This window comes from Amia ocellicauda, chromosome 15, assembly GCF_036373705.1.
Source record: "Amia ocellicauda isolate fAmiCal2 chromosome 15, fAmiCal2.hap1, whole genome shotgun sequence".
NCBI lineage: Eukaryota > Metazoa > Chordata > Actinopteri > Amiiformes > Amiidae > Amia > Amia ocellicauda.
In genome coordinates this window covers 19,662,616-19,806,794 of record NC_089864.1, presented here as the reverse complement: position 1 = coordinate 19,806,794, position 144,179 = coordinate 19,662,616, and the positions used below count along the sequence as shown (strand labels likewise).

The window sequence follows — 144,179 nt, the reverse complement described above, 5'->3', positions numbered from 1 at the left end:
TTAATAATGAAAACATTAGCTCATGTGGCAAATTGAGCATAGCCTATATCAATTATTACCTTCCAAGCTTAAATCCCAGTGAAATCTGAGTGTTTCATGTTATTTGTTTAGCTGTATTAAGACTTCCAGTAATAAGGTGGAATGAACCTTGGCACAATGATGAGAAGATATGGCCTACTTTATTTACTATAATTTAATATAGGACATTAACACTGGGACAAGGATACACACAGCGGTAATGTGTGAGAGCATTTATCCAGGAAGCAACATTGATAGAAGGGAAAGCTCTTGATGTGTATTAATGATGGGATGTATGGATACGTTTTTCTTCAGCTATAGCACACCAATCAAATTGCACCTCTGCAGAATACTTTTATTGGACAAATAGGAGGTCTGTATTTTATTACTTTATTATTAGGAAACACTACACTCAAGTTTGGTGGTAAATACTGACATGAATGTATGGGAAATAAATCTTCTGCATGTTTTCAGGAGAATTAACTCAGTTGGTTGCTAACTCGCAAAATGTTTTCCAAATATTTTTGCTTCATTTTGTGCTTAAGTTAAGTTAGTTTCCTTTTGATTGAGGTTTAATAGTTGTAGTAATTCAATCTCTTATCACCAGTTGTCTTCCACCCGGTCAGGTTTTGAAAACAAACACTCAGTTTTTCAAGATCAACCCAGAATGTGGAAATGTGAGTGAGAGAGTATTACTAAGCAGATTGTTAACTTTTGATCACAATTAAGTTATCTTTCAACACTCTGAAAAAACAAATGATCTTAACCACTGGGGTCAGTGGGAAGTGAATCCTCAAGTTCAAGAAGAGGCTTTCATGTGCAAGTTTGGCAGGTAGCTAAACAGTCATGGTGTATGTATAGGAAATGTTTATATTGGACAGATGTATTTCAGGCCTAACATTCATTCAGCAAAGGTATATGTATGGAGAAAATGTAATAATTTTGTGTATCTCAAATCCATGCATAGTAATGGGATGCACCAAAGGTTATCTTTGAAAGGACATAAAGTCATCCACGTGACAGAAACCACATGTTGACAATCTCTGAGATCAGTGCTGAGACATGGAGTTGACTCACACAGCTTCATTGTTGATAAGACCAAAATGTGTATTATTTCAATCTTTTTTGCAAGTACCTAGCAAGCACATACCCGTGCTGTTGTGGAGGTGGGGACAAACCAGAGAAACATCTGATAATGAAGGGAACGTTCAGATTGTGAGTAAGCAGCCTCCTATGAACCACAACCTGGTAATTTACAAGCCCATCAGGAGGTTGCTCTTTGACAATGAATAGCAACCTTGTAATTGTGCAAAATAGTTTAATATGTGAAGTGTGCACAGCTCAGTGTGTGTCTGTAATATTTTGCAAGCCTCAGGAAAAACACCTTGAATAGTCAATAAAGCCAGCAAACACCTCTTACGAAAAGCAGGTGAATGCAAAGTGGAAGCAGCTGTAAGGGGGGAGCTGTGAAAAACTACCTTTTATCATTATCCAAAATATGGTTGTGTCATGTCAGACTTACTGCCAAGAAAATAAATGTTCCAGTTGGATTAACGGAAACTGTAAAGAACAATTAAGCATAGCTTGGAACACGATTGCATTCCATTTTCTCAAACTTGAATATATTACTTAAAAATGCTCCAGTACCCTTTCCAGTAAAGAAAAACAATGATCAGGTAGACAAATGAATGGAGTATATCAGATATTACATAGTGTATTTGGAAATGACTATGTACGGATATATATGTGTTGCATAATTTGACCATCTTTTGTGAAAGATAGTTCCAAAAACATTTTCCTTGCTGCAGAAGAAAGTGTGCCAAACAATAAATTATTGCAGCAGTTATTTAGGCCAAGGGTCAGTTTCTACCCTGCCAAATATATTGTGAACAGCTGTCTTGTGTTGACTGCACAGATAATTCGATGTAGTTTTGAGATTGTTCTTGCAGATTTAAAGTTATGTTTCTATGTCTCACCTTTTTTTATGTTTAGGTCAGAATAAACAATAATTTATTATTAACTTACAAGATAAGATTATTGATGACAGAACATTTGTTTTGTCAACATCTGCAATGCATGCAAGTTTTAATGTAAAGGTGACCTTAAAGTCTATTTTGGAATGACTTCATATGTAATCTTCTGACTTTGTGGGTAACTATACTATGATGCCTGTCCATGGTAATATTCAAAACACAAACAGATTTGGTCATCCTACACATTTGTGCCTTTATTTAGATAAAAAAGGCATTTTAGAAATTAACTCTTATACAACCGACAGTCTTTCAGACACACCAATAAAACAACCAACCTAGCATGGCAAGACTGAAGGTGGTCTTACACCTACTTGGAGAACTGGAATGTGCGTATAAAATCAACAGCACATGACCTCGAAGGAGGGCATTGAACTGGTATGATCTCTGGCCATCTTTAAATTGATGCATGCTGTTTTAAAATTATCCATTACGCTGCACCGTAAAAGGTCAAAAGTCATGGGAGTGAGAAATATGTTGTTCTCATCTTTACTAAAATGTAAACCATGTATCCCCCGTGTTGCTTTAAATATATTCCCCAAAACTGTTTGTCTGAACTTGAACTAGAATGTTATTGAAATATGACAATGAAAGGAAAAATATATGTAAAAAAAACTGATTTGGATTAAAACATGTTTTGTTGGCATCTTACTAGAAACATTTTTCATCAAAATAGAATACCATCATTTTTCATTTGGACATTCCATAATCACCTAGATCTTGTTTTTTTTAAGTGGAGTAGATGTTAAGTGAACAAAAAATAATTGAAAATGAGGGAAACAAGAATTACAGCGTTTGATTCATGGAGTGTTTAAATTGAGAGATTTGTCCTCAGATATGGTATTTTCTTAATGTATGAATAATGTATGTTTGAATCTCTCATTCTATCTGCAAACTAGCATCTAAACCATTTGTTTTGTGTGTTTGGTTGTTTTGAAAGAGCCTATTGACTGAGCATTCTTTATTTTTTTGGCAAAGGTCGGCAAAGGTAATATGGGAGCAAAGGCAAGGTACAACAAAGGAACCATTGGAGGATGAGAGGAAAGGAAAAGACGAGAGGGGTGTAGAGAGACTAGGGATAGCAAATGGGATAGAGTGAGAGTAAGAACAAGTAATATGTTCTTACGTGTACAACATGTATTTAAAAGCAAAGACCCAATGTTTAACTGTAACACTGTAACTGTAAATTGGCTGAATTATACGGTAAACTGTACCTGAAGTCTCGTGAAAGAGCTCTTTACAAATCTAAATTCTGAAGATTCATGGTGCATAACTACATGTGTCATCAGCTATAGCAGCAACTCTTAAACAGTCCCTGGAGTCAAGTCAGTATGGAATTGTTTAAGTGAAAGGGTTTAGTGGTTTAGTCAGGTGGTGAAGTTTAGGATCGTTTCTGTGAAGAAAAGCATGCTCTCTCCTTTTAAACATGACTGCATATTGTATGTGATAAATGGTGGTTCTTATGGCTGCTTAATACTTATTTATTTGTTATGGGACTATTATTGGTTTTTTATTTCCTTGAAATTATACTGTATGTATCAGGAATGTAGATCTGCGTACAGTAATCTTGTATTGCCTGTACTGACCTGTTAGCCTGATTGTTGACCACCTGCCTGTTTGGAAACTATGACTCTTGGACTCCCTCTTGTACCTTTGCCATTTTCTATCCTTTACTATCAGCTGCATATTTCACCCAACGCTTGCGTCTTAAACCCTTGGACTTCAAAGGGTTTCTTTATAGGACTCTGACAGAAGACCACGCCTGATTGATATATGGACCCAGCAGAACTCATCAACATCCACACTGCTGTGTCTGCCCAGGATGCCCTCCTTGGGGATCATAAAACCAGGTCGAGGCTAACGAGGGATACATTTTAAAAATGCCTTGCCTGATCTCCCCTCATAGTAACCACGGCAGCGGCTGTAACACCTTTTGCAGAAGCTACTCCAGATACATATAATGGTTCCGCAGAGAAATGCAAAGTGTTCAAAATATAGTTTCCCTAAAATCTTGTATCATTACCCGCCTTTCTAGGAAGTCACCACATTGGGACGTTGGGTCTCAGCAGGGTGAGATCACATGCTAACTGACTGCCTTCCTAGCCCATTTCAAGGAGTTTAACCATCCTGCAGAGGGGAGGGCAATTACTGAATCTCCAGCAGGGCACAGGATCTGCAGCAGACTATGCTCTCAGTTTTTGCACCTTGGCAGATAGCAGTGGCTGGGGTGAATGTGCTCTCCATACTGTATTATTATTATTTATTTCTTGGCAGACGCCCTTATCCAGGGTGTATTCAGACAGGGTGTGAGCTCTGAATTACAGTTCGATCTCGCCTGCGGTCTCATACAGCATGCTGTTTGTTTGGACACTCTTCTGATATCCAGAGGGAAACATCCCAACTCTGGTTTGTCACACCAGTCCAGTGCCCAGTTCCATGTATGAATCAGAACCCATACGGCTTGGCTGTACACAATTAAGCTCCGAAGAGAGACAGAGGAGGATCCAACAGCGCCTCTGTCTATTGCAGTCAGACTGGTCACTTCCGTGACTCCTGCCCAATTCGCCCTGGTAACCCTGTGATGTCCGGGAAGGTCTGCAATACTAGCAGACTCTGTCCTATCGTAACAAACTCTCGCTGTAATCTAAGAGCAAGACTCTTGTGGGGCTCGCAAAGTGTTTTTGTGTCTGCTCTCAAACACTCAACACAAACACTCTTTTATCAGGGTTTTATCTTGGCATTCACACAAAAAAAGGATGGAGGACTGAGACCATGTATCTATTACAGAGTGCTATCTATAACAATATAGTATCGTTATCCTCTGCCATTGGTGCCTGCTGCTCTGCAACAAGTCAGAGGAATAATATTCTTCACCAAACTTAATCTTCGCAGTGCATACAATCTAATCCACATTAGAGAAGGAGACAAGTGGAAAACATCTTTCATTACCAACAGTGGCCACTATGAATATCTTGTGATGCCCTTTGGATTGGTCAGCGCCCCTTCTGTTTTCCAAGCTTTCGTAAATGAGTTCCTGTGAAATTGCTTACGTCGATTTGTGAATGTCTATATTGAAGACATCCTCATTTACTCTTCTACCTTCTCCAACCATGTATCCCATGTCCACCAGGTCCTCCGCTGGGCTTTACGTCAGAGCAGAAAAGTGTGAGTTCCATTGCACATGCATCAGCTTCCTGGGCTATATTATTGATATTGATGGAGTCCATATGAATCAGGAAAAAGTGAGAGCGGTCCCAGCTGGCCCCAGCCCCAAACGATCAAATAATTGCAAAGTTTTGGGGGATTTGCTAAATTCTATTGAGGCTTGACTACTCACACCTTTACTTTACTAAAGAATCAGTTCACCACTGCCCCCATATTGAAGCACCCTGATCCCTCCCTGCCTTTCATCATTGAGGTAGACGCAACTCGAGTCTGGGGTAGGGGCAGTTCTCTCACATCGTCATAGGCAACCACCAAAACTCTACCCTTGTGCCTTCTTCTCAAAGAAGCTCTCTCCCTCAGAGCACAATTATGATATTGGAAACTGAGAGCTTTTGGCCACCAAACTAGCCTTTGAGGAGTGGCAGCATGCGTTAAAGGGTTCCAAACATCCATGTCTTGTCCGAGTATCTCGACTCTGCTAAATGACTCGACACACGACAGGCACGCTGGGCTTTATTTTTTAATTTGTTTCAATTTCACCATCACTTAACAACCCGGATCTAAAAATAAAGGTGGACTGCTTGTTGCAACAATTTGACACCTCCACCACACCGCATTCCACTGAGCACATCCTGCCCTCCTCGTGCATCATTGCTCCCATCCAATGCCCACACCACAGAGCCCACTCCATCCAACTGTCCAGCTTAGATCGCTTATGTTCCAACTTCTGTTTGCCCCAGGATCCTTCACCAGCTCCACTCGAATCCTGCTTCCAGTCACCCTGGAGTTCAATAAACTCTCTCCTTAGTTCGCAGGATATTCTGGTGGCCGACCCTAACTTCAGCTCATTTTGTTGCCGCATGTACTTCTTGTGCCCAGTCCAAAGCCTAGCGGTTAGGCGGTTCCTGCATTCCTTTTGCAGCACTACTTAACAGGACTGGAGTTGGTTCCTGCCATGGGCTGAATATGCTCAGAATCCTGTCACTAGCTCATCCACCGCCCTCACTCCTTTTTTGACTGTCCCAGCCACTGACGACTGGTTTTGGCAAAGCGATAAAGTCTGGCAGGTGGCCCATGTGCATCTCCAATGAGCCATGCTCTGCCTGAAGTCAATAGCTGATGTCATCAAAGACCTGCTCCCCAATATCCACCTGCTCCTGACTGTCATGTTTTTGCCCCACACTTCCCCAGTTCACCACCAGAGGTCATCATCTCCCACATTCTAGCCTCTGACATTCCAAAGCACCATGTGCATCACATGTACCTACCCTCACCTCTCACTGGCTCTCCAAGCCACAGGTGTCTGCTTCCCTCAGCCATGAGGATTTATACCCCTTTGTTCCTGCGAAATGCTGAGCCTTTTTCCCCCCCTGTGGCTGATCTTGTGTTTTTGACCTCCGCTTGTTCTTTATTTGACCAATCTGTCAAATGAATGTTGACCACCTGCCTGTATGGAAACTACCAGTCTTGGACTCCCTCTTGTACCTTTGCCATTTTTTATCCTTTAAAAATATACCTTGCACCACAGGAAAAAAAAAGTCAAAATAAACTTTTGAGAAAAAAAGTTGAAAGTTCAGGTTCAAACACCAACAGCGTTGATATGGTGTTATAAGGGGACTGGGTAAAACTGGGTTACTTTTTTTCTCAAAAGTTTATTTCAATTTTAAATCTCAAAACCTTTTACTTTTTTTTTCAAACATTTAGACTTTTTTTCTCTCGATATATATATTTTTCTCTCTCTTAAGTGGCCCTAATGCTCTTGCATAAAAAATACTGACCATTATATTAAATCAAGAAAACCTAAACTTTTGACCACATCTTGTTTTTCTTAAGAAGTTAATTAATTTTAGAACAGTTAAATCTTCAGCAGATATGCAGCAGGGTTACTAATGGGGGAATGAGAGACCAGCTGACATCAGGTGTTTCATGCATTCTGTAGTGCCAGCTCAACACATGTTCATGGTTTGTGATTTTGCCTTATTTTGTCTGTGCCTTGTTGGAAAAGGATATATAATTATTTTGTATATGGGGAATGAACAGAAAAATTTGTTTATTTCACAGTGAAATATCTGGGGTTCTCCTAGATCTAGATTTCTTACCTTAAGCAGCTCCCACTGGGACACTCAGAGCCTTGACAACATTGTCCCTGTGCTTTCAGGTCAGCAGTAAACCCTTGGCGGAATGAAGTTATAATTTCAAGGAGATATCTTACTTTGACTGCTTAAAGTTGAAGATTTTTTTCATTTCTCAAATTAGGTAGGTGGAATTCCAGGCAAAAAATTACTATTGTTGGTCAGTTCTTACTTTGGTGAAAGAAGGAAGGACTTCTGATTGTAGTGTAATAATAATAATAATAATAATAATAATAATAATAATAATAATAATAATAATAATAATAATAATAATTTAAAACCATCCCAGTGTAGACAAGGAAATCAGCTTTTAAGGCAGAATCAGACCTTGAAGATAGTAATTGAAGTGTGATATTATAGTTTTTTATTGAACACATACCAGTGTGGTAAATGGAGGCAGGTAATGGAGAATACTGGCTCATTTACATAATATTTTCCTTATCAGTGGTGCATTCATTTGTCTATTATTATTAGTAGTAGTACTACTACTAGTAGTAGTAGTTTTTATTTTACATCATCCGCCCATGTTTTATTTAGATTTTGTGCATAGGTTGTCAGAGTATTCTTCACACAACCCTTGCAAAGGCAGGAGTGTTATGTACACAGATCAATTTCCAAGAAAGGAAGGTTAAAATAACTATACATCAATGCAGAGACAATTGCCTCAGGAGAGATGATTTTATTTTCAATGTAAACCTATAAATTGCTACAGCTGTTCAGTCGTCCAGCATCTGCATCGGCTGTCCAGTCTCCCAACGCTGCTGGTACCATCTTTGTTGATACAAAATAAGTTGTATTGCCCAGGGAAGCAGCTGTTGGGTTAAAATGGCTATACCTCAACATTGGCTGCATATTTGACTGAGATGGATTGACTGTTAAATCAAGGACCATATCATACATGTCCCATGAGAGAGATGCACACAATTAGGAAGGTAACCACTATATGTAGTCCACTCCTGAAACAGCTGCAAAGAGAAATACAATCCTTTCACATTATTTATTGTTTTCTAATAAAGTGATGGGGCTGCTATGTTTAAAAATAAGGATAAGACGTTGTATGTAAGCAAAAGCTTCAAACAAATTATGAGGACTACTGACAACTAATGTTACTGGAGAAATGTACACAAGTGCCACAGTTCTAGTAATGTTCAAGTCTCAGTAGTGCTGACTCTGTCTATCTATGTTGCAACTTGTGTACACCCTTTTCTTTTGTAATTTCTCAAGCCTTAATTTGTGCATTCCTGCAGCAAAACCATAACTCATAAAGTAACTGACATAGATAAATCCACAATTTTTAAGAGATGCATCATGCTAGTCTTTGCAGAGTTTTCTGTACCCAAGTACCCAAATCATTCCATAGTTTAAAATGAAAGGAATGGAAACACAAAAGAATGGAAAAACTCACTGTAAAAGCAAGAAAAAAAAAGACTTAATAAAATAAGACTCCTCTGACTCCCTTCATAAGCAGTGCTTTACCCAACTAAGAGTTTATATCTATAATGGCTTTGTATTTTAGATTTGGAGTTATGTTAAGAACAATATGTAAATTAATTTAAAAGAACTATTAATTTGGAAAATCGAGGTGACAGATGCTATGAATATATTTTTCATTAAATATGTTTATAAAGTTGTACAGTTTCCATAATTATTTATTACTGTGATTATATTGTGTTCACTGCTTTATGGTATGGTGTGTATTTATATAATGTATGCATATAATAGATCATGTATAATTTACTTTTTGCTGTGCCATATTCTTTGTTTGTTTAATGTTCTTTAATTAAATACATTTAGTATATAAAGACTGTAGGTTGTAAGGAAAGGGGAATGATGTTCAAACATTCCTGTAGGGATCTTTTGCATGTCACCAGCATGTCTTAGTAGTTAATGTAATCAAATCCAATATCACAGATTGCTGAATTTAAATGCAAATGATAATTGGCTTTACCCGATTTGGTTACTGACCTTTGTGTTGGCCTAACCCGCTTTCAGGTTGAGTTTTTGCTAATGCATTAGTTCAAGCTAATTTCTGCAGCTGTTTCTTGACATTTCAGACAAGTAATGGAGGAAAAAAAAGCACTTGAACATCCACGTGAGTACTTCTAAAGGATTTTTTTGTCTGTGCCCCCATGGTTTATACATTCTTAAATTCTCAAAGGTTGTATGACAATTCCCATAACTGGATTGAATTGATATTTGTGCATTTAATCGTGCATCTGCCAAAGCAAATACACCTGGAGACTTGGTAAATATACCATTGTGAGTAGCCATCATTTTGATTATGCAGTGTGGGACCTTCAGACCATATGAGGCATGAATGCCTTTCCTATAGCTCCACATATGGTTTCCCTTAAGTAATTGGTCGACATTCTTGTTAGTGTAGTTTCTTTACCTATGGAGATAATAGACTCTGTGAATATCAGTGTAACAGAAAATATTATTGATATTCAGCTCTTTAAACACTGCTTTGAAAATATGCTGAAACAACAAAGTGGATCAGAGATAAACAATCATCGTGTTTTTTTTACCTCATGTTTATCCAGATTTATTTGTATTAATCAAAATATTATTTTCTGTCAGCGGAAAGGGAGAGAACTGGGAATTATGTTTTCTCTTCAACACCAATTATAAGTAACACGTTGAAATCAACTTTAAATTTGAGAATTATGGAGAAACAATTTACTGTATTTGCAATGTTTTTAATATTAAAATATTGTTTTAAATATAAATCCACTTTTGTTCATATCTGATTGAAAAGAAGGGTTGTATATTCCCTTATTTGATTAAGGTTTTTATGTATATATAATTACATTGGAGATGTATTGTAAAAGAGCTGATGCAGTTTGGCTGCATATATTAAACACTTCATTTTTTTTTTCTAGTTCACGGTTTGTTAAACTTGACATTTTAGTGAATAAATCAGATAAAATGTTAGTTCATTCTCTCTTAAAAGGGCCATTCAATATATGTGTGCATGCCACTCATCATATGGTTTTATATGTGATTTGTTATCCATTAGTAATATAATATCTGATTTATACTGAACTTGCCCAAGTTTTATTAAATGTTGCAGTCCAGACTGATGTGATTTATGTGTGTTTATCTTATATGATTATATATAATGAATTACTGGAGTTGAACAAATCAGAACAATTCTAAATATGAGTGCTGTTCCATTAAATGTGAAAATAAAATAACCAATGAAAGAAAATTAAAGAATGTTTATGGAAGGGCTTCTTATTGCTTTACAAGATTGTAGTGGTTTACATAATGCACAGTACTTCCAAAAAAAAAAAATCTGACATTCTCTGGCAGAAGTCAGGCTTTCCAAAGAAAATATCCTCCTTTCACTTTAATATATTTCAGAAAACAAAATTGCATCAAAATGTAGCTGCACTAAAAGGAGAATGCTTTTCTCAGCTGACAGGGAATGAATATAGGTGGATATATTATTCCAGGTGGTAGATTTGATACTCTTGTGCTTCCATAATCTAACATTTGTGGTCTTTATAATGTCATTAATGAATTATTCTAGATGTTACACACCTCACTGCAAATTACTTTATATTCTGACCTTAAGTGTAATAATCATCTCTAGAAGCAAATGTTTTTACATTTCAATATCATTTTAATTGTGCCCTTAGTCCTGGCCCACTAAAAAAAATGTCCTAGTAAGGAAATATATATACAGACGATAAAGATTACACAATTCAGCCTTAGCAAAAGGTACACCTGTTTAGTGTATTTATTTTGCATACAATTTAGCTCCATAAATATAAAATACAAAATAGTTAATTCCAGCTGGGTAACAATATCTTAAAACATAAAAGGTGTTAAAATACCTTAACATCCTTATACTGACTTATTTTATGTCTTTACTTGACCTTTTCCCTTTTCCTCTGTGGCACTCAAACACTGAGCTGGTGTGCTAGTCCTCTGCTGATTCCTGGAACATACATTTAATCTTCTTCACATTTTGACTCATTATAAGAATTCCCTATTTAATTTGTATTTGTTAGCTTCATCATGGTTCAATATGAGATTTCAATAATTACATACTCGTTGCAAGTGTGGTACCCTGTGGTGCAGCAGGGAGCACTTCAGTGTACCACGCTGTGTTTTGCACTGGATACTGTGGACAGTTCTGGGCTCCACACTTCAAGAAAGATATCGCTGCTCTAGAGGCAGTTCAGAGGAGAGCAACCAGACTTATTCCAGGTTTGAAGGGAATGTCCTACTGAGAGACTGAGGGAACTGACCCTTTGCTTCACACCTTCAAAATCATGAAAAACATCAACCAGAGGAGCTTTTCCAGATCAGCAGGGACACACACACCCGGGGACACAAATGGAAATTGGGCATCAAGTCATTCAAGACAGAAAACAGAGGACACTTCTTCACACAGAGAGGCATCATAATCTGAACAAACTCCCCAGCGATGTGGTTGAAGCTGAAAATTTGGTAACATTAAAAATAGACTGGATAGGATCCTTGGATCATTTAATTATTAATGGACACCAAACGAGAACGATGGGTTGAATGGCCTCCTCTCGACTGTAAACTTTCTTATGTTCTTATACCCAGTGGCCGTTGCTCCTGGTCTGTTATGGTTGGTGTGTGACTCCCTGTTGGTTCCCTGACCCACTTTTCCATCATTATCCTTTCAATATTGGCTAAATTTATCCAATAGCAGATAATGCCCTCAGGGTAGGTTTCTTTACCAATCAGCTTCTGATCTCCCCCCTCCCCTTTTGGGTAGTATCCTTGACTCAAAACATAACGATAGGTTGTGAGTGCATCTGAGAGTGAGGATACTACCCAGCAAGCCTGACCCCGAGCCCTCTGTGTACCGGCAAAAAAGAGACTGGGTCACTGTGCACGCCACCGTATAAAGCAAGCAGTGGAGTTCATGATCCCATGATAACGGCATAGTCTGCTCCCCCTTTGGGTAGTATCCATTTTCACAGATAAACAGGGTTGCATGCACAACCTATCATTTGTTTTAAGGGATTATTTCTGTTTTAAATTAAGCTTCACAGATACTGAGGAATCAGTGAAACAGGGTTGCTAACCCCATAAACTTAACACAATTTAGCTGTAGAATGTATAACATTACCACATGTTTATTATTGTTATGTAAGCATAAACATTAGTATAACACAATACTACTATACATATAATCAGTCATGATACGTTTTAGATACAACATCTTTCATTGCTTTGCTTTAACACTAGAAGGTAAATAAGCAATACATCTTTTTTTTTAAACGCATCTTCATTAATTGGATGTCTAAGTCACACACAAAAGGCCAATCACTTGACCTTTATAGATACATTCAAGCAGAAGCCCCCTGTCCCCTGACTCCAGAGCTTAAAAACATATTCAGCTAATGAAGCGAATACGGGATTGCTATTATTTTCCATTAGACATTTACAGTTCCTTTGTCTTTTTAATTATAACGCCACAACATCCAGACCATTATGTTACAGGATGCTGCCGTTTTAACTAGGAAAACAAACACCTGACATCTGCAGCAAATAGCAGTAAAGCATTTAACTATATGTTAACTTTGAGATGTTTCTTGATGTGCACTATTGGCATCACCATATGAAAAACACCTGTGTAAACCTTAACTGAGGAGAAATCTCTATGTAGCGCAGAGATTTGTGGGGGTAAAATGTCACGATCAGTGCGAACAAAGCTTTTGTTGTCACATTTTTAACAGTGATCATTACTAGGTAACCTCTGAGCTGACAAGGTGACACCGACTTCAGGAAAGAGCAACATGAGTCCTGTTGACGTTAAACTGGTAAAATGACTCCTATTTGGCTGACTTGTTTTATGTTAATGGTATGAAGAGAAAGCAAGAGAGATACAAATACACATGTAAAATGTAGCCTTCTGGGTCTAGCAGCTCTGACTCAGACTTCATACAATTCCTGGTGATTGTTGCGGTAATAGTACACTTTTTCTGACTATGAACAAATTGAATAGGATGCCTATCTTGATTTATCATTCCCTCTGGCTTAAATAAGACTCTCCAGAAGGAACTGGTCTAGTCCTGCACTTTTCTGACTTTGATCTATCTTCAGAACTCAATAACTTTCACTTCTGTTGTTGATTGTATCCTTGTTTCTTTGGGGGTTACACAAGGTTGCGCTCTCAACACTGCAGCTAATGGAGTATAGACACACCTGAAAAGCATTCTGCCTCCAGAGGGCAAGCTCTTAACTAATTGCCTGGGTTGGGTCATGGTGGCTCAGGACTTCAAATGTTTGCACTGGAGAGAGGTGTGACTTAATGGACGATTGGTTTCACCTGGCTTCAGTTGAACCTTTCTGAACTCTTCACTGGATAAAAGCCTCTTCCTAAGCACAATGAACAAGTGTCCTGGCAGGAAGATCTATTTGGGGTTTCTTTGGTTTGTTTATGCCCGCCCTTTTCGGAAAAGCTTCAGGAAGAAGAATTGTGTTTTATGCCTGTTGAAACCCAGAGAAGGGTGTTCAAAGTGAAGGTTGTTTAGCCTTTTTAATTTTTGCAATGTTTTTTTTTTGTCATTTTGATGTGGTCTTGGCAAACATCACCCACCCCTCATACTGGAATACTACTGCTTATTGATTGATTGGTTGATTGATTGGCAGACAACCTAATCCAGGAAGATTTAACGTTTACACAAGCATTGCAAAAGTGCAATAATACAAATTCCTTATCATCTTCCCTGCTTGACAACAGATTTGTGAGCATGTAATGGCAGCCTACTTGGTGTCTAAGCCCCACAGAACAGGGAAACTTCTCAGTATTGCACATTATGAATCATATAAAATTGTTTTAAAACCACAAATGTAACGTATCCTGTTTAAACAACATCCTGACAGCATTTTATGGCTTACGACTCACAAACTGGCATGTTATTGGAATAATGTGCGGACGCTTGGGGTTGTGCTGTATGCTTTTCTAGAATTCATCAATATTACTACTACTATACACTTCTGGGGCTTCAACCTTCAACATTTTCTTCTCTGTGTGTGAGCCGACAGAGCTCTTCAATGTGTCAGTTTCTCTGAAGAAATGTCTGCATGTAGAGTTTGTTTCCAAGGTCACAGAACACTTGGGAACCAGTGACGTTTTTGTTGAGGAAATGGATGAAGTGGGAAAATCAGAAGCTTTGAGAAGAGCGTGTTAATTTCTGTGTGACAGTTCAGAATATATTACGGATGAAAATCTGTTATTTTATAGCATGCTGTATGTAATTAACATGGTTACACTCTGGTCTGTTTTTGTACACGGTGTTGTGAAGTCAAATGAAATAAACATAGTCTTATTTTATGAGAGGAAAACTGTCACACAAGGTAATTTCCTAAATCCTGTTTGTGGAGACGTCCAGACAGCCCGGCTCCAGAGAGTCATCTATATTCAGTGTATTTTACAGAATTGGCTTTACCTAATCCTCTTCAGATGTCCTAAATCTGGTGAAGGTCTAGCAGCAAGCAGCAATCTGTCACAGTTAAAAAGCTGGTAGCAATAGGATACAAACCCTTTATTGTGAGAAGTGTTTTTGGCACACCTTAAACTAAATAAAGGACTGCTGTTATTCTTACAAGGCTCAGTGTATGCTAAACTGGCCATCTACTGAAGTGTTATAACATGCCATTGTAAATACTAAGTCCTTTCAAATGTTACACCTCTTCACAAGACTTTACAAGACTCAGACACCTTAAACCTATTTGAATACATCCCATTAGATATATGGCAGTAGTTTACTGACCTTATATATTAAATTGAGTAATCTTTACTTTGGTTTATTCAGTGAAGATGCAGATTTAAATATTATCTTTCATGGGTGCAAATTATACAGATGTGTCATGGTTTTCTGGAAGTTAATACTAGCTGTAACTTAATGCAAGCTGTGACCTGCCTCACAGGAAGGAAAGCAAAGCTATGGAGGCTCCTGCTAGGATCAGTTGTATCTGGGTTATGCAAGAAGGCAAAAATATCAGTTCAAGCCTCCAGACGGTCTGAAGCTTACTAGATTACTAGATTATTTTACTATACATATGGTCTTGGAGAGCTAAAAATACAATAAGAATTTCAGCATGATACCAATCTACTGGTAGACTATATAACTGTATAGTGACAGTGTGATTTATACCAAATAACCAGTAGATATAGCACTTGATCTCATCAGATTTCAGAAGCTAAGCAAGACTGAGATTGCTGATCTTTGAGAAAGATCGTGTTACTGCTGTAAGTGTTTTAAATTAATAAGTAGTTGGATCTTTGGGTCACATCTTCCAAATCAAAGTCCCATTAAGGTAACAGAGAGCACTTTGTTGATGAAGGCATCCTGGGGTCCTAACTGCTGGTGGTTATTGTGGAGTAGTGGTCAGGGTCATGGGTTCAATCTCAGGTGGGTGGCACTGCTGTCGTACTCAGGTGGGTGGCACTGTACCTAGATTGCTCCATTATAAATGGGTAATTGTATGTAAAAATAATGTGATATATTGTCCCCCTTGAAATGTTAAATAAATAATACATGTATTATTCTACTTTTGAGTAGGAGAACTAACTGCACTGCCCAGACTAAATCCAAACTTCTCTTTTGTAATCTTACCTAGGTTAACTAAAGTATCCCCTGTCTATATAACCCTTGATTTCTGCACTTTTTTCTGCAGTGTAGAAAACTGCTGCAGTTACCACACCACACCATCCAATAAGTCCCAACGGTAAAATAATGAAAAAACTATATGAATGAAGGAAATTAGGGTCATTTAAGGGCATATAAATGAAAATGTTAGCCCCTTTTTTTTAAAAAGGTATCCAAAAAAGACTTTCTGAAATAAATTAGCAGGTCTGATGTTTTTAAGTTTAATAACACAATACAGATTAGTAATTCTACTACTACTACTTCATTCTTAGAAAGAAAGAAATAACAGAAGTGCACATATTTTATAAATATTGCAGTGTGCCATCTACTTGAATCATCCAAGTATATGTATCAAATTTGACTGTACTCATTGGGTAAGAATAAACATTTCTAATTTCCATGTAATGAACATCCGTTTTATATTCTAGAGCCTGTTTCAGGTTCAGGCACAACTGAGCAAATTATATTACTGTGTAGTTTAGCCGCTGGCTTTCCTCTTTCACTTTTAAATTGCCTTTAAGTAGATTTGAGATGAGATTTAAAGGCATCCTCTTATGAAATGCTGGCAAGGGACACATTACAGTACACTGTTCTGTTATAATATATTGGAAAATGAAATGGGAAGTATAACAGAGAATGAACAGCTGTCAAAGCTGGATTGGTAAAACGTCACAGTTGTTTTCATACGCAATCATTAGAGATGGACTATGTTATGATATTCCATGACAAATTGCATTACATACATTATACACATAAATTCCTTTGGATTTTGTACTAGCGGACTGCCTCTTTGTAACAACTGTTTGTGTTTGTAGTGTTTAAAGGAAAAAGTCACTGTAATCTGATCATACAAAAGCCAGATCATGTCTTCTTTGTCTTTTTAAATACCAGGCAGCCCTTAAGTGTATTTTATAATAAACATCCGGAGGGAAACCCTCAATTTAAAGATTTTTCTGTTAATTCCTGGGAATCACAGCATCTTCATCTACTGGCTTTGTACTATAAATATTACACTTATTAGTGACCTAGTAATTCCAGGAATATTCATCTTATTTTGGTGGGTTGGATGTAATGCATAATAATCTTCATCATCATTGACAGTGTGTAACCTGTCGTATAGTACATGTAAACCATTTTTTACCTCTAAATGTAATGTATGTAATATAAAGCATATGTATGAAAATTACACAAGAATGTAAATAAAAAGATAAAATGTGATTTCTTATTCAATAGTTATAAATTAGGTGTTGCTGTAGGAGCTTTCATTCTGGAGATAAATCTGCTTTTACTAATCTTTTTTTTTTTTAAGTAAGACCCTAAAACAGACCAGATCCATCTTCCAAGTCATGTAATGGAACAATTGTACAGTACGTTCTTTGAGGGATAGGCCTGCTGAGGGATGATGAACTCACAGAAGCCAAGGTAACTCGATCTCTCAGGTGGGTCTCTTTGAAATAGAAATAACATAGTTCACGTATATTGTTATGCTGTAGCTAATTCTAGTGACATATTTGCCCAGTATCACTACATTACATCAAAACAAAGAGTGTGATGACCTCACCGTGCATCCTATCGGACAATAGCCTTGAATGCCATTTGTGAATAAATGCCATAACTGCACTGACCATTAGACAAAATCAGCATAAGCTACATCTAGCTAGGTAGGAAACTCGCTGTCGAATGGCATTGGAGTTGCTGTTAAAAGAGAAGTATATGAGTGTCTGCATATACACTACCCTTCGGCTATTTTCTCGATCACTCAATAATATTTTCTATAAAGGCATCTTTTCCATACAATGGGCTAGACCAAATCAAAACACATATCGCTTCCATGACTGTGAAAAGCGAACATATATCGCTTGTTCCTAATTCACCCAACCAAAACAAAACCTCTTTCTAGAGAAAGTGGGTAGAGCAAAGCAAAGCAAAGCATCGCTGGAAGAAATAATACAGAGGAGGTGGAAACACAAGCAATAAGCAGAAAGATATCAAGATATCTCTGTATTTCACCTATATGTATTTAATTCTACTCAACCCTTTTAGATTTTAACAAGTAATTTAACCAAGTACTCTCATAGAAACCAGATTAAATCAACATCTATGCTTTCAAACTGTCTTACAACAGTTTTATAGATATAAATTCAAATGTAGCTTATAAATATTCTTGAAAACAAATTGCTATTGTTGTCCAGCATGTTCTAGTTGAAGTACACTGTGCTTACAATACTGTACTTTAACACAGTACTTGTGCCTGTTTGAGCTAGAAAGGGAAATAGTTTTCACATGATACAGGGATATTTTGCAGGTCTTGTTTTCCTTTTGATTTGGGCCTGGGAAAGCTATCACAAAACTATCACAGTGATTTGGTCAAAGGATATAAAGGATACTTCGGGTGAGATCTTTCATTGCGTTTTTAATCTCTTAGCAGATTGAAATGCAAATATTAGTCGATCTTCAAATCGGTTAAATTAATAACTGTTATGGTGAAACAAGCCTTTATATCTATAAAAATGATTTCTTCCCATAATAGAAAAAACAACAGTATTTGATCAATTCTGGGGCAAACGCAAAGGAGAATTAATAAAGTTTGTCAAATAATTATCCAGCTTGCTACAACCACGTGTCCTCAGATATGGCAATACAATTTACTGAATTTCAATTAAACCCCATTCACACTGAAACATTTGCCTGCTATTTGGCGGATCAGAATAGGGGCGCATTTTTGCAACCACAACACAACAAGGTTAAGCCACCTTTGAACAAGAACTTGTGACTCTAACAAGAAACGGATGGTTGTTAGAAATGGCAGAGGTTGAAATTAATGTAGTTGCAGCAATTGTGTTATTGATGAACCAACAGGTTGGCGTATCTAATGCTAACTATTGTCACACATATGTCAGATGTTATATACCAATAATTCATGCAAAATATAATATTTCTATACAGGCAAACGTGTTACGTCAAAGCCAGTGTGAATGGGGGGCAACAGGAAAAAAGCAGGCAAACGTTGCCGGTAATTTTCCAGGCCTTCAGTGTAATTGTGAATTTAGTTGAGAGCTATTTTAAAAGTGCAAGTTTGTTATTGGTAATAATAGTAGTAGTAGACTTCTTAATCAAAGATGTCTTCAGTTATGTTTTCATTTACTAACCCCTCAGGCCTTATCTAAGGACTGAGAGAAGAAATACAATTATTGTGCAATATTAGATGTCAAATTCTCGAAGGCAACAGACATTTTTGTAACAGAATATCACACAACTTGACAAATATCATGAATTAGTTTTTTTGCATTTGTCCCTTTATGTAATTTGTATATTCTATGTTTAATACCCAAATTAACATCATACATTCTCTGTTATTTCCTTAGCCTGTTTTCAATGGGGATTGAGATGTATTATGTTATGGTGTGTTGTATCTATCAACTAGATTGAAGGAGATAAAACAAAACTTAAAACTAGAAACAAAATAAGCAGATATGTCCATGCAGCTCCTTCTGCTAATACATAACACTGCTGCTTTTATCATGAAATACAGTAATAGAGGTAAATGTGGTTGTTTCTTTACATCTTTAAAACAAAACAAATTAAAAAAGCAGTACAATACCATTTCAGGCAAAACGAAAGACAGCTAAGACAGTGGGCCTGAGTGTGAAAGGGTTTCTTTGGCTCAGACACAGTTGGGATTCTGGTGATTCTTAAATCTGCTGTAGTGTCACTTTAAAGGATAGTTCATTGCCTAGACCTTTTCAGCAGTGAACCCTGTTCTTAAATCTACTTTCACAGTTCTGTATTTCAGCTCCTGTTCCATACATGTCTGAGGTTGTGTATGTTTTGATTTATTTCATTATTATAAATTAACTTAAATTACCTGATTGAGAGCTGACCAAACATATGTACTGCAGTCTTTATAATGATCATGTTAGTCCATTTTAAATAGTACAACAGTATATCCTGTCCTACTTGCACATATAATATTTAAGTATCTATTTCATATAAATATGTACAATTCCAAAGCACAGACAGTTTACTTTGAATTGTATATGTCCCCAATTTAATCTCATTTTCTATGTGATGACATAAACAGACATACAGTCACCTGCTTGCAGGGGCATTTATTGTATCCAATATTGTATGTATGTTATAGATTAACACTTTGAAACATTGTGTTTTAATCAGACTGAGAATGCTACTGAGGTATATTTATTAAAATAAAATGTGCACAGGTGCAGGTGAATGTATCACAATGTTTCTATGGACATGTGGTGCATCTCATAGCTTTAGTTTTTTAATTACAGATAGCTGTTTCAGTAATTGCACACCATTTCCCGTATAGTTCCTAAGTGCTATAGTCATTGTGTAGTACACATAAAGAAACGTAACTATTCTGGCTCTTGTGATTATTTTTGTGGGATTTCCATACTCTTTATTTCAGGGGTTCATAATATCATGATTTGTAGTGTATCTCCATAATTTTCTCAAAAACAGTGGCTTTACGGGAAATAAAGTGTTAGTTTGTTTTCCTTTGTTTTGTTGTTGTGCTAAAATACAGTGCTTAATTGAGGTTATTTTACCTTGAATGTTTGAAATGTCCCTGCTGAGAAATGCCTGAACATGTTAGAAAGCTACAGAAAGTGACTTCTTAAGGTAAGCCAAAAGATATAAAAAATACTAACTGTTTAAATACATTTTAATTGAATGTCACAAACACAGAATTTACAGAATGCAACTGGCTAAATCAAGTTTTAATCATTTAAATAATGTTTCAATTAAATCAAATTTTAATACTTCACGAATTAATCACCATTAGTGTGACCATTTTCTGTTCCATGATAAAACAAAATATGTCCACTAATCAGTTCGATTTAGTTTTCCTTTTCTTTTAATTTCACTAAGGCTATACATTCCCAGTTGATTTTACTTAGTTCTTCTTCAAAACGTTTTGACCATTTTATTAATGTCAACATCATGGGGTTTTGTTAGCCATAAATAACTCACCACATTGGCCAGGCGGATTGGCGGGTATCTCTTTGGACAGATTAGTTTTTCAGGTGTTTTTCAGCTCTGAAGGCTGTTTCACCTTGGATATCCATCTAGTTACTCTCACTAAACCAGGGCTATGATGATTATGATATATATTATGATTCTGAGGCAACAATAGCAGGAGTTGTGCATGTGAGTGTCTGCTCATATCAATGTGTGAAGTAAAGAGAAGCTATAGGCGGACAGATGAAATGGATTGCCTATTTAATTAGAGACTAAACCAGTCAGGAAGAGTTGTATTAGACGGCACTGAGATTACCCAGATAGACCAATGGGACGCTTCATCTTATGTTGCGTAATCTTGGAAAAATAGATCAAAAGCAAAACTAAACATGTTATTTATTCATTCATATATTCATATATAGTCAGAATTACACAATATACAGTACAATTATTGGCACCCTCGCTAAAGAAAAGGCTGTGTAAAATGAACAACACGGTTTTATCATCTGATTTAAACTGATATCAAACATTTGACACAAAACTGATATTATAAACCGATTTAGTGGTTAGTGTTCATGACCAAAAGAATAGTGCATTATTTTAAGGTTTCTTTTTTTTATTATATTCTTTTTTAATACAGTACATTTTAAATTATGACCTAATTACCAGTGTTTCACTTTTATTGGCCATTAGTATGGAATAGTAACTTAAGTTGTTATTATTGGCATCATGTCATCTTATTGTTTGAGTTAGCATTTACCCATATGGAAATATGTTGTTATTTAAGACTTTAATGTCCATGTGTTCCTTATTATACGCATTCCATTAAACCATATCATATATGTGTCATATGTATAAAGATGCTCATTCTGTCCATAGTTATCTTTAGTACTCCTTCAAAGCAAAAGCAATAATCTATGGGTGTTTACTGTTATCAGCTTTCAACATAAACTTGTAATGGCTTCTTGACCTTCTGTACAAACCATCTTGTTATATCCTAAACCTAAACCTATTATTTCTCTTCTCATTTTATTATTTGTTTATTCATGTTATCATGTCTGGAAACTACAAAGGGTTAAACAATTGGTTTTAGAGGAGGTGACACACAAAAGAGTAGCGGAAAGTACCCCTTTTCAGTACAAAGGCCTTTTAAACCTCAAACTGAAATTCCATCGTTACATATTAAATCCAAAACGTCTGCATATTATTTTGCCAGAAACCAAAGCAGTATATGATGGGTGTTCATTTCTAAGGAAACCTCTGGATTGCTTTGAGTTGCGTACGACTACATACATAGCTGCCAGCTGTGTATGATTGTATATATAACCAAACAAACTTAAAGGAACCAAATAACAAGTTATTTTAACAGATGGCACCACTTACCTAGAGTATATAGTTAGTGTTTTAAGGAATGGAAGGAAAAGACCAAGATATCTTTATGTCACACAGTTTAAGCCTATTCAATCCCTTTCAACTGATACTGTACATGTGTTGTTTCCCTATTGAAAACATTAATGGTCTAAATGTTCTCAAACAAATATAGTGTACATGATTCACAAAGCCCAGTGGCATTAACTTTTTTGTTTTCAAAAGTACTTTCACAAGTGAGACAAATAAATGTTCTGAAGAAGCTTAACTGCTTTATACACTGATTTAGGCTGGGATTAAATCAAAACTTGACCCACCTGCAAATAAATATACCTAGTTTTGACTTAATTTATCCTAATCATGAATATAACTGGTATGATATATAGGTTTGTAGTTTGCTATTCAAAGTCAAAGTCTTTATATATTATTTGGCATAATTGGATTGTTCTGTGAGTGTATTTTACTATTATTATAATAGCAACCTACACTGACTCTCTTTCACAAAGAACATAACCTGAAGTCCATGTTTATTCATGAGCAGTCACTATTAGGGCCTTCATGGACATGTGGACTCTTTAATTTCACTCCTCTGTCAAGCTCATCCTGTAACGTTTCAATAGGGTTAAGGTCAAGGGGCTGCTGGGGCCAAAGCATCACCATGAACATCTGTTATTTTTCTTTCTGATTTAAGTAATTTAGTATGATTTGCCTTCCTGAGGGAATAATGTGATGTTGAAGAACAAGGTGATAGTGTGCGTTTACAAATGTGCCTTCTGTTTCTAGCCACCTTTTTGATTTTTTCACTATTTTGTGAATACTTATTTGTATTTTCTTGCCTGCTTTGTTGTAAGATTATCCCTGTAATATAATAATGCCTGTTGATATAACTATTTATTTAATCAGTAAAACATTTTAGAGGGCAATTATTCAGACAGGTTTTAATACATTTATTTAATGCAGCATAAGAACCAGTGTTTGAAATATCCTTAATCCTTAATGTCTCTCAGCAGACAACCATGTCACCATATTATTATTATTATTATAATTATTATTATTATTATTATTATTATTCATAATCGTCATATTATACATAATGTATGTGTTTGAGGGGAGGAGACGGACAAGGAAGTGAACTTTTTAAAAGGATGTGCAAACGTAGGTTAAGAAAGGTAGGTTAGGTGTGGATGTAACAGAAAACGTTGAAAGAATAGTGCAGTGAGAAGGTTTGTCTTATAGTAGGAGATATTCTTGACAGCAGAGGGAAGGAGACAGAATTAAATGAAAAGATGATTAGAAAAGGGGAGACATGAAAAGAAGAATGGGAAGAATTAATCAACAGCAGTACAAAGAGAGTTTAGCACTTTTTGGTGGTAACCTGTAGAGGAAGGGTGAGCAGAAGAAACAAAAAGCAGGAAATCATAAAACTTGACTGGTCAGGGAGGTTAGAAGGGAACCAGACTAGCAGGGCCAGAAATGCCAAAGTCAGTTAGAGAGTGGCAGAAAGAGTGCTCACTCATTTGTGTCAAAAGGTCAAGCAGAATTACAACTGAGCAGAGAGAAGCAGCAGTTAGTGAGGAAGAGCAAAGCAGTTCCTGTGGGGTGAGGAGGATAGGGACCAGGTTGGAAAGGGTCAAAGGAGGAGTGTTGCGTGACACAATTGGACAGCTGACGATGACCACTCATTCGAGAGAGAGCGATAGAACCAGGCCACTTTAAATTCAGAAGCAAAGTGGTCAGAGAGTAGAGAGCTGTTTGAAAATGACAAGAGAGATGTTCTGGAAGGGATGAGTACGACTGCGGTCCAACGCACATGTGGTAGCCTTATGATCTAGGAACAAGGAGCAGAGGTCATAGTCAGACAGTCAGCTCAAAGAGGAGAATGAGAGGGGGAGGAGAAGCAGGGATGGATGACAGAAGGAGAGAGCAAGAGCTAGAAGACAGCTCTGCTGGAGGGAAATGAAAAGGCTGTGGGTGGGATAGGATGAAGGAGGGAGTAGTGGTAACATTTGTGAATGTCACAAAGCAGACAAAGGAGGTTAAATTATCTGATGAAACAGAAGGTGGAGAATGGAGGGGCCTAGAGTTATGAAACAATGACAGAAAAATACCTAAAGGTTTAAAGCTGTAAGTTCATTAAGATTTTGAAGACATTTTCAATCCAGTGAATGTTCTATAATTTCACCAGTGATTTCTACAGAAAATAATGCTTTAGATATTCTAGGATAATGTTTCTCAATGTGTGGTCCACAGGGGAAAAATAAAAAAATCATAATAATAATACTATAATCATGTGTACCTCGTATGTATTATTTAATGATACATTTAATGTTACATTAATGTGACAAGGCAGTGACAATGCAAAAGTGGTCAAGGTCTTGTACTGTGTTGTTAGGCTGATAGTAAAGACAGGGAAGTAACACAATTGTGGAGGAGTTGATATTGCCAGCAGCTGAGGAGATAGTGTGTGTTATGCTGGGAGAGAGGACCTGCCAACAGATTAACATGATTGACAAGTCGGATAACACAGTTCAACGCAGAATCATTAAGATGACCCACAACGTGTGTGATCAGCAAATAGCGAGATTATGAGTGAGATTTTACGCACATCAACTGGATGAATCAAAGCATAGTGAAAAGCTTCTAAGCCTGTAAGGTATGAATACAATGGAGACATACATGAGCTCTTTCTCGTTTGTAAATTGTTGCCAAATGCAGAGGCTACTGCTGACATATTGAACAGTTTCATCATTGAACATGTGATTGATTGGTCAAAATGCAACACTAGCAACATCCATTCACTGCAGCATCCATTGGGAAGGCGATAGATGCAAAGAAAATGTATTCTGATCCCAAGACTGTTTTGGAGGAAGCAGTTAAAACACTTAATTATATCAGAGCCTGTGCCCTGGATTCACAGATATTTGCAGCCGTCTGTGATGAGATGGAGAAAATAGAACGATGGTCAAGAAAACAGATGTGGGCCAAACAACTTGAGCTGTAAAATGAATCGTTTGCAAATCCATCAGAATTTTTGGTCACCACAGGGATGCAGCTTCCAAACAGTGGGAAACCTCTCTTCAGAGAGCACCTGCAAAGTTTGAGAACAAACCAAGGTGTGTACTTCCCTGTTCCCGATACAAAATGTAACTGGATAAGAAATCTTTTTGTGAGCGTTGACGATGACATCCTCGCAAGCCTTGAGTCAACTGAGCACTCTGACTGTGCTTTAAAGCAGGATTTTTCTTGACAATACAGGACACAGTTTTGGCTTAAATGTGATTTGTAATACCAAGCATTGTCTGACAAGGCAGTAAAGGCAGATCCTGACATTAAGCGTATGACATCTGCAAAACAACACCAGCCTTCTCCTTAGATAAGTATTATCTTATTTCCCACTGGTAGGTCTACTGCAGGTAAATGAGGTGATGAGTGCAAAGTGTTTGTCAGGGAGCATAATACATTATTACATATAATTTTGTTTTTCCCATCAGGTTATGTTTAAAATGTTTAGACTTACATTATGTCTATGTTGTGGTCCACAAAAGCGTTTGATGACGATGTAGTGGTCGGCATAATGAAAATATCTGGGAACTGCTGTTCTATAACATAGCATATGGGGGGGAAGATCTGGAAGATGTTTGATCCTGTAAATTACATTCTAAATGCCTTATTTTAGACCAGGTTGAAATACTATTTCAATTAAAATATCAAAATTTGCCAAGTGCAATAAAAAAAAAGAAATAACTTTGTTCTAAAAACACAACAAATATAGTATATTTTTACTGCAAACCATAAACAGCTTCGCGAGCAATCATCCTGGTTAAATTACTGAATCACACAGAGTAACAGCCAGAGAGTGCACTAAAAGTCCCTTTGAAGAAGTAAAAAATAAAACACAGCTGATACAAAATTAAACAGATTATTGCTTGGACAATTAATTAAAAATGAAATGGCTGCCCTGCATTACATGCCACTGTGTTATTAGGAACTGAAGTGCAAACAGTAACCCAGACTGTACCATATGCGTACCCTGGAATACACAGATGTCAGTTGCTTGACAAATAGAGGTCTGTTCCCTCGTGCTGCTTGCACTGCTAACATACAAACAGACACACAAGAAGGCACCCTAAAATAAAATGTTGGCCAGAGAAATATCTGGATTAAATCAAATCTTCAAGCCATCTGGCACAAGCACATTGCACATGATGGTGAATTTCTGTTTGCCAGTGGTCCCTTACACCTATGCAAAGTCAGCCTCAAATATTAGTATGAAATGGTGGGTAGGATGACATTTTGATTAGATCCAGGCCAGAAGAGATTACAGTAATGGTGTAACAGGTCTTATTGTATACAAGACCTTGTTAAAGTGATGTCACTGCCCTGGGTTCTCAACTGGGGATTTTAGTGTAGTGGGGTTATTGCTGTACAGCTTGGGGGGTTGGATGTGTCCCAGAGATATTGGCTGAATCTAGAGTCTCCACATACACTACAGTGGTGGGCTGAATAAAGTACAAAATAAATAAAGATGTGTATTTTAGTCATTCAGGGATCAAACATTGGACCTTAGTGTTATTCTTGCATTTCTTGGGGTGTGCTGGTTGGTGACTCAGAACTGTGTTTATGACAATACAGGTAAACAAAACACAGCCTTTATCAATTAAATGTTTGTTAAGATATATGTATGAATACAAGCATATATATATTGTAGCATTTTAGGCTTTTCACTACTGGATTCTCCACTGACAAAAACAACAAATAATAAGAGAGATTTGAGTTTCCTGCAACAGATGTATTTCTCAGACAGCTTTTTAAGGAGCAGCAAAGCACAGTCTCTCTCTAAACTACTTCTCCCTGGCGGGCACTGTGGCACCCCTATATATCTCTTGGCTTCTCGTGAACGGCTCCCCCAGTCACAGTGCCCCCCTGTTTCCACACGGGGTTAACCTTCAACCTCGGAAACTACAATAATTTCCCTTAATAAATCAGATCCCAACACACTGAACAGACACAGACAGACACCCTACATACTGCAATCCCTCCACATACCAATCCCAGATCTATACAATATATAACTAAATTTCTGAGGTTTGCACTAAACAAACTACTATATATAATGTAAAATTCACTATTCTATAAACACTCGTTCCCTCAGAGCGTGGTAACATCTGTTCCACTTGCATTTGTGTAACTGTAAACCAGAGATCTGCAACTATAACATATTTTATTTTGAGTTTCACCATATGAAAAATCAAAATATGCAGGCACTTCCCTACAATAAACTCCCACAACCAATGCTTTTAGTTTTGCACATTCTATGGTTCCTCACATATAATTAAATGTACACCACTAATGCATTGTGACACTGACCCCACCCCTCCCCACTAAATGGAGATCTTGTTTCAGCAGATTTCTAAAGTATTTTAATCCAATTCTACTTTTCATTTAGATTCTCCAGTTACCAAAGTATCTTGGCTGTCTGACAAATATGCTCAGATCATGCAACTGCCACCAAATACAACTATCAATGTAAATAAAATCAGTGGGTGACATAAAACACTGTATAACAATAAACATACACATTTATTATAAATATCTTCAACCAAATATAGGAATAATTATTATTATAATGTTAATCGTTGATTGTTTTTCTAACAGTGTTGGAAATGTACAAGAAAATTTGTCAACTTCACAGAAGGGAAACAATAAATCTGGCCCTGGCAATTCAACACTGCTTTATTGTCCTGCATCTGGAAAATAACTTTGTCTCACTACCTATTTTAAAACATTAAGGCATGCTCAGGTGAGAATATGAAGATTTCTTACACATACACAATGCTGAGACAACATAATGTAGACGTGTTTTTTGTAAAACCACAAAAAGTATTTCAGCCTTTTCTTTAATAATAAAGTAGACCCAAGTACTGCAACATATGCATTTGAAACCCTTTTAGAAACTCCAGGGGTGTTCAAACAATCACAATGTGTTGACATGAGATGTGACATAACTCCAAATATTCCTCCCTACACTATCAGAGCAGCTTGTGGTGAAACACAGAGCTACTCAAAAGAAGTGCTCTGTTATAATCCCAGCAATAAAAATAATGAAAAAAAGCCTTGGCTGCAATCCATGCTCACATCAGGGGATCTGGAATCTCAGAAAAAAAGGGAGGATCACCGACTGGCACGTGGAGTAGAAGTATTTCTTGAAGCAGAGCTGCCTTCAATTCCTACTGAACTTGAGCAGCAGCGTGATTGCATCCCAGCTGGGAGGAACAGCAGGATCTGAACCTCGGAGGGACAAGAGGGAGGCGGTTGCTTTCTTGTAATTACCAAAGGTGAAAGGTGAATTAAAGCTTGCTGTTAGGCAAGTCCATTTTAAGAAACAGGCTGCAACCAAAAATTGAGGAGGAGATCTGGAATATTTTTTGCCCACAAAAGCATCAAAAGAAACCAACAAGGGCAGTTCCACAGTCTTTGGAGGGGAAAAAAATAAAACACTTTGCTAAAAGCAGAAACCAACTACTTCAAAGTACAACACTGGAGTAATATTTCCTCACAACGTTTTGACTAAAGGGAGCAACAACACAATTCAAGATATTTCAATGTTTCAGTGGTGTTACATAGATATCAGATATTGTAAGATATATTTTAATTTTTTCTACAGTTTGTTTTAATATTCTAATTTTACTTTACAAGTGGACTGAACATGGACATTAGTTCCACGGTAAAGCTGTGAAATAATACAAGGAATACAGTAAGAGTTGTACCAGAGGCATTAAGAGGATGACAGCTGTTCACAGAGGGCTGTCTGTGGTGCTGGTGCATCTCTGGGTCCTGTGGAGTTCAGCACTGGCAACCGGGAGCAACCATCCAAGACTGAGACTATCTCACAAAGGTAGGTCATAGGCCAAGGTGTGATTAACCTCATGTGTGTGTATATATATATATATATATATTAAGAATTATGTATAGGTTTTGAAACAACTTGAACATGTTTATATACTATACAAGCTATTATTCCTGCACCAGAAAGGAGAAAGGTGATTCGTTTATGTCAACTTTAATAGTCTAGGGTTCAACTGCAGCCTTTTTAACTGATGTCTGTACACTGTGATGGGTGTCTTTATTCCTTTCTTGTGCCTTATCATATAAATATTACAATTCAGATTTTTTTTTTCAAATTATCTACTTCAGAGATACAAGATATGCTATCTGTTCTCAATAAGTTATTAATCATTATTTCATCATTACTTGTACACTGAGAGTCCCCCACAATCTGTCATACGGATTAGGTATCAGACAAGAACATGTGTATCATTGAATGTAATATAAGTAATATATTAATGGTACACTAAGGTAACTATACAATATTATTCTTAAATAAACATGAACATGAGTGGTTATTAAAATAGGTATGATTATTATATATCACAGTTTTAAACATGTAAGATAAATCCTTTCCATTTATTCATTCATTCATTCAGATCAACTACTAATGTGCATGGCCTTGTAGAAGGTCAAGAAAAACACAAATAAAGTTGCAATTGTCTCACATGGTGTGGACACAAGGAGCACATAGTCTAGATCAGCACCTTGATGGCAGGTCCAGACCTCTTGGCGCAGCGGAGAATTCTTAGCTGGGGTGTGAGAGATAAGGGTTCAATTCCTGGGAGCAGCTGGCACTACAGTACTTCAATTTCACACAGCATTGTTTGTTTCAAGTAAATTATTTGTGTGGCAAGTGACCGATGCTGAAGTGATTGGATATGTTTGCCTGCTGGGAAATTAGATATTTTAGATAGTTTAGATATTTTAAATATTATAGAATGGGCTTTCACTTGTTATGGTTTTATATGTATGTATGTATGTATGTATGTATGTATGTATGTATGAAAATCAACATTGAATGTATTCATAACACATTTACAAACAGCACACTGCAATTTGTGTTTGTGTATAATTTATTTTCAAACATTATTTGACAGTACAAATAGCCATTTTGTTAGATGTATATGATGTATGCATGTATGCTTTCTTCTAGCCCGCAACTAAAAGGGTTTGTTTTTGTTAGTTTCGTATCTAAGGGTGAATGTGCACAATGCATAACTTGAAAACATCAGTCCAGGTTCTCCATCTACAGGTTGAAGCACGTAGTAAATATCAGGTTTTGATACTGTACCTTAGATATCTGATTCTGAGCTATGCCACATTGAAGACAACAACAAAAAAAGAATGGTTTAGGTTCAGGTCACGTCTGGAACGTGAGTTGTCACTGGATCATGAATTCCTGAGAAATTCCACACAGGCTTGATTGCTATGATTAAGCATGACCAACATACTTGCCATAACACTATGTAGTACAGTACATGTTAACTAAGGTCCAAAGATTTTACATTTATCCTGCATGTGTAACGCTATGGTTAGCATAATGAGATTTCTAGTGTTGGAAAGCTATCCATCTTTGTCTTCATGTTGTTTTGCTGCATGAATTAGATCAATCATTCTGATGGTGTACCAATATTTTCAATCATAAATGCCAAATTAACAAGAGTGATAACTAGAACATACTTTTTTATATTAGTCACCGGGTGCCTGGGGGGAAGATTCCTTTTTAACTGACACATGTGGAGAAACCTAAATTGGCACTTTGAGTGTACCTCAGGCATTGCGAAATTGTGAAAACCAATACAGCGTTTCGCATGTCTAGACTGATAAACAGGGTTCTGCCTATCAGATGCTGAATTGTATAATTGGACATCGTCCTTCTGAAAAATGCATGGAAAACCTTTCAAGTTGTGGACATAGTAGCTGACAACTGATGGCCATGAACATAAATAGCAATTTGAGTTCCCCGTTTTGGCAAGTTTTAGGTAAATACCATTTTTGTGTGATCTTTTGAAATTCATGTTACCTAGATATATGAATGCATCTTTCATGCTTGATATCCCATCATAATAATGCCTTTATAACAATATTACGTGATAATGAATAGGTAACTATAAGTGGTGACTTTGAGAGTTGCATGTCTGATATAATCTGCTAGTTCATTAGTTTTTCATCAGAATACTTTCCTTATCAAGGTCATCAGGTTTCATTTGACCGGACATCTACTTCTAAACTCTCATTCACCTCTAAACTGTATAACGAGGTAATTTGCCAGCCTTAGGTATTGACACTCCCATGATGCTTCCCTCATGAAATCTAACCTCAGCAAAGGCCGTTGGGAAGAACCTTGCCCTATGTTGAACAGTCTCCTTTGATCTGCCTCGTACAAGGTTGTCGGTGATATACCATGAGTGAAAGCGTGCATTTAAATATCCCAATGGTTATAATTAGAAAGCATCTTTTCTGTGTGTTGTCAAAACATATCAATAATGGGCACCAATTCTTCAATGTTAGGCTGAGGGTTAGTGACAGGGTTACACACTAGGTTTGGGGTTAGGGCTTATACATGTGATCAACATCCGAACTCTGTGGAAGGGCATTCAAGTTATTCCTGTGGGATTCATACATTAATTCATTAATTGATGCCAATTATTGTAAACTGTTAACTTTTACAAAATACTAATTAGCAGTGCATGTGGAATTAACAATTTTTAGAATAGATCTCAGACATTGGGGACGTGTCGCCCTTGTTGGCTATACATTCCAGAGCAGGAGATTAGTTGTCAACTGATATTTTGATAGACATACATGTCCATGTGGATTCAGGCCATGTTTCCTTCCCTCAAACATTTTTTTCAGCCTTTCCCCCTGAAATTATACATAGGCAGGGTGGTCTGGTGCTGAATTGTTGAGTGGGGTTGGTGCTGCTGGACGATCCATGTTTTTCTTGTTTTCCTCTGAGACTGTATTTATCATTCAACTGACTGTGGAAAAAATGCGTTGGGGTTACTTAATTGCTATCCCAGTGAAGCAGAGTCTCGACCAGGTGATATTCAATTCCTTGGAGTCCAGGCAACGCTAAGTGACTTCTCTGTTGGACATTTCTTGTTGCCACTTTATGCAAACTGTATAGGCATCCCTTGTGAAACTCTGTGGTGAGATTGATTTAGAGACAGTAAGTTGTCCAAGATTCAGAACTAACACTAGCTAAACCTTGTAACCGAATTGAATGCCCATTACACAATACTTTCCTGAACTTGTAACATGCCAAGTAGGGTTTGGGTACTGTGACTGGATATGCCATGGCTAATTTGTGTCACCATGACTTTCCTCTTCTGTGGTGCTCAGATGAGGTGAGTTGGGTCACAATTTCCATAAACTGACCACCCTCCTTGGAAATTTCCTTTGGAGAAGGTTGATGTTTTGGGAAGAATTACAGTCCTTTCATTGTAATATCACTCCACACCAAAGAGAATCAAGTCATCACAACATTCAGAGTTTAATGTGACAATTTTTTAACTATTACTGAGGTTAGTTTAATTGGAGTGGCTACACAGAAATCTTTAGGAAAACATTACTGAATTAAAAATTAATCAAATTAACTGCCTACACCCATTTATTTTCCTTTTTTGTCCTTAACCTGAAACCCAGGACATACATATTTATTTATATAAATAATTATATATACTACCGGTCAAACGTTTTACAACACCTCAATTAATGTCTCAATGTACTCTGAAATTAAAGCATAAAACAAATAAATAATTGGAGATTAAAAAAGAAATCATGGAATAGTTTTGTTTAACAAAATGTAACCCCATTGGTACCTTTAAAGGTGCACCAAATCCAAAGTACCAAATGTGTACTCTTCAGAGTTGTGTTGTTTGCCAAGTGTTTGGTATCCCATGAAAGCCGAGACTCTTAGCTTTTTAATGATGTAAAGCATTCTCTGATGTGAAAAAAATGTTTTTTATATTCCCCCCACACATTCTGAAATGGGGGGTGGAACCAGACAGTCTAATGATCAAAACAAGACCATCCATGTTTTGGTAAGAAGCAGCACACACCTGTAGAGAGCTCAACATGTCAATATGGAAAACTCTGTTTACAGTGTACTAATACACAATATTATAATACCAATTGCCTTCAAAATTCACACAATAAATTCATTGGAGTCCATCTGTGTACAATACGTGTTTCACATGATTTCATATTACATACACCTTTCTCTGTAAGATTCCACATTTTGGAAGTACATTCAAAGCAAAGACACTACCTATCAACAGTCAACCATTAAATGATGAAAGTTATATGGCACCACCCAGAAACTGTTTGAGGCAAATGACAACTCTGAAAGACCTACAGCATTCCATGGTTGAGATGAGAGAAACTGTCCATGTGTCAGCAATAGCTCAGCTACTTCACAAATCTGTCCTGTATGGAAGAGTGGCAAGAAGGAAGCCATTTTTGAAAAAGCCCACATACAATCAAGCTTGGAATTTGTCAAAGTATTCTGTGGTCTGATGAAACAAAGATTGGTCTATTTGGCCTAAATATTAAAAACATTATGTCTGGCACAAACCCAACACAGCACATCAGCTAGTTAACACCATCTCCACTGTGAAGCATGGTGGTGGTGGCATCATGATATGGTGAAGCTTTGCATCAGCAGAGATTGGGAAGCTACTCAGGGTAGATGTCAAAATGGATGGAGATAAATACAGGCAAATCCTTGAGGGAAACCTGCTTCTGTTTGCAAACCTCCTAAGACTGGGATGGAGATCTACCTTTCAGCAGGACAATGACCCCAAGCACACAGCCAAAGTGACAATGGAGTGGCAAAAAACAAGAAAGTGAATGTCCTAGAGTGGCCCAGTCAAAGCCTGAAATTGAGGCACTGTATATGTACATTTATTTTCTATGGGAGCTTATTAGTTCCAATGAAAAACAAAATATAGTAGGTAGAACCTCTTATGATTTTCTTCTACACAGTACTTACTATCTTCTATATAAGATAATTCTATTTTATGAGATTAAAAGCATCACATAGGAGATAGAAAGTTGTATGTAGGAGATACTACCTACCTTTGTTTTTCTTTTTTCCCAGTCTCACTAACATGATTCCTTAACTACAGTTTCGCAAATATTTGGAAACAACTTTTTCCAGTAGTGATTCATGCATCTTATTCACTGAACAAATTATAGCACAATATCTATTTAGTGTGAGAAATAATACTATTTTAGTTACACCCAAATTACCACAATTTAAGTAGAAGAGAAAACTAGTCTGGGGAAAAATACGTCAACCAAAAAAATCTTTAAAAAGAACAAACAAGTTCTCACTATTCACTAGATGTTAAAGTATTGATCCAACAAGAATGTTTTTAGATTATCCTATGTAAATCCTAAAAACAATGCATACAATTGTAGAGGCATTGTAAGATTTGATTAAATTCACAAATTTTTCAGATCTCACAACAATATATTTAAACAATTTGTATCCAAAAGTACACAAAGTAGTATAATGGTCATCACAGTAAAATAGATATCATGACTAAACATCATTTTTAAATCAGTTCAGACCAAAAAATTATAAAAAACAAAATGCTGTATTTCATAATTATCAGTATTTAATGTTATTGCACATGTGATTAATTTCAGTTTGCTTCTAAAATACTGTATCACAGAAAAACAAATCTGGGGGTTTAGAATAACATCATACTGTTTTGATAGGAGAAAAGTCATGAGCTTTAACTTGTTCAAATAAATGCACTTCACTATGCATATTTTTGCAGTAATTATTATCCCTTAAAATCCAGTCTGAAGCCACTAAAAGCTCTCTTGAGTTATGCACTATGTTTGCACAACATACATACAGTTTCTTCTGTATCCATGAAATTGTTCTAGCACTTCAATCTCTGACGACTTTTCTGTTTGACTTAATACCTGAGTGGCAGTTTTATAATGCATTTTAAACCTGGCTTGTATGATTTTTTAAGTCATCTTTTATCTTTGATTTAAGACAGCTACCACATACATGGAGGAGGTAGATGTAAAACTTTATAAACTTTGACAAGCCTTAATGGTGTTCTACTATCTTTCACCACTGAAGTAAGCATTACGTTTCTGTTGATGTGGGTTATTTAAGTACTTAGATAGAGATCATTTGCTATGGCCTCAGTCTTTAAAGGTATGTTTCCAAGAACAGAAATAATCTAATTTAATTAAGGCTTCCACTTCTCAAGTTGAAAAGCTAGTGCGGTTTACAGTAGCACTTGCAATTTATGTGACTTTTGATTTTAATCTGTATGTTTAGTTTAAATATATACCATTACAACCAAACTGAGTTCAAATTTCATGTAGTTTTAGTAGTAATTATATGTTTCTATGTACAGGCCATTATAAACTGGGTGTAATTTTAGACCTTCATAAGACTTTAAATAACAAAATTTTGTCTGGATTCTACATTATTCCATTAAAGGTATGTGAGGTTAGAGTTGAGCCCTTGCCATGTTCGTATAGCTTGTTTGTCTCGGAACAGCTTCAGTTAAAAAACAAACCTAAAGAAAATAGCTAAACAAGCCTATTAAAATTATGGTTCTGTATTTTAACGTCTGATGCTCATTTAGAGGACAAAGTTACACTTGTGCAGAAACATAAAAAACAAGTGCAACAGTAAGAATCAGTGGTTGCTGTGCACATCTATGGAAACACTGACATACAACGAGCTTATTCAGAGACCACAAGTGGTTTTCAGAGATCTGTTCTTATTTGGTCACTCTAAACACACTACAAAATGAAACATTATATGAGCGTGGCAAATACTGAATCAATAAAATATACAAATCCTTAGCCAAGATGAGTCCATAAATAGCATCCACTCAGGAACTTAAGTAGCATTCAAGTTGGAACCACTTAATTTGTTCTGTCTGAGGTTATTTGCAGCAGTCAGTCTAGGTGACGGCAGACCATAGATAAGGTTCACAGCCAAAGCGCCGTGTTGCTGCTGCCAATTCACTACAATATAACGTTCAACTAAGTATAAATTACAACCACTCCCAGTTACTATAAAAGCAGCTATTTGAATATAATCCTCCGTTATTAGGTGTTTCATGACTTCCACGTATGACTTAATATTATAATTAATGAGTAATAATAATAATATAACTTTAATGTGATACGCCATGGTAAAGCCACAGTTAGGAGTGGTAAATCAAAGCAAAATCATTGTATAGACATGAGAAAATGTAGTAGGCCTTGATACAAATCACAGAAAACCATGACAAACCACACATGCATCATAAAATGGCAGATTACAGTGCACATTTACTGCAGCAAACTTATAATGTAGTAAATATTTGTTTTGTCATCAAACTCATTCCATTTCACAGAAAGGTGTTGTTTCAGCAATACAAGCTCATGAGCTATTTACTAATTAATAATGTTTCAAGTGAGCATAACATTGGCACCTCCTAATTTCCATAATGATGTTTAAACCATACAGGAAGGAAGCAGCAGCTGTGGTTTAGTCACCCGGCCAGCTGCTATTTTCCCAGCATGACAGGACAGAGTTTGTGTTTACTGAATGAGGCTTGGTATTGAGAAATCTCACTGTGTCTGTTTCCAAGGTGTCCACCAGTTCAGGAAACAGCGTGTTACAGCAGCCTCATGCGATCTTTTATAATGTGAGAAAAGTGATAATCTTTTAAAGCAGATTAGAACACCAACTTAGTCACCAACTACAGCAATAGCAAAGGTAAGACTTATTCCATTTGTATATGGGAATGAGTCTCAAGCACGTGTCACTGTTTCCTTTCCTGGATTCTCCATTCAAACTTCCAAAAACACTGCAGCTGTGTTTATAATTTTTGAAGTGACATCATTATCAGATCGCCTGCAGAACATAAGGCCAAAATACATATTGTAATAATGTGTGTTTCTTATTGGGCAGTTGCACAATGTAAATCAGAGGACTATTGTTCTTACAGCCAAGAGTTTGTGTTTTAGCTTACACATTTATTTGTGGGAAACCCTACGCTTCATTTTATGTTTATATAAATCATTCTCAAGATGTCGAGAGATAAAAACATATTTAGGAAATCGGAAAAACATTCAAAATCATACTGTAATGTACAGACACAAGTCACAACTGAATAAAGAGGACAAATTGCAATGCTTGTTTTTGTTTAGGGAGTTAACATAACCTTGTGTTTTTCCAGCTTCTGTTAAATTGCAAGCCTCAGCAAACTCTCCTCATCTATTTTCTTTAGAACCCAACAACTCCTTCACATCATTATTTTATTTTTTAAGTTGACTTATTCTAGCAGAAGAGATGCATATTCCAAGGTTTTCCAGATAGAATTATACATGTTTAAAATGTTTTTTTTTTTTTTAATTGTGCTAAACCTCTGATGGGTTAATTTTACACATCTATAGCCAATACTTAGTTTTAACACAACATTTTCAAATATATTGATTTCCATTTACAATAACATTACATATCTTAGGTTTGTTGCAATAAATAAAATATTACATTAATTAGAACATTTATTTTTACATAACATCAACTAATATGAACCATGTATTTCATATAATTATAATGAGCTTTGAGCTTTTGATTAATGTGGATCTTTCTGTTATTAAAAAAAAAATAGGTTCTCATAATTCTTCTTTACAAAACTATCCTGACATCTGTTATAATTAAGATTTTAGTTCATTCACACACATTATAAGATAGTGACAAAGCTAACTAACTAGTAAAATTAATGGTTACCAACATGCTAGTGAAAATGTAATAATGTTTCCTCTCACTTGGCAATAGGAAGCATTGTCCCCATGTGCAATAGTGATTCACTTAGACAGGTATGCGTTATGTGTCATTATATATAAAAGTGATTGATATTAGGTGTGTAGATTAAACACTGAATAGGTATTCCATGTGGAAATATATCACTATACAAATGTATTGGTAATGCAGCTGATCTTTGGGAAATAATATATTAGTCTAGATATTCATACATTCCACTAAGTTTGGGAATCTGCTTTTACTACAAGACATGCATTCTGGTGGTTTTGTGTTCGTGAAAACTATCATCCAACCCCCCCCCCCTACCCCCAGCAAGCCTCCCACACTAAAACCAAATCTTAGATGCAATTTAATCTTTCCAGAATTTGACCTTTGACCAATTTTAAATGCTGGCTTCTCACAGACTTCAAAGTAGAGGTACATTGCACATTTCAATCAAATGTGTTTTTACTTACTTGAAAACAAATAAACGAATCACTGTGGGATAAATAATCCACACTCTGCTGCTATTTTCTGCACTACAACAATAATCTTAATTCTCCACTTATGCTTAACTGAAGGATCCTGAAATAAAACGGAAATACCAGACTGGCTCACATTCTGGTTTGCACATCACATTGTATACTGATGAAACCATCTAATCAACAACTATACATGTAAGAGAATGTGTTCATTATGACCATTATTGTCATTCTCTTCATACTAGGATCGAATGTGACACTTACTGCCACCCTCATTATTTATAACGTGGGCATGGATAGTATAATCTCCACTGTCTGCCACAAAGCAAATGTTTTATAGCAAAGTGGTTTGACATCCCAAATCCTTGTCATTCGTCTTCTGGTGTGATGATATTCAATTGTATTATGAAAGAATCCAGACTCTATTGAAACTGGCTCCGTTTTCTTTTCTGTCAATCACGCTGCAGTTATTCACTTTCTTTAATCACAGCAGCCTGGCCCCTTAAGGGGATTCAGAGGTTATTCTTCCAAGCTTATATATATCAAATTTGTCACTCATTTTGGAAGTGAGAGCCGAGAGCAAATCTGATTCTAAAAGGCATGCTGAGTATTTATTTGCCCTAAATTGATGGTAATACATAATAAAGCTTCAGAAGATTATTGCTTTTTTCATATTTCACTGTAATTCCAATTATTAGAAAATAATCTGAAATTCCCTGGGAAGCTGCAATACACGCGTTAATATATACAGGCACCTTGAAATGTATTTGTACTCTGCATAAAGTGTAACTAAATGTTGATTTTGAATTAAAAATAAATAAATACAGTTGTACATTCAGAAAATACTTAAACAAATGTGAAAAAAGTATCAGTATATATTTCAACAGTACATCTGTCAAAAATAGTCTATTTCTAAATATACAATGTTCAAATGTTTTCTAGAAAAGCATTCCACCCCAGCTTTCAGCACTTATTTGGATTGTCTGTAGGCTTTGATATTCTCCAGACTATCTTCTTGTCTTCTTGTAGCTTTTTTTTAAAGGTCCAGGCCTTTTTTCTGAAGGGTTTTCTGATTATTATCCTGTTGAAAACTCCACATGTGTTCAAACGTGACCTTCTTCAGTGCTGGCAAACAGTCTGATAATCTTTGGATGACATCCATCTTTCACTTCTAACAAGGGCATCAGGACCAGAGGATGTGAAACAGATAATGGTCCAAACTGTGGCCTAAGACCTGAAAATCCATCTCTGAACGCCAAGACATTCTCTTACATTTCCTTAAACAAGAGTTTTAAAACTTCTGTGCTTTTCACATTTGAAACCCTTTCCAAACCAACATGAGAAAATTGCATTATTTTACATGTAAAACCCACTTGTATATTTGGTGCTAGTTCAGCTCAGTGTTTGCTTTATTTAAATAGGCAGCCCTTGTGTTTACTTTGTTTCTATTTGATTTATTTTGTTTACTTAAAAGACCAGTGCTTTTCTTTTTAATAAAGAGGCAAATTAAATTAGACCCCGGAGCCTTCCCCATCACTACATGTCCAACACAAACAGGTAGCAATGGTATGTACAAGAAAGGGCGCTTTAAATAAACGTGAAAATGCCCCTGGGATATTAAACAGGTTAAAGAACACAGTTCAACATCCTACCATAGAGCACAGCAAAACAATTCACAATAGACCTGCCATGCCATGAACAAAGATGTGCACTGACTGCTCTGGCCATTATGTAAATTGGTAATGATGTAAGACAGGGTGGGTTTCTAAGTAAACCTTTCCTCCTTTAATCAGACCTTGCTCAAGACGTGTTTAACTCTGATCATTTACAGTTGACCACTTCTGCGACCACCTTAAGGTTATGTTGACTGTATACAGACAGCTGAGGGTAAAAAGTGAACGTCTAATAAGAAATCATGAAAAGCCATAATTATCGTATCTGACTGAGGTCTGGATGCAGCTGCCAAATCACTCGTGGTCCTACAGACAGTGAACTTCTGACTGGGCAAGTAGGGGCAAAAGGCTTTGCACGCATCAGTGATTGCCAAGCATTCCGACTCTGTTGCTGAATATTTATGCTCCACTGAATTTTCTGGCACCCAGAAGTTATTGGCTACACCCCCCATCTCACTGAGCTTCGTACAAACCCATTGATTAGGCATTGCATGTCATAGTGTTTATTTTAATTTAATTTTTCAATAGGAAATATTGTTTTAGTATTTGGTGAAGAGAAGCTATAATCATGGCTTTTACAGTATAATAAGTATACCAGTATGTAATTTATACACACACAAACACACATATAGGCATATATAAACACACAGATAGATAAAGGGTTTGTGTGTCTTGCTCTAATGCCAAATTGTAATGCATTATTGCAAAGGTTTCAGTTCTCGTATCCCATATCACACTCTTCAAAGGTTATTTTAGTTGAACAACCAATACTATGCTCTATAATTAACCTGTCAACATTTTGTTCCCTTAAGTCAGTGTATGAAATGGAGGGCATGCCTGAAATTGCCTATTCAAATTAATCCCAAGCATTTCAGTTTCCTATTTTGAATTTACCAAGACTAGAGCAATTTCTCATGAAGCTTCGTGTCGGTTCCTGGAAATAAGGTCTTTGCTTCTTGGAAACATTTGTACAACAACAAAGGTAACATTCAAAGTCAAGAGTATTTTCATATTTACCCAATGTGAATGTGGATGGATAGATAGACTGAAAAGCGTGAAGACGCATCTCTCGTGCGTTTGTGTTCATGACAGTTTGGCTTCCCCGTTGACATGTAAATTCATTTGAGAGAGAATTTAGTCTTCCAAATGCAAACGATAATAAGAGTAGGCTAACCCCATCTGTCTAGGATTCAGAGGGCTTGCAGTTCATGCTGGCATGAAGAGTAAAATAGTAATAGTAATAATAATAAATAATAATAATAATAATAATAAAATGAATGATGTAATTACTATTATTGTCATGAATAGTTATTCTAATAACAGTAGAAGCAGTTTATGTACACAACCAAACAGCACAGCAATTCACATTATTGCTTTGATAAGAATAAAAGGGACTATAGCTTTGGTTAATGGAGGAGGTAGATAAGGTACTTGATAAAACTAGTCAGAATTAGGCTGTGCAGTCACATGACATGTCCAAATCATGCAAAAATAAAACATCATATTGTGTGTATACCTAAGGCATTCAATATTGTTTCCACAGACAAAATAAAAAGTGCAAAGGGCTAAATACATAGATTCACGATTAAGATATTGTTACATTACACTCTTGGAAGACATTTGACAATACATTTTGTGAGTTAATTCGAGCGCTGGCACTGTGTTAAAATATTGGGGGGAAAACATCTAATATAACAACCAACACGGACCATACAAAAGAGCACATAACACGTGTTTTCCTTAATGTAGCTCCTTTATGGTGTATATATTTATACTTAATTGTGTAAATTCTAATGTGATTACTGAGGTTTATATCAGAGTTTATAGCCGTGTTGTATTATTCAGAGGAGACAGTCTTTCTAATCACTCTCATATATTCATGTATTTTGATACACTGTTTCAGACTCATGAAGAATGGCTGGTATTTTGCAGGACTGTTGTCATTTTAGATCAAAGAGCCAGGGCACATATTGTTTACATCTGTAGTTCAGAACCTAGTAATTCCAATTCTGTCTCTGTACTGTAACTGGCAATTTCTGAGTCCCTAATGGCTCATCCAATAAACCATTTCCTATTGTCCTGTGGCTAAAAGAAGTTAACAATTTGGTTGGGAAACACTAACAACCTTCCACGTGGCAGGTGAAATGGTTTCAAAGTATGAGTAGAGAGAAATAGGGACTTTTTAAAGTTTGAAATGTGTTTATCAACCACTTTCAGATCATTGCATCTTTTTTAATATTATTTGGAAAGAATGGCACTATAATATTTATATCCAATACCCCTAGTGTGATATTTCATGTATTTAATGTTCAGTAAACAATACTCGAAACTGGAATAAATATTAAATATTATTTAAAAAAAGAAGCATTCATAATGATTATTATTACTACACAACTTAAGAAGTATGAGTCATAAAGACATCAGCCTGTGTGGTGTGTTTTACCCAGACTAGTGCAGTGACTTTGTATTTACATGCTCTCTCTGTGCTATAATTTAGGAAGAATTATAACTTAACTTCAAATATCCAGGTGGTATGTATTCTATTTACTTTTCTGGCACTTTATCAAACAACTAAAGCAGATGAATAACTTGTTTTTATAAATGTATTGCCAGAGTAATTACAGGAAGCCTGTCTGTGCTTTTGCATAATTTGTAGGTGCAGGCAGGTGTGTTTTTGTTTGTTTGTTTGTTTTAGTTTTATTTCCTTGCAGGTCTAATAACACAGCCATTATTATTATAAAGTTTTTCATCATATTAAATTAGGGTGGCACGGTGGTGCGGTAGTTAGCACTGCTGCCTCACAGCTCCGGGTTCGAGTCCTTTGTGGAGTTTGCATGTTCTCCCCATGTCCGTGTGAGTTTTCTCCGGGCACTCTGGTTTCCTCCCACCGTCCAAAGACATGCAGGTTAGGTTCATTTGTTAATTGCCGTGTCCGTGTGTGTATGTCTGTCTGTGTGTATTGCCCAGCGATGGACTTGTGTCCCAGCCTGGGTGTGTTCCTGTCTTGTGCCCTATGCCTGCTGGGATCTGTTCTGGCTTCCCCTCACCAGGATAAGCGGTTTCGAAGATGGATGGATCATATTGTATGTATTGTATAGTACTGAATTATCATAGCATAGGATATATCTTGTTTAGTATGATAAAAAGTATTAGTAGACATATACGTTTTTCTAAAATGCGTACATTTCTAAAAGAACACATCAATGAAGATGAAGATGTAGACATGTTTATATATATATATATATATATATATATATATATATATATATATATATATATATATATATATATATATATACATAGATAATGGAATTGTGACAACTACTATATATATATATATATATATATATATATATATATATATATATATATATAATATAACTATGCTATCACTTTTATACGGGTTACTACAAGTACAGAGGCAGAATGACTCCCTAGAAGCCAGATAAGGCACTACAGAAGAATAGTTGGCTGACTACAGACAGTTTAATCCTACTCAGGGTTATCTGTAATCTTTCTCAGACAAGGCGTTCCTAATACATTTATTTATTGTTTCTACACAGGTCAGAACAATTTGATAAGAGCTGTTACCATACAAAGATAAACATTTGTAACACTTTTATGTTTTGATTAATATCTTACATTGGTTTGTCCTCATATTAATTTAGCATGCAATTGTCACACTTAATTAATTTCAGATTTCAGTTTAAATCATCTAGATTTGGTTTAATTATTCCACACATACTTACATCAGAACCTAAACCTTTAATACCTGGTAGATTTTTAAAAAGCAAATTCATTTAAAATTAATCTAGATCACATAACAGCCCCATGAGTATAGTTCTGGTTTTATTCATTATGGCACAAGTCTCGTTTATCATATAAACTCTACTATGCTAAGGTCACTAAATATACCATAACAGACTTGTGTTTTAATACCGAGAGAATGAAACATGTGTGTAAGGCTTGTAAGTAATGCAAAGATTCCTTTTTCTGGGAACCTGCAGGTCATCATAAACAATAAATCTAGAACAGCAAATACACTCAGCTCTGGAGGTTAATCTACTGCAGTGCACAGCTAATAAAAAATACACTAATTTACAGTAGATGTCAAATACATGCTGGGGTCAGGATCTGTGGCCACGTTTATTAGTTGATAACTATTCCCAACTGCATCAATATAAGAAATACAGTTATAACAGTTGCTGCAAGGATTCAGAGTTTAAAGTCTAATGTGAACAGGAAGATAGGAATAATTCTCAGTGAGCATTTTCCATATTGTAGAATGTAGAAGTAAATTAGTGTAGAACCTTCTGCTTATGTGCCGTGATAAAACCAAATATTCAACAGCTGCTAGAAGTGTGTGTTTTATGTTTTCTTATTTTTATAGCAGAGTATCTTACAGTATGTGCCCAATATGTTTTTTTCTGCATTTCAAATTTTCCAATGGGGAAGTAATGTTTTAATATTTGTACAAATACTACGTTTGTTAATTGCAACCATAGATATGTTATATTTCTTAACATTTACATGTTGTATGCTTACAGATACAAGGAGATAACATTTGGATCCATGACATTTATAGCATGTCCGAGGCAGCATGTCGAGGGAGTGAAGCTCAGAGTGAATGACAGCAAGATGCGTTACCATTACATGCACTTCGGTAAAGTGGAAGCTGGATGTTTAGGAACCATCAGGTGATTCAGGCGTTGGTCTCTTTGTGATGTGGCATCCATGTGAAGGGAGCATGGTTCTTGACCAGTGTCAAAGTTCTGCCGCAGAGATACTTCTTCAGAGTTTCCAGAGCCCATTTAAAAGCTTCCTTTTTCCACGGTGGAATACCTGGTTTCTCACAGGAACAGTTTCCTGCTGAGGAATTGGACAGGGTGCTTCGGACAGCTCCCAGACCTGTCTCAGAACCACCTGACTGTACTATCAAGGGAGCTGAAAATTCAAGTGCTTGTAGAATTGACCTCCCACAGAGGGCTTCCTTCAACAAGTGGAAGGCCCCATCCGCTTGCATAGTCCATTGTACCAGGTGGGTTGTTTGTTTTTCCAGCTCGGTCAGTGGGTGTGCCATAGTGGCGACATCAGCAATTAAGTAGATCAGCAACGAGACCCAGAAAGGTGGGATTTCCAATCCATGCTATGTACAACAATGTCATCCAAGTAGGCAGCGGTAAGAGTGGTGGTGGCATAGTAAAATCTGAAATGTCTGATTCTGTAGTGATACAGTCTCTATGGAGTGGGCCAACATGGTCTTCTGTTTAGTGGTGTGTGAGTTATACTTTCCATTATCCTTTCATCAGGTCCAGTGTGCTGATGAAGTATGGGGTAGGTGTTGAATTCTGATACTTTGTTCATCTTACAGAAGTCATTACCCACTGAACCATCAGGTTTTGTCACCAGTACTATGGGACTGGACCAGACACTACGTGAGGGCTCCATGATCCTCATATCCATCTTTGTACGGACTTCCCAACTGATGACCACATGGCTGTGAAGTGATAGAGTTTTAGTCTTCCTGGGAGGTGTATGTATGTTGTATGAGATCCGTCAGGTTTTCCTGGGTAAGCTTGAAAAAATGTGGGTGGTCAATAAGGTCCAGGGTCGCTTGTCTTTTTGAAGACGAGAGGTCCAGGCTTACATGGACCTCTTCCCTGGATTTTTCTCGGTAATTGTTTCTTGGGCAGTGCTGCTAAATAGGCTCTCTCTGGCTATTCACTTCTTCAAGAGGTTAACGTGATAATGTCGAGTGGACTTTCTTCTGTCTGGCGGTTCAACCTTGTAGTTTACATTTCCCACTTCGATATGGCTGCCACCAACTGGCTAGGAACTTGTTTTCCACTGTTGGTAGGTTCACTGGTACTTGATACAGGAGTGCGTATTAAGCAGGGAACACCGCACCAGGGTAACTGTTCTGCCTGAGTCCAGCAGCGCCTGTACTTGATTAGTCTTAATAATCACAGGACCTTAAACAGCACTTTCTGCCAGTTCACTTACAAATGCCATAAGCAGCTGGCACTCTCGATTACCAGGCATCGCACTGGAAGTTTCTGTTGGCATAGGCTGGTCTATGAGGTGACAATGCTATGAGATACGTCCTACCTCTCCACACTTCATTAATTCTGTGAATGTACAAGTTGAGAAACATCTGCACTTGTGAACTGGGGATCTTTAATAGCTTTCAGCACAGGATTATAAATCATCTTTTAATAATAAATAATACAGATGCGTAGTGTTTCCAGTTTCCCAATATATATGTATTCTTTTGATGTTGAATTGAATTATGAAATGATAATCCCATAGATCAATTCAAATAATAAACTGTAGACTGAAACACCAATGTATTTAATCATTTATTCTTTCCACACTTTCTGTATCAGCCCTTCATATCCTGTAATCTTCTTTATTACTTTTCCTCAATGCTATTCTATATAAACACATTCAGGACTTGAAGGTCTTTCACTAAAGAATACTGCTCTGTATCTACAGGGTCTTAAACATCAGAAATAAATCCAATCTCTTTAAAATAAACGACCGAAGGAGTAAAATAATTGGTACTGATCGCTAAGAGACTACATGTAATGGACCTTCTGAACTGATAATTACCTAGTGGCCCCTGCAGAGGAGTGTCATGTTTCTGCTGTGACCTTTTCAACACAGAATGCAATGATATCATGATGCTTCAGATATTTGGGAAGACATGCTTTTATATTTAATTTGTACTGATATACATAGAAAACAACTATATGCAGATTTGTAGATGACTATTATTAGATGCCACTTTCTACATACTACTCAAGCTGACACTGATAAAGGTACTAAAGACTCATGGTGTGTATTTTATCATTCTTTCCTTGACATTGTATCAATTTTAAAATAAAGGGATAAAAAGGTTGTATACGTATATAGTATGTTCCTTTTATGTTTCCTCATATTTTTTTTTCTTTCTTTCTTATTTGATATTTTATTATTATTTTAATCAGACAAATTTGAAATCACTTGTACTTGCAAGATTCCAGTGTCTTGAGGTTTGAGTTCCTGAAGTGGACTCCATTTCATTTGCAGCAGCTCATAGCAATTCAATAGATGCTTTTCAGATTTATGAACTGATAGTGCTTGTGGGCCTTTGATGTCCCAAGTGCTAACAGATTGTACTCTTGAAATATATTCTGGTTCTTTTGGTTTAAATAATTCATCTTCACTTAATTAAAAATATGAAAATGTATATCACTGTATATTGCTTTCCAAGCTAGAGGGATTATTGCAAAATAAGAACTGGATAACATCCAAACACGAGTAGTTAACACAATTCTGAGAAATGTCTGTGGCTTTATATGTCTAAAAGATCTTTATTGAAAGGTACAAAAATCATGAACCAGTACTTTAATTTGCCCACAAGCTTAAATCAGATGGATAATTAACACTGGTTTTGCTTATGGGAGAAAAAAAAAAAAAAAACATTCTAAAGAGTGGATTTTAAAATCTTGTCAAACCAACAACAAAAATGATAATGATAGTATAAAACAATATTCATAAATACTAATTAAACAAATCATAAAATGGATCTCTGCCACCAAAATAAACACATAATCATTATTGTTTTTATCATTTTGTTTATGTATCATCTTCCTCAAAAGCTGAATTGCATACCAGACATAAATGGAATGAACTATTCATAAATAAATACATTTATGTGCTTAAACTATGCATACTACTGGGGATACACATATCATAGATCCATAATCTTGAAACAAAGCTTGTCGCCTATTTGCTGGGTTCATGGCTAGCAGGCACAAGCTCTTTCACCTTTTAAAGATGCATTAAAATGTTCAATGTACAACCACGACAACCCAAACTACAGCACAGTACCAGCTGGCTTATTGGCAGCCTAATGATTTGAATTCAATAGTAAGAGTTAAGAAAATATGGATAGGTGTTCGGAAGTATACTATATATATATATATATATATATATATATATATATATATATATATATATATATATGGTCTGAATAAAAATGTTTCTTTAATTAGACCCTAAAACTGAAACATTTTCTTGTTCTTGCCGAATTAAGGAAACACTGCTAAATCTGGAAGAGCTGTTGCCCTGAGGGTGTTCTCCCAAATTGCCTTAATAAACCATAAAAGTGAGCAGCAGGAGTAAAGTCATTGTAACTGGTTACTGCAACTCATTTGGGCCTGTGATCTCATCTCCCAGCACTTCACATCTTTAGTGCAGCAAGGGTGGACTTGATTCCTCATTCTCATGAGACATGTCATAGCCAGATACCAGGAACTCAGAATAATTACTAGATTTACAGAATGGTGCCTTGAGGGTGGGGGAGCTGTAATGCCATCAATGTGTAGTCAACTGTGGCCCACAAAATGACAAACAGACTTGCTAAATATTACTATTCTTGACAACAGGCGGTTTGCAGACAAACAGGAAATAAAAGGTTGCATCTTGGTGCCTTACAGCTGGCATTGCAGGCATGCAAACGTGGTGAAAATAAGAAGTCAATGTGTAACATAGATGCATTTGTGTTGTACATAGTCACACTGTTCAAATGATCCATGTGGTCAAACTAGTGACATTGTTTTCAGATGGAAAGATTGAAACATCCTTAGGCTGCTATAGCCAACTATCCTTTGTATTTTGTAACTTTATGTAACCATGTTATATTAAATCCACGCATTAAATACATTTAAATAAATAACCCTAAAATGTGTTTTGCTGCGGGCCTAGTTTACCTAACTTCTTTACATGGTATTAAAACTTTAAAGCTGAAGTCATGTTCTGCAGTAAACACTTAATGACTGTAGTGTTTCACCTATCCTTGCTTTCAAATAATAATAAACTGCTATACAGGAAAGGTTCCTTTGACATGCCTTCATTTGTACTTCACAGAACTCTGGGACTTGAACAGAACCTGGGTGTTTCACGGACCACGGACCTTTTTGGACCTACAGACAATGTTACTTGATGAGAATCAGGAGCGGCTGTTTGTAGGAGGTCGCAACCTCATATATTCTCTCAACTTGGACCGAGTAAATGAGGAGTACAGAGAGGTAGAGTGAATTCATGCAGTAAAAATGACTTACATGCTGTGTTTGAATCATTTAGATTATGTCCCAAAGGATTAGTTATCTTCCTAGACTCTATATAGTCATATCTATACTTTTTATAATGTGATCTATCGTTAAAATATGCCAACTAAATTTGATCTCTTTATCGCTGTCCTTGGCTGCTTTCACTATACTGCTGCATTTGATTATATGAAGAATACATCAAAAGATTCAAACAGTCAAACTATTGTAAAATATTATGTACATGGAAGAGCTGATGGCACATTTTATAGAGATATTCTACGGTACTATTATTTGTTTAACTTAAGAGTTTTGCTCCCATCGCTGAATGACTCAAGGTCATGCACGAGCTTTAATGCAATGAGAGCCATGAATGAACTCCATCTCCCTCTGTAAATGTCAGATGGTAACCTTGCAAAACAAATGCGAAAAATGAAAGTAGACATTCCAGAAACTGAGCCATTCCACTTCTTTTATAAACATTTACAAACAAGAAATGTTGATGTGTTAAAAAGGATCTCCTTTGTTTCTGTAGTGCTTCCATTAAATATACTGAAGCACAGTTTTCTTTAGACTACACAAAACCCCTTGGCACTTAATGGGACATTTCTGTTTTTATTGCAGATCCACTGGCCTAGCACAGAAACACAAGTAGAAGAATGCCAAATGAAAGGCAATGACAAGGTAGGAATATTTAAGTGACATTTAGCTTAAATTATTGTAACCTACTGTGTGTAACATATATTTTTTATACCACGCATACATATGGATTTCAGTGTGATGATGCTAATTTAAAAAATCTTAATAACTAAATGTAATATGCAGAATCTCAACATCAGATGACACTTCAAAAGATTATCTGGTAGACAATATTGAATTGTTCTGATTTCTGGACTCTCTTTTGATATTTAATACTACCGGTCAAAAGTTTTAGAACACCTACATTTTTCCAGTTTTTATTGAATCTCAATGTACTCTGAAATTAAAGCATAGATCAAAAAAACAATGCACCAACCCTGTGTGCTTCTCTTTAATCCCATGTGTACTCTTCACTGTTGTGTTGTTTGCCAAGTTTTTGATATCCCATGAAAGCTGAGACTCTCAGCTTTCTAACGATGTGACAAATACTAATACCCCACCGCATTTACAAAACAAGCCTATTTGGTAACCTAAACTTATTTTGTAACTGCTGGCAGTTTACCGCTTACCTTTGTACCATTTCAGGTTATTCACTGGAATTTCAATAAAAAATGGAAAAATGGGGGTGTTCTAAAACTTTTGACTGATAGTATATATATTTATAATCAATCAATTAAAAACAAAATTCAAATATATGTATTATATATATTTCATTATTGATTTATCGCTTTTCTAAATTAGTTATAAGCACTGAAGGGATTGCATCTGTTTAGGGACCCACATTGTATTTGTTTTTTTTATTCTATAGTTTGAGTGTGGCAATTTTATCAAAATCCTTCAGCGGTACAACAGAACACATCTACTGGCATGTGGAACGGGGGCGTTCGATCCCATCTGTGGCTTCGTAAGGGTAGGACATCGGACAGAGGTGAGATATTTGTTGCATGAGATTAGATAATATATTGTATTCTGATGTATTATTATTATTATTATTATTATTAATGTTATTTCAAAATACCCCCAAAAAATGACTCTGCAAACCTATCTAAAGGTCCTAAACCAGAAAATGTCCCTCTTTGTGCTTCCCAAAGGCACTCCATGAGGTTATGCAATATGAAAAGGTAGTTACAAAGTAACCATTAAAATAAAAAATAAAATATCTAAGTAACCATGAAAATAAAAAATAAAATATCTGTAAAAGACAGGTAGTCATCAAGTTAAATGATTTAATAGGTGCAACATTTCACTCACTGTACAATAGAAAAGTAACTGTTAAAACAATATGACTCATATCTGAGAAATATTTCAGCATCACACATGAGTCAACCCTTCCTCAATAGGGACCCCTCTCAGTTTGGCGCATGACAATCCCCTGTGTCACTGTTTGTGTACCAACAGAACTGCTGGAAAACACACTTGTGTCTTTATAGCCCATGTGGGTAACATTACACAAGGTGCCAGATACTCACAGTTAGATTTATATACGTTTTTGTCGTCCAAGGCCAGGACTTTAACCACAAAAACTCTCAGCCGAATATTGACACACAAAGTGTCTGCTAGAAAGGAATTTCCCCTTTTTTCGATCAATTCATTTTCAATTACTGCTGCATCAGAATGTCCCCATTTTACAGATTGTTCAGGTCTCCACAGAGTGGTTCCAAATTGAGCTATGTAATGTGGAAATGTTTATTAATGCTATACATATATAAAGGTTTTGTATGTATTTCTATTAGAAGCCTAATAGAAGAAGTACAAACAATATTTACAAAAATAATGCATGTATTTAAAAAACTTGCAGTTTGAAAATCCATGTATTATATTTATTATTATAGTTTCTTCGTGTTTTTTTTTTTTTATCCACAACTCTCTGTTCAGACGGCACAATAAAATAACAAACTGTATTGTGCTCTTTCTCGGGGTCAAACATCCACTTGTGTTTCGTAATATTCAATGAGTTTATTTCTGAGCTCCCTCAACAGTTCTCTTCATCGGTCGAGAAGAGGATCTGCATCAACAGGCTGGAAATGTAAACAAACATTCCAGGCGTCCCATAGGATCTCATTCACATTTAAAATAATCTATAAAAAGCTGGAAAGAAGGTCCTCACAATGTTCCTGCTGTATATGTCTGTTTTAGAGGTCAAGTGCATTGTATGTGTGGTCCTCTCACTTGTGTTCTCCTTGTGAAGTGATTACTCATTCAGCCAGTGCCGTACGATCATCATTATAACACCATGTGTTAAAACTTTATAGTCTGTTAGGGGGAAAAAGGAAGATTTACTATTTAATGTTTTTTTACAATCAACTGACACAAATAAATCCAGAGCATGGAATTGTAAACATCTGCTTGGAAAAAAAAAAAAGATACGGACAAATTCATTACTTGTCAATATAATGCACTTTATTTTGCTGACTTTTTTACATTGATGCATTGATCAAAATAATGAGCATACTGTGTTAGGCCTCTTGGAATGTATTGTATATATGCAAATAACAAGTACAAATCTATAAACAAGCATGCAGTCCGTGCGTTTTTAAAATATACTTTAAAACCAGACAGGAGGATTTTAGATTTAAAAGTTGTTATAGTTATTCTTTACATAACAAAATTATATTCCTTACTGGGGACATACTAGGAAGAGGCTCATATAAATATCAGTTGAAGATAGTCAGCTTTTTTAACACAATCGCCATCCACTGGGGTTGTGCCACCTAAACTGTGGTCTTCATTGATACTATTTGCCTACATGAACCTTTAATGTCATCAGTGTCACAAACAACCACACGTGTACCTGGTATGTGGTATCAATTGATCACTGATGCTAAACAGATGTATGTTTCGCTTTTTGTATGATTTTAATGGTATTATAAAATTGTTGCTGGTGTGTTTTGGAATACTTTGCTTGTCTAGATAATTAATATTGAAAATCCAGAAAACATATTTCAGTAGATACCAGAGGCATCAAGAAATGTCATCTATCTGCATAGAAAACGATCCACTATTTTTTTCGGAGGCCATTCAGGGAGATTCGTTTCAGCCATGCATTGAGAAAGCACTAGCTGAGTGATGGCTAATTTAAGACTGAGGAACCCTGTTGAGTCTCAGGAAAAGAGACCAGGATTGTTAAGGAGACGGTGACTGATAAATATCTGAAAACATGTATTACCCAGAATAAACATATTTTCCATAAATTAGGCTAGTTGAATTGTGAAATGAACTGAAATTTAAAAGGGGAAGATGTATGAGAAAATTATGGTGGTTATCCATCTCTCACTGAACAAAATTTTGTAAAAAGACATTCAAGTTACGGATTCTACTATCCACAGCGAGATATGATTTGACATACAGTAATTTCCCATTAAGCTATCTCATGTTATCAATAATAAATGAATATATTAAAAATGTGGGTTATAAATGTAGTCTCTTATTTGTTATTCCCACTGGCACATTTATATGCATGCCTGGAATAATATATTGCAATGTAACCAGTTTATCTATAAAACTCAGCCTCAACCCAAAGACACGGGTTGGAAGGCTGGACCTTTAACATCATATATGTAACAGCTACAAACAAATTAGATGAGATCAGACACTACAACTAAAGCAAACTTGTGGTCATCTCCCTGAAGAATAGTACACACAAGTTTGTTACTGTTTTACATGAAACAGGCTTTTAGCTCAATCATCGAGTGCATCTGTTGGCTTTATGAAAGTCAGGTGCTGCGTTCTATCAAGTTAACTTGAAATAGATCTTTATAATGCATTCCAAGCACCGTAATCCAATTTGAACTGGAAATTTCACCTTGTAAATGCAAACCACATTGGCCACTTGGACCATTTTTGAGGATCGCGCATGAAACAGATGTGTGATCTTAGATATTCCTCTCAACTTGAATAATATGATATATTATTTTTTATATTTTGTATTATTTTTGCTCTTTGATGTAATGTTTCTCACACATTTTCTTTTTTTGGAGAGAAGAACATTATTTTCCTCATCAAATTTGAATGATAACCTTTTAAGAAATACACAGGCCAATTTCAGTCCAAGACAGATAAGGTTTTTACATCACCTTCCATTTATATTTTGGGGGGACATATTAAATTGGCTGTTTGATTCAACTATAGCATGGCTGTCATTGTATAAATGGCAGCGTGTGTAAGCCATAATCCACATGGCCCAGAATGATATCAGGAATACACTTTAAACTAAACAGAAATGTATGACTTGAGAAATGAATGTTCTGTGAGCTGCAGTGATACTGTAACTCTTCCTAAATTATCATTACTATTATTGGGTATTGGGCACGCTTTGTCTTCATTTCAATTAATTAAAAAACTTGTGAAGTAATTAAAGCCTAACAATAGATTGAACTAGATCGGATTCCCCTCTCATCATTTCACTTTTAGAAGGATTTCCCATCAGTCACTCTCCTGTCACTGAAGAGAAGCAAAAGGATAGTTGTCTGGTGCCAGCAGATTTTAATTATAGGGCTGGATAAAATAAACCTCATATACTCTCATATAAACCTTTATACTTCATGATATATTATGCTTATGATAACTATGTTGTATGAATAGTAGTATTGTCATAGATAATAGTCTAATTATCTGCCATTACTTTGTTGCTGGCCTTAGAGCTTGGCCTTTTTCATTTGTTTATATCATGGTACAGTAGGGAGGATAAAATTAGGAGCTGAACATGTTCACAGGAACATAATGCATTTTTGTGGCATAAAGGGATTCATTCCAAATTATAGATAGAATGTGTTTTAATTGAAATGTTAATCTTGGGTAAATACTATACTGGCATGCTTTATGTTGCAATCCATACAATTAATAACCAAAACTTGAAAGCAGATTTAGTTTTCCAGTCATATAGTATGTATGTATTTTATTTATACCAGGCTGCTCATACTGTACATTTCATGACAAAGAACAGATTGAATGAGAATGGTTTACACAGATATTACATAATCCTGAATACAGATGTTTTAATTTTTCTATAACTAATTGGACATTTCATTTTTTAGGACAGATCATTTAAGCTCGAGATGAACCACATTGAAAGTGGACGGGGCAGATGTCCCTTTGATCCCAAAAGTGCTTGTGTTTCTACATTCTCAAGTAAGTCTGTGTTTCTCCTATCGCTTCCTATCTATTATTTTTGCATCCCCATCATTTGCATCTTAATTATTGGATGGATCCAGTAGGCCCAGTTAGCGGGTTGCTCACACTTTGCCAAAGGTACCTTAAATGCTAAAGAGATCACTCAGACTCCAACAAGCATGTTAAAGCAGAATGTCAAAGGTCATTAAGAGAGTGTAGATCACTTTGACCGCAACAATTCTACAAAATGAGGTCGCACTAATCAATCCAAGAACCAGGAAAAACCCTGGATTCTACAAAGAGACGTGATTGTATGCCAGTAGATACTGAAAAGGGCTGTTGTTTTATTCTACTAGATCACTGACTGTTTTTATTCTCTTATAACATATTTTTAATCTCTGTATTTTCATAGAAAAGTGTGTAATATATTCTGAACACATGGCTGCCCTCTTGTGGAGAATTTAACCATCCTATAAACTCCATTGAAAAGGGGAAAAAATCAAAACCTCTTTGTGGTTTAAGTGTGCTACCTCATTGGTATTTGAATTTGCTTTTCATAAGAACTACACAGAGGTTGTGTTTATCCAAGTGAAACTGAATAGAGCTGTGAGCTGAATCTGCTAATAAATCAATACACAAATACATGATATGTGGATAATGTGCTTTTGTTCTATAGGGGGTGAGTTCTTTGTTGGACTTTATACTGATTATTGGGGAAATGATGCCGCTCTCTTGCGAATGAACGACTTTTCCTACACAAGAACAGAGCGTGATGACAGATGGCAGCTAAAAGGTATGTATTTTTGCTGCTGTTTAAAGTCGTCACCAGTAGTTGATGTAGAAGTATTTTCTTTCACAAATGCAGTCAAAGTCAGGTTTTAATTACGAAGGCCTCTGGAGAACCAAGGCACACACAGCGGTCCAGTCCCTAACTCTATCCCTAACTCTGAATGCAGACCATCATTTGACATACATTTATACACATAGTTTAGTTACAACAACTCCATATAAGGAACATGCAGACAAAGCAGATTTGAATCGAAACAACTCAAACTGAGTTTATGATTGGGTCAAGAAGTCATTCTGACAAACGCCAGCCTTGCTGATGCTACAGCAGTTGTATACATTTAAAAATAGATGAGCAGCCTGTCTGCTTAGAGAATGGAAAGGTATTTGTTTTGGAGTAAATGAGTAATGCGGTCTGCTTGTATTTTGGGATTAAACTCTGTCTGTACTGTCTGTAAAGCACACAGTGATCAGGTCACAGGGACTTGGTAAACTTCCACATACATTAGATGCTGCAGACTATGGAGATGGATTTGTCGTGAAAAACAAAATTATTCTTATTTCTGATTATAGGTTTGAATTCAGTTCAACCTACACTGGTTACCTAAAGCTAGAATGAAGCAAATTACCAAAAATGGCAGGATCTCTCTATGTTTAAGGTAGTCTTCCCTTCTAGTGTATATAGATCTAAAGCTCCACATCAATCACTCAGCATTATCAGCAAGGGATTTCACACGTCCCTTATCCATGCAAAACTATTCCCATGTGAGGACTATAAACTTAAGACAATAAGTGATGGCCCGTAATGATGCAGTCAAATATAATTTATAAATAAAGAGAAATAAAAACCTTGCCAACAGCTTTCAAACCGATGTTACCCATGATCTTTTACAGGCGTTGTTGCCGTAAGTGGGTGTGCCTTTGACATTGTGCAAATGAGGATAAGCCTTCTCTTACTTCCATATATTTCCTTTGTATCTTTTATATATCACAATTGGAGTATAGATTAGAAAAAGGGTTACATAATGACTGAACATATAATGTAAATCTGTAAAAATCTTTCATTTTGAAATGTTCTTAGCTGAAAATAGTTACATTCAAAAATCTATGTGGAGAATAATTAAACTGATTTGGGGAAACAACATTAAATGATTATGTTTCTACTCCTACGCCCACTGTGCTTTGTTTTTCTATTTTCTCTGGTTCCCCAGCTAACAAAATAGTAACAAAACACAAAAATATTGTGGCAACATTGCAATAAAGTGAACTCGGAATAATATGACATTGTATAAACACTAATCCTGGGGATGCTTACATAGCAGTGTAAAATAACATTATAACATTTGATTTTTAAACAACATTCCATAGAAACAATACTCACAAAAAAAAAAAAACAGAGAATGGAAAGTTTATTGTAATTTGCAAGCACAAAAGAACAAAACTTAGTTCAATATATTGTATATATTCATTCACTATGATAGAATTGTGTTTGATATCTGTCCAGAGATGTGTCAAGGCCAAAAATACAAAGACCATGTCAACTTCAATCTCACACATTGATAGAATGAAATGTGTTAGTTGGGTATGCACAATTGCATGCTCTCATGTTGATTTATTTACAGGAAGTTTTAGTCTCTCTGTCGATAATTAGAAACTGTACTGTAAAATAATGCTATATGATCAAGCAGTTCATTCTTGCTCAGTTCCTGGGTTCTATGTCATTTAAATGTTTGTTTTTCTTCTTTCAGAACCGAAATTTATTGGGTCTTTTGCAATTCCCGATAATGATGAGCATGATGATGACAAAGTGTATTTCTTCTTCACGGAAAAAGCCCTTGAAGCAGAAAGTGGCACTAGAGCTGTATACTCCCGGATTGGAAGAGTCTGTGCGGTACGGCAAATCTCGATTACAATTATTACACACAGTTGTTGGTGCAATTCTTAAACAATCAATTTCACTTGAAAAGGCAGCACATATATGCAAGCTCTATTCCCACAGCACTTTTCCTAAATATTATTTTATTCATAAAAATAATTTTAATTACTGGACGTACAGTATCAAGAGTGGAACCAACTACTTGTATTCAATACATGTTTCTGACTGCAAACAAGTCTTATTCATGCAGCTGCTAAAATAATACTATAGTAATAAAGTATTAGTATTAGTAGATATAGTATTTTATATCTGGAAATATGGTAAAATGTGGTGAAAACCTGGTAAAAAAAATAAAATGTTGAATAAATCCTTTTAAAATGTATTTCTTTCTACTCAGAATGACCTTGGAGGTCAAAGGATGCTGGTAAATAAATGGACCTCTTTCATAAAAACACGGCTCGTCTGTTCTGTCCCTGGAAGCAACGGAATTGACACATGTTTTGATGAGCTTGGTAAATGTTACTTTTAATATATAATTTAACTTAATTTATTCTGTCCTTTTCACATTCTCCTGGATCAATGTTTTATTCCTCCCAGAACCTTTGTAGAAAAAACACACAAAATGTTGTCTATTTAATTGTTTACTCATCCTGAATAATGCTGATGATATATAACAGTCTCGAAACAAATTAAATGGAAATTACTGAAGCAATTTTGTAGTAACTGAATTGGACTATGGGATTTTAATTCCTGTGTGTCAGTTGCCTGCTATAGTTTTCAGCAAATTAATGAAACAAGCTTTCAGTGAGCCTAGTTGTCAACAAAAATATTCACCAATATTGTTCTTTCTAAGCGTAGAACATTTACTGACTGAATACTGAATTTAGGATGCCTACTCCTGACAACACTTTGTTTGAAAATGACATGCACATGATTTAGTGGAGTCAGCACCCTGCCGTGAAGTGAAATATTTAAACTGGGAAGAAATAAGAAACACGTGCTTAGCCAACATGGGTCACTGCACTTGAAACATAAATTTCAATGCTCTTTTCTTAAGGGTTCCACAAAGCTTTTTCATATGTCTTTTAGAGGATGTGTTCCTACTCAAGAAGAAAGATGAAAAGAATCCAGAAATCTTTGCTTTATTCAGCACTACAAGGTCAGTGGTATGGGACAGTCACTGTGCACATGTTTGCAAATACTATTATATTATATTAAATTATATTAACAATAATTAAAATGTGTATGTCCTAATCTTATAATACCTCCACAGCTCTGAGAGGCCCTGGTATCTCTGACTTAGATTTTTAACTAGTTAACAATTTTTCTAAAATGCTTCTTGTCTTCTAATTATAATGAAGAAAACAAAGCTCAACAGGATCAAAGATGACTGTAGTTTATACTGTCCTGTGCAGTAATCAGCACAAATATTCTTTGTGTGGGCTGCAGGATTGTAGCCTCTTCTCAATATATTTGGCAGTCCCAGCATGCTTTGCAGGGATTAGTTTTGGGCAGCTGACCATTGCTCAGTTTTTAATTCATGTACATCTGGCCAGAGCACAGCAGGATTGTGATACCCTCACTATGTCAGGATGACTGGACTATTAAATCCTGATAAATCATTGATAATTTCTACCCAAACTTGATTAATATGAAGTCATATACCATTCTACCCTCTAACAATACTATTTTCCATTCCTCTGTGGCATAGCAATGTGTTTAAAGGGTATGCTGTGTGTGTCTACCATATGAGTGACATCCGAGCTGCATTCAATGGGCCGTTTGCACATAAAGAGAGACCAGAGTACCAGTGGACGGCCTTTGAGGGAAAGGTTCCCTATCCAAGACCTGGAACAGTAAGAATAAATAAAATTTTTCTTTGTTTTATTTAACAGTCAACACTGTCAATCCAGACAACCGAATCAGAAAATTGGTTTTCTGAAAAATATTTTTTTGCATGCTTACATGACAAACAGATTTCCGAATTGATTGAATAACATGAATAATGGTTTTTCAGAAATATGTGTTTACATAACATAGAGTGCTTTTCCACCGACATGGTGCTGGTGCTGGTGTTGGTGCCGGAGCTTGTGCCTGATCTGGAATCATTCTGCGCTTTTCCACTGCAAAAAAAGGTTCTTGGCCGGCAAAAGTGACTCTGGTCAGGCACCATAAACCTGCTGGTCTGGAACCAAGGAACCCGTGATGTCAGGGTCCAGGGGGCGGATAATGTTGTCGGCACAAGGGTTATAAAAGTTATAAAAAACAGAAGAGATGAGGAGTTTTGATGAAAAATTAGCTAAATCAGCAGCAAACAGTGGTCAGTTGAACAGAGCAACACTTTAGTAACAATATGGTTCTCACGAGGCACGCTTACTAGTTCGGAGTTGGCAGACGGCAGCAATAAGAAGACGGCCTCAGTGCAGCTTCCGTGAAAGGAAAGGTGTTACAGCGATATGATGATGAAGAGTTATTTAGGCAATATAGATTTTACAGAAATAGAATGTTGATGGTTACTGAACAAGTCAGAAATGTGGCAGACAGTTCATTCCATGTAGCACCTTAATGTCCTTGTAATGAAGGAATGAGGGAGAAACACTTATTATTGTATGTCAAATTATAAACAAATAAAAGGCTGTTAGCTTTGCATATTCATATAGTTGTCTTTTTGCTTCTGCTTGTCTACATGTCATCTCATGTTTTTTATAAAAAAAAAATACAATTTGGATTGGTTGGTTTTTAAAGACAGTAGTAAAGCTTGCAAATTAAGGACGTCAACTGCCAAGGTGGTGGTTATTGGTGCCGTGTGTTTCTCGACTTCTACTCCGTGCTTGGGAACACCTACATCCAGTTACGTAAGCATTCGGTTCTCAAACAAGTGGAAATGCAGGCCGGTTCATAAAAAGTTTAGCGGGTTCCCCGGCCGAGCACCAGCACCGGCACCATGTTGGTGGAAAAGCGTTGACAGTAGTGTTGGTTTTCTGAATACCATCAGGACTGTAAAGTAATTTTCATGTCTCATCTGCATTTGAAACACCAACATGAGCATGTATGTATTCACAGACAGCTTTCTAAGATTCAGGCAATTTCAGGTTTGTGCGGTTGAAATTGGGATCAATTGCATACAACATGAAAATGAGAACCCTTAATTATAATAGCAATTAAACTATTTAAAAGTATTTTTCCTGCTTACTGCACTGCATCTAGGCATTTCCCCTCTGACACACATGGTAAGGCACAGAACTCGGGTTTCACCCTGTCCACTGTTTAAAATATCAACGTTTGCTTATACGATATGCAGAATCTGTTTCTGGAAATTTAAATTTGTGGTCTAAAATGTTACTGAAAATATCCAAAGTGGAAGAAACAGAAGGCTCATTCATTGACCCAGCAGTCTTAGCCTGTTAAAAATGAAGACTGGGGAAAAATAAAATGTTCAGACCTTGTCAGAGATTGATCTACAATACCAGACTACTTTCTTCTTCCCCTAGGTTTCTTTTCAGATCTAGTTTCACTTGATTGATTGAATGTGTGGTTTAAATGTTAGATCTATCTTTTTTTTTTCAGCCCTTAGTTGAATGGGAATTGAAGAGTTACTATAATATTATTTTACTGAAAACACATGAACATGTTTTAAATTTAGGATAAGCTTGCACTTTAAATATAACATATTAACTCTCTTGGCAGTCATACTAGAAACCTCTTCTTATACCGTTTTATAAGTATAAGAAAACATATTATGAAAACTATATTTCAGATATACATTAACATACTACAAAATGATCAGATTGGCATCAGAAATGCCATACCATTTACATATGTTACCGTGTGCTGGAAATATTTTGTATTAATCAGATTTAAATATTTGTATAATAAGATTAAAGATTGAGATTAAAGAGTATTGTAGGTATTCGATATTCCATAAACAATGAATCAGGGCAAGTGAAATGTCCTTCATGTATACTTAACATATGACATTTCCAAACCTAAATTTATGTTTTCCTTTTCTCCTAGTGCGCCAGCAAGATGAATGGAGGTCAATACTCCAGCTCCAAGGAGTACCCAGACGATGTTCTTCATTTTGTACGAGGTCACCCTTTAATGTACCAGCCTGTCTATCCCGTTCACAAGAGACCAATTCTCCTCAAAACGGATGGAGAGCAAACCCTCAGACAAATAGCTGTGGACAGAGTGGAAGCTGAAGATGGACACTATAATGTGATTTTTATTGGAACAGGTAAAAAAATAGATTGATTTTAAAAGCCTCTGATTGTATTGACAGAGGGTAAGAGCAATGTCCGATGGTACAGTCAATTACAGCTCTGAATATCATGGTGCCACTTCTGCGTGTATTAAATCGAAGATATCACGAGCTGCAAACAGGGAGGAGAAAATATTTCCTGCTGTGTTTTCTGACATGGGCAGGCAGTGCAAAACTGAAAGGATACAGTCCACCTGTTCTGTTACACACAATACTTTAAATATAATGACAACAATAAATATAGTGTATTGTCTTTCAAAACATAGTTCTTGGTTATATGATAAGCTTATTTTAAAGAAAAAAAGAAAAAGAACATATTGATATACAGATGAGTGAGGCTTAATATTGAATCCACGCTCCCCCCTCTCTGACTTTTCTACCAGCACCTTCTACGACCCCCACGGAAGATCAAATGAAAGACATGTAAAGAAAGAAAACAATATAATAACAGAATAAGAAAACAAAGAGTATGATTACCAAAAGCATAAGAGCCAAATATGCCAACAAATTAAATGAACCTAAAAACAAAATCAAAAGAATAACTAAACAAATGTATACATTAAAATGAATAATTCATATAAGATACCATTCAACATTAACATAATTTATCTCTACATACAAAGATACATTTCATTTGTATAAATATTGGGAGACGCAGCTCATCTGCTGAGATGTAGTGCACAGCTTTACTTTACACTTACAGTTACTGTAAGCATTGTATATTTCCACTGTACACACAAGGACTGAGGTGTGTGTATATGCTTTGTTGTATTTATTTTTATGAGAACATTTGCAGGTGTTTTCTTGATTTAATACCACTAGAATGTGACCACTCACACAGCATGGGTGTGCAAATCAAGATCTGTGAGAAACTCTTTCAGCATTGCAATGTTTCTGTGAGTGATCCGGAATTTAATTGAATTGCTCCTTTAGTCGGATCTTGAGTTCTATGTTCCTAACATGGGATCCACATTACAGTTTATTACAAGAAAGAAGGACAGTGGTCACAATAGAATTATCTTTAAGCTTTGGAGAGTTTCTGGGAAAATAAATATTTACTTTTGACAAGAGTAAACCTAGAGCTTTCATATATATTTTTTCTTCTTCAAAATCACAATCATACAGATATTCATAGCTAATTTCTTTATGCAACTGGGAACATCATAAGGTTTATTTTAAGTTTTTTTTTTACTTTTTGGGGGGAGGGGGAGTGGGTAGCTTTTTGCAAAAATCTATTTACTTCCAAAGACAAACAGGTGTTGCAAATTTCTCACAGATGTTTCCATGGATACTGTCATGCCAAGTATATTGTAGCTGTGCCACTGGTGACACATACGTGAAATTCACACAGTTTGAAACCAATCCCTACAAATACATTTTCATCTAATGTCAAAGATCGAAGAGAAATGTATTTTTCAGTACATTATATTACGACAACCATCTTTAGAAAAGAGCACGCACAAATGTGTGTATATATATCTTCAGCAGCAGCTTCTGACAGTGCTATTAAAGCAAATAACGTATGTACTATCTTTAGTTTATAGAAAAACACACAGATACAAATTAATTGCTGTAGGTTCATTCATGTTTATTTTTTCCTTTAGATAATGGTACTGTACTAAAAGTAATCACACTATACAATAAGGAAAGGGACAGTGTGGAGGAAGTCCTTCTGGAAGAGTTACATGTCTTCAAGGTAAAACATTTTGAATGCATTTTAAATATGCTTGACTTTTTGCAACCCCCTCAAAGTCTCCATCTTGTGTGTGATTACATATTACAGTAAGATGTTATTAAAGTCAATATATTCCAATATATCACATTCATAGTATTTTTATATTTCTATGTTTTAATAGGGGGGTATAAATACATTAATATCCCCCTAAAGCACAATTATAATAATATTGAATGTTTTTGGACAAATAGAATAATTAAGTATAAATCTTTTTTTTTTTCAGGTTCCAGAACCAATCATAGAAATGGAAATCTCGACTAAAAGGGTAAGGACATCTTTTAATTTTCATAGTGCACAACAACAAAATACTCTAAATAAGTGCAAATTAAAATGATATGCTGTGCATGCAACCCCAGTTATCTGAAAAATGTGCAATGTTCTTGACTCGAAAGACAACCATCAATTGACTTTGAAGTTAGTCACTAAGTTGTATTTGCACCATCCTGCCACTAGATAATGCAGTAGGGGAATATACCCCAACACATTATTAGAAAAAAGTCCCAAAACATGGGTTTTCATAAAGGGGTCAATGCCTATTTGGGATGTCTGACACATTTAAAATCAGAATGACATTGTACATGTATTATTCATGGTTCATACAGATTATTATAAAGTTGTTGTGCATTAATGATTTTAGTCCATTTTACTGTTTATTTGAAACTTTATTCATGTTAGGAATGCAGTAGAAAATTGCAATTTTGTGTTGAACACAAAAACAGCCCAAGGATATAATAACACATCATGTGAAACTCTAAATGATCTATTTGTATTATTTATACTGCTGTGATGCATTTAATTAACTTCGTGACAAAATACCTTTTGCAAACAAAATGTAATTTACATAATTCAGCAAACGCATTAAATTAAATTACATAATGTATACATAAGTGAATCAATGACACAGAAATGTTATCTTTTTCAAGATTTGTTACAAAAAAATGTTACTCTGATGGTATTTACAGCAACAGCTTTACATTGGCTCCAAGTCAGCGGTGGCTCAATTGAAGGTGCATCAGTGTGATTTGTATGGATCAGCTTGTGCCGACTGCTGCCTGGCTAGAGACCCGTACTGCTCCTGGGACGGAGTGTCATGTTCCAGGTATTATCCCTCCGGATTGCTCACAAAAAGGTATGATTTTAGCAATTACAAATAATTCATGTTAATTTTTGAAAGTAACGTTTAAAATTGTTAAATAAAAAATATGTTTAAATAACATCTACATGTTATTATTTTAATAATTAAGTATATGGTAATAATAATAATAATAATAATAATAATAATAATAATAATAATAATAATAATAATAATAATAATAACCTTTATTTATAGAGCGCCTTTCATACCACAGGGTTCAAAGCGCTGCACAAAAACAAAAAAAGAAGGTAACAGGACACAAAAGATTACAATCAGAATTAAGAACATTAAGACAAATTAATAAATTAAAAAAAAAAAAACATAAATCACACAAAAAATATATTTTTTAGATGAATAATTTATAGATGAATGAGAACTGAAATGAAATTTACAATTTGTATGAGAATGGGCAGTATTTGAAACTATGCATGTAAACACGCATATAAAATCCACCATGGAGAAAGACAAAGAACTCACAATTGAAAAGAGACAAATGGTTGTTCACTTTCATAAATCAGGCAATGGCTAAATACAAATTGCTAAAAACCTAAATAAATCACTCACCATCATGGCAATAATTAAGAAGTTAAAAACTCGTGGAACAATGGTAAACCTGCCTGATAAAGCCCACAAGTGCATCTTGCACACACAGTGGGGAGGATTGATCGGGAGGCAAAGACGAATCCAAAGAGCCCCAGATGGAGAATTACAGAACTTGGTTGCATCTTGGGTCACAAAGTCTCCAAATCTACAATTAAACACCACCTCCAGGCCAATAGCCTATTTGCAAGGGTTTATTGCTTTTATTGAGAACAAACCAATACATGTAAAAGCCTCAAATCTTAAACCTAAATCCCATTGAAAACCTGTGGTTTGAATTGAAGAAGATAATCCATAAGCGCAGACCAATGCATCTCAACGATCTGGATAGATTTGGTATAGAGGAATGGTCTTAGATCCCTTCCAGTGTGCTTTCCAATCTCAGTGCCATTACCCTTGCAAGGAGAGGGTGCACAAAGTACTTCATGAATTCCACATATTGGAAAATTACAATAGCTTACAATATAGTTATAAATTACAATATATAACTTTTTTGTTTATGAAGGGTGCCATTAATTTTGAAGGTGACATTTACCAACACAGTAACACTCTCATAAATCACATTTTATTTTTTCAGACGATTCCGGAGGCAGGATGTTCGCCATGGGAATGCAATACAGCTGTGCAGTGGGCAGAACAGAAATGGTAAGGACTGTCACAGCTAGAACTATGAATAAATAATCAAAACAAAGATAGAACTGATAGTCTTCATGGAAAATTAATTTAACAGCAGGCACTGCCTCCTCCCAGTTTTCTTGTGAATCGCTCCGCTTTGAACATAGTAATTCAAAAACCATCAAATAAAATCAAACCAACTTAAGCTTACTATATATAATGTTATATAGTTATGTTATATAACAAAAATGTTTTTTTTTTATTGAAAAATATTGTTTGTCTTTCCAGAAGATGAGTCTCAGAAGGCTGCTGTGGCCATGGTTTATGGAGTTGAGCACAACAGTACCCTACTTGAATGCACTCCAAGATCTCTCAAGGCAAAAGTTCTCTGGTTCTTGCAAGGGAGTCCTGACATAAGAAAGGATGAAGTAAGGATCTCTCTGCACTTCTGTGTCAGACTTTGTCCATTCTGCAACACTTGTTTTCAGTAATGCTTATACAGACAAAAGCAAAATATTGTAAAATGCGCACAATGTAATAGTTAATTGGGTTGCAGGGTACAGTTTGTTTAAAAACAGAAACAACTTGCCATTTAACTATATGACAATGTTTTTCCTAGGTAAAAACAGATGAAAGGATAGTGAAAACGGAACACGGTCTCTTGTTTCTGAAATTGCGAAAAACGGATGAAGGCACCTACCTCTGTCAGACTGTGGAGAATGGCTTCAGCAACACAGTGGTGAAAATTACTCTGGAGGTCCTGGAAGAGGACCGGATCGAGGAAATGTTTAACAGAGAGGAGGAAGATGAGACTCATCAAAAAACGCCATGCCCAGCACCCCCTGGCATTCCTCAAAGCTCTTCCAGGACTTGGTACAAAGAGTTCCTTCAGTTGATAGGATACAGTAACTTTCATAAAGTAGAGGAGTACTGCGAGAAGGTGTGGTGCACCGACAAGAAGCGCAAGAAGCTGAAGGCAATGCAGCCAAAATGGAAATATTCCAATTTGCCGGAGAAGCGAGGGAAGATAAGAGCAGAACACCATCGGATGCCTAGACATGCCTTGGATACCTGAAGACGGAGGGCAAATTTCCCTCATGAACAATGCTTTTGAATAATTAAAAACGAAACAAAAACTGTTTACTGATGGACAATTATTTTACTCAAGAAACGTTCAAAAGCACATTGTAAATTATAATTATATGTCTAACAGAAGAATTTAGTATTACTTTAGTTACTGTATACCAATATTTAATTGAATTAGACTGGAAATATTAAGGTACTATTTAAATGTTATTAACTTAATACTGTCAAAATATTATTTAAAAAAAATGTAAAATGTCATTCATCCTCAATCAAAATTGAAGCTGTATAAGAGGCACTCTGGCCATTCAACATAATTTTAAAGCCAGTCCTTCAAAAACATGGTATGAATGAACACGTTCGTGATATAGATGAATGTGGACTCAATATGTCATGTTAACTATTTGTGTAAGTGAAACACAAATTGAAAAGTCTCACAATAATATAAAAGTAGATCATAAAATATAATCTTCCAGTCACTAATGTCAATGACAATATGTGGACTTTTAAACCGTGCTGTTAACCACAGTTTGACTTTTTCCATGAATGATATTACTGTAGTGGAATGAAAGTTAATACAACAGTGTTTCAGAGGCACACACAATAATTCAGTTCATGCTTAAATCATGTGAAAAAAAATGTCACCAAGTGCTGCATAGTAGACATGGAGCAGACACATACATACCTTGTGTGTTATTTCACAAAAAATGTTGGGTAACAAACTCTAATCTCAGTGGTATTTCAAGAAAATGTCAAAACAACCTGCCCTCAAATTGTACATTGTAATTTACCATTTGCAGGTCATTTTAAGTTATTCCCTTCACTATGCACTGTTACAGACCCTGCTCTAGATACTGCAATCTCATGTGAGGGGAAGTTCAACATGTCGGAGTATCAGACAATATATAAACCCAACTATATAGTACTGTGCTGTATTGAAATAGTAATTGTAGAAGAAGTGAATACACAGCTTTCTGGATAAAAATGACACCTCATAATGTACAGTCCTATCAGTTTCAGGAGATATTGAAATTAATCCATCCAGAAGGCATTTGGATGAGACTATGCACTCCCTTTTTATTTGCTCATTACACTGTTTTAATTTATATGAACAATGCATCTGAGATCCTTGGCTCCACTTCACTCATAAAAAAGGTACTTGTTTTCAAATGTTTATGTAATGTAAGAAATGGAAAAGTGACTTGTGTTTATGTATAACTGCATGCTCTTAGAGGTGGAGAAAGTGTAGGTTGGCACATACTTTATCTTTCATGCTTATGACACGCATGTAAGAAACGTGCACACACACTCTTTGATCAGTTCAGTACTATGAGACACCTTGTAATAAGCTTGAATGATATACTGTAAACAAAAGTATTTACATTGTATAGCTGTGGTTATATAAATCCTTGTATCTACACAGTGGTGTTACTGAAGTAGTGTTTATCCTATAAGACGTAAAGTACCTCTTGTACATGTTTTTTTCTGTCTCTCTTTTTTCAGTTCCTGCATATAATGTTGTGAAATGCATGAAGGTCTTTAAGTGCTTAATGAGTTTTCTGTGAGAACAGGGTGTTTAGTAATAGACATTTGTTATCTGTGAGGCATTTTCACACAAATAGTAATAAAATAATAATAAATATTAATAATAAACACAACTCTGTGTATTGGTCAGAATTGACAGAAAGCATGAATAAATGATTAAAAAATAAATAAATAAAACAAAACAAAAAAACGAAGATTTTCAAAAGTTTTTGTTTGTTGTCCTACAGTACACTGCATGAATATGAAGTGTGGTATTTCAACGCAACTGGTGGAGAACTGTTCTTTGTTACAAAATGAGTCTAGTAAGCTTTGAGTAAATACAAACATTTGCATTTTGAATATACATTTGTTGGTAAAAATGTTGTTATTCTTATAATATTATTCTGTCAATTATATATATATATATATATATATATATATATATATATATTTTTTTTTTTATTATTTATTTATTTTTTTTTTTTAAATAATGTTCCCTATTCTTGGCTTTCATAAAAAAAAAAAAAAAACTTTTTAAAATGGAACTGGGCCATTTGCCAACAGTTTCCCCCAAAGGGACAATAAAATTAAACACATGATTATATTTCCTTTATTTTGGTTTGGTATTGTATTTTAAATATTGTGCCACTTGAGGGCGGTAGAGGTCCAATACTTATTTGGGAAAAAAATGAAAATTAAAACTACAATTTAAGTTGTAGTTACATAGATGGGCCAGCAGGTGGAAGCACGTCTTTGATTTTAGAGTCCTTTATTCTCTATTATTAATTCATTTATGTTTTGATATGGGTTAAGTTGCCATTGTTGTTATTTTTTGCAATTTAATGAAACATATGTATATACAGTATTAACTAAGTTTTATTTACACTTAAACTTTAATTAATCAAATTAATAAATAAATCATTCTACAGCATACATTCAAATCTTAGAAATATAAATTCTTATTTGTGTCTTGTGAACAGTCCGACAAGATAATTGTGAGACTATTTAAAGAGGTTTGCATGACAATCCTGCAGCTTATAAATGTCTATATATTTTGATGGTGATAAAATGATGTTGATGAAAGAGGTGAGTATTTCAACTCACAACACTTCAGAACTGATCACAGTGTGAATGTGGTGAAGGCAGGCTGGGAGTTTTGAACATAAGTGAGTTCATTGATCTGTTAGTATTTCAAGGCATGCAAACAGCCAGCAGGTCCTAACAAGACACCACACAGCCCTGCAGGGATTCATAAAGCCCATAACCATGTGGAAACATAATTGCTATCTTTAGAATTTGAAGCTAGAAGGGTTGAGATTGAGATATCCATAACATATGAGGAAAAAGGTAATGCATTTTGTCTTTTTGCATTCATTTTAACAAACTATTATTTTGTGATTGTTTGGTTAATTACTATTGGACAAGAATAAGATCAGTTGCTTAAGTGACTGTGAGATTTTGTGTTGCTCAAGTACAATCTTTTCCACTTATATTATTAAAACATATGTTTTAATGGGAGAGCATTTTTTAGAAGATATTATTTACAATGTCAACATATAAACTACAATATGTTCATGAGATATACAAAACAAGCTTTCACTCTGGGGCACCAAATGTAAAGCTATGCATTTTTTTGGTGTGTCCTTACACAGCTTTAAATTAAATATTGTGTGTTGTTGCAGATTTAAAAAACATGTAACCCTTTTCCCATTTTAAGCCTTTTTTAATACATATTGCGATTTTTAAAATAATTATTTAAATAAATGCTAAATTTCTTTTCAAAAATACATTATGCAGTTAAAATAAATATTTAACTAAATCCTATTTCAGAGTTTTCTAAATTAAATATTTAGCCAAGACATACATATTAAATCTGGTACTCATAAACAATATTTAGCTTGTAAATAAATGTTTAGCTTACACCTTAAATGTGTAGCTAATATTTAGCTTTATAATAAATATTTAACTTCTATCTTAGATCTGGGATACATAAACCATGTATTGTGCTACAAACCTGGTGGATAGTGGACTAATGGGAGTTTTGGATTCTCCCAATAGAATGGTGGTCTTGTGGGCCAGTATGCCTAAGGGGTGAACTATTCCTCTGACCACCCAACACATAAGACCCCTGCACTGTGTTGCCCAAGAAGATTATTTTAATTGAGTTTTTACTGGCATGCTATTTTGAGCAGTCTGGCACTGAAGGACCACTGACAAAAACATGAAAACACACAACCATGGAACACGATGACTGGGTCATTGCTGGGGTTGCCAACAGTTCGGTTGCCGGTAGTTTTGCCGGTATTGTTCTCGTTTTGATGCGACTGTCCCGTGAAATCTGCATTATTTTCTGGGATATTGAATGTCTTGTTTTTTTCTGCTCCCTAATAATAAGATCCCTCTTAACAGTATGTGTATATTACGTGTCTTCATAAATTGAGAGCTATTCTGCAACCCCCGAGGTCTTGCATGCCCATAATTTTAGCAAAGATACACCTTTATTGCCATACAAACCAAAAAAAAAAAAATCTAATTAGTTGTAATGCACAGAAAATGTAATGGTCTAAATATCTGAAACATGCCGCACTCCCTCCTCAGAAAAACATTGCGGTACAATGCAACAGTTTACCCACAAGTGTCTAAGTGCTTAGGTAAATATCGGCCCTTAAAAAGGTCCCTGTTGCCTTTTATAAACAGTAACATTGTTGAGATGTTTTCTTTCCTATTGTTTGCATGTGAAAATTCCCTTAAATAATTAGATATGTAAAGGGACATTAAAACCACGTAAGCAGTGCATCTGGTGTAGAATGAGATGTTCAGCTCGTTGGATGGACAACTCAGTCAATTTTGAAATCCACAGAAAAGAGGAAGAGCAGGGATGTCTGCAGGAGAAATAATGACTGTTTAAAAACAGGTAAGAGTGTCTATTTATAGAAAAAATATATATTTACTTGTTCACTAGTTTATGTATGTATTGATTTGTTTTAAATATGTTTTTTTCTGATCATTGGAAAATATAAGCTTGAAAAATATTAAGAAATTCTTGCACTGGAGCAAAAACATTTGAAGGTCATCCTGTTAAGTGAAGTGAGGAACAGAAAAGTATGTTAAAAGTGAAGATGTTTTAAATTATTAATATATTTGATATATAACTTTTGATCAAAATGCAATAACATCTGGCAACAACAGGCAAACTGCTCATGTTTTCAGTTATGTTTCATAGCTTCGGTGACACAAATACCAACTTTTTGTTCAGCATATGTACTTCCTGCTTATATGATTGAAGATGTCAGGATTTTTTTCTCATTACATTCAAGAGAGACAAATTCCATACGAGCTATATAATGTGTTCTTGAATGAGCTACAACTTGTATAGTATGTGGTAATAAATTCAAAGTTTCAAAGTCGGTCGTCCTGGAATTTTAATATTTGTGTACAATACATTTGTATATAAATCTCAGTTTGAACCAGACTACTTCAAATGTAAATGTGCTTTACTTAATGTTCATTTTGTTTTCTTTTATTTCTCAGATTAATAATGGGAGTGTTGACATTTTACCTGTGTGGCTTTGTATTTTCCATCCATGCCTATACACTTAAACCTAGTAAGTATGAAACTTAATTTATCAAGTGGAAAGGTATACCAATGCTTAAGAGAAAACCTCTAGACAAACAAAATTAAATATTATTGTTTATTTCTGTAGATACAAATGTCACAGTAACAGAAGATACCTGGAATGATGGCAAGGACAATCAGACCCATTATTTACCATCTAAGTTGTCTCCAGAAAACATGACAGAGTGGAAGAACATCTCCAAGAAACAGGAGAGTTTCACAGTGATCCCTACTTCAAGTATTTCAGAGAAAAATAATGGTATTCAGACTAAGGGGTTCCTAGAGGAAGCAAGAGTCTCCACAGATGGCATTAAGAAGAACATCTCCTTGCCTTTCAACATGACATTTAACTCAAATTCCTCCCAAAGGGAAAGTGAAGTGTATGTTCCTGCTTCTTTAGAGCTAAAGCTCTCCCCATCCGCTGTGGAGGTCATCGGCTTGAGCTCGACCACACGAGAGCAACATCCCGAGGAGCAAATCACAAGAGGTGTGAACAGAAAGTCAAAGCCTAAAAAGAGGACAAGCTCCCCAGCCAATGACCCCAAGGCCAAGAATAACAAGTTATCTCATTCAAAGAGAAACAAGAACTCTATCAAGAACCACAAAGCACAAAAAAAAGCCAAGACGAAAGCAAAACTGAAGAAGAAGAAGAAAAAAAAGACATATTTTCCATATTTTAAAGACAATTACTGTCCCCCAGAATGCGCTTGTTATGGAAGGTAAGATCTAAAGTTAATGGTATTTTATTGATGCCTCTTAGCAAACAGAACAAAACTAATTAAGCAGCTCAGTTTATTTTTAATTTCTTATGGAGGGCCTTTTTAAATTGCATACTGTTATTCTTTTTTATCATTCTTCTTTCCTTCTTTTTTTAATCATTTAAAATCATGCTACCATTATCAGTTCCATTCTGTATTTATTTATTTTTTGCTTTGGTATTTTTTTTAGGGTGGTCCAATGTTCTGACAAAGGAGTGGATAAAGTCCCATATGGCATTCCATACAATGCCAGGTACATGCTTCTCATGAACAACAAGATAGACATGATCCAGCTCGATCTACTGAATGAATACCTCTCTCTTGAGTTTCTGGTGCTCAGCAACAACCGCTTGACCGATGGGTCCATTGAAGGAGCCTTTGAGGGAATGATGAAGCTAAAAAGACTTTATATCAACCAAAATCTCCTGATCAGCATCCCCACAGACCTTCCTGCAACCCTGGAGGAGCTGAGTCTCAATGGCAACAACATTAGTGTCATGTCAAAGCAATCATGGTCCAGCTGTGAAAGTCTGCACATCCTCAGCCTCAACAATAACAGCCTGTCAAATGATTCCATCCCTGCTGGGATTTTTGGCTCCTTGACTAACTTACGCACTCTTAGTATTAACCACAACTATCTAACAGACGCCCCACACAGACTTCCCACTAATCTCAGAGAACTGTATCTGAGTGGAAATCAAATAGACAGAATTTCCGACCAGCTGTTTGCCGATAACTCTGACCTGCTTTTTCTTGATCTTGGCCACAACCGTCTCAAAAACAAAGGAATAGATGCAATTTCCTTCCGGCACATGGCTAAACTTGAGAACCTCAATCTAGAGAGAAATTTCCTCACTCAGGTCCCAAAGCATATTCCACGTGCCTTAAAGACCCTGAATCTTGAGGGCAACCGGATCAGCTCAGTGAGTAAAAGTGTTTTCTTAAAACTGGCAAACCTGGAGCAACTCGGGCTGTCTAAGAATAAAATTGCCAAGGTGGCAGCGGGCGCTTTCAAGGGACTGTCTGCATTGCACCTCCTAGATGTTAGTCACAACAATCTCCTTGAAGTTCCCCGGCAACTCCCTGCGACACTGCACTCCATAGCTCTAAATTATAACCAGATTCGCTTGATCCCTCTGGACTCTTTTTGTGGACACAGCTTTTCACAGAGCAATCTAGTCCTCGTCCATTTGGAGAACAACCATATTGACATGGGGGAGATTGACAGTCATGCATTCAGGTGCCTCAGAGGCTTTCAAATTGTCCACTTCTAACAAATGCATTAACCGTAAAGGGGCTGTGTTGGTACTTGTCTGACATAATTTAAAACCTGTTGGGATACGGTGGTCTACACAAATCCAGTCATTTTACATGGTATTCTGCAAATCTGTCTGAGAAACTGAGATCTCTTTTTCTCCACTGTTCTGTTTTGTTTTCTGTTTTTTTGAGATACCTAAATATGTTTATCTTTTTATTTTGTCAAAGAGACAGATTAGCAAAATGCACATTTATGATTATTTTTATTTATTTATTAGCAGACACCCTTATCCAGGGCAACTTACAAAATATAAGAGCAACACAAAGTGCAAAAATACAGTTCAGTACAAAGCATAACATATTACAAATTCCAATTCACATAATACAGTGCAATTCAAACCATAATACATTTTACAATAAAGTGTATACAATAAATTAGGTCTTCCATCCTGGACTGTAGAAGCTGTTAAGTGCAGAGAATGATATGCATTGTGATGCAGTGGACATTCCCAGACGTATATTGGAAGGCTCTAAGACTCTGGGGGTTGAGGAAGGTGCACTCCATCTTGGGAAAGGAGGCTGAAGTCAAGGCGGCCATTTTTGTAGAACCTCCTAAGGGTGTAATTGGTTGTTGTGAGATGGGCTTAATGGGATAATTGCATGCACTTGGTGAGAATCACATAAAGGCACATGGGGAACAAAGGGAAGGGTGAGAAAAGTGAACAAAGGAGAATGTGATGAAAACAGAGGGTTTTTACAGGTTAAACAGACATCAGGTCCCTGGTGGGCTTATTTAATGTATGTATATCTGAGGACCCAGAGATGGGTTAGGTTTTTGTTTATTTGTTTTTGTTTACAATAAACACATGCCACGGCATTTCAACGTATACCTGTGTGTGTGTTTCTGGGTTTAGTCAGGGAAGCTGATCCTTCACAGCATATTAAATCTGATGTAAGTTATGTTTATGAGATGAAAATAAATCTGATTGGGTGGATGACAGTTTTGGTTTAATATCACCTAAAGATACATATCAGTACTGGTGAATTTTAACCAGAGAAAGGAAATCACGTAGTTTTATGTTGGAAGAATGATTTATATTTTTACCATCTTTCAACAAACGCAAGGTTACATGCGTTGGAAAATAATATACTGCTGGTTTCATTAAGCAAACCCTTTGTCACATTCATTTAAAATTAGCTTTCAAAAGAGATTGCATGGAGTAGGTTAACTATATTTTATTAATCCACAACATTTCTAAATCAGTTTAGAAAATGCATGTATTTACCATTAATTTCCAGTTTCTTCTTAGATATATATTTATTAAAGTCTCATGTGCACCACTAATAAGAAATGAAAACATTCAATGTCATTGCTTAAAACTGTCAGTGTCCTAATTTTAATTGAAGACCAATTGATCTTGTGTCCGGTTTAATGTATTTTAACAAAGAATAGAAATTATACCCATTTATTTTGTCTGGTATTTTGCTCTCTATATGAATTTCTGCATTCAAGACATATCAGCTACCAACCTTCTTTAAGTTGGATAAATGACACCGACACTATAATGTTCATGGTTGATTTAGGTATATATACTTCATAGGAATATTTTGAATATTAATAATACAAATAAAGAAGAAGAAGAAGAAACTGGTAACTAGAGTACTGCTGTTATGACAGAGATCTGGTGTACTATGTATGTAACAAAACAAACTATAATCACCCAATTTGTTTTGTATCATTGTAGTCTACTTCTGAATGAGGTAATTCAGTAAAGTTATATTAACATGACATTCATTCAAAATACTAAATAAATACATTATAATGACTGACGTAATAGGAGGGTGTGTAGGGGGTGTTTGTGTGCTGCCCAGCAATGTATTAGTATCCCATCCAGGGTGATCCCTGCCTTGTCCCCTGTGTTTGACCCTGTACCGGCTGAAGTGATAATTGCGATGAAAAGGAGGTTGTGTATCAGAAATATGAATATTTTTTCAGCTGGTGTTGGAAATCAAGGTCCATGACATTAGGATTTCTACTCTGCAAAGATGACTTGATATATCTGCTGATACACAAACTATCACATATTGATAAAGCCTTCAGGACAGAGCTCTAGAACGCTAGTACATAAAAATAAACCAAAACAAACAATCTGATCAAATGAGAAAACTGAGACATACGTAATGACACTTAGGTTTTTTTTGGGAACAGTCATGCAATTTCAAAGTTGTTCTATTGCTTGGCTGACTGTTTATAGTAGATATTTAAAAAGACAAATTTGGCAATGAATACAATGTCAGCTTGTTAAAACTGTTATATTCATTCTCAGAGGGGAGCATCAAGATAATGTTTCACTTGAAAGCAGACACTTTTGGACAGTTTCCTTGTAAACATGCCTCCTTTTTTTATGGCCCATTACTGGCAGATTGTAACCTGCCATATGAATCTAGAATTTGGCAAAAAACTGAAATGTCAATTTAACCTTTGCCACTGTCACCTGTGTGATACTCCTCGTGGAATTTGAAGTGCGGGACTCAATTCCACAGTGCTGAAAGAGGTTAATCTGTTGTGTAGCTTTACTTCCTCTAACACTTGCTGAGTTTACAGTCCCTAAGTGCAGTTAAATATATTCCTAAATTTAACACCTCAACCCCAAGTCCTTGTTTTGATTGACCCACTATAGGACTTTACCAAAGGTCCAAAGTTTAATTATCACTGACTTCCACCAATTCCAACAATGTGTGTGTGGTAATAAGAAGTGACCTTTCTAAGATCAACATCTTTTTCAAACATTTTACCTTGCATTTATTTATTTGATAGTTTATAATTTCTTGTATTCTCAGGATAGCAGAAGACCACAAAATAGAGTACTATAATTGTCTCTGTGATTCAACATCTGTTTAAGTGAAATACCTGTAATTGTCAAGTTCTTTAGCTTAATATTATTTCCTACATCCCTGGTGTGGTATCACAGCTATAATTACTTATAATGGTATGAGGCCTAGAATAACCAAAATAAAATGTTTGTTTTTAATATTTTCAATGTTAATTCTAGTAGGGGTCAAAGAAGACAGCTTGAGAAGATATGTCAGGATTTGAACGATGGAAAAATATATAAATAGATTAAACAGCTGGGACATTATTTAATGACCTATTCTTATAAGAATGTACATTACAAAATACATACACTCCTCAGGATGGATAAGAAGGACACTTTTTTTTTAATAATGTGTTGAAATAGATAATCCACTAGATGTCACTGCTGTTCTGTAAAGTAATACAGATACAGAACTATTAATATTCAGTAAATATGTGGCACAGCTGTATTACTGACACACACACACACACACACACACACACACACACACACACACACACATGCATCCTTCAGGTCATATTTAAACAAAACAAAAAATTACCACAGATCTCAAAGGATGCATTTACTTTTGTATGTTCTTCTTAATGTAGAAACTCCTTCTAAATACCAAATACCTTCGCAGTGAATGTACTGAACAAGAGACTAATATATACCACAGATAACTTTTTCACAGAGAGTAAATGCTCACCTCTATATTATTTCCAAGATATAAAAACAAAAGCTCAGGATTTAACTACTTTAATACTTCTGTTTTATTTTTAAAATGGCAAGCACCATACTCTACATAAAACTTGTCTATATTTGAGGTTACTTTATTGGGGAAAAAAATATTGCCTGGCAGTAAACAAAAAGTCTGAAATAAGTGGGTGGCCAAATGAACTTAGTGGTCTCTTTAGCATGAAGAAGGCTGCTTCAGGGACCTGTGAGCTCCTGCTCCCAGGCAAGAGAAAATATTTACCAAAAGACTGTGTGGAGAAAGAAAATACTGGCTACATGTGTTCAGCTGGTGAAGTGTGCTGCACATTCAGTTTATCATCCTTAAATACTGCAGAGCTATTTGGCAACGTGGCACTGAAATATATTAGACCTGAGGGGATTGGGGCACATTTTCTTCATGTAAACCTCACACAATAACTTTTGGTATACGCAGTTCACCAATGCTACCCTAAGGTCCAGTAGGTCCCTGCCTGACCCCATCCCCCATGCTAGCTGAATATACCTGCATCCACTTGTTTTTTTTTCTTCCATTGGAGGGAGGGAACCTGAGTATGCTATTCTCCTGCTGTCTGTGTCTGAGCTGAGAGCATTTCAGATCTTATCTCCTGGATGTTTCTGTTTCTGATAAAACGTTGGTGCCGCCTTGCAGGTGTTTCTCGTAACATGCCACATTATACGCAGACGGGGAAAAATCCTGAGCTGGACTTGAGCTGAAGGCGAAGAGCTCCTGAGGAATGTTCCTTTGGCTGTTGTAATAGCCACGGGCCCCTAGGGCATGCTCTCGTCCTGTCTGACATTCAGGAGCGGCCCTTAACTCATTGTATGCTGCAGCTTGTGGACTACATTATCCCCCACAATATTTTAATTTTCCCTGGGAGCACAATGACTCATATGTCTTGTTGTCCCATGCTAACTTATAACTGAAATTAAACTCCAAACACTTGGCTTCACATCTATTTGCTGCATAATCGAATTTGTGATGTGTGAGATTAAAGCCATGTGTTTATCAGTTACATCAGTGTAATGGAGGAGAATGGGACTGTCAGCAATTTTTACACCTAGCAGCACATATATATTTTGCTTATTATAAAGAAGAAATGTCAATGATATATATTTTTTCCTGGCAATGTGTATATAATTCCCTTTGTCATAACCATAGCCATTATCAGATCAGATATTAGAGACTAGATTAAAGGTACGTCTGATAACAGAGAGAACAGAGGGTCTCTAATCATTACCACATCAAAAGGACTAAAGTGGCAGTTTTAGGAATATGTTTCTTGTATAGTATTGCTTTATATTGACATTATTAATTAATTTCATGAAATTTAAGTGCTGTTACAGCTTTGCCTAAAGGCCTTCAACAGGAATGGGAATGAGAATTGTTTAATCATGTAAATGACTAAATAACACATCCTACACTTTCTGTACGCACTTGTTTCATGCAACCAAAGCAGAATTGTATATCCACGTGTTCCAGATGTTCATTTTGATGTGTTAATCCTGACCTTTCTGGCACGTGAAATTAATACTTTGCAGATCCTAAAAAAACATGACTTTATCCACCTACTCCAAGGCAAAATGTTTGGTCTGACAGTTCCTCAAGCGTTACATTTTAAAATAAATAAACATGTCATGAGACAATGTATTATTCAGTGAGACAAAGGGAGAGAATTAAGTTTACTAAAGCAACAAACATTGTAGTAGTTTGTGTTCCAGATGCTGAAATGAAATCTGCAGTGAGTTCTGATTTAGTAGGAAATGCCCTCAAATTACAAATGGTTAGGTGGTCATCAGAGTTGATGAGACTTCTACAGTTGCAATTAGTATTTTTTTCTTCATGCTTACTGTTTTTTCAAACGCACTCTGAGAGACCATCGTCACGAGGAAGAATTGCTTACAGTGAATCATGACACTGATTATAACTATATACATTTGCAGTTCACACAGAGGCCAAAATATAGGGTTTGATGTGAGCATATGGGGGATGGGTAAGGCTGTGTTTTCTATAAATCGAGGAGCTAAAATACTGGAAAACAAATTCGTAAGATGGGCATTGTGTGCTTGTTTTTTTTCATGGTAGGTTTCCCGCAAATGTTAGTGGAAAAACCCACAGAAGAAGTCATGCCCAACTCAGAAGTTTGTGGTTTTATAAATTAGCCCCTGACTTGACCACAACTACATTTTTCCAAGCTTTGTTTGAACTTTGTCATTGATGTTTTATAGGAAGAGTAGTCTGAATAAAGTTATTTGCATGACACATAAGTTGTTAAATTCTCAGTATACACAGAATTACCAACATAAGCAAAACGTTACAGCAGTATTCTTAAGAGCAGATAGATAATTGATGTGTATGTGTTGGTATGATTGAATTTCAAGGTAAGATCACATCAAATATAATTTAAAGCATTAAAACACAAAATATTATACTTGAATTATCATAGTAACATACACAACCAGTAATAACACTAAAAGGATGAAACAATATTTCCACTATATTACTGCTTCAAAGCTTACTGTATTACTGTCACAAAAAATATATTTTATTCAGAAACAACCATGAAATACCCCAGATTCAGGTTGCATAAAACAAAATCAAATTAGGGATAAATACATGAAGTGGGAATGCGACTTAGTTTAGAGGTGAAAATAAGGGAGATGATCGAACAACATATTCATAAAAAGGGTACGTGAACAGTAATGGTAATAGGGAACAGTAATAATCCTGATACTGAAACTACGATATGTTGCCTATTGCGAAAGGCCTATTTTCCAGTTGGTAAATGGCCATAAATGAAGATAAATGATTTACTCATCGGAAACATGATTTTAATAATTGCCAGAAAGTTTCAAAAGGGTATGCTGTGTCATGGGAAATCTCCCACAAGGCGTACTTTTTCTAGAAATTCAGTATTATGGACAAGAATGGCTATTAGTAAAAGTCATTGGCAGACTGTGAATAAGGAATTAGTCAGTCATATCCACAGCAGACTGGACCTGTTTGGCTGTACAGTATTCTCTTCAGTAAATGTTGCTTGAAAGTTTCAGCACACAAACACTTTGGCAACACACTCATGGTTTTGTTATGATGTGTCAGAAGACTACTCTCTCCTGTTTATAAAATAGAATTACATTTACTCCCAGATTCAATTTGACTATTCAATTTGAAAACATATTCATTTGACACAAAACAAACAGCAGATATTACAAAACAACAAAGTACTTTTTCTTCAGTCCCAAGAACCAGGCTTAGCCAAGTTGTAAAAACAAAACAAAACAGAAAATAAGAGAAAGTAAATTGTAAGGGTTTCATAATAAGCTTTCCCATGTTATGCCTCGTGTTTGTCATGAGCATGGATGAAAATACTTTACTACTACTTAGGATACATCTTGTGTATTTAAATTCAACTAGATTCTCATGTGTAAATGTTCTCCACCCATTGCAAGTACATTTCTCTGGCTTTACTACTAAAGCTGCACATGGAAATTAATCCAGCCTTATGCACATTTAATTAATGTTTTCTTAGTTTGCATCACGTTTCCAAAAAATGTGGGCCTATCATTGGAAAATGAGAGGCTACTCATGAACACTCAAGTAGGTCCGGGGAAAATCTTGATTACACAAAGTCTGCTTGATTGCATGGGATATGCTTGTCCAAAAAGTTATTTTTTTATTCCATCTGACCACAAAACATGGTCCCAATCAACTGGAGAAGAACTCAGAGGGTTTTTGGCAAATTCGTGCCTCTTCTTTCTATATACGCAGAACTACAATGTATTTGGAACAAATCAAGTGAATATTATGTCAAGAAGTATATATTACCTGCTGTGAAGCATAGGGGAGGATCTGTTTTCCTTTAGCACCACTCTCCATCGTCCACTCCTAGTATCCTTGTAAGAAGTGAGGGACAAATGGATTCCAAAGTACAGCACGATAGTTTAGCCAATAAAATGGCTGCCTTTGTCAAGAATCTCACAACAGAACCTTCCATCACACATCTATCTATGGGTCAATGATTTACTGAATAAGGGAGCACAAAATTCAACATTTTTGATTGGCCATCACAATCGCCACATTGTGGTATAAATGGAAAAGGAAAGAGTCCACAAGTGCCAGTCACACAAGCTGGAGGAGCTGAAGAGGTTCTGCCCAGACGACACGTTGATCATCCCTCCTGAGAAGTTGAAGAACCATGTTATTAAAGAGAATTCTCAAAATACTGATTTCTAGGGTCATTTTTGTATGTGTTTGTATTGAAAAACACTGAGTGTTTGTATATGTTTTTCTAGTGTATAATAATGAATCTGTTAAGGTAACATTATTCCCTCTAGACTTGATAGATCATTCAAACCTTCCTCATCAGGGGACCAGTCGTTTGGTGTGGCAGGATTGTTGCTCTGATGATTGATTCTAAGATTCTTAGTCTGTATATATAATATATTCTTACTCGAATGGCAGTATTTCCAAATTCAGGTCAATTCTTGCTATTAGACAATATTTATTTTTGATTAAAACCACAAACAGTGTGAAATACTGCCGGTCTTTCAAAGCTACCGTCTACAACAAAGGAATTGCAGGAATTTATATCAGGAAAGGGAATCATGGGGTAAAAGTAATAGGAAATTAAAGTCAACCAAATGAAAGGAAACTTGAACCAGACAATATACAGACAGAATGGAAATGAATGAAAGCCCATTTTATTAATGTTATTTATTTATTTAAAATGTAATATCCACAGTTGTATAATATAAATTAAAGATGCCTTTCCCCCGATTGTTTTTGCACTTTATAAGACACATTTCAGCAAAAGGCCTTCAAAAGTAATGCAATCCTTTTCACAGTTTGTACATTGTATTAGGGTTTCATAAAGCTGGGAACATGAGGTGCCAGTATAAAAAAGCACAAGATACAGCAGTCTCTCAGTGCCATATGTAAACTTAAATTCAACATCTTCAACAAGTTACTGGGCTCTGTCATGATACAGCACTTTGTGCCTTGTCAGATATTTTATTGGAGTTTTAACTATCTTATTCACTATTGTAGATCTGATCTGTTCTGAACAGCCTTTGAACAGCTGATCTGGGGGAAGTTTAAAAAGAAAAAGTAAAATCTGATGCACAGCAAAGCATATCCCCCTTAAAGGTATTAGTTTGCAAGACACATGTAACTAGAGGGACAAACAACAACACATATACAATAACAAGCAATAACACTAAAGCACAAAATACAAACCTTTCCCAGTTTTGCTAAAAAGATTTATATTGCTGTTTTTATATGAAGAATTATAATACATTTCAAGGAAAACCTTTCATCTAGTATCTTTCTGTGGCTAAAAAAACATAATATAATACAAAGAAAAAATAAAAACAAAGCTATAACCAAATTAACCCACCCTTACTGTATTTGTTTACTTGCCTTTGAACATAAGTGGTACCAATTGTTTGCATTCAAGTCATATTTCACAGCTCACAATGAAGCAGTGCTACTGAAGTGTTAAACTGGTGTAAAGAGCAGGCTGATTGATTTTCAGAAAGTGCTGTGGATTCCTGCTCCGCAGCTGCTGTTACGTGTCTGAGAGTGAGGTGGCGCTTGTGTCAGTCTATCTCGAGGAGGGAGCCATGGGAGCCCGGCGGACCTCCACAAGCACACTCCAGCTCAGGCAGCAGCAAGAGCGAGGGAAGGCAAGAGCTCTGATGTGGCTCCTTCCCTCCTCCAATTGTGGTCAGGCTTTAAACTTGACCATTGTAATACATGACAAATTGTGTGCGGGTGATAAATGGCAAGCCTTGAAACATGAAAGCAATTGTCGTATACGTTTAATGTGACACAGATCTGTTTCCCTGATTGACAAATGGAAGTGTATTTTGAGAAGAAGAAACTCACACTAGATTCATCATGTGTTTTAGTTTACTCCCCTTTGCTGTGGGGGTCTGTGTGAACATAGCACTCAGCTTTACAATACAACATGTTAAGCATACGTTTTTGGAACATTTGGAAACATAAAACTAAATGTAATACAGAACAAAAGCATTCAGGTTTCCAATTAAACAAGAACAAAAATATTAGTCATAACAAATGTACATCAACACAATTTGTACATGGCAGGACTATGTATTTTCCAAAACAGCTTTACAGCATTCACTAATTTTATTAGTACTTCTCTTCCATTACTCAATTTCACATTAATTTATATATAGAAAGTAGCTTTAATACAACTTTACACACATTTTTGAGAGAATGAAAAAAGGCTTAACTACTGTTGTTGTTTGTTAAAAAAAAATGTTTAAACATAAATATGTTTTCGGTCAAGTTGATGTTCAGGTTCACTAGGTCTATTATCCTGTGCAACATGATAGAATATAGAAAATCTGACTTGAATTATACTTTGTAAGCATTCACATCCCCCAAAATTATCTTTGTCTCTGACCACCCACATGTGTTCTTTGCATCTGTATTTGGGGTGGGGGATCACAGAATTCCACCATTTCCCAGTCAGCAAAGAATTTCACTGAGCATGACAGGTGGTATTTAGATTGGTTTTGAAAGGTGAAGGTTAAACTATCTAATAAAGACTCCAAACCCCTGGGTAGATTATTATCAATTCTCCCTGCGTTTTGGAAGACTCCTAAAAACTGAAACTAAACTTCCAAGCTGAAGACAAAATGCAAAGTTTAGTGTTTTTTTACTCTGATGGGGAATAAAACAAAATCTTTCAGCACTTTTTTCTGTCTTGAGACAAAGTAGTTATTAAAATATCTTTAAAATATTGGTATATGATCCATACTTGTAAATACGTATAATATGTGCATCATTTCTAGATTTTAACTTGGAAAGATGTAAAATCGTTTTCAGAGATTTGGGAGCAAATGTAATGTGTTTCTTTTAGAAGTGCAATTAGATGAAGCTGCAATCTTGATTTTAGTTTTCACACATTTCATCACCCTTCAAACTCGCCGCCAATATTGTATATATATTTGATATTTGTTTTGGTGGGAATCTTATGGTGACACATAAAAAATATTGCAAAGGAAAATATTTGGCGACACTTTTCTACGGTGAAGTTGTATACATGAGGATTAAGTCAAATTTAAAAAAGATGAATATTACATGGAAAAATATTTATAAATCAGAGAAGATCATTCCTAACTTTTATTTTTTCAATGTGATTGTTACCATAACACTGCTCCTTTTTAAAAGTCTAGACTGGTTGGCTTGAGACAATGTGGTGTCGTGGATAAGATCGGAAAATATTTGACCTAAATAGGCCAAAATAATTAGAGTCGATGGTTTGCTTGGTCTAGGTTAGCACGTTCCTCTGCTTAAGGTTTTCCTAATGGAAGGAAAGCTTGAGATAAATTCATATTTTCAAAAGGCACAGACATTACCTAAGAAAGTGTCTCCGTTCCTCAATCTTCTAGTAAAACATTTTAAAAAGGAAATGTATTATGGAATTTGTGAATAAGAGACATAATTAAGAAACAAGATCGCAATATATCTGCAATTGTATTTAGGATATTTCTAAATTATTCTGTAACTTGCTATAGACTCATGTCTAAATGAAAATATACATATATGCTACTGGTATTTTATCTCAGATTCTCATTGTAAGAACTCTTTTAAACTGAATTAAGTACAAATCAGAATCAGATACAGAAGAATAGTAGGTATGCAAAAATAATAATAATAATGCTGAAGTAGGAAAGTGAATCCTTGCATAGCACACAGTGAACTTGCTTGAGTAACTTTAAGACAAGGAAATCTTTAAAATGTCTAGCTAGCATTGACAATATTACACATCAGGGATGGTTTGCTCATTCCAATGGGAGAAATATGGTGAATATATTTTGTGCATTTATAAAAAAAAAAAAAAAAAAACTATGATATTACATTCCTCACTTTTATTTGTGCTGAAAATGTCAACCAGATGGAGTCTGGCATGAAAACTCAACTATTATTTATATAAGTAACACGTTTAAATCTTGATTCATACATGACTGTTTCAGGGTGCTGGATTTCCAGTTGTGTCTATTCCTCTTCATGCTTTTCTCACCCCATTCCATAGATCAGAGCTACATAGTAAAAGGTATGTCTTCAAGCCTGATCTTACAGTGGTGACTTCTTAGTGATGGATGTGACCTTACTGGGTATATGGTGTTATACACTCACGTGCTCCTCAGATACATTGTGATAGGAGTTAATATTATATTTTGTCATACTTTTTTATGTAATGTAAAGGTTATGCATACATATTATGGACTTGATCAGATCTCTTGTGCTGCATTTATAATTGTATTTTGCAGTCAACTGACAACTGCATGCTGCACACACTACCAAACAAGTTGAATATTAACTTCATGTGAGTATTAAGTTAATATGTAGCTAAAATGTACATCGTAGTAGTACTGTAATGTTTATTTCTGTAATTGATTTTCATATACGGACCCAAGATTTACATATTCTGATTTTGGTCACAATAAATATATTCCAGATGACTACAAAAGTTTTAATGTTGCAGCTGGTAATGAAATAAAGCAGATGTGTAAATCTAAGGTAAAAAGGTATGCTGATATAAACAAAATTAACTGAGGGTTTCTGCAAACAAACCAAAAAAGTAATTCTTCACAAATAATGTAAAAATCATACACCAATCAAAAACAAAGAATAATGTGTATTTTCCACAGTATTGACAACAACTATACATTTGGAACATAGTGAACTCCTTTGAAGCCAATACAAGTTTCATTAATGAACGACGTCCAAATTGGGATCAGGCTATTTTTGATCTGAAGAGTGAGCTGCATGCATTATGTAGGGATCCGAGACTAATAGTCTTTAAGCATCAAATCTGTTTTGCATCCAAAAAAAAGTAAACCAATATGATTTTAATTAGCTCATTTCCTTCTTATGCAGTAAATTTGTATAATCAGAACGTTTCTCTTCCACGATCTCAGAAACAACATCCGCTGTAAGCGAAAGACAATGTCGGCTTTAAGTACTGATATGAGCAGTGAACTATAAATCCCTTGAAATAAACTGTTTTTATTTTATTTTATTTTATCATTGTTTAAGTATCATAGGTATCAGTCATGACACCAGTTTCAATGTAATACTTTACAACATGGTCATCTAATACAGCAGATCAAACAAGATTCAGTTGAATTTTATACATGGCCTGGTTTTAGTTATGTTTTTAATGCAGTACATGTTTTCCAGTAACTGCTGTTCTCCTTCCTGTTTTGAAGTGATTTTTTAAAGAATAAATATGTCCTGACTCAGCCATTGCCAGTCCCCTTTTTAATGAATTGGCTCTTAAATGTTCCGTGTTAAGGCCATAAACCACAGTAGTTCAACAGTACAAAAGATTTTACATTTGTGAAGAGTGATGATTCCTGAACGTACTTCCCTAAGTAGGCTACCGTTTTGCCACATGTACAATGAGTGCTAGACTCTATTTCATTTGAAAAATATGTTAGCCTTCTAAAAAAAGGTTTTGCGTTTTAATGCACACATATATAGAAAAGGAGAAGACAGTCTATGCCAATGTCATTCAGTGTTATATAAGACCTTTTTATATCACTTTGCTTGAGTACTCTAGCGAAATTTAAGTTTGCTGTTCACAAGAGAAGTCAACTATATCCAATATGGATCTTAGAGCATGTGTGCACATCTGTAATCTGCACCTCCAAACCTCAGTTTAAAAACATTTTAGAATTAGACCACAATTGCTGAGTAAGTTTCAGGGTATCTGAAAGAAAAGACAAATTACTATTCAATTAAATAACAACACAAAGGATTTTATAGTGTCATTTCAAATAAATGTGGCAATAAACCAACCTTTGCAAAAGAATGTGTTGCTTGTCACAAACTTATTTATTGTTATTCATTAGTGTATCCTGTTTTTGTTGCTGTTCCCTGAATTTAGCTCCCATCAAAGTCTTCCAGAGATTTGGTTTTCTTGGATCTTGCATTCATGGGAAAATGAAACAGGAATAATTTATTGGTTTGTTGACACGATGAGGCTGATTTCTTAAAGACGCCTTTTATGAGCGACAATATAATTTGAACTCCATTTACCCTGTTGTTTTTTGTCATCTTTATTACAGTACAGTTTATGCAAGAAAACCCTCTCAAAGCTACCCGTTCAAATAACAATGCTCAGTGAGTAGGATAACCATATATATCCATTGTCACCATAGCACTTTGATCTAACAAGTAAATTTGCTATTACGGCTTGGCCGAGGTTAATATCGGTGCTTAATTACTGTGTACAGCAGAAAGGTAACACTGATCAGCTGTTCACTATTCCTGCCGCAGAGAGAACATTACTGAATTAATCAGGAGATGGACTTGTAGGTCTCTTTGAAGTATGCACTGGCTGTGAATAGGTGGGGAAGAGCCGTGTACCCTGTGCCACCGTGATCCTGCCTCCATGCCTCTGTGCCCTCATGATCCTTTCCCCTGAGAGAGCCCTCGGCCGTAGAGAGGCAGAGGGGAGTGACAGCTTAGGCCCTACAGCCGAGGCTGGTGCAAGGACCCCAGGCACGCTCAGTGAGGAAGGATGCGTTTGAAGGGAGAACAGACTGAGCATCTCCAGGAATATTCTTCTCGAGTGGGTGAGCATCTGATCGGTGTGAGGCACATCAGTTCCAGTGAGGACAAGGGGGCTGATCTGGGGAAGAGCCCTACCCCGAAGCTGAGTATAAGTGTTGTATGATCGAGAGTGAGAACAAAGACATGCTAGACTACCACAGCAATGTTATCAGCAACTTTATTGTATGTAAGACCGGCGCTTGCCCCCCACCCCTGGTGTGCAGCATCTTATTCATCCCCGACCTAAAAGAAAGAGACAGAGTGTTAAATAGTTATTAGTTGGTTCATACTTTGGCAGTAGTAATTCAGACATACCTGCAGCTCCTGGTGGCTCCTGATGAGTATGGCGGACCAGCGGCGAAACCAGTGGGTTGGGGGTAGGTCCAGAAGAAGACGAAGGGTATTCTGTGGTAAATGAGACATTAGCCCTATCAGTTTCGATGGGAAGGGACTTGTAGAGGTCCGACCAAAGAGGAAGATGACTCTGTTTCCTGAAAGACAGATAAGAAACAAACTCTTGCTTTCAGTTTTGTTATCTATATTTATTGTGCTGTTACTTAATTTATTATTTAGCTAGACTTTTTGACGTGTGAAGAAAAAAGGAAATAAATGTATAATTGATATAGCCTGCCTGCTTACGATTCTGTCCATGGTGGTCCTCCAGGAGGAAGTGGGTCTGAGGCTGCGCAGGGGAATGTAAGTGGGGTGACGTGAGGATCTCCCCTCACCATAGGCAAATATAGGGGTGGCATAGTCAGGAGCTTAATTAATGGATGGATTTTTGTGAGGGTTAGTTTAGATGAAGCGGGTTGCCCAGCGATGTCGCATGTCCCCCACATTCAGAATTAAATTACTGGAAGAATTTCACAAATTTTACAAGTCTTTGTAAATTAACAACTAACATTCAATCATTATGCAAAACTAGCTACTGTCCTCAAAGATGAAAATTTGATGAACTGTGTGTGTCTGGTGCGGATGTGACTTTGTCCTACTCTTTGAAGTAGTAATACCATTTTAATACATTTAATTACTTCATGGAGAGTGTTCATTACAGTTCTCGTATAGGTAATAGGTGCTTTTACGTGGTCATTTCTGATGAGGATCAAATGCATCAGAACATTTGATCACAATCAGTGGTGTTGCATTTTCATCAATACCACATCTGGATAATGTTTATTTCCATTCAGTTAAAACAATGTTAAATACCGGAAAACTGCCAATACTCGCTGGGTCTCAAAAAGCAGCTGGTCTCCAATAGTTGCTGGGTTGATTTGCATAATTATGTAAACAAAAGCCGGTCTCTAATAAATGCCGGTTTATGAATTTTTCTTGTTTTCAGTAAATACAGTTTGATCCATAAATATTTGGACAGTGACACAATTGTCATCATTTTGGCTCTATACGGCACCACAATGGATTTGAAAGGAAACAAAAGATGTGCTTTAAGTGTAGACTTTCATCTTTAATTTGAGGGTAGTTACATCCAAATTGGGTGAACAGTGTAGGAATTACACCCATTTTTATATGTGCCCTCCCCCCAATTTTAGGGTCTCAAAAGTATTTGAACAAACTAACATAATCATGAATTAAATTGTGAATTTCATTACTGGGTTGCAAATCCTTTGCAGTCAATGACTGCCTGAAGTCTGGAACCCATAGACATCAGCAGATGCTGAGTTTCTTCCCTGGTGATGCTCTGCCAGGCCTGCACTGCAGCTGTCTTTAGTTCCTGCTTGTTCTTGGGGTTTTTTGCCTTCAGTTTTGCCTTAGAAATTAAAACAAACCAATCAGAGAGATAGCAAAAACATTAAGTGTGGCCAAATCAACTATTTGGTATATTCTTAAAAAGAAAGAACACACTGGTGAGCTCAGGAACACTGAACGGCCCGGAAGACCACGGAAAACAACTGTGTTGGATGACAGAAGAATTCTTTCCCTGGTGAAGAAAAACCCCTTCACAACAGTTGGCAAGATCAAGAACACCCTCCAGGAGGCAGGAATATATGTGTCAAAGTCAACAATCAAGAGAAGACTTCACCAGAGTAAATACAGAGGGTTTACCACAAGATGTAAACAGGAAACAGGAAGACCAGACTCGAGTTTGCCAAAAAACATCTAAAGAACCTGTACAGTTCTGGAACAACATACTATGGACATATGAGACAAAGATCAACCAGAATGATGGGAAGAGAAAGGTATGGAGAAGGGAAGGAACTGCTCATGATCCGAAGCATACCACCTCATCTGTGAAGCATGTTATGGCATGGGGTATATATGGCTGCCAATGGAACTGGTTCCCTTGTATTTATTGATGATGTGACTGCTGACAAAAACTGCAGGATGAATTCTGAAGTGTTTAGGGCAATATTATCTGATCAGATTCAGCCAAATGCTTCAAAACACATTGGACGGCGCTTCACAGTGCAGATGAACAATGACCCGAAGCATACTGGGAAAGCAACCCAAGACTTTTTTAAGGTGAAGAAGTGGAATGTTCTGCAATGACCAAGTCAATCACCTGACCTGAATACAATTGATCAGCATTTCATGAACAAGCAGGAACTAAAGACAGCTGCAGTGCAGGCCTGGCAGAGCATCACCAGGGAAGAAACCCAGCATCTGCTGATATCTATGGGTTCCAGACTTCAGGCAGTCATTGACTGCAAAGGATTTGCAACCAAGTATTGAAACTCACAGTTTAATTCATGATTATGTTAGTTTGTCAAAATACTTTTGAGCACGTAAAATGGGGGGGGAAGGCACATGTAAAAATGGGTATAATTCCTACATGTTCACCCAATTTGGATGTAACTACCCTCAAATTAAAGATGAAAGTCTACACTTAAAGGACATCTTAATGGTTTCCTTTCAAATCCATTGTGGTGGCGTACAGAGACAGAATGATGACAATTGTGTCACTGTCCAAATATTTATGGACCTAACTGTATATATACCGTATATGAATTTAAAAAACACCATCACATGTGTTTGTATTAATTTATTTCTCACGTCCATCGTCCCTTTGATGCGGTGCAGTTGTCCTGTCCCCTTAGCACAACAAGACCCCCAAAGCATAATGTTTCCACCTCCATGTTTGACGGTGGGGATGGTGTTCTTGGGGTCATTCCTCCTCCTCCAAACACGGCGAGTTGATTTGATGCCAAAGAGCTCGATTTTGGTCTCATCTGACCACAACACTTCACCCAGATCTCCTCTGAATCATTCAGATGTTCATTGGCAAACTTCAGACGGGCCTGTACATGTGCTTTCTTGAGCAGGGGGACCTTGCAAGGGCTGCAGGATTTCAGTCCTTCACGGCGTAGTGTGTTACCAATTGTTTTCTTGGTGACTATGGTCCCAGCTGCCTTGAGATCATTAACAAGATGTGAGATGAGATCTTGCATGAAGCCCCAGACCGAGGGAGACTGACAGTTATTTTGTGTTTCTTCCATTTGCGAATAATTACACCAACTGTTGTCACCTTCTCACCAAGCTGCTTGGCGATGGTCTTGTAGCCCATTTCAGCCTTGTGTAGGTCTACAATCTTGTCCCTGACATCCTTGGACAGCTCTTTGGTCTTGGCATGATGGAAAGTTTGGAATCTGATTGATTGATTGCTTCTGTGGACAGGTGTCTTTTATACAGGTAACGAGCTGAGATTAGGAGCACTCCCTTTAAGAGAGTGCTCCTAATCTCAGCTCATTACCTGTATAAAAGACAACTGGGAGCCAGAAATCTTGCTCATTGATAGGAGATCAAATACTTATTTCACTCATTAATGTGCAAATCAATTTATAACTTTTTTGAAATGGGTTTTTCAGGATTTGTTTGTTGTTATTCTGTCTCTCACTGTTAAAATACACCTACCATTAAAATTATAGACTGATCATTTCTTTGTCAGTGGGCAAACATACAAAATCAGCAGGAGATCAAATACTTTTTTCCCTCACTGTATATGCATAAGAAAAACCTAATATATATTATATATATATATATATATATATATATATATATATATATATTTATCTCATACTCAATATGGAAAGAACTGGGTCATATTTAGGATACCTAATCTTAAGTATTACAGGCCTCTCAATTTTAGCTGAGTAGTTAAATGTCAAACTGGGACTACAACTATGGAAATAGGTAACTTGGGTTGTCATTTGCATACAGAAGCCCTGAAAGTTGCATTTCATCCCTAAATCCACATTCATACGTGTATTATGATTATAATACACATAGCATTCAGTTTAGTAAGTGTAGCTATATGGAAGACCCGTTAACAGAAGCCTCTGTAAGACAATGATCATACCCATAATTCCTGCCTCTTCCGTAGCATTGTCATTCTGGATGATGTTTTATTACATTTGTTGAAGCAAATCTTATTATCCCTTTCAAATAGTATTAGCTTTATTGTTTCCTATCTTTTTTCCTCTATATATTCTGCATACATCTGACAATTAGACTATGAAAATAACATACATATGCAATTAGCATTTATGGGAAACAATGTATTGCATTTTAACATGGCAAACATATCTTCAGTGTATTCCACACACACACACAGCATTCAAATTAAAACAACCAAACTACTTCACACAGTAAAGACAGAAATGTAATAATAACCTTTCACTACCATTTAACCACCACACACATATATATAATGGTTTTACACCACTGTGTTACATTCCACATTCATTCTCTGGATCAGATGCAGCTTTAGGCTTCCAGTAAATGCTTGCAGTGCGTCAGTCTTGCTTTTTTATTAAACGGTCAAGGCCTCATGCCTTTCACACTACTGTAGCTAGGAGGTCCCAGAGCATACTGGTGTGGTTCTAATTATTATTCACTTTGAGAATATTTCCATCCGAGTGTGCCAGAGGTTCAAGTTACCCTGAGGACTGAGGTGACACAAAAGATAACATATGGTCCATTGGTTTGATACATTAGATATACAGTGTAGATTAATGATTTGGTTTCTGTCAGTGCAAATTTGGTTTAACAATTCTAAAACCTTTTTTTCAAAACTTGACGTCTTATCAATGTAGGTACATAAATACCGAGCTAGCCTTATTAAATTAGATCTATATATAAAAAGTGCAAGGTGAATGTGTTATTCCTCTTTTTGCTAGATGAGAAGCTAGAAAATGTCAATAAAGAAAAAAAACTATTTTGTATAAGGTATTTATTTATGCATGTGTATTATTAGGAACCCCTGCATAATCGACCTGTAATATAGGGGTTTTATACGTTTTAAATGTAATTTCCTCTAAATGTTCATGATATATATTTAAAGTAAATAATGAGAATCTTGTGCAATACTGCAAAACCAAACATCTGCCTATTTTTCCACTGCCTTCCCACTACCTCCCACTGCCAATTTGCCACATATGCCATTAATGATTTACTTCACTTCCCAAAAGACTATAGCCTAATAGTATATACTATAGGTGTAGCTTAAAAAAGTGATGTAGGAATATAATAACAAGTAACAGAAGTGATTAATTAAGAAAGTAAATGGGAAACAAGTTAAGCTTCTTGTGAATATAAATGCAAATGATGCTTTCTTGGCTGACAGCCTGAAAAAGACAAAGGAAGTATTTTGTCTTGTAAACTATGTTTCCAGGCATTCGGTTTTACTGTGGCAGCAACTATAGAGACAAACACAGCCCCATTGAATCCAAGACGTAGAAAAATGGCTGACCTTCTATTCACAAAACTAGTTTTTTGTCTCAAAACACGGGAACTGCTTGTTAAGGGAAGATATGTATGCATGGTAGCTATTTAAACATGCAAACTCACTTCCTTTTAAGGATGTATCCCCGTGTTGGTTCTTGATACGAGACATTTTGTCAGCAAGGAAGGAATTAATTTCAGTTCAATATTTAGACTATTCAGATTATAAAAATGTATAAAATCTAAGTTTTTAAGAGAAGTTGTGGGTATACATAAATTATTCAGGGCTACAACATTTGTATAGCAGTACTGAACACTTTTTGGGTGACAGCCAGGGGTCATTTTCTCCTAGATTGAAGATAAAAAAGTAGTTTACAGAAACTGTATGAGAATGCGCATGATGTGTGGTTGAAACAAACTATCTAACATGCTTTGGCAACTGATAAACTGGTAACTATCAAAGTATATTACTAGAATATCAGCAACCCTCCCACTTCTCCCACTTACTATTCCTAGACATGCTTTGTGCAATATGACAAAGGAATGGGATATAACACTATACTACACATTTATATGCGGGCTCTATGATTATAAATGTCAAATACTGTATTTGATTACCTTCTTCTTAGATTGCTTCATTTAGATTTCAGACAAAATATGTAATCCCACAGCTAACAATTTCCACCAAGCTGAGAAATGATAGGAAACAAGATGGGAAAAACATGAATGTTTCACAAGTGGGAAATTACTATGTTTCTTCAGAGAAGAGCGCAATACGTCTCCCATGGTTAGCGTCAATTGTGCATTATGTATACTGGATGCATGATTAAACAGATTTGTCTCTCGGAAGTCTATACTTTTTTTTTATTTGCTTCTAACTTTAGCTTCAACAAGCCCAGAGAAGACCTGCATGATTATAATTGTTTTACCAGCCCTCAGGAACATCACACACCTGCCCAAAATACTAAACAGGAAGGACAGTGATGCTTGGGTGCAGAACACCCAGGATCTAATAATTAATGGATTTTACACATGGTCAGACCTAGACATACCACAGTCACCTGAGCGGCTGAATATGGGGAATGTTAAAACCATCACATACTTACAGTGTGGATGGTTTCCAAATCCGAGGAGTCTAACTAAGAGTAAAACAGATAATGTCTCTCATGGAACGCAATAAAATTACACGTTCCATTTAGTTAAGTGAAGATATGGAGCATGCATCCTAATATCAACATTAGGTTTGCTTAATCAAAAATACTTCTAAATTCTTAAACATACAGCCGGCCTTTTAAGAGCATTGACAACATCCATTTTTGCAAAACTGCTTAAGGATCTATGTTTAAAGAGTAAACAGCTGTTGTTTGTGACCTGCTTTTAAACAAAACAAACACCTCAAAAGTTTGAAAGAGAGAAATGCAACAGTTTTCTCTGAAAGCTTTTCATATACTCATGAATTTTAGTATAGTAAAGCTTAATTTAACTCATATCATTACCTCCGGTGCTATTTGTCTATCATTGAATAACCCATAGATATCTTTAATGACATAACGATAGATTTGTGTGACTCTAGCATTCATTCAATGGAAACTATGATTTGTTGTTTCTTATTAAGCGCTAGAGTCTCTAAGCCCCTTCTGGTAAATAATGTTTTGCAAGATTGCCTTAGAGGAAACGCCAATACAAAATTATAGATATCTTATGGTTACGTAAACACACTTAATGTTACATAAAACTAATTAAATACACAGTTGAAACAGCTGAGGTTTAGAAGTTGGCAAGGTGATGGGAGACTTGATTACTTCCGCTTAGTAATTCAATCCTTAAGGGACTACCTTCAGAACTCCACAACACTTACTAACATGGGGGTAATGATTTGGTGTAGCTGAGAACTTAAAACAGGAAAGCTAATGCAATTTCAATATTATTTGTGATCTAACTTCCTATATTTCACTCTACTTACTATATATATATATATATATATATATATATATATATATATAAATATAAATATACTAACTAATGACCAACAAAATGTATGCAATTACAATGATAATACATAAATATAACCCATTTGTAAACATTTATCAATGATTTCTGAACTTTTATCCAGCAGTTCTAAATATAATTGTTGTATTCTTTGTATGACTCCACAGTGAGGTATTATTTAAAGACTAATTTCTTCTTGTCTTGTACAGTCTGGTACTACTGTTACCTGACTGAATATTTCCACTGATGCTTGGTCCAGGTCATTTACAGAAATTCTGGGAACACCCTGCCACATCCTGAGTTGCTGAAGTTCTCATCCAAACCTCTAGTTTGTCTAGTCAATATGAATTATTCAGTCATGTACTGTGCAGCCAAGATTAAATGGTTCTCAAGTGAATTAAAGAAGCACATCAAAATTAGAGACCACTTTTAACCACGTGTTGAAAAATTATCTAATACTGTTTTCTTTGACAGAACTGAAGTGTAGTTTTCCACTAATAAAATCTTTCATCCGATATAAAATGAAGCCTTATAGTTATGAGGCCAGCAGTGTGTAGTAGCGGTTAGGGATGTGGGTTCAATCCCAGGTGGGGGACACTGTTGTACCCTTGGGCAAGGTACGGTACCTAGATTGCTCATCCACCTAGCTGTATGAATTGGTAATTTTATATTAAAATAATGTGATATATTGTAACAAATTTAACTCTCCATGGATATGGGTGTCTGCTAAGAAATCATATTTTATAACTGGAAGAAATCCATCTTGCCATTTGTCACAGTTTTTTTGCATTACTCCTTTACTCCCAAATAGATTTTAGATGTGTAAAATATGAACTTGTACTGAATTCTCCACAATCACCCATTACTTTGCCTGTCTTGTAATTTTATTCCTTGTATTTATTTATTTATATAAAGTTTTTTCATTTATTTTGTGTGTATTGCATGGTACCATATATACTAGAAATTGTATTAATAAAAATGGGGCAGTTTGAGCTCCTCAGTATTTCACTGCCAGGTATTTAACATCTCCTACCTGCTGGCAGGTATGTGCCAACACTCAATATAAATACAATAGTAATTTTCTTGATGGAAAAAATATGTACTTTAAATGTAATGATTTTATGTACTCATCTCAGGTATTATATAACTAATAAGAATAGCACAGAGAATGATTAAATAATAGCATTGATATATTCTAATACATTTACACCATTAAATAAGACCAATGTTATCTTATTAAAACAATGCATATTATTTACTCATATTACTTAGTAACTTAAAGAGTTCTTAGAAACATATCAATTTTATTAGAAAAAAAAAGCTTACTTGTCAGATTTCCCAAATTACTGAATTTGAGTACATCGTTTTCCAAAAATGTGTATTCTGGAGGGCAATTGTACATTATTCATAAATATCAACATGTATCTGTTATTTCTGAGACCATCAAAACTTGCTCTTCCTGAAAGTACTGAAAGCATCCTAGGAAGTGACTTCTAGTGCAAACCCACCAAGGGTGTAGATTAGAATTTTTGTATTCAGTTTTACTCATTATTATTAAATGTGTTTTTGATTTACTTGTTTCTTCTTGTAGAGATCACTGCATGACTTTTTCATTACATACAGGAAGAACAATTCTTGATTACCTTCCAAATGACAGGCACATATTTCCATTTATAAAAGTTTTAAATTGAACTCTGGAATGCAGGTTTTTGAAGAGCAATTGAACAGATCAGTACATCCATATTTTCTGTCCGGTTCTTTCCAACAGGCCTTCCTTTTTGATGATTCTGTCCCAATGTGTCTTCAAGATTGATTTCAGGCGCTTTTTGACAAAGCTTTGGAGCACGTTGGTTGTAGCCCTTCTTGTCCTGCATGGTTATTCTCTTTAAGAAGAGCGATTTTTAATTGAAGTTGAAAATGGGGTCCTTATCAGCCCTTTGCCTTACCTTTGCCTCCCATGCTCCACAAGATTTTGAAAATTTCACCTTCATGTGCAACTTGTCCATGTAGCAAAATCTTGCCCTGTTGTGAGTCATTCGCACGCATCACAAAAGTCTTGTACCGACTGAACTTGAAACCTCTTTATACGCGGTTGCTGTTAGTCAGGAAATCTCGCTCTGTATTTCCTGGTGCATGTGGTACAGAAGGGCGATGTCAACAGTAAAATCCAGCTCCTCAAGCCGAAACCAGAGTGACCACTTTACTCCCAGCTGTTGTTTTGTTTCCCAGTCTTCGGCCAGCAGAAATAGTAGTGGAGACCCTTGACATACCCCATTCGCCACAATAGTTCTGTGAGGGACCCATTGTACGCCAGTCAACTAGCAAAATTTAGGTAAATCCTTTGGGTTATAGTATGTAGATGAATTTCTCTATTTTGCCCTAAAAATACTCATTAACTTCAAGAAGGAGTTGCAGTCTAATCTAGTCAACTAAGGTGAAATAGAGAGGGGAATTTCTCTCTATTGATTATTCCACTGTAAAGTGAAAACTATGTGATCTGTACAAGGTCGGTCCTTGCATAATCAGCATACTGGTCTCTTTAACTCCTGTCCAGTGCTGTATTTAGCCTTTCAAGTACAATATGGTTTAAGTAGTCATCTAAATCATTATCATTATATACCACTAGTCATTATAGTTTGCAACTATATTATCATAGTCACAGAGCACAAGTGTTTGGTTAGGACACAGTTATACTTTAGTGTTGTTTTATTGCATGGAAATAGTAAATAGTTTCTTCTAGGTACTGTAAAGAAAGAGGTAAAGATAAGCATTTTACGTATACAGTAATTTGTATCTGCATAGGCACATATGATAACTATAACTTTCTTAAAATATGGTATCATAAATTAAACTTAGGATAGTATGCTGCCAGTTAAGTTCACAATATAAGAATTATTGCAGTATTTCAGTTACAAGTCATAAACAGAAGTGACACATGAATCACGGTGCTTTTGTATGTCTAAGATACTAGGCAGAATACGAATGTTCTAATGTTCACTTAAATAATATTAATAATCTAAAGCAATTTAAATGGTGGGCCAATTGCTCCCTTGGTAGCTGCAGAGCAGATCAATTGCAACATCCCGCAATCTCCCCACCACCATTTTTTTTTGTTTCAATTCATTGAGATATATACAAATGTTTATACATGATTTAAAAAGATATTGGCCAATCAAAAATGTACAAACTAAATATTGAAACTAATGTTTAACTGACAACGCAACAATCATGTCATTATGGGATGTAATTGGTCTTGTTCGTGGTCCATTTCAGTAAAATCCCATGGTGAATCTTATCCTATGGGATCGTCATTGGTGAAATCTGAATTCACAACAGCGAACTTGGACTTATTCTTGGACCTCCTATATACGTGCAGAGTACTATGTGAACAAGAAGAAAATGGGTCTGTTTGTGCTCTGCATGTCTTTCTCCACAATTCATCAAAACTGATGCAGGAAACGGTCTGCCATTATATCTGTTACACCTGCTTTTCTAAATTTGATTGCAATAGTAAAATTGAATTTTGCTCATTGAATTTTCATAGGGAAGTTAAGCTTTTGCAAAGTAAAATAACCATTTGTTTCTTTATTATATTAATGTTGTTTTGTGGGCATGCTAATGTATTTTAAAATTCCTTTTATGTTCTTGTGTAAGGTTCCAGTTCCATAGCAAGATTAGCTATACAGGTATACCCAGTGCCACCAATTTGGCAAAACCTTGGGGGTTCAAAGTTTAAATAAATAGGCAAATATGATTTCCCTACTCTGATTTCTGACTTCACAATGTATCTGTATTTAAATTAAAATTAAAACAATGTAGTTCATTTCCAAAATTGTAAAGATGTACCGATGTACCGACTGGATTGCCTGAGATGTACAATGTACCGACTGGATTGCCTGAGAGTTTGATACATTGAAATCAATTAAGCGCTACATTTAAATGTTTAGTTTAACAAATGTAAAGAACAGCAGTTTTGTATTGATCTGGATGGCATTTCTATTCATTAAATAGAAATAGGTGCCATAATAATGCTTATTGTTGGTATGAACACTGATCATCGAACAATATTACATTCCTTACTCACAAGTAAAATCCACAAGCAACAATTTCTGAGATCATAACAAAGCTCAGTTCCCTATTCAGTCTCTCTACCCGAATAGTTTGTTAATCCTTCTGAATTTTTGGCAGATTGGAGAAACGTTGAATAATATTTTCTGTACCCACAAAGATACCTGAACATATTTCATGTAAAACATGTAAGGCTGTACTGTAAGTGTTGATGATCACTGTTTATAATTAATGTTGAAACATTTACATTGGAACAATGATAGCAGAATGGAAATACAATACGTACAGTTGTTAATGCCAGTATTTTTCTATGCAAAATTTAAATGTATAAAACTGTATATTTGACCTGATGGTTTCCTGATGAAGATCTTACAGCCGATTGCTGCTTCCTCAACATTTCCAAACACTAGTTACTTCCTCCCAGCTTTTTCTTTAACATAATTCTAACGTGTCAAAGGTTCTTTGGACTGCCATGCTGCTTAGTCCTGCCTTCAAGCAGAAGTAAATTACCCAATCAGAGAAGCAAGCTTTTGGAAAACAGCTCTGTTAGGACACAACCGATCCAGGGGCAAAACTATATGTTGTGTCTGACTAGTTACTTGCCTTTAGGAGGTTCAACATACATAGGCATAGGTTTAGGGGGGGATGTTGAGAGAATGTTAAATTGTCCCCCCCAGTAATGTATGCCTGGCTCCATAGGCATAGGGGATGTGTCCCCCCCAGTTCTGAAATGAAACCTACGCCCCTGTGACATACACGATGAGAAAAAAAAAAACACATTTGTATACAAATGCTACTTTTGAAAATGTTGTTAAAATTGTAACGCATGTTAAACTAGACATTGTGTAATACTCATGATTTTTCTTTTTTTAATCTTCAAGGCTAGGGGGTGTGATCACCCCCCCAAATGGCGCCACTTGGTATACCTCACCTTGCACAAGAGAGAGGTTCCAGAACTATTTGTATATGGGGTCATAAATACATTGAATTGAATTCTGGGGATACGTTTCATGAATGCTAACACAAACATGAAAATTAGTTCAAAATTGATATAAATGTGCTATTAATCAGAAAATTGGGTTGATAGATTAACAATAAAAAAACAACACTCATAAACTCACCATATTTATTGCAATTTAAATTTGAATCTGCTTAAGTTTCTGTCTCCTGAATTATGCTATTTTGATTATTTTTAGTTTCTCCCCTAAGAACTTTCATTTTCAGAAATTTGTGAGCCCATATTAAAATTCTTTGTTTAATTTTAATGCTCTTTTTGTAGAAGTAAATCTATGCAAGGCAAGTGTTGCATTTGTTTCATGCTATGTTTCATATTTTGAAATTTAAATGAATTGATTAAATAGATAAATAAATTACCACTAGAGCAAATCTGTGGTTAGCGAGGTACACCTGTACTGTTTTGTTTTTCATAGTCATTTTGTTACAAGAAGGATATATAAAACAAGTTTTTACAACTGAAAATAGATTGTACAGAGCTTTATCTGTAGCTTCATAATGAAAGGAAAACAAATAAACTGAAAAAATCTGCTCTGGAGATATCAAGTTGTCACAATGTTTTATTCTTTTCCTGCTTCTGCAGGCTGGACAGCACAGGACAGTGGGCCGGACGTGGCCTGTAAGTTGGCAGTTGCTGACCACAGATCTAAAGAAACTGACTGGGTGCAATTGTTGCTAATTTAATGTCTTTCACACAAAACACATTCTGCAGGATCAATTTGTTTAACTCATTAATCTTACTCCACAGAAACAGCAGAACATACCATCTTTAAGAGGATTCATTGAGCTCTTTAAATTCTCGGTCATGGAGGTACTGAAAGCTGATCTTGCCAAAGATTTTATTGGATCCTCATTTAATGGCGATGGAAGCGTACTCCTGTAAAAATACATGGGAAATGCAAGTTCAAATTATAGCACAGGGAGACCCATTTCATGATTAACCAACATTAAACTATCACTCAAATATAAAGTAGTAATTGGAATAAAATGAGGATGAGGATAACATAACAATGTTGAAAAACATACAGGAACAACATTATTTTGACCTAGAGCATGAATAGACAGGGAAGAACACTAAATAAATGAAAATAAAATATTCACAAAATTCCTTTTATTTACGGATTTGAAATCAATACTGGTTTGACACACTTGAACCTGACTAGTGCAGTTGCTATGAACTATTCTTTTAAGCAAGGGCGATAGAAGAAAGCAGTGAAAGCAGAGAGCATTATTTTCCAGTACTTTCTGAATAGAAATGAAACTGCAGAATAGTGAACATTTTTATTAAATTACTTCCAGCAGTCTGTTACCATGGAAATTGTCATTCAACCCTGACCTAATCATTTTGTATTTTGCAATACTGTAGTTAGTATTAAATGCTAATTCAGCTTGTATTTGCTCTCCAGTTGCACATAATCTTGCATGTGTAAGTCACATCATATGAAGCTAATTCATACTTAACAGCTTATATAAGCTATTAGATGGGCCTAATATAACCCTAATTGTGTAATTTATTTATTTCAAGAGGAGTGCTATTTTATTTTAAATTATTTTAATGAATAAAAGTGCAGCTGTCTCGCTGAGGCAGTATTAAGCTTTCTAACAGACTTCTTTCACAATGCCACTAATAATATAGTGGGTACTTCATGTTGGCATTATGGCAGCTTGCAGTGTTCTCTGTGGCTTGTTTCAACACCAGTGATGGCAATCTGACATAATGCAGCACTAGACGTTGCTTGTTTTTTTTTTTTCCACACAGCATCTTAGGAAATGGGACTTCAAACCATGAAACCAATTAAGAGGGATCCCTTAATGCACATGAAAGGAACCATTATCATATGAATGCTGTGCGTCCTGTGGATTGATAAAACTCACACTATTCCCACAGTCTTTTGGCTTTAACTTCCTGGATCTCTTTCATCTAGACTCGGCGTGGCATTTGTCTGCTTTCATTTTTAAAGGCAATCTCTTCTTCCCAATAATCTGTGGAAATCTGTTTTCTCAATATTCAGTCCTCTTCCAGAAATGGCTTTTCCATAGCATTACTAAAGAGCAGCAAATGCTCTGCCACATACCCCACAGGGGGGTTTTAAATACGTGTTGCGTTTTCATTGAATTTCGTTTCAGCTGCAAAAGTGTTAAGCAATATAACTATTAAAGCAGAATATTAAACAGAATAAGACATGTTAATTTCAGTTCAGTATTGGGGCAAACATCATACTGTTTACATCAGCACAACCAGATAGTTTAAGTTAAAACCTGTATTTATGTCTGTACCAAGGTAGGAATATCAAGGTACATACACAAGAGTTCATTTTCCTGAGAAGTTTAAATGTTTTACTAATTTTAAACTTTAATCAATTTTACATTAATTATTTGGGCTCGATATGTATTAGAGTGAGACAGACAGATAAAATAGGCAGAGGTCTCTCCAGGAACATTAAACAACTTTTATTCACAATGTAAATAAATATCAAAATTTGGCTTGGCAGGCCAAAATATCACAACTTCCAAAGTATAAATATTTGCTGTAGCAAAATTTTATTTCTCTCCTAGCCCAGGTACTACTGCTGCTTCTATCATCTGCTGTCTTCACAGTCCCTCATTCCCTTCATACAGTGCAGTCAACTGTTCCATTAACTTCAGCTGCTCTCTACACAGGGCTGCATCTCTGCTATTATAGTTTTTACTGCTAGCACGAAGAATCTTCCGTCAGATAAGTCCCTACCATATATCCATATAAAGTCAATGGAGCTAAAGCCATGCAAACTTACAGAAAATGGGTGAGCTTCAGCAGCTTCTATTATCAAATGTTAAAGAATACAATGAAAACCCATAGAGTACAATATGGTTCTCATACAGCTAGAGCATCCCACTTCGCTGAACGGAACCTTACCTGGACCGAGGGGTGGGCTGCTGAGAAGTGGGATTGTGTGAGAACTTGTAGTTGATGGCAAACCCTATCCTATGCCCTTTTTAAGTGAAGGTTCAGAGGCTGCTGATGGAACCCTGTCCATATTGTGCACATCTCCTTACTTGCAACCGCTTGCTTGGTGTGGTCAGGGCCCATGCAAGCTACACAATATGATTGCCTTGACAAGCCTCACACTGGTGGAAACTTCCTGACTGAGACTCCTTGCTGTGGTTGAATATTACTTTAAGAGATATAGTATCTATGTATATGTCCCATGCCATGGGTGTACTGGCAAGGGATCACCCTAATCAAATACTATGCCACTCTGATATTTACAGAGAACTCAAATATACACCCTCCACCATACAGGACGTCTGGATCTCGGCACACCAGCAGGACACCAGGTAAAGATAAATGCAACAATGTTTTATTATACACAATGAGCAACAGTAAAAGACAGTTACGGGCAACACATAATTCTTATAAATGGGAATGCAGTAACAAATAAAGAACTATGCGTAAACCTATTTAAACATACCTTTATGAAAGACTATAAAAATGTCCCTAACTAAAACTAAATAATAATTTCCCTTATAGTAGCCAGAAGGAGCATCACTGGAATGTCTGCAACACAAACACATAGGACAAATAAATCACATTGAAGTTCAGCTCTAACAGATAGCTGCCAGTAAGTTCGATCAGTTTAGTCCCTTCTCTTATCTTATCCTTGTCATGAACACGAATAGCCCTCCAAGTCACTCATGCTTCCCTTAGTTGGTGCTGCTGTGCTTCTACTTCTCCTTGTGGAAAATGCTGTGTGCAACTGGTCCAACTCTTCCTCCTTATGTGTGGCAGGGGTCTGGAGATCTCTCCGCCTACATCTGCCGGCTGGTTCGCTCTCTCAGCCCACCGACTGGTGCGCTCTCTCTCTCGGTCCACCGGCTAAAGTGCTCTCTCTCTCAGCCTGCTGGCTGGTGCGCTCTCCCGGCTGGGGTACTGGGGTACAGAGGTACAGAGGTACACAGCCCTTCACACCCATCCATGGCCCCCCGAGCTAATCATCTAGTTAGGGAAGCTTGAGCTCGTGGGGCTGCCCACCTTCCCCCACCCTAACACAGGCATACACAGCGGTCAGGACACGCACCCATCTCCTGCTCACCCGCTCTTCCGCTCACTCGGCCCCAGGGCGGAAGGCCGGTCACTCACCCCCTCCTACGCCGCCTCTCATCCCTGACCTCACCCCAAGTATTCCCCCGGCCCCTCTCCTGCCCAGGGAGAGCCACCGCCTTCACCTCCCATTCTGCTGTGGCTCTTGCTCTGTCTCTTGCTGCCTCCTCTCCAGTCTAGTCTTTCTTGTAACTTGGGGACCCTGTTTTTAGCTCCCCACGTGGGTTGGGGTGCAGTTGAAGAGAGTCAGTCTGTCAGGGCTGACAGGATTAACTTGTAGTTAGTAATCAAAACACATGTGAAAGTAATAAAGTAATAAAACATTAAAGCAATTAGCAATTAGTGAAAAACTCAATAGTGAAACGTGAATAAGGTATTTAAACAAAAATACATAAGGAGCAAAAAAGCATACATTTAGAATAAAGCAGTGAATAATAAAAATACATAAAAAACAACATAAGTATAGTAAACAAGCTGCCAGTGTATGTGACATACAGCACTGGAAAAAATTAAGAGACCACAGCACATTTTTCTTAAATCAGCTTCTCTATATGTATGGCAGCCATTCCATTCCATTGATGTTTTTATTTGGAATTTGGGAGAAATGTTGTCAGTAGTTTATAGAATAAAACAAAAATGTTCATTTTACCCAAACACATACCTATAAAAAGTAACACCAGAGAAACTGATCATTTTGCAGTGGTCTCTAAATTTTGTCCAGAGCTGTATATAGCTATACTGCATGCTCAATTATAGAGTTATACACAGGTATATAAACATAAAATGAGCAAAGCTCCAGTCATCAGTCACAGTGAAGTGTGCTGAAGGGCAACGAAGTGCAATGAACCTCTCTGAAGCATGCTAAGCTGCACCAAAATGCACCAAGGCATACTGAGCCATACACAGGTTCGCCAAAACACAGCCAGACATACTGAAGTGCAATGACGTGTGCCAGAGTATACTAAGGTGACGTGTACCAAGATCGTGGAACACTGAGCATCAGACCGAAGCTAAATGTTGGTGAACCAGGGTGCGTCGAGTATTGACACTGAGGCCGGTGTCGGAGAGGCTAATGACATGCCTGGCTCAAGACACTGCACTCTACAACGGGAAGAATGTAGCTAATGGGGAAAAAAAAGGCCAACAGAGTAGTGGAGATACAAGGTTTTACATTCACATATGCTTTCCATAAAATAAAATGGAAATATAAATAAATCACGTTACCTTGATATTTAGATCTCACTTATGCAGAAATACATATTCCAACAGGGGAAATAACATTACATTGTCCATATGTGCTCAGTTCAATGTCTGTAAAGTATCTTTAGTATAAAGTATATCCTTCCATTGCATAATGGCATAGGAATTCAGATTAGGATCCAATTGCACACCATCTGAAGAATCTATACTACTAACTCTTGGTTTGCATATCCTTACTGCTTTCAGAAATCTGAAATCTAGCTAAAACTGGATTGCTTATTTAGCATCTGGGCAGCTCTAGTTCCAGTGATTGGTATGTATGTATTTATTCAGCAACCATTATGTCTTTCAGACAAGTTCAGCATCCACGACACAATAAGCTATAATCAGGGGGAAGCAAGGTTCAAAACTTTGTATATCCTTACAAATATATAGTAAATTATGGTCATCATATTAAGTCACAAGGTCACCCTTAAGTCATTCAACAATGTTAAAGAATTCAAATGTAAGGTTTCAAAAACAAAGCCCAATAATGTAACTGTCTTACTGGATATGGCATCAATATTTACTTTGAATTCACATGTTATAGAACAACAACTTTACAATCAAAGCGTTTCCACCTTAAGGCACTGATTCTTTCATTTTGAATGGTAAACCACCTCTGATTCAGGTATGGTGTCATTTCAGACCTTGTTCTAAGGTACAAAATCAATCTCCAAACTCACAAATAAATAACTTAGTTGACAGAATATTGCAAAAGTTAATAAAGAGAGATGTTATTTCTCAGTGAGTATGAATGTAACATATTTATTTGTTACTGACAACCAACTGAGGGGAAATACATGTCCTCTTACTTGAAAGAGCGTCATGTTTATTACGCCCCTGGATACATTGTCTTCATAGAGTTTATAGTTGTATTCTTCAGAAGGTTATATACAGTGAGGGAAAAAGTATTTGATCTCCTGCTGATTTTGTACGTTTACCCACTGACAAAGAAATGATCAGTCTATAATTTTAATTGTAGGTGTATTTTAACAGTGAGAGACAGAATAACAACAAAAAAATCCTGAAAAACGCATTTCAAAAAAGTTATAAATTGATTTGCATGTTAATGAGGGAAATAAGTATTTGACCCCTTCGACTTAGTACTTGGTGGCAAAATCCTTGTTGGCAATCACAGAGGTCAGACGTTTCTTGTAGTTGGCCACCAGGTTTGCACACATCTCAGGAGGGATTTTGTCCCACTCCTCTTTGCAGATCCTCTCCAAGTCATTAAGGTTTCGAGGCTGACGTTTGGCAACTCGAACCTTCAGCTCCCTCCACAGATTTTCTATGGGATTAAGGTCTGGAGACTGGCTAGGCCACTCCAGGACCTTAATGTGCTTCTTCTTGAGCCACTCCTTTGTTGCCTTGGCTGTGTGTTTTGGGTCATTGTCATGCTGGAATACCCATCCACGACCCATTTTCAATGCCCTGGCTGAGGGAAGGAGGTTCTCACCCAAGATTTGACGGTACATGGCCCCGTCCATCGTCCCTTTGATGCAGTGCAGTTGTCCTGTCCCCTTAGCAGAAAAACACCCCCAAAGCATAATGTTTCCACCTCCATGTTTGACGGTGGGGATGGTGTTCTTGGGGTCATTCCTCCTCCTCCAATCACGGCGAGTTGAGTTTGATTTTGGTCTCATCTGACCACAACACTTTCACCCAGTTCTCCTCTGAATCATTCAGATGTTCACTGGCAAACTTCAGACGGGCCTGTACATGTGCTTTCTTGAGCAGGGGGACCTTGCAAGGGCTGCAGGATTTCAGTCCTTCACGGCGTAGTGTGTTACCAATTGTTTTCTTGGTGACTATGGTCCCAGCTGCCTTGAGATCATTAACAAGATCCTCCCGTGTAGTTCTGGGCTGATTCCTCACCGTTCTCATGATCATTGAAACTCCACGAGGTGAGATCTTGCATGGAGCCCCAGACCGAGGGAGACTGACAGTTATTTTGTGTTTCTTCCATTTGCGAATAATCGCACCAACTGTTGTCACCTTCTCACCAAGCTGCTTGGCGATGGTCTTGTAGCCCAATCCAGCCTTGTGTAGGTCTACAATCAGCAAGATTTCTGGATCCCAGGTGTCTTTTATACAGGTAACGAGCTGAGATTAGGAGCACTCCCTTTAAGACAGTGCTCCTAATCTCAGGTCGTTACCTGTATAAAAGACACCTGGGATCCAGAAATCTTGCTGATTGATAGGGGATCAAATACTTATTTCACTCATTAATGTGCAAATCAATTTATAACTTTTTTGAAATACGTTTTTCAGGATTTGTTTGTTGTTATTCTGTTTCTCCTTGTTTAAATACACCTACCATTAAAATTATAGACTGATCATTTCTTTGTCAGTGGGCAAACGTACAAAATCAGCAGGAGATCAAATACTTTTTTTCCTCACTGTAAGGTAGTGCAGTTACTTTTGTTTCTTATTCTGATTGAAGAAATCAAGTTCAAATATGTTGTTATCTTGTTCTAGTTGTACTGGATCTGTATGAGAGCGATTTCCACTCGTTTATTGTAAACTGTGAGTAAAATAGATAAAAACTGCTCCATGTTATATTGACAAATTATTATCAAGATGTGTTAAAGGATTGTAATGACCTTGCGAAATAATATTAAAACAAGATGACATTTAATGTAATTCAGTGCAGGTGTTCAGTTACATTGAAAACAAGCCAATGTAAATATGTTTCTCAACAGAGAATATTGTAATACTTGGAGTCCTCAAAAACATTTAGCACTGTTATCCATGCCAATCTCTCACAAAACGCTAGGATGACCTTACATATTCTAAAATAATTTAATCGTAGGAAATCATTAAACATTGGCTTCAAAGAGCCGTTTTATAGGACAATTGACAGATTAGATATGAATGAAGTATGAGTAATCTGATTTCATGGCAATTATTTTAATCTTATTTATGCATTTGGATATAGATGTGTTTAATCCCATATTGTGTAACGTACAGTGTTTATGTTCCATTTGGAAAAATAATAGATTTACAATATATACAATATGTGCAATAAGAAATATATTTTATATATTGTAAATATGAGTCTTCCATATGAGGAGATGTATAAATCTAGACACCGAATTATTTGAAGGAATTTGTTTCCCTCTAAAGTATACAGTCCATGGCAATATGGTGTTTCAATAATTAATAGTGCTTATTCTGTATGTTTTACTGATGCATTTTAAATCCCAAAATGATTAATCCTTAGGCTTCTCTAAATCCCTTTACCTATGTCAAGCGATGATTTGCCAAGAATGCTGCTTCTCTTAAAGTGTTCAAACCCTAAAGAAAGTGATCACATATCACAAGTATGTTTTTTTAAACTTCCTCCAGGGTTAGGTTAGGTTTTCCATGGCTGGCTTGGAGAAATATCAGCAGCTACCCCCTTTACTCCAATTACAATAAGTCCCATAAAAAGACATTTCTGTGATGCTTTAGACAGATGAAGTGTTTCAAGGCTTTTTCTTCTAGAGACAACATAGTATGGGGATGTGCTTGCCACTGTCGTAGAGATATGTTGTACATAAGAAACATAAAATAAAAAAATAACACTTTCTGACTGTACAGACTAATTATTAGAACTATTTCCACTGTTACATGTATTCAAGGACATGTTACTTATTTACTCTGATAGACAGTAAAACAGATTGGGATTCTGTAATTGTCAGGATCAAAGTGGGACATCTTTCGACTGATTGATAGTTGCGTATAGAATAGCATGAAAAATTCTTACCCCAAGCAGTTACATATTACACATTACAAATACTGCCTCTGGAAAGCACGGGGGTGTCTTGTGAAGCGTGCTGTCACTCACATTAAACACTGCTTAACACTGTTTACAATTTGAATTTGAAATTTTAAAAATGAATGCAAGGGAGCGTTACTTTAGAGCTATTAGGGGAAATATATGTATTTATTTCACTAGTGTGGAGTCAATAAATATGTTTATTGTAAAGACATCCAATTTCTGTATTATTTTCATTCACTGCTTTTAATTATAGTTGGGGTTCTGGATTTTGATTCTGATTTATTTGTTTTGTATTTGTCTCATTTGTTTGTTTTAGTAATGTTTAGGTATTTGTCCAAATGCACATGTTTGACTAAAGTAGCTGGTGCTTTTATCCTCCCCAGATGATTTTCCATTCATTGAATTATCCTAAAACCCTTACAAACCGACGAATCTTAAAACATAAAAAAAATAAAGAACACTTTGGCCGATTGTGGTTGTTTCCACTTAGATCTATAAACCAGCATTTTCCAACAACAAATAATGGTGAAATCATTTTTTGCTTTACATAAGAAAGTCTTAAAAGGTTTGGACAGATTGCACTCAAACTTTCAGAAACTTTAACTCTAATTTGAAACTGCATTGGTGTTGTACTTAGTAATGGAAAGAGGGTCTCTTTCTCTAATGTAGCTCATGGCCTTTTTCCAAACTACTTTAGACTTGTGTATTTTGGAAGATTCGCCAGATTTTTGTTTCAGTGCACTGGTGACAGATCTCAGCAAACAGACACGTCTCTACCTGCCTAACAAAGCTGTTTCAGGGCCATGTCTTCCTTCTCTTTCTTAAAGCTCACATTTTGATTTGTTTTTTAATTGTTTTACATCAGAGGAGACATGCAGATTTTTAAAAACAAATGAACAATGTACATACACACAGTATCTTAACAAACTGCTTGAACATTGTGAAATTTGAATCTTTTTATCTCATTGTTAAGCAGACATAAATACAGACAGATAAATATTTACACATGTTTATCTTTTTTTTTTTTTTTTTAATAAGCTAGTTCACATACTAACTAGCCTAATTAGACTCATGAACTGTTTTAAGTATTTCCTTAGTAGAACACAGTATGCTGGTAAACTATCCGATTTTACTCAGTTGAGCAATGGAAAATATTTGCCAGTCATCCACAATTCCTCTTAATTGCTTTCCCCTGTTTTATTTGTTTAATGACCACCAACATTGTTAATCTCCCTCGGGGTTACAATGTGTAGCTCAACTCAGTGTCACTAAGGGCTAAACCAAATCAAAATGTTGACCTACCCATGAATTGCAAAGTACAAATCTTTACCCTGTTCCAGTTTAATTTATTATTAGAAGCCACGTTCCACTATTTATGAATGAAATCACAATAGAGTACAACTTCGTAATTTGTGATTCACCAGTGGGTCAAAGTTTTGAGTTAGTCCAGCCCTAAAACCACTGCCTGTATAATCTACATGTTCTGTATTTTACTTGATATGTCAGTGGTTGCTAAGTGATGATTATTAAGTCATCAACTCTAGAGATAGATTGTTAAATCCAACTCGGAAATGGCTAATGAAAAATTATAAATATGCTATATGACAATATACAGAAAAAGTGCGATATGTGCCTGAGCATTAAAATTCAGTACATAGTAGATAACTTACTCCATGTTTGAAATTGCCCTATTGGATCCACTTTGTTCTGTAAAAACAGATCTAGGAAACATATAGAACTGATTATGAATAAAAGCTTCAATCTTAAAATTAGGAAAAATGTGTGAATAAGCCAGAAATTGTCTTGAAATAACTGTTGCACATGCCTGGGGCTATAGGGCCAAGAATGTAAACAACTCAAGTCTAGCGTTCAGAAGCCTTTACAAGTCACCTGTATTTTTCTTCAAATATCTTGAGATTCAGTTTGTTTTGAACTGAAATGCTCTCACTTGTTTAGACTATATCATTACTTTGGATAGGCTATAGTACATCTCATATTTTGATTTCAGAAGTGTTTTAATTGTGTTAATAATAATTTGAAGAAAAAGATAATGATGAAAAATTATATATATATATATATATATATATATATATATATATATATATATATATATATATATATATATATATATTACACTTTAATCACATAATCCACATCATTTTGCCATTGTATTCAGCTAGTCTTAACATAAACTGTTTATATACAGCTTAGCAACATCAAATTAAAATATGAACTAAGTAGCACATAGGCCTGCAGTTGTATTAACTGCTGTTTAAAAGTCAATTAGAAAGTGTTCCTGCATTGATAAGATCTGGACTGTTTAAAGATGGTTAATTCGTCTGCATTTCATCTGGGTAAACATAATGTTAAAGCACAAATACTGTAGTTTTAGTAAATTCAGGGCAGACACATCACTATCTGAGGTGATCTTAAAAACAAATGTGTCCAAGCAAAAGGCCCTTTATTAAAACAAGATGCAGCTATTCATGTTCACAAACGTTATATAAATAAACAATGCAGAAATGAGACAGGGGGGGAAAAAAAAAAACATATTCTCTAAATGCTGTCTGGGACAAAAACAAAGTCTGTCAAGTCTGTGTTCTGAAGCATAATAGCCTGGGATCTGCACAAGAATTAATTCCCCAAACGAGGAGGGGAAGAAAAGGTTGATAAAGTGTTCTTGGCTTAGATGCAGAGAACGTATCATTACCAGATGATGTAGTGTGGGTGTCAGCCTGTGCTGTATTCATTGACGGAGACTTGCCTCTTTTCCTTTTTTCCTCCTTCTTGTGGTTCCTTCTCCTTTGGAAAAGGAGCACAGAGGGAGTTATCTACCAATTGTCATCCATTGAAAGAGGACTGACGGGACCCTCCCTTTCTTTGCCCCCACCTCCTCGTCCAGCTTCACACACCTGCTTTGCTTTGGCTGAGCACTTTTTTAGTGCAATTACGCCTCGGCCTTGAGAGCTGCACTTCTAAAACCCCCACTGGATTTGGGAAACAAAACACCCCCAAAAAACAAAAGAACACAGGTATGGTTTCTTGTAATCAAAGACATGTTAGAAAGGAGCAGCCCTCAAAAAGCACAGGGCTTTTGGGATGGTTGTAAAACTCTAACTTTTGCAGAAAGTGAAACAAGGTGGAGCTTTATTTATTTAATCCTTGCAAAGGAGAAGAGGTAGGATGAGATTTAACTTCTGGGGCTTGTTTATTGTAGTTACTTTTTTTTTTTACATGTTCTGTTGTATTCTGTGTTTCAAATTGTTTGTTTTTTCTTCAAAGAACTGAAAATAGTGTAGAAATGTGAAGTGTAATTTAAACAAACACAGAGTAAACTGTAAGGGATTTTCTTCATGATGAAAGGAGAATGGACAAGAGAAATGTATTAGGGGTGGTCTAATGGATTATTTTCTGACAACACAATTAATTGTTGATTTTTGAATTTTATATTGTGGAGTTTAATAGTTGAGCAGTGGGAATACTTGGATATTTCAAGATGTGAAATTTGCTTCAAATGTTCATCATAATTTGAAAACTAGGACTCCAGTGTTCACCTTGCATACACACGCAAAGAGCTGTGGTGTCTCCTCGGGAATGGCTCAGGTTGTCAGAAGCTCAGGCAATGCAATTGCCAGACAAGGTATCTGTCACCAGAGTTGACTAAACTAAAGGTTTCCAGACCTGGTGGAGAGCTATTTTCTGGACTTGGCTTGTGTTAATATTAGTGAGCCTTGAAAGAGCTGGTTTTTATGTCTCACCATATACATTGCACATGTATAAACAAACAGAAGCCAGAGAGATGAATAGATAAATCAACTCTTGACAAGATAGAAGTAACAAAAATGTGTGTATATATATATATATATATATATATATATATATATATATATATATATATATAGCCTTTTTGGGGGCAATATTTATTTATGATTGATCTTTTTTGCTTTGTTATAATTGTGGTTAGAACATTTGTTTTCAAAATATATAGCCTGTGTCGCACAAGTTTCCATTGTAAAATGTATTACCTCAGTGAGACTATATACTTGGCTGGCATACATTTTCTTTTTGGTAGTTTTGAATTTCAGCTTTTATTTTTTTGGTTTATTCAAATTGCTTTTCTACTTAAAAAACATGAATGTATGTATTTATTTATTTATTTTCCCAGCTGCACGTCCCTAAATTCTTATGCCCTCGGCAACCAAATATAAAGGGAGGAGCTCCTTTGAAGTAAATGAAAAATACCTGGCATTGGTGCCACATTTAATTCCTTAATAAGATAGTTTCCTTTTATTGAAGTGTGCCAGGAAGATAATTTCCTATTTGGACACAATAACAGTTTTCTGAAACGAGAGGAACATGTGAAGCAATACTGGAAATAAGCAAGCCTTGCCCCAGATGTGATCTGGCAGCTCATTAGTTACATCTGGAAGGTGACTGTTTTGTGGAAAAGAATTGCATAGCTTAGACCAACAACTGGTCAGCATATTAGCCAGAAAAAACAGGGGAAAAAAATGTTAGATGTTTGCTAAAACAACAGTAATGTATCAAACTGTGAGTGCTGTCAAATGACTTGTTTAAGGACAAAGACAACCAGATAATAAGTCTGCATAGAGGGGAGAAAGGGGGTGGGGGTGCCGAAGCTAGTCTCTTGCAGCTGTTAACTCTTAGGTGTCAAATCAATGGAATGTAAATATACACATTGCAATTAAACCCCCAGCTGTGAAATTATTCATGTTTTTGTTAATTATTTGTATTGGCTGCTGTATTATATTTTCCATAAAGCCATCACACTGCTTTAAAAACATTAGGTTACTGCCTTTATTAGGACATCTGTTAATCAAGGTTTTCAGTTTCAGCACCCAATTGTAATACTACTGGATATAATAGTAATGTAATAGTGCTCTATACTTTAGAAACTGAATGTAATAATGTAGGAGTCAACGCCCCAGTTTGAGCTGAAAGTCAAACGTTCCCTTTTAATCGCCTGTCTGTTACATTCATATGCTTTTATGGTACAGTGCATACTTCAGGTTTTAGTGCTATGTGGGTGTGATGCTGTGATACTGGAAAGTGAAGCTTTTCCCATCCCATTATGTAAAGCTAATGTTTCAGCACATTAACAGTACTTATCACATTATGCCAAATATACTTCTTGATTACTTAGCATGTGACTGTGTTCTTGTGTTCTATGCAGTACGAAGATCATTCATGAATCTCTACATCCAAACCACATATTGTTATAGATGCTACAGTGTGCCTTTAATGTTGTCACTGTCACACAAATCTCCCTACTACTTCTGGCTTGAAGCCCACTTTACAACCCTGGAAGTTAGACTCGTCAGAATCCAGGAAAAAAAATAGATGCACCCAACCACACTACCTCTCCCCCCCCCCCCTCTCTCTCTCTCTCTCTCTCTCTCTCTCTCTCTCACACACACACACACACACACACACTCTCTCTATCTCTAACAGACACACACACACTTACAGCATGTATGAAGAATTTAAATACAATATACCCAGAAGTATTGCCATTTGTGGTCTCTTTAAAATATGCAATTTATAATAAAACATCTAATTTAACACACACCTCTGAACAGACTGCAAACTCTTGACAGTCTGAGTGAATGATGTCACCACAGCAGGCTCACATGTGCAGCAAGCCCTTTTGAATTTAATTAAATGTATTTATATTTGAAAGCCTTCACATAACAACCTTTAAACATTGGTGAGTTCAGCTGATCAACTGGAGGGCCAAGTCTAAATCTTTACTGTGGTGCAATAAACTGTTTTGACTGACTGGTAATAGTCACTTAATTTATTCCATGAAATTGGAATTTGCTTTTCAGCACATTCAAGATTTTCTGTGTGGAAGGCTCAGACATTGGGTTTGATGGAATGAGTTTAATCACATCATACACTACACCTGAGAAGTATGCACAAATGTAATATTTCCAGCTGTGGCCTGTTTAGAGCTGTAATGAATTGATGAGGCTCAATGCAGTTTCAATAAACTCTAGAGTTTTCAGGACACAGATTAAACTTGGATATGGACATGTAGGCAGCAATTTAATGCCAAGCAGCTCCATTTGATGGGTAGGCCTATGGTGTTTTTCTAGGTTCTTAATATATAGTTAGTGGGATAACTCTTGCTGTGGTCCTCATAACACAGTGTATAGGGTTCAATCTGTGTCCACTCCCATATACCCACCAATTGGTTTGATAAGCTTGGTAAGTCCCATGATGTGGTGGGATTTATTGCCTCTTTAACTGTGAGCAAATAACTCTTAATATGTGCAGCACCATAAAATCATTGTGTGTTCAACAAAACAAAATCATACTGCTAATAAGGGAAAACTATGACTCAAATTCCTCTTTAAAGACTAGATGCTAATATGTGGGTGGGAAATACCACACAAAGTGGCAAAATACTTTTCTGTTATGAATTAAGAACAGTTGCTACAAATCCAAGCAGACTGTCTGCACTTGTTTTAAAAACTTTTTTGAAAACGTCATTTCTTGTAGCTTGTCGTTGAAGCCCCTCTGTAGTTGTGTAACAGAAACCTTCTGCCATGTCATGATTTTCCTGGAAATTATGTCCTAATGAAGCATCTGGTTTTGAATTGATTTTAGGGTAAAGATATATTTTCTCTGAAAAGTGTCCGTATATTAATTTCATCCTGCACATTAATGCATTGGAAAATACACCTAGCCTCTCATATTTTGCTAAAGACCCATGATGTATCATGTAAACAAACAGTAACATCTACAGTAACTGAAAACAATCAAAGTTAATGATTACTTTAAAGTTTTCAACTTGAAAACCCTGTAAAGCAGACAAACATAAAAACTTCCTGAAATGAAAAGGAAATAAATAGATAAAAACAATTAGAAAAATTGAAATTAAAAGTGAATAATGGATGCATTGTAAGTTTATCTTTCAATATGCATGACTGTGCATGAAATCAAATGACTTGCATATAGCCAAAGGGAATTTCTTTGTAATCACAGCTGTTAAAGTGAAGGTTATGTTTCCTTTTTTCTTTTTTTTTTCTTTTTTTTCTTGTTAATTTGAAAAGGTCTTTCATGGCCATCCTCTCAACAATGTTTTATTATAAATGGCTCTTGTATTGTAATTATTTGATGTAATGTGAAAACATTTACATCTATCAGATCCTGACCCATAGTTATTTGGACTGTTCTCATTGCCTTTGATTTGTCCAATTCTTACTTTGTCTATATATGCACTGAACATGTATTAAACAAATAGAAACAAAAACAAAAATCCTACATGAAAAATTTGGAATTTAGTTCACAGATAATCATTGAAACAGGTTAATACAACAACATAAATCCTGACAGTCTAGTTGAGCAATAATAATAATAACACACATTATTATTATTATTATTATTATTATTATTATTATTATTATTATTATTATTATTATTATTATTATCATCATATATCTGTGTTTGTGTGTTACATCTGTAGCCTTTTCTTTCTTTGATATTCTGTCCTTTGGACACCCTTAGATAATAAAGGGATTTCTACAGAAAGGGAAACAATAAATTTAAAAAGATCAAAAGCAGTATTACTTTGACTCTTTCCATGCTGTTAATGAACTACTCTTCCTAAGCAAAACTGAGCCTTGCACGCTGCCAGATTGTTGTCAGCCTCCTATATTAAACAGGCCTCAAGCTAGGTTCATTTGGGAGCTAAGCTGTCAGCCTCTTCCATTCTGCCCAAATGAGAAAGATCAGACCTCTGTAAAAACAAGCCTGGGGTAAAAACCTTGTAAAAAATGCTTCTGGAATTCTAGCAAAAACTCTTTCTGTGATTATTAAAGCAAAAACACAAAACTACAAAGGAACTTTTAAGGGCTCATTAGGGAACATTTTCTTTGGGATGGAGAAATTATTTAAGAGGTGTTGAGATATATACCCTCACTTGTATAGAACTTAAGAAATTGTGTGATTTTGGAGAAATAAAGGGTGCACCACTGCAATACATTTGCAAACAAAGGATCAAGTTCTTAATGCTTGCTATGATTTGAACTCTCTGTGATGAATATCATGGTATTATTTAGCTTTGATAACTAGGCTGGTGTTACCAGAGCTGTTTCATGTGCCAGTACTTTCAAGAGTGGTTATGTTATATTAATTTGGATGATTGAAAGCAGGGATCATATTACCAGACTACAAGAATGATGTTCATGTAGAAAGAGAAAGACAATGTGTCACGATTGCCTCGGGGAGCTCGGGAACAGGGGACCCAAATGCAGTGCTGGATCGCGGGATGGTTGGACAGGTGTGGGTCGGGTACCGGCAGATCAGGGCAAACAAGGGCTGGGCGAAGACGTGGTCATGGTCGTGGTCACGGGCGATGGTTGGAGGAACAAGGGCTCGGAGAGGAACAAGGGCTCGGAGAGGAACAAGGGCTCGGAGAGGAACAAGGGCTCGGAGAGGAACAAGGGCTCGGAGAGGAACAAGGGCTTGGAGTCGCAGGCAGAGCTGACGAAGTGAGTCCTGGGTGAGGGGTTTATAAGGGGGAGCAGGAACCAGGCTTGGGAGGTACAGAGCGAATGGGAACAGAGGGATGGAACAGGAGTGCACATGGGGGACCGGAATGTTAATTGACAGAGTGAAGAAAGCAGGGAGAAGGCAGGGAATTGGCGGCCCCTAGTGGGGATAGAGGGGGAGCGCTAGGGGACCATGACACAATGGTCTTTTCCCAGTGTAAATGTCACCAACATACATGTGGAAAAGTGATCCTTTTGGATTCTTGCAGCTTTCCTCTCTTTTAATTTCTATCAGTTGATTGAACATTTATTCTTGCAGACTTCAACACAAATCCTATAAGTAGCCTATCAATGTATCAGAATTCATACTGGGATATATACCTGTTGAGCAATGTAGTACCTCTACTTTTAATTAAAATATCTCAAGGAATATCTTGCATGCACAAGAATAGGGATTGTTTCCAAATGTCCTTTGGCTATTGGTAAAGTACATGAAATATATATATATATATATATATATATATATATATATATATATATATATATATATATATGTGTGTGTGTATTTGATGAATAAGTGGATAATCAATTGATAGTTATTTCGTATCCATCCTCTCTAGACTTATGTAGAATCCAGCTATTAATGGCTGAGAACAAACTGTGAGCTTTCAGGCTAGATCTAAATGTTGTTCTTTTATTTTGTATTGTACTGATATCAGTAATTTGAGCTGTGTCATCAATCAGTCAAAATCCTAGAAAATGATCAAGAAGATTCTATAAGCCAATTTCCAATTTTGTTGCCAAGCAGGTGTCATTAGAAAATCTAAAAAAAGATAGTTGGTAGATACTTTATCAAGTCTAGACATGTTGTCTGTCTTGGATATGCTTAGGAATTACATTCCAAATGACAAGATAAAACCTTGTGATAATGTGTGAGGAAAGTTGGTTGGTTCGGTTGTGCTGGATGCTTTTCAGTATTGCATTTGTGTTTCTGAAAATGTGAGATTAAAGTATGTTTTACATATAGTGCATTTTAATGTTCTATTTGAAAGAAAAAACCTTCTAGAATCTTCTTGTAATGAACTTCTGTTCTTCACTGATATATTTGTTAATACAATATTCAAGAATCACAAGTTAGACAGTCCAAGGCACACGTTTGAATGAACTCATGGAAAGGTACATTCTGGAGGTACCAACAGGGATGTGCTGGACTCTTAACAGCCATACAGGCAACAGGGATATCTAAGGAGCAGCTGGAAAGGTACATAAACTCCATTAACTTTGGATTGACAGCAATGAATAGGGAATCAAATAACATTCATCAGATCCCAAGACAAACATAATGTCTGCCAAGGTAAAAGAGCCTGGGCTGTCACTCAAACCAGACACAATATTACTTCCCTCCTGAAATGTTTTTGTTATTGTTTTTTTTTTTTTTTTTTTTTTAATTCAGTGGCAAGTTCAAGGTTTCATATTTTATTATCGTCCATCTATAGGAATAACTCTTTCAATAGCACAACAAGTAAAAGCTTTAGATACTGCATTTCAGTGAAGATACAGTGCAAGTGTGTCAGCAGAGTGGAGCAGATGTCTGGTAGAGAAAAGCTGTAGAAGATCACCACACATTCATAGAGACTAGGAATTGCTAGACCCCTCTGATTTAAAGACAAAGAAGCCCAATTATATTTCTTTAATCACTGTTTTTCTTGTATTTTTTGTTTTCCTTTGAGGTTTCCTGTACCTATTAATTCCAAAGCAACTTCAAACCTAAGAACACTCTGAAATGTCCCCATAATAACATATTTTGGTTTTGAAGAATGTGGTAGCTAAAAAGGCCTGTTGCTTTACATTAAAAGCCATATTTGTTCAATTCTAAAGCCCCCGATATGTAACCTGTGGATTGAATGTAGCACTTTTACTGACTTAATTTGGAAACTAAAGAGATGCATGTTCAAGTAACTCCTTACACCTGTGCATTATGTATATATAAACGATTAGGTTGATTTAATCTAAAATTTGATATGCCTGCTAATACCAAACTATAAACCTGTACTTAATATTGTTTTTAAGGAAGCAGCCACTGAGTACATATTTGTACCTTTTTGGTGGGTACACGGTTTTTATCTGATCCTAGGTGTAGAATTTTTTGTGAATATGAACTTTGCCTAGCAGTTTGTGTTTTGTGTGTGTGTGGGCAGTTACATACCTGATGGAAATGTATTGTCCGAAAACATCAGCATAATTCTTATGCATATATTATAAAATGTACGAATCTTTAGGAAAATATCACTAAATCTTCTCCAATATACCAATGGAAGCCAAGCATAGCATGTGAAGATCAAGTCTGTAGCTTGGTCAAGTGACAGTAAAACAGATACAATCAGGTGTGAATATTAGATTTGTCCTGTACTCTATGATTCAAAGTTAATAGTAGCAGTTTAATCATAGCCTATGTATGTGCTCACTCATTGTCAGTGCTACTAAGTCTTTATTCCACGGTCATTATCAAGAAAATCAGAGAGAGCACAACTGAAAATTAGTATTTATTCTATTTCAACAGCATGTAAAAAGGGTGGCAGCTGGCAGATCCATTATTATCATCCATAACATCCATAAAAGTATTTATTATGGTCCCAATATAAATTGGCAGTATGCAGCAGACAAGATTATTATTTTATAAATTGTTATTTTGATAGGGTGCAATGCAGAACTTGTAATTTATTGGGAAAACGTGGTTATATTTCTAAACAGTACTGTTTGATACAACAAAAGTTCACCTACAATGGATTGATCCATTCCTAAAACATATTCTGATGCACTGGGCTTTTTACATCACAAGATGCATCCTTGTGCATATTTACTGCGTGATTCTGTATGATTAAGGCAGTAATCCTACATAAAGAATACTGTACTACCATTTATTTACTTAAAAGTTGCTGTCTGGGATTGCATTATGGCTGGCCTTGTTCTGAAAGTGATACTGGGGGAAATAATTGCAGGGAAGGTCTCTTACTCATTTATGTTATATTTCAAGCATTACAGAGAGAGAAAGCAAATACAAATAACCTCCAAACACATACATAACACAAAGATGGATAGGGAAATCACACGGAAAGGGGAAAGAGTAATTACATCTGCCCTCCGCAAAACAAGCAATCCCAGTACCCCCTACATCTGCAGTTGACTGGCTCAAAACAACCAGTATAGTGATGCTGCTTCCTTAGAAACAACAAATCTGCCTTCAAATAATCTGTCTCTCTGAGAGTGAAGCTGCCACTCTTTATAACATTAAAACAATCAATCAATTTAGATTGTATAGAGCCCTTCACAGCGTAGCCACAGAGCGCTTTAGAGATTGATAAACAGACAACAAGACTGTTATCTAGGTAAAGCCAGATATTTATTCACTCAACATTTCTTCTGTATTTGTGTGTTTCAAACCTGCAATCACTGCCTTTTCAATAGTGATATAACAAACAGATTAATTCTCGATGGTATTCCAAATCCGTTGGTCAATCACAATAACTAAGTTGTTCCCTTTTCTTCTAGGTCTTATCAGCATCTGCACTGACAGGAAAATGAAGTCAGCCTATATTTTCCTACTACTGGTAACAGTTTGCTGGGCCCTGCCTTTCCAGCAGGTAGATTTATTTGATTTCATGAATGATGATGGTTCTGGGTTAAACTCAACTGATGAATCACTAATACCAGCTGAGTCAACATGTCCCTTTAAATGCCAGTGCCACCTTCGGGTTGTGCAGTGCTCTGATTTAGGTAAGCCATTTACTTTTCCCTAATGCCCTAATACACAAATTACATATCTATTCAATACACCCTCAATCATCTGCAAACGTTAGGGGATACTGACTTTATTTATGAAAAAAACATTAATTTATGAAAAGGATTAGTGAATTTAGATTTACCTTCAAATGCTAGTAATGGGGTTCTCAAAATGTAGTGTTATTTATTACCATATAATGCTGCAATAGTGTAAACATTGTGTTTATATTTACATTTTCATAGATTTAAAGGTTTCTGATGGCGGATAGACAGGGTTACCCCTTGCAGGAATGCACAAAATGTCAGGATATAAACACTGAAAAGTTACAGCCTGCTCTGTTCAAACTTTGTACTAACACATGATGATGTGTAAAGTTATGTTTTTGGGAAGCCTACATGTACTTTAACATTGTGTGCTATGAGACGTTAAGTAAGTAATGCTTATAACGATAGGTTGCGAATGCAACCCCAGTTTTCTTAAAAAGGAAGCACTGCCCAAGGGGGAGGGGTTTCTGCGCACTTCCATAGGAACCCGATCAAAACGTCACTCTATCAAAGCTGCCATTGGCCCATGTGCTCGTCACTCAGAACAGGTCCCTTCCCACTTCCTGTTCTATAAAACGTGACGTCAGCACAGGTTCGTCCTCTTTTGCTGGGAGATGGACTCCCGCGCGACCTTGCAACCCTTGGGCAGTGCTTCCTTTTTCAGATAACCAGGGTTGCATACGCAACCTATCGTAACTAGGAGCGAGGCCGTATCTACTTGCACAATATCTGGTGCAGGCAATAAGCAACCTGTGTCTGCATTATCACGGCAGTGGATCCCTGATCTCATGGGAATGGGGCCACAGACCGAATAAAAAACACAACATAATACATAGCTGGCTAGTCAACAGAGTAGCCGAGCTGAACAACAATATACAATAAATACATATCACATGACAGCAAGACCAGCATGCTGTCAGCACGCAGCACAGGAGCATCCAACTCAACTGAATAGTACAGAGTGGAAGAACTCCACTGTGCTGACAATTTATATTTCGAACAAACAAACTATATACACCATGGGCCATGGTGTGCCATCCATGCACCACCCATGGAACACAGGAGAAGTTGACACCTGCTGGTTAGACCGGCTAACGCAGGGCAACATTAGCTCTACTGTGCTGACAAAATAACTATGTACACAGCGGAACACGAGAGCCTGCTGAAGTGCTTACCACTGAGGACAGCAGCAGCGGTCTCCTGCTCTATTGCACACAGCCAGAGCAGCCACAGACCTGCTGACCAACACATATTATATATACAGAGCGGGGTACAGGCCAGACAAATGCACCACCACAGCACAATACATACGAGCTATATACAGGCCTGCCTCATAAGGCAACGTACCTGGAGGCTGCATGACAGACCCTGGGAATACATCGACAGGCTATCAGCAAGTCCAGGAGCAGCTTGCGTGGGTGCTCGACTGGAAGGCATAGTCTGGTGGAAGGGAAGAAATGGTTCAAATAGCTCCCTCAGGATGCACTAACAGGGGCAGACTGGGAGAGGAAAGGCAGGAGCCAGAGCCCATAGGCTACTGGGGCTCGACTGCAGCCAACACCAGTTTCCCAATGGAAGGGATCGGTCCCTTCATGTCCAACCTGTAGAACCAGGCAAATGTAAGCGGTGAGGCCCAAGCTGCAGCCGCACAGATGTCTGCCAAGGGGGCGCCTTGAAAAAGGGCCCACGATGTGGCAACGCCTTCGAGTCGAGTGCGCAACCAGGTGTTCAGGCACCGGCCATGGTAATGGTAATGGTGTCTACAATCCAATGCGAGAGGCGCTGCTTTGAAAGCGCCTGGCCCTGTGTCCGCGCTCCATAGAACACAAACAGTTGGTCTGAGCGCCGAATGTCCTTAGTGCGTTCCAAATAGCACCTGAGGGCCCACACAGGGCAGAGCAGGTGAAGCCGACTCTCTTGCTCTGAAGTGAAGGGAGGAGGATGAAAAGCCATCAACTCAATAGGTTGCTCGCCCACGTGTTTTGCAGAGGTGAATGCCAGTAAAAACGTAGTCTTAAGTGACACCAGCTTCAGCTCAGCTGAGTTCAGTGGCTCAAATGGGGCTTAGAAAAGTGCATCCAGCACTACATCAAGGCACCAAGCGGGCAGTGAAAGGGTTCGAGGAGGCCACAGCCGCCGAGCTCCCTTTAAAAACTGCACAGCCAGGAAATGAGACCCAGGGGGCTCACCATCAATCCGGACATGACATTGCAATATGACCCTGATGGGGCAATTAATTGGGTCTTGACTGCCGTCTTGGCACCAGGTGCTAAACATTCGCCAGTGGTAGGAATACTGCGACCTCGTAGAGGGAGCTCTCGCCGACTGATTAGTGGCTACTACCACATCTGACAGACCGCAGGCAATCAGTTGCTCCCGCTCAGGGGCCAGGCCAAAGCGTGCACTGCACATGGGACAACAAGTCCGCTCTCATTGGGAGTTGCCATTGCTCTCCGTGGAGGAGGGAGATCAGGTCCAGAAACCAGAATCTGCGAGGCCACCGAGGGGCTATCAGCAGAACTGTCGCTCGTTCTCTCCTGACCTTCTCCAGGACCACCGGGAGAAGGGGGAACGGTGGGAACGTGTAAAGGAGACAGCATGGCCATGCGTGGGCAAGCGCATCGATCCCTAGGCTTCCTGAGCGGTCTCCGACGGAGAACCATAGTGGGCAGTGTGTGGACTCTACCGTGGAAAAGAGGTCCAAGTCCGCTGCGGCCAAACCGGCTCCACAGTCTAGTTCCGAGACCGGGGGGCCTCCCCGAGAGAGGAGGTCCGCCGCCGTGTTGGACAGGCCTGGGAGGTAAACTGCTCTGATGGAGTGGAACCATGGCTGCGCCCACAGAAGCAGACAGCATGCTAGACAGTACAGACCTCCTTTCCTGTTGATATAGGCAACCACCGTTGTGTTGTCCGTCGAAACCAGCACATGTCTGTCCCACAGGACCGGCATGGAATGAAACAGTCCAAGGAGTACTGCTTGTAACTCCAGTACGTTGATATGGAGGGCCCATGCGGGCTCCGTCCACCTGCCTCGGACTCCACGTCTGTCGCAGACTGCTCCCCAACCTTGGTTGGAGGTGTCTGATATACAATGATCCCTCGACTTATGTTGTCTCATCTTACGTCGTTCTGCACTTACGTCGGCAACATCACACTGAGCAGCATGTGGGAGGGGGCCCAGAGCCTGTATCAAAATCATCTGTCTGCTCTCTAATAACGGTAATATGGCATTTATTTGTCATCTCGAAACCAATTACAACATAACTTCGGGGGATGAGTGTATTAAACAAATGACATTTTATTTTTATTATCAGTTATTACCGCCATTAAATGTACAAACATTTCTGTTTCACCTGACTACAGCATGACAAGACAGCCCACTGCCGGCTACAAGAAGATTGTTTGGGATTTTTTTTTACCCCAAATGGGCATGTTTCTGGATGGTTTCTTGTCATTGGATGTTTACATTAGGATGTAATTTACTAAAATGATCGATGTAACCAATTACACTTGAAATTTGATCGATCAGCCTAATTTAATGTTTATTCTAATTCAATGCAGTGATCCACCAGTTTGTAATCAAAGATCAGACATGCAAAACAACATCTCTCTTTCTCAATATCATTATTTCTCTTATAAGTTAGAAGGTTGCTTAAGAGAAATTATTTCAACACACGTGGCTTTATGAAATCATTTATAAAGGTGAATATAATGAAACGATAGTGAAAAAAATCCAAATACTATTGAGCGATGTAAATAAAACAAAATGTTTTTCTAAACATTTAACTGGGACCTAGCCCATGCTGTCTCAATCGCAGGTGTAACTATGATGGTTTAGCTTGACTTTCTTCCAGGGGGAATAAGGAAATAATTTAAATGCGTTATGATTAGGGCCAGTGTTTTCTTCCAATAACATTTATATATGAACACTTTAACATGTGTAATTTTGGTCAAGCATATGGAGAGGTCTGGGATTTGTATAAGACTGTATATTTTGTAAGTCGCCCTGGACAAAGGCATCTGCTAAGGAATAAATAATAATAATAATAATAATAATAATAATAATAATAATAATAATAATAATAATAATATGTGTATATTATTATTAACATATGCACTGACATAGCATATTTATAGTAAAAACGGGTTGGTAAATGTTCTCATAGAGAACTCCTGTGACTCCCACCCTATTTAAGATTGAATAACAACTGATGTGATTGGTTCACAGTGGCCCTCTCATTGCCTGTCCATCGGTAAAGCGTGTCTCCTCCCTATTTGCAGCTCCTGATATTTTAGATTAAATACAGCTAGAAGCTGTGCTGCAATATTCAGAGCTGCAACTCTTTAAAATGTATTTCTATTCAAGTTTACTTCCTGTAATATATTATTGCCATATGCAATACTTCGACAATATTTTATTACACTTGAATTCTGGCAAACAAATAAACAACATTTTACTTCTGAAGAGTATAGTGTGTCATGACATGAAACTAAAATATATCATATTCACCTCAAGAAAAACTAAAGGAAATATATGACTAGAAAGTTGAAACCTCGCAGGAAAGGCGGTTCCGCTACCTCGAGTGAGTCATGCGGCAGGGTCAGAGACAAGAGTCCCAGCAGGCATTTCTGAATTCACATCTTCTTAGACAATCTTGGCACTAAACTCCTCAGCACAGATCTGTTCTGCAGACCCTTAGATAGCTTACATTTGTCTCGGTGAGAACATGATGTTATATTTATTTATTCATATACTTGTATCCAGAAAGACAATAAACATGTCTTAAGTGTTTACACAGTCATTGAAAATGTGGAAATTACCTAATTCAAATGAAACTTAAAAAAAAGTTAGTTTACCCATTACAAAACACAATACCAATGACAACATTTTCTATTTTTGTGGGAATATTCAGTAAATGTGAAAAAACTAAATATAATCTCACAGAATAAAACAATATCACAACATCTACTGCAACAAAATAAATGAAATTATTGGAAAATGCTGAAAAAATAAATAATTCCTCTTGTGTCGCTCTGAAACAAGTTATTGCACATAGATGTAATTTCACATTAACTTTTTTAAACATAGGTCTAGTTCATGCTAAATTAATACAATGGCCATATTGGTTGGTCAGTAAAATGTCTTCAATCATTTAAAAAGACTAATTTTGCTATCCTGTTGCCAAACATGTATTAAAATTGTATATTCTTACATTCTAATTTAACATTAATATTAAGAACACACCTTCTTGAATAAAACCATTCACGTTACATAATATATTTAATCGTAACACAAGTGTGTTAGCAATGGGTTTATTGTTGCTTACATCTGCTTTTTGACACAACTGTTACCCAGGGTTACTTAGGCAGCTCTGGTTATAACGCATGAATTAGAGGAGTGGCAACAGCTGCTCGGAGGACAGAGGGATGTGTATTGCAGCAGAAGGGGTTTCCTGTCGTATATTTCCTCTGATTTCTCAGTAATAAAACATTTATTTGGACAACATCTCAGGCCCTGAGGTATAGTCACGAGGAATTGGGAAAGCAAGCTCTAAACATTCAGCTAGAACATGCTGCTGTAGTTAAACATGTGTCTTGTAACCTGCCTAAAAACAATCCCTGCAACATGTCTTTGTGTGTGCAATGGCTTTTACCTCCAACTCCAGCTCACTGCTGCAGCCCACATGTAAGAGACACGGATTAAAAACAGATGGGTGTCAGACTGTCTCCACCCACACATTTCCCCTCAGCTAACCTAATCAGTGGCATTTGCCTGACGAGCTTTGATCCCTGGGGGACGTATGGCAACAACAGCCTCTAAATAGTCCCTCCTGGTAGCTGCCAGGGGCCGCTGATACCATGTTAATACCAGGTGTATCATGATATGGAAAAAATGTATCCCTGCACATGGATTTTTCCCTTACCACACAGAATCATGGGTATACTGTATACAATCAAAGCATCCAAATGCAAAACCAGAGACATCCCATATAATTTTGTATACAATATCATGACTTGCTAGTTTAGCTTGTTGCACCACTTGACCCTTAGGATTGGTAACTTAAATTATTTCTTAACATTTACATTAATTTGTGCTTTGTTTTGTTTTATTACAATTTTTAATTACAAAATTAGTTTCCAATGTCATGCTACTGTCTGGACTTGGGTTTAGGTTGCAGGAAGTTTTGCCTCTACCTGTATCCTTGTGCTCTGCTTGCTGCTGGTCAGGCAATCAAATATCTATATGCCTTTAATATGATATAATATGCCTTTTAAAGGATGAGGCCATAGTTACAAGACTATGTAAAATAATTGTAATACATTGTTAATAAACATCATGTAATCACCCGAGTTGTCCTGACTGAAATATAATAATGGAAATCTATTGATTAGTTGTATGCTGTATGTAGCTTCAGATTTCTGCAATCTCCAGACACACTGTGTTAAATTCAATGCAGCTGACAACAGTCTTATTGTTAAATTTTACTACAGGGTGCCAAATGAAAAACAGTCAATTTTCACAGATTTAACTTAAATATGTTTTTCTAGATTTAAAAATAAAAAAATAATAAAAAATATATTTTGATTATTTAAATAAATACTTTGTGTTGTGCAAACTAAATATTTACTGTTTGATTAAATATGTAACTAAATTTGAAATCTGTGTTTTGCAAACCTAAATATTTAATGTTTTGTGTTTTTGTGCATTGACCATCAAATAGTTTGTGTTTTCGTGATGCAGTCAGTGGACCATGTGGTCACTGATCCATTCAGTGAGACTGGTTCAGAAATGCAACCAAGTAAAAACTAATAAAATTCTTGCAGGACGTTTTTTTCGCCTTTGGAACTACACTGGACCACAATCATACCAGAACTTGAATTTCCAGAACTCTAAATAGTTCAGCCCATCACTGGTCCACTGCACCAGTGAATTGGGTTTGTGCCACGGTTAATGATTGTAACCCTAGATATATATTACTATGGTTGTAACCAGAAGTTGGGGATACTCATGGAAGTGACGACAACACTCAGAACTACAATAGTTCCTGAAATTCAGGCAAAGGTTAATTTAGAATATTATATGCTTAATAAAACAAAATAAGGTTTTGTGTGGTTTAATGATGTTTACATTTTCATCAATGTCAATTAAAATAATACATTTACAGAGATCAACCGTATTTCGACATCCCCATTGTTCTGTGAAGGCTGACGTACAACAGATGGGCAGGACTCATTTGCATGTTAGATAAATATTTATATAGCTTTAGATTTAACGTATAGGTTGAAGCTAAATATGTATTTTGTGGGTCAGAGATTTAAGATTTAAGTTCTTTTTTTTTTCAAGGTCTGAAAGATGTACCTGACAAGATACCATCAGATACTTCTCTCTTAGACTTGCAGAACAACAAAATCACAGAAATTAAAGAAAATGACTTCAAGAGTCTGAGGATTCTACATGTAAGATCAAAACATTCCTTATATTACACACTTTCTTTTACTCAAGACGTTAAAACAGTTTACAATTGAAACATATTGAATATTATTTTACAAGAATCTATATAATATTCTGCCTTTTACTTTGTGTGTGGATACCAGGCATTGATTCTTGTCAACAACAAGATCACCATCATTCACCCCAAAGCGTTCCTGCCTCTGGGGAAGCTGCAGAGACTCTACCTGTCTAAGAACCTACTGAAGGAAATGCCCGTGAACATGCCCAAGAACCTGCAGGAGCTGCGCATTCACGAAAACGAAATAACCAAAATAAAGAAGTCGTCATTCGAGGGAATGGCTCAAGTCATTGTGATGGGTAAAAATGTTTACAACAATACTCTAAATACTGTCTAAGCAGAAGAGACAGCTCTTGAATCTCTTAATTTTGCTTTCTTAAATGACTAAGCTTGTAAGCATGAGTGTCCGAGAAGACCCAGCTGTGAGAGTGCATTTGTAGGATAGTGATTGGTGTTGAGGTCTTTTGAAGTTTGAGGTCATACTCTGGTTCTGGCCTAGCCCCAAACATGAGATACTTCTTTCCATCTGGAGATTGGCAGCAATAGAGTCCCAGTACAGAGTTAATGTTGTTCCAAAAAAAACATAAAAATGCCTGATCCTCAAGTGATATTCCCAACCGAATAAACAGAGTATTAGACTTACTTGGTTGGAAAAGTATGAAGTCCTGTCGAATCATTTGCTCCTATCTAACCATTTCCATTCATATCTAATATCCATTTCATATACCAAGGACACACATTTTTTTTTTTGCAAGCAAAATTGAGTGCAAAACATCAGAAATCTTTACATTCATGGGCGTAGATCTGTTCCTTTGAAGATCAAGAGGAATAGTGAGTCATTACCATGCTTATGCAAATTCAGAAGTGATTTTTCTTGCCTTTATGAGAGATCTTAAACCTGGAAAAACATATGGAGTGAAATTAATTATTCCAAACCACTAATCGGCTATTGTTTATGGACCAACTTGACCATAATTAGTTGCAGTGTCTCCCACAGTTAAATATAATGTCAGTTATTATGAATATTTATCAGAATTTGAGCATTTTAAAAATGGCAAAGAACAAAACCTACTGAGCATTAGGAGTTTACTACAATGTGTTTTATTCCCTTTCCTGTGCACAGAGCTGGGCTCAAACCCACTGAAGAGCGCAGGAGTTGACATCGGTGCTTTCCAAGACCTCAAAAAGCTGTCCTACATCCGAATTGCAGACACCAACATCACTTCTATACCTAAAGGTAAAAATAGCATATTTTTTTCTACTGAAAACCTACATCACCGTCATCATCACTCCCATTGTAGCTTTCCACATATGATGCCATGTATAGTTTTGCTAAAAACTACATAAACTACAGCTAAACAAGTACAACTAATAAGAAAACCAGCAATAACATTTATATACTTGTAAATGGTGAATAGATTATCACAATATACATAAAATGTCTAGAAGTGCACAGGTACATTGAAACCTCTAAACATGCAATTGGCTAAAACTTTCACACGACCAGGGCTTTCAATACGCTTTCCACAGCACCAGCACAAGAAGCATGACGTGCAGCATGGCACTGTGTGAGGGTTTTCATTTGACATACGTGCGTACAGCATGGTACTGAAGTGGTTAAATAGCTTGAATTGTATTATGAAAGAGTTTTAAAAAATGTACACAATGGAATTGACCCCAGATTTTATGTTTCAGTGGAGCTGAAAACTGTTGAAAAGTCCTGAGTACATCATGTATATCATAACCCTTTTTTTGTCTCAGGTCTTCCCAGTTCCCTGTCTGAGCTCCATTTGGATAGTAATAAAATTTCCAAAGTAGATGCTGACAGTCTGAAGGGCCTCAAAAATCTGGCAAAGTAATTATCATATTATCATATCTTAATCCTATTTATTGTAATGTTTTTTTTTAACCTTTAGAATATATTCAGTATATATATTTTGTTTTTATTATTGTATTATTATTTTTTACTGTAGCACATACAGTGGCTATAGGAAATATTCACCCTCCTTGTATTTTATCAGATTTTGTTGTGTTACAAATTATGAAATTATGATGCATTACAATTAGTTTTTTCCCCCTTTGATTTACACAGCCTATGTGGGAAAAAATGTTATGATGAAAATCTTTTTAAATTAAAAATAAAGACCAGAAAAGTCTTCATTAGATAAGTATTCACCCCCTTTGCTATGGCATTCCTAAATAAGCTCAGGTGTGACCAATTTCCTTCAGAATTCACTCAATGCATTTAATGGAGTCAATCTGTGTGCAATACAAGTCTTGACTTGAATACATTTGTCAGTACTTTTCTAACCAAGATATTTCAGTTTTTTCTTCTTCATTATCTGTTGTTTCACAATGATCTTGCCTTTTCAAAGTGTTGAGTACAAAATGTGACAGTTCATGGGGGGTGAATACTTCCTATAGCTACTATATAATATTTTAATTGTTGTCACAACTTTTTCAAAAACACCCTGATTTAAAAATAATATTAATAAAGTTTAAATTGGACTTTATGTAGAAGTTAATAAGAAAATGATGAATTCTTCAGAGATGTCTAATAAGTACATCCTGGGTCTTTATTTAGTTTAATATCAATTCAATCTGAAGATAAATGTCAGGGAAAGAGTTAATTCTGCAAGTAAATGAATACATGCACTTCTGTTATCCAGTGGTTTGGCTTTCTATCACTAATTTACTCTTTCTTTATGCTGTTCTCCTTTTCATCAGACTCGGTCTGAGCTTCAATGAGATTTCCACTGTGGAGAACGGGTCCCTTGCTAACGTGCCCCATTTGAGAGAGCTGCATCTGGACAACAATGGTCTCACTAGTGTGCCCCCTGGCCTGCCAGATCACAAATACATCCAGGTAAAGACGATGAAGTTCTGTTTTTAAATGATGTGTATATGTCAGTATTTATTTAGAATCACCACTATTTTTTATTTTCTACCCTAAAACATGAAATCGGCAATTGTTATTCTATTCAGTTCATCAGTATGTCCCGCACACTAAGTGCATTTGTCAGGACATCTAATTATTTTCACGCTACGTGTCAGCGGTGTTCAGGCCCCGTATCCTGGAACAACACCAAAGGCTCATATACTCCTGGCAAGCCACAGGGGGTCACTGTTGTGCAACACTGTGAGGAAACTAGAGCTGACTTTGAGCTCACCGTATCCACCAGTGATTAGCCATTTGAGCAAGAAACTTCCTGGAAGCCCCACCACAGCTGTATTTAACAAAGCCCACATGTGCACCTATAATGTCTAGACTATTATAGCTGTGCCTACCTTCGGAGCAGATGTTTGTACCAGTTGAGCCTTCTGGCTGTCTCCTCTGGATCTGCACGGCCCAGCTCTCGTAAAATGGAAACACTCTTCTAAATAACCATTGAAGGATTTCACAAAAATATTGACAAGATGGTCAAGTTTTTTTATCTATTGCTATGGATGGAAAACAACCTTTGACTTCTTAGTAATTAAAAAGAGACATGGACAAATCATTAAAAATCTTAAGTAGTTTTCCCCCGAAAAGAAAACACTCAAGGCAAACAGTTTCTCAGAGTCCTCCATTTTAAATAAAAGTTGTTGTAGATCATTAAGGTTTTTTCCTTTTATCTACTTGGTTGCATTCTGTGTGTTGCTTATCTCACCCCACTCTCTGTTGTGCAGGTCATCTATCTCCACAACAACAAGATTGCTGCAGTGGGAACAGGGGACTTCTGCCCTCCAGGCTACAACACAAAGAAGGCCATGTACTCTGGCATCAGCCTTTTCAGCAACCCTGTGCCTTACTGGGAGGTCCAGCCCATCACCTTCCGCTGTGTCTTTGACCGTTCTGCCATCCAGCTTGGAAACTACAGGAAGAAATAAACCTGCGTATCAGTCACCATGCTGACCCTCCCCTAGGCCCAGTCCTTACATCGTGTTTTAAGAGAATCGCCATTGGTATTGTATTTTTATATTCCAAGAATACCCATTACTGGAATCTGGCATTTTGTCATACAAATTGTTGACGAACATCACAAAAAGAAGATGTAAAAAGTATCCCGCCATTTTAGGAAACAAAATGTATTACACATTTAACCCTTCATTATTCTTGTAAAGCAGAATTTAAAACAAAATAACCAGAGGTTGTCATTAATGATCCATTAGTGAACCCATACATGTTTTCAACACATTCCAGATGATAATATCCCAGAGAAAGTTTGGTCAGCTGTCCTGCTGAGCAGGCTGCTAAAGGGGTTAACCTGTGTCTAAAGGAACCCTTAGCTAAAGACGGTATAGCTATACTAGTGTTGTATGAAATGTGTTGTGCTAGTATGAATGAAATGTACCACTGAGATACAGAGTGCACCCTGTAGTGTACTACTTTTCATTCTGTAGAAAAAAATGATTTATTATGTCACATTTGAAAACATTTTATTTCCTCTGCTTGCTTTTGAGTGTTATTTCTTTTTCTTTTTTTTTTTGTCGTCCACCTATAATTTTTCTAAAGAACTTTAAGCACATTTCCAAATGGCCACTGTAAAGTCATTTAGACCAAATCCAGGATAAATGCAGTTCTGAAAGCTGTAGAATAAACAATATACACATACCCATAAATGTGTGGTCAGAAGAACTATACGCATGCTTTTTCATTGTATTTCCCAGGTGTTTACGGACTGCAGCTTTGATAATATTTTAATGTCTGGAGTGGAATGGAGACAGGTGGCTCATCACACCCACCATGCTCATATTTGAATGTTATATGTATAGATACTGTATATACAAGCTGTATAAACACCTTATTGCTTTTAAGCACTAGCACTTACAGTACATTAGTTTAATATATCAGCAAAACAAAAGTAAACCATGTGGGTTTGGGTGGTTCAGTTCAGTTGTCCTGAGCGAAATAAAGGTTATAGAACATCTACGGTGTCACAAACAAGTCTGTGATCCACAATGAGGGCATTGCTTTATTATGCATAACTTAACTTGCGTTTTTTATTTGTATTCTTCGTTAGGTATGACAACATTGGGCTTAATTAGCAACAGTGCCATCAGATACAAAGAGACTGTCCATTCTTGGGTTTCCCTGCCATTTATTCCCTGGAATCTACAAAATGAAATTGCAAAATTGAATATTGATGTAATAATGGCTAATACCTACTGGGGACTGAGCTCAGACTACCTTTCATTTTGGGTTCAAACAAAGCAGGAAGAATAGAGAACACATGCAGTCTGTTACCCAGTGCTATGTTGATGAGGTTATTAACCAAATGAAACATTGAATATTTTTAATTTTTATCAGAATAAAAGAGTAGTGTTAATCATATGCATTTTTCCTGTTATTTCTAACACGTTCTTCATCCGATTAAGTGTATTCTCTGCAGTCACCCCTGCTTCTGTTTAATAGCAGATAGAAATCTATTTAATGGAAAAAATAAATGCTGAATTAGATCAAACCTTTTAGGGAAACACTATTGGTTAAACAATAATAAACCATAATAATGTTTCATTCCAACACATGAATACAACCAAATGTTTCATAACACTGGTTAAGATGATTATTTTAATAAAAGTCTGAAAAAAGCTCTACCTGCTTTTTATCTATTTTGGTGGATTTAGAAATATATGAGAGATAAGTCTGAACATTTATAACAAATAATAATCTTAACAAATGTGTATGAATTGAACATTTGCAGCCTTTTTAACAAATATACATTTTTGGCTACAGTATTTAGTAATGATGTATGAATGCACAGAAACCATGGTGTAACAATGAGTTGCTTCCTCTGTGTATTTCCTAACAATATATTTTGTGTTTTCAGACTTTTCTGTAACATGTGCTTAGCAAGACTCACACTAAGTAAAGATAATCTCAAAGAATACATATGTCTTTACATTATATTACAACAAGAATACAAAACACAATGTCCATTAAATTCCAGTTAATTGCAAGAACACCTTTTGGAGTTAATTTCACTTTCCCTTACACAGTCCCTGAACATTTTGCTTTACATATTAATTGTGAAGAATAATATGAATTTCTTCATTTAGCCTACTTTTTTCTGGAATGGCAAATTACACTGTTGTAGCTGCCTTTGTAGAATTGTGTACCTTTTGCACAATCTAGAAATTAGTTCTGTAAATATGTTACTATTTTAGTTATTTATTTAGTTATTATTAACTTGTGTAGATAAACTGCTCAGCCATTTTTAACCCTTGACCCATCTGAAGATGTATGGCATCTGGAATGAATAATAATACTGATATTATTAAACAATGCTGCACTGACATTTACTATCTCTCCCTCCCTAATGAAAGACATACATCAGAATTACATAAGGCACATGTTGAGAGTATTGTCCATGGCAGAGGAATACACAACAGATGGTTAAAATCTGTTGTGTAATGTATGGCAGACTTTACAGTAAAGAAAACAGATTCAGTTCTAAAGCTTCAATGGTAACTTTCTGGTATAAATCACAAAGCTACAAACAAGGTTTCTTGGTCCAAAAATTGAAAGAAAGTGTTTCTGCCTTTAAACAAAATGTATTACATACTGAGCACATTTTATAGTGAACAAGCAACCTTTAGTGTCTCTGACTACCTTTAAAGTGGTAATTAGTATTGTTAATCAACCTGATGATGAATCACCCCTTAACCCCTTTTCCATTAAAATGATACTCTTTCCTCTGCAATTAGTTGATAAAGAGCACCGCACCCGTTACACTATTAAAATATTTTTAATTGTTCAGGTATAAAGAAACACTCTCTTTCTTCACAATATATGGCATAGGATTAAGAACAGAAGAACCTGCAAGTGAAATAATCAAGAAACTGGGGAAATAAAGAAGGAAAAATCAGGTAGGTTTATTTCTAATATACAGAATATATAAATCTAATTGTTCACTGTAATGAATTGCACACTATTTCAATCTCCACCAGTCTACATTTCAGTAAAAAACAAACAATAAAACAAACAAAAAAACACTTTCCATGAACAAATGGTCAATTTACGGTACATGTTTACCATTTAAATTGACAAGCTAATATTGAAATTTATTTCTAAATTCATATTGTGGGGTATTAACAAAAATGATGGATTTGTAGTTTCTTATTAATTCCTTTCTTATGTATATATTTTTTCCTACAACAACTAAGTTTACAGACAGCATGCTGCTGTCACCTACAGTTATATATATTAAATGTAATTCTGAAACAATAATGCTGGATGTGACTCGCAATTGACTGAAGGAATCAAAACCCAATCCCCAAGCCTAGGCCATAAACTTTATCACTTCACAAAATGTCCACAACCACTAGCAATGTAGTAATCATGGGTTACATGCTCTTTGGACCTGCTGTAAATCAATGCCTGTGACAATGCTCCCCTCTCAGCCACAGTGTGTCCATGTGTGGCATCACACAACAGCCACCAGGGGCTCCACTTCATTTCTGACACCAATGCACCGGGAATCAATGACTCATCAAGAGAGAAGGAGTGCTGTAACCCGAAGGTGGAGGAGTGCACGGCTCCAGGAGCAGTAAGACATGAGGAGGAGAAGTATAATTGGAAGATTACTAAAATGCCATTGTTATCAAAATGATGAGTCACATGTCCAAAGCAGACAATGCTTAGCTCCACAGTTGTACTGAGTGCAGAAGTAACATAATGTAACTAAATGAAGATGGAAAAAAAAGTATTAAACAATCGTGATAAAGAAATAAATACAAATGTTACTGTCCATTTTCAGCATTACCTATCTTACAGTAAAACATCTTGTATACACTTTGCTAAAAGATATTAACTTAGTAAAATGCACACTGATACATGCTTCTAAGAATTTAAGTAATTATTTATTTACATGTTTGTGTTCAAGCTACTGTTACATTTATTTTAAAAGTTGCTTTATAGTTACTGACGTAGATATAGAAGAAAATATGACACAGCAACCCATTGTCAAGACCTTGTATCAAATATTGTAAGAAATACAAAAACTCATGATGACTACATTTGAATAAATACTGTTCAGCTTACCATTACATATGGTAAGGACAACATATAAGACAAATATGTGTAGCTCAAGAATGGACAAGAATGTTATTTTAAACCTGCACCTTAATTAACTTCGAGTACCTACTATTTCTACTGGCACATCTAATAATGCAACTTAAGGCTTTGAGTCACAAAAAATATGCTCTAGTAGTATAAACGCAAATTCAGCGAAATGAGCTTAGACTTAGACACACCCTTTTTTCAAAATGAAAATTGCTATGAATGGGTTAGATTTTTGAGCAGCAATGGACATTGTTTATAAATTAAAGAAACACATCTGTATTGAATAACATACATAGACTCCATTACAAGGCCATGGATTATATGAGAAATTTAGGAATATGAATTTATTGTTTAAACATTTTTAGGGGAAAGACATAAAACCTTGCCAGTGTTTTCTTTTTTTTCTCTGAGATCAACACAACGAAACAATGAAGGTTCAGGGTTCTAAGGTGAAGACTTTGTAACCCTGCAGCAATTCATAAAAAACAATTTTAGCTACTCATTAAAAAAAGCAAAAAATATATATATTTGGCTGTCATCCAATCGCTACGATCTCTATGATAAAATGTTAATCAGTGCACAACTTCCTGCTGACACCCCCTTGTGGAAGTTTTCCCTCAACATCCATATATCTTCTCACTCCTATCAAGCACATTGCCAAACCGCCACTGCGGAATTTGTGTTATCATTTCATGCTTTTACTCCATTCTGTCACATTTTAGCTACAAGAGAGCGTTTTATGGAGAATGAGATGTGAACTATATCCTGGCTTCAAATCTAAACTTTGCCACTAGTTTACTGTGGTGATGAGCTCACATGTACACCCTACTGAAGTGTTTGCTTTGAGGGGGTAAAGTATAGGTAGCAAGATTTAGATTGGAACAGTATTTTGATGGTACAATGTATGTCTCGACAAATGTTATTTTGTTTGATATTAACCCTTTGAGCAGTGATGACGCAGTGGTACATCCTGCAACTGGTAAATATATGCTTCTGTGTTTTTACATATACTGTATGTCAGCTGTATGTGACTGACTCTGCAGCTCCATGGTAAGCATATAACTCTATGTTTACATGTTTTGTTTTCACTCTTGATTGAACTATTGGTTTATTTCTATTCACTGCTTTATTGTTTTAAATCATCAGGTTCTTTCTTCTGAATGAGACTTTACCAAACACCGCACACTTGCCCCAGATCAGAGAGTTGCTGCACCTCCAATTATGAGATCTCCTTCACCTGCGCTCCTGGCTCTAATTGGGGAGGATTTGGGTTTAAAGAGAGGCTAAGAGAGCCAGAGGGGGAGAGATAGCAAATGAGCAGAGCAAGTAGCAACAGCAGCAGCAAGACGACAGTGGGGAGCAAGGAGGCAAGGGCAGGGATTGTGGCAGATAGACTTTCAGACATATGTACTTGGGATACCTGAGGCAGCGGTATTGAGAGAAGTGTGAGAGACAGCCAGGTGCGACAGGACCAACCCAGAAACAAGTAACTCAAGTTAAGAATACAATTAGGTTTTTGTGAGCACATACAAGTGTTTAAGAAAGAGAGACTGCCGTTATTTGAGCATGTTTATTATACTGCTTGCCTGCTGAGCCGTCTTCCCCATTGTGAGCTAGATGTAGAGCTGTGCATTTCCTTGAAAACCTGAAATTAATAAGAAAGATACATAATTGGTTAAATCAACAAACAAAAGTAAGTACTACACTCACCTGCAGATCCGCCCTTGGAGTGGATCCAGTAACAGCATATGTCAGGATTCCCGTACCCTGGCTTGGACTGTGTACGTTCAGGGTTCCTGCAAAAGAGACAGAGTGGTGATGAATTGGATTATTGCACAAAGGAGAAGAGGCTTAATTGTGTATAATCCCAGAGGGAGAAGGCGTCGGAGAACGTTAGCCGTCATTGCAAGCATCAGGACTTGCTTTTTTCTTCTTTTCTGTCATTTGTATTACTCCTGCTGTGATATTTGTGAGAAGAGATGAAACAATAGTTTTATTTAGCATAGGTGTTTTGGTTTGCTTAATTTCTTTGATAATTATTAGGTTAGAGCAATTAGTATTTTTTCAATAGTTTTATTTGCCCACAGCTCATTAAAGGCATTTTTACATAGCTTCCCTTTTGGTAAATCAAACACAGACTTCTTGCCCGGTGTGTATCTGTAATAAACATTTTGCTTACTGACATTTCCTGTGTCCGTGGTGGGTGCTCTGAGACCCGTGTCCAAACCTGTGTGGGGGAACATAGAGGGTGATGTGAGGGTCCCCTCCTCTTCAAGTACTTGGGGTGGCATAGTTGGGGTGTTCGATGTCACCCCTTTTTGGCGTAGTCAGCAGGATAAGGTTTCTTTTTGTGAAGGTGCTAGAGTAAAGGGGGGTCTCCCACTGCTTCCTGGTACCTTCTTACCGCACCACATGACAGGCATGTGCTGATTCAGATGTTCAATACATCTGTCATGGTCTACATCAACTAGCAGGGGGGTCTGCGCTCGTCAAGGCTCAATTGATGCAGCTCCACTCAATCCTGGCCTTTCCAACACAGCAGCAGACCTCCTGTCTAGAGGGGGTCCCCTGGTCTTGGAATGGTATCTCCATCCCAGACCTGCTGCAGCCTGCAATGGGAATGAGACTGCCTCACGGACCTAGGGCTGTCTGATGACGTTGCGGTCAACATCCAGTCAGCAAGAGCTCCCTCCACGAGGTCGCTGTCGCTGCTCTCACCACTGGCAGACTGTCCAGATGTGGTGTCTTCAACATTCTCTCAAGAGCTGGGCCAAGGGAGAGAAAACGTGTGTTTCCATGTTGTAGTAATTTTGAATACTCCAGTACTTTAAACTGATCCTCATGAACAGTATAGATATTTGTATGTGTACACTTTCACTGCAAAACACTCCAAGTCAATCGGAAGGCAATCTGCTGCTGTTTGTAGACAATTGAGGATAATATGCGCAGCACAGCCTATGCCCAACACCTCCCTACCTAGTTTACCCTGCAGTTTTCTCCAGACGTTTTTTCCAGCCCACTTTGCACCGTCAAAGTTTGTGTTTGTATTGTCCTCACAAAGTCCAATTTGTTTATCACCAAAATAATGCTTTTCGATTAATCCAACCAGATAGTCCGTCTGTAAATCCGATATTTCCCCCGGTAGAGAGGAAAATTCTATCATCTTCATGTTAATGCCAGAATCTGGTCTAAAGTAACGCACAAGCACGAGGAACAATTTTATGTCCTTGTGATTTGAAGCGTCGACAGAACAGAACATTTATCCAAGTCACTTTGCCATTCTTTGGACAAAGGAGCTAGCACGTTGCAAATGATGGCCTAGGATTTTGTATGTGCAGAGCAAACTTTGGATCATAAACTTTGTTGATTAATTTTGCCATGCATTCACTTGATCGAAAACTATGTCCATGCACCACAGAGTGATAAGCAAAAAGTCCTTCACTTGCATGAATTTTATCAGCTTCCGAATTTTCAGCTTCCTTTACACTTGGAGTCGCACACTTTTTTCATCATCCTTGTGCTTTTTAGTGTGGATATGCTGGGTAATGTCGCTCCGTCCTCCGTGGGCAATGCGCTCCACAAGTGTGACACACAACTTTGCGAGCGTCTGAAAACAATTCCTTTTCAAATTCCTTCATTGAAGCTACATGCTCGTTTTTTAGACATTGGTCATTTAGCTAACGTTAGCTATAATATATTGCATCAGCATTCATAACACATTTGTTACAATTCGCACGCTGAGGTGCTTGGGCTTGGCAGCTCGTGAGAACTAAAATGTGATTGGATCATAGTTAGACTGTATAAAATAAGTAACTTTAAGACTGACAGGCGCGGCAAATCATGATAACCTGTCACAAACAGGACCAAGTGAAAATATGGGACAAAACATGATTTTTTCTAAATAAGTCACCTGAAAACGGACTGAAATACGGGACTGTCTCAGGAAAAACAGGATGTCTGGTCACCCAATACAGACTGGATTTGACAGGGCCAGCTTCTTCTATTGGAAATCCGTTGTTGGCTTCGAATGCAACCCCTGTTATCTGACAAAGAGTATACAACACAAATTCAGTGAGGTTGAGTGTCACCCTTTTTTTCCCCAACAAAAAAGGGATGGAATGACTGTACGTCTCACTGGACATTGTATACAGAGGAGGGCTGCTTGAGTGACAGGGCACAGTAGAATATGGCAGCTTTGTTAAACAAGTACATTCACAAGGTCCCATGGTAGCAACATAGACCCCTCCCTTTTGGGTAATATACTCTTTCTCATCCACATCATCATGAGCTTCTATCAATCCACTTGCTTTGATCTATAGCTTTCCTTTTCCATGTCATGCCTGCAAAATGTATATGCTTTTATCATGCTTTTTGTGTCAACTGACAAAAGAAAAGGAGTGCACTTGAAATTGTATCATCTTGAGAAAGCTGTTTGTTTATGATATTAAACACTATAATAGTTAACAAGAAATAAAAAGTTACAAATGTAGTTGCTGAACATAAGAGACATAAAATCTAATACTGTAATTTATATATATATATATATATATATATATATATTGTAATAGCAGGCCAGCACTACACCTCCCAGAAACCCCAGGAGGATGAATCATGCTAAGAAAGCATGTGACCAGCCAGATACCCAGATTGGCTGACTTCCTGCAAAAAAGCAGGAAATTGGAATGCTTTGTTGAGAAGTGTTGAGTCCCTTTTCCACTGGCACACCGCAGCTGACCCAGAGCCGACCTGGCCTGGTACGGGTCAGGTGTTTATTAACTGCAATAACCGAGCTGAGGTAAATTACGCCACACACTGTGGACATCGAGAGTTGCGTGTTTTATGCTAAATGATAGTCGGGTTTTTCAGATGACAACAATGGAGGACCTTGAAAGTGTGGTTATCATCATAATTTTTATTTTTTTTATTTTTTTTTAGTAAATGGAAGTAAAAACCAACTGGCCTGGCTAGAAAACTTTAATAGGGAAGCTGCAAAACAAACATTTAAACATATTCTCAAATGTGACAAAAACATATGAAAGACCTTAATGATTGAATTAAATTTCTATTTTTTAGGCTATAGTATCATTTAGGTAGTCATTAAACCCTGATAATATGGAGTATTCCAGCATGCACTGAAGAAGTTAATGTATATAATAATTATGTATAAATATGTCAGTCTATATATAACATTGTGAACATAAATATTTGCTTTTAATGGGAGAGTCTGAAATGCTTTATTTAGAAATTGCTTAACGTGGCTTACTGTAAATAAAATGTAACCAGTTATGTACAAACTTCACAAATTACATGACTGACACCATCCAGGCTGTTACACCAAAGACTGATGTTTAATGTGATTTTAAAGCATAAGTTAAGCCCTATTGCAGCCAAGTGTGTGTTGATATTGATTATGTTAAGTCAAATTGGTAAATACTAATAATAACAATCTTGTAAGCCACACTAAGCGCAGATTATATGCAGGATTTAAGATCATCATTATATCGTTAATGTTACTTAAATGTCTCCATCTTTTATTGGTAGCATTAGGAAGTACAAACTTTGAAAAGTAATGGTTATGTTTAAGCACATGATGGTACAGTGATACAGTTAGGCATTTTAGCTTTTGTCATTGTAAAATAACATATAGGTCGAATCTAGCTAAAACAAAAATCTCACAATAAGGAAAATATATAAATCTGTCCAAGTCCTAGCCCATTGTAAATAGTAATGCATACTCTATTGATACAATGACATTTCATTACAATTAACATGTATAACATGCTGATACGCGCCAGCCTGGTTCCGCCACGGGTCGGATACGACAGTGGAAAAGGGGTACTGAGTGGGGGAAAGGAGTGGAAGGAGCCAAGGAGAGAACAACCAAAAAAGCAGAATTGCTTTGGAAGAGAACCCGAATTGGTAACAAACTTTTGCTTATGGAGTTTGACAACTCTTTGGATGATGATTTGGATTGTTTGCTGTGTGTTTGTGTGACTTTTTGATTAGTTTATCGA

At 36.4% G+C, this 144,179-nt stretch overlaps 3 protein-coding genes and 2 long non-coding RNA genes across 6 annotated transcripts; 3 read left to right on the top strand and 2 right to left on the bottom strand.

Annotated features, from left to right (window-relative positions):
• Positions 1 to 28,557: 28,557 nt before the first annotated feature.
• Positions 28,558 to 68,831, top strand: sema3e (sema domain, immunoglobulin domain (Ig), short basic domain, secreted, (semaphorin) 3E). Its single transcript, XM_066723859.1, has 17 exons — positions 28,558 to 29,233; positions 49,077 to 49,237; positions 49,880 to 49,939; positions 50,703 to 50,822; positions 54,928 to 55,021; positions 55,680 to 55,796; positions 57,538 to 57,680; positions 58,063 to 58,177; positions 58,755 to 58,824; positions 59,377 to 59,521; positions 61,680 to 61,902; positions 63,531 to 63,622; positions 63,885 to 63,926; positions 64,624 to 64,790; positions 65,974 to 66,041; positions 66,300 to 66,439; positions 66,631 to 68,831. The coding sequence occupies exons 1-17, from the start codon at positions 29,122 to 29,124 to the stop codon at positions 67,084 to 67,086; spliced, it is 2,325 nt and encodes a 774-aa protein (XP_066579956.1). The 5' UTR covers positions 28,558 to 29,121; the 3' UTR covers positions 67,087 to 68,831.
• A 2,534-nt stretch (positions 68,832 to 71,365) lies between these two features.
• LOC136771516 (asporin) lies at positions 71,366 to 75,136 on the top strand. The gene is made up of 4 exons (XM_066723860.1): positions 71,366 to 71,532; positions 72,150 to 72,223; positions 72,323 to 72,953; positions 73,183 to 75,136. Exons 2-4 carry the CDS (start codon positions 72,157 to 72,159, stop codon positions 74,264 to 74,266), a joined length of 1,782 nt encoding a protein of 593 aa, XP_066579957.1. The 5' UTR covers positions 71,366 to 71,532; positions 72,150 to 72,156; the 3' UTR covers positions 74,267 to 75,136.
• Positions 74,496 to 81,794, bottom strand: LOC136771517 (uncharacterized). Its single transcript, XR_010822334.1, has 2 exons — positions 81,666 to 81,794; positions 74,496 to 74,861 (listed from the first exon to the last, which is right to left on the bottom strand). It is a non-coding gene; the product is annotated as an uncharacterized LOC136771517 (long non-coding RNA).
• A 6,799-nt stretch (positions 81,795 to 88,593) lies between these two features.
• Positions 88,594 to 88,918, bottom strand: LOC136771294 (uncharacterized). Its single transcript, XR_010822306.1, has 2 exons — positions 88,749 to 88,918; positions 88,594 to 88,676 (listed from the first exon to the last, which is right to left on the bottom strand). It is a non-coding gene; the product is annotated as an uncharacterized LOC136771294 (long non-coding RNA).
• A 24,145-nt stretch (positions 88,919 to 113,063) lies between these two features.
• On the top strand, positions 113,064 to 135,435 carry dcn (decorin). Of its 2 annotated transcripts, none has more exons than XM_066723629.1 (8): positions 113,064 to 113,298; positions 122,335 to 122,559; positions 129,956 to 130,068; positions 130,207 to 130,420; positions 131,245 to 131,358; positions 131,883 to 131,976; positions 132,849 to 132,987; positions 133,791 to 135,435. In XM_066723629.1, exons 2-8 carry the CDS (start codon positions 122,364 to 122,366, stop codon positions 133,989 to 133,991), a joined length of 1,071 nt encoding a protein of 356 aa, XP_066579726.1. In that variant the 5' UTR covers positions 113,064 to 113,298; positions 122,335 to 122,363; the 3' UTR covers positions 133,992 to 135,435. The 2 variants fall into 2 exon arrangements, with proteins under 2 accessions (XP_066579726.1, XP_066579727.1); XM_066723630.1 differs by lacking the exon at positions 113,064 to 113,298 and adding an exon at positions 113,328 to 113,444.
• Positions 135,436 to 144,179: the final 8,744 nt, after the last annotated feature.

What these genes read in the sequence shown, in the direction of transcription:
- sema3e (XM_066723859.1), top strand. Translation starts at nt 29,122, where the DNA reads ATGACAGCTGTTCACAGAGGGCTGTCTGTGGTGCTGGTGCATCTCTGG. An exon ending in TTGTGTTTCTACATTCTCAA is followed by an intron (nt 55,022 to 55,679) that starts GTAAGTCTGTGT and finishes TTTGTTCTATAG; the next exon opens with GGGGTGAGTTCTTTGTTGGA. An exon ending in TGTGATTTTTATTGGAACAG is followed by an intron (nt 61,903 to 63,530) that starts GTAAAAAAATAG and finishes TTTTTCCTTTAG; the next exon opens with ATAATGGTACTGTACTAAAA.
- LOC136771516 (XM_066723860.1), top strand. Translation starts at nt 72,157, where the DNA reads ATGGGAGTGTTGACATTTTACCTGTGTGGCTTTGTATTTTCCATCCAT. An exon ending in TGCCTATACACTTAAACCTA is followed by an intron (nt 72,224 to 72,322) that starts GTAAGTATGAAA and finishes TTATTTCTGTAG; the next exon opens with ATACAAATGTCACAGTAACA. An exon ending in GAATGCGCTTGTTATGGAAG is followed by an intron (nt 72,954 to 73,182) that starts GTAAGATCTAAA and finishes TATTTTTTTTAG; the next exon opens with GGTGGTCCAATGTTCTGACA.
- dcn (XM_066723629.1), top strand. Translation starts at nt 122,364, where the DNA reads ATGAAGTCAGCCTATATTTTCCTACTACTGGTAACAGTTTGCTGGGCC. An exon ending in TGTGCAGTGCTCTGATTTAG is followed by an intron (nt 122,560 to 129,955) that starts GTAAGCCATTTA and finishes TTTTTTTTCAAG; the next exon opens with GTCTGAAAGATGTACCTGAC. An exon ending in CAGATCACAAATACATCCAG is followed by an intron (nt 132,988 to 133,790) that starts GTAAAGACGATG and finishes TCTGTTGTGCAG; the next exon opens with GTCATCTATCTCCACAACAA.